We start from the raw sequence: 144,179 nt of genomic DNA on the forward strand, positions 1-144,179 counted from the left end.
CCTAACTATGATAATTTGTGCGCAAAGGGCAGAAATCTATAACTCGCACATGCTATACCCCTGCCGAAACAAAAATAAGTTCCACAGACCTGTCCTGATTAAGGGAACATAAATATCTAGGTATTATCATGGTTATTTATAAATTGCTAATGTTTGCCACGTAGTGACCTTTTGAGTGCAAAACATGGCATGTAAAAAATATGTAAATGACAGTAGGTGTACCTTTTCACATCACTTCCATCATAGAACTCCAAGGGCCAATCGGCAGAGAGGATTTGGACCTTGGGGGGAGGAAATGGGGATAGACCTGCAATGAAATGTCAGAACCAATAAACTGGCACCTTCTAATTTTAATAGTTGGAGGTGTGGTTTATAGGGTAAAACATCCTTGCTCTATGGGGAAGGGAACAGACTACAACAATTCACTATGTGTCCTGGTAGGGATAACTTGAAATGCCTTCACCAGTATGCAACATTGGATACCTTCAGTCCTATCCCACCGCTGTACACTAATTTGTTAAGAAGGATTTCTGAACTCTGACCAGGAGGGGCAGAGGTTCAGAAGGCCAACCTGGTTTCTTGGAACAGGGTAACCTCTGGACAAGCCAGACCAATCAGGGTAGCTATGGCAGGCGGTCAAGACTAAGTCTCAGGAAGGGTGAGGGCGACTGAAGGACCTCAGTGAGTATACAGAGCAAGGACACTTACAAATTACTCCAGACAGGTGTTATATTAAAAATATAGACACATTTATTACAAGGCCTCTGTAACATAGACCGTAGCAAAGAATCACAGTAACACTTAGTAAACCAATACATCACACTCAATACAATATATACACAAGACCAGGGGGGTCTAAAGGGATGACTGCACGCAATATGTCGACAACCTAGAGGGGAAGGAAACAGGCAGTGCAGTTAATCTTTAGGCCCAGTTCAACATCAGTTATTCACCTAAGAGGCAGTCCAAGTCCTAAGAAGAGAGGGTCCTTGTGCTCAATAGTACATGTAATGCAAACGCATGCAATTGTTCCAATGGGAAAAACAGGGTCTCTTCAGGCGTCTCTAGCAGCTCGGGAAGGTGGATAAGGCAATGAAGAATAAATTCCCACTATTCAAGAAGGACCTCCATTTGAAGGCAGAGGCAGTTCGAGAGTTCGGGATGGAGACGCTATTTCGCAATAGCAGAAGACAGGAGAGGGGCCCCCAGGGGCCACTCATGCATAAAATTTGGCTCTTGCGCTAGGGCCACTGATTGGGGTATTGATTACTCACCGGTCCCTGATTCAAGGAGACCCAAACTTCAGCAGGTTAGTCCAATTCGGTTGCAGGTTCGAATGCGGCAAAACGGACGTCTCGGCACCTTTTAGTTCCTGAGTTCCAGTGAGGTTTCCCAAACGGGACATTGGCAATTTCTCCGCTCCGGGTGAATGAATCGCCCCAGTTTCACTGCAGCAGGCTTCAGGGGCAAGAGAGACACAAATGCAGCAGACTTGCAAAGGACGTTGCCGCAACAGGGCAACATGGTAACAGCATTTACTCCAGTCCGGGCACACTCGTCTCACTTCATACATGGGAATGCCAAGTGTACGAAATTCGGTGTGAGGGTGCCGTGGACACAGAGCTAGCAGTATACCAATTTTCGAGGGCCTCCTCAAAACGACAGAAGAGACAGAGCAAAGGTTCTGTGTAAGATGGTCAGCCCACTGGTTGGCCCAGGGACACTTCCGACAAAGCTTACTTGCAGAGTTTTGATGAAGGTGGCGAGAAGAGTTGGTCCCACTATTCCAATGGGTTGAAGCATCTTCGCAGATCTTCTAGGACGACCAGATGCAGAGGGGTTCCACGGAATGACAGATGGCGCATGGTGCCAAACCTTTTAGGGGGTCACCAGCGGTTCCTCGACTCAGCTACGTAGTTGCAGGAAACTTGGATCCAATCCTTTGTTCAGTGAGAACTCAGGAGATTGACCTGGTAGTGGTGCTTCCAGCCTCCTCTTATCCAAAGTTCCCTTTGCGCCAAAATGGAGAGGACCCAATGGGAGATCTGCTCACAAACACACACTCCACACGTGGACCAATCACAGACCACAGTGGTCTCAAGCATTCAGGACACTCCAGACTCTCTGGCACCCAGGATGTGTATTGGGACCAGGCATCCCAGCCCTCATCCTGGAAGCACACACACAAGGCATGCAGAAGCCCGCAAAAGCATTGGGATTAGCGGGAAAATGCATGACCAAATAAGGACTGACCTGGGTCAACTCGACCTGGGGAAGGTGAAGGGGCAGGATGGCCAAACGACAGGACAAAGAACCTCGTGCCATGGTCATTTTGGAGCCAGGCCATCTATTTGTGCCAAACGTGGTTAACGCGGTTAACATGGCAGGAAAGGGTTCAAAATAAGGCGAAACGATAGCTGCCACCAGTCCTGTCCATGACACATCTGCACATTTCATAAAAGGTCTAGCAAGGGTATCTAGGGCCTTTGGAAATGACTATCAACCCAAGTGTGCTGTATGGTCAGACACATTGCACACTTGTTACATGTTGCACAAAAGTTGCAACATGAGAAAAGGACTAAGGGAAACAAAGTCTCCCAGTACTGACTGTCTTAAGGGCATGTCAGTTTTCCCATAAAAAGTGAGTGAAAGCCCAGAGGAGTGCAGCTGAAGGCTGTGCTTCTCTGGCAAAGTCAGTCAAAGGTGTCTAAACAGCAGCAACATGTTTGGGGGTTGACACATGGAGGGAAAATTACATGCACATGTGAAATCTTTCCTAACACTCCTGACACAGCTGCCTGACATTACCTGGGTGGGGAGGGCTCAAAATTGATGGAGACTTTACCTTGCTTGGGAGACAGAAACTGGGAAAGCCTAAAAGCTGACTGGGCCCTAGGATTAAGATGAACCAAATGAGGGGTGGATGCGGGTGACTATCTTGGACTGTAGTGTTGGACCTGACCACTGTGCTGCCCAAAAGAGAAGCCTTTCTGACTTTACTGAGTTCAAAACAGAGGTTTCCAATGTGAGTAGATTGTCTGAATGAGAGTAAGCATTTGGGGGGTCTGCCTGCCTTAATATGTCCCCTTAATAGTTGGTGGGGACAGACCCATAGCATATTTGACTGAATATTAATGTAAGTAACTCCCAAATGTATTGATGCTGGATGAGCTCAGAGAAGTTTGAAACCTCCACCCTCCCTCCTAGTGGGAAGATATATTATAGTCATTTAAAGTAATTGGGCACATTTATTTTTTTTGTCAGCCTCAGACGTCTCTAAAGAAAAGAGGTGTTCTTGTCCCAAAACTAAAATCCTAACTATCCCCACCTTAGACCTGGTCTTTAAACCCATGTGTGCTGCATATAACTGATGCCTGGGTTTGGTGAATACATATATATTCTCTTTATACCCCGGCCAGGTTCTTGGCCCATTGTTCGAACAGGGGGAGACATCTATGTGGCTCGATATGAGTCATATACAGGGCTAGCTGAACCAAAAGAATGAGTGTCCTGTAGGTCCTCTTGAGTGAGGGTAAGGGTGCAGCGGAACTCCCCATGTTAAGTGTGGTCTCTCAATATATCATTACATTTCCTTTTACTTGGTATCTAATTTTATGTAAGTAACTGTGATTGAAGTAGAGACTTTTTGCCAAATCTTACTTAAAAAACAATAACTATTTTCATTAGATTTAGAGCAGCCACTAAAATATATGCATACAATAACTTAAACACATCATTTTGTTATAATGCAATGGGATTCTGACATTATACATACTTGTTACAGTCACTCAGGAAGCTAGCTCATGTTTAGTTTCCTGCTCATGCTATGTTTCTTGCTAATGCTTTGTTTCCTGCTCATGCTTCGTTTCCTGTTCATGTTTCATTTGTTTGTTCATGCTTAGTTTTTTGCACATGCTAAAGTTTCCTGCTCATGCTTAGTTTCCACTCATGCTTAGTTTCCTACTACATTTCCTTCCCATGCTTCATTTCATGCTCATGCTTTGTTTCATGCTCATGCTTAGTTTCCTGCTCATGCTTTGTTTAAGGTGCATGCTCCATTTGCTGCTCATGCTTAGTTTCCTGCACATGCTAACGTTTACTGCTCATGCTGAGTTTCCTGCTCATGCTTTGTTTATGGATAATGCTTAGTTTCCTGTGCATTCGTAGCTTCCCACTCATGCTTAGTTTCCTACATATGCTTTGTTTTCTGCTCTTGCTTTATTTCCTGCTCATGTTTGCTTTCATGCTCATGTTTAGTTTCCTGCTCATGCTATGTTGACTGCTCATGCTTCGTTTCCTGCTCATGCTGTGTTTCCTGTTCATGCTTCGTTTTTTTCTCATGCTTTGTTTCCTGCTCATGCTTCGTTTGCAGCTCATGCCTAGTTTCCTACTCATGCTTTGTTTCCTGCTCATGCCTCACTTACTGTGCATGCTTAGTTTCCTGCCCATGTTTTGTTTGCTGGTCATGCTTTGTTTCCTGGTCATGCTTAATTTCCCGCTCAGGCTTCGTTTCCTGCTCATACTTTGTTTGCTGACCAAGCTTCATTTGCTGCCAATGCTTTGTTTGCTCCCCATGCTTAGCTTGCTGTCCATGCTTAGATTCCTGCTCATTCCTGTTTGTTGCCTTTATTATTTATTTATTGTTATTTATCTGTTTCTCCTCTGCTTCGCACTTTCCACCTCTCCCCCCTTCCATGCACTTTCCCCTCCCCCTCTCCCATGCACTTGCGAGTTCTCAATGTCACTGGGCCTAGTAAGATCGCTGTTTTGTTCTCCCCTGTTCCCCTCCCTTGCCTTGTCGCACTCTGAAACACTTGTGTACGAGCGCGATAGAAATAAAATATCAATCAATCAATCAATGCTTAGTTTCCTGCTTGTGCTTAGTTTCATACTCTCAGATATTTAATGGCATTTGCAATTTCAAAAGAGGACATTAATTTCTGAAGTAGACGTATACTTGTCATCCTTGAATATCTTTGATTATTCTTTATTTGTTAGGGTGTTTCTGATGTGAAGTAAATAAGTTAACACATTCAGCCAGAGTGAGAAAGAGTTTAGTTATTTTAAGTGTGCTCCAAGCAAACGCAAGTTCACAAAACCCCCACATGTTTTGCATCTGCTAATACACAAGCGTGATTCTTCTTGCATAAAATGCTTGTGCACAGGGCAGATTCACGTTTCTCAATCTCCACAGGTGCTAATGCAAACAAGAGTGGTCTGAATAGATCAGAGAGCACCATAAATAGAGTTACATTAGTCAGCAGATGTGCAACTTTTTCCCTTTGCTTGGTCTAACCTCTACCCGGTCGCAAGCGTCTAAAAAGACCCCTAGCAGCACTGATCTTCCAAAAATAGAATGGCTCATGCTTTATATTATCGTTTGTATTGCTATTTATATGTACATGTCCAATTTATGAATATACTCAAAACTTGAATGAACATGAGTGGGCGGTCTAAAAATCCCGTGAGACCACACCCTGCTCCAATGTCTCCTCATAGGCAAGGCCCCCGGACTAATGGGTGCAAGGGCAAACTGCCCTTTTGTCTCTGCACCCACAGGTGCACAGGTCTGTTGAAATCAACCCTTTCGCGCTCTCAGGATCAAAGCACATTTCGTTGCCATTGCTGCTATTATGAATTATGTTGCTGTTTCAATTTACTTGATTTTATAAACTCTGGATTTGTGGTTCCTATCTCAGCCGTCCCAAAAAATATACGGAAACCTGCAAAGGTCATAGTCAGAGTTAGTTGTATAGATTTAGTTAATCTCAGAGTTTCTGAATGTATTTTCCTCTCTACGACAGATGTAGCGCAGGTGGGAGTTGGTTCTCTGGTTCGTTAGCTGTGCTATGGTAAATGTCTGACTGCTCAGGGCACCCCTCCAGACCATCGCTTTTCACCTGCTATACCATTACACAAGGGTACAGATAATTTGCAAATCGGTCTTGTTTCTGCATGACGACACAGGACTCTTCCGGCTGCAAGTGCAGCCATGAAAGCACCATGGATGTTTGTTTGTTGACAGCAACAGCAAGTGGAGGCAGACCAAATTCAGTCGAATTTGCTGAGGAGTAGGCTCTAATATTCACAATATCACCTGCCAACGATTATTTGCAATATGTCGCCCGATATGTGTTTTCACATACCAAGGTCTTCTTCAGGAAGAACTCAGCAGGTCGAAACATGTGCCGGCTGACACATTGCAAATGAACCTTGGCAAACCAAATCGATTTGTGTAGTGCTATTTTTGGATTACCTCGCTGGCGCAGGTTGAGAGTGGAAAATACACCTTGATTTTGTGAATGTTCTTTTGGAACATTGGCCTAAGTTACTGTATTGCACTCCCCCTGCAGCTCTGAAATACTACACGTAACAATTTAAATCAAGACAGAGAGCTCAGACCCAGGAAAGGCCCCTACCCTTTGCTATACTCGTTGATTAGGCTCTGTTATTGCTCAATTCGTCCCTAGACCTGCTCATAGCTCAAAACATATAACTACGACAATTTTCGACCACCTGAGGGACTAGGTCAATGAAGGTGGTTCGGGGGCTTGATCCTACATGACACGTTGGAAGCCTTCCGCATGGTCAGCCACTAAATCCTCTGCTCCAGATTAGAAAGTCCGGCTGTCATGGATCAGTTCTTGAGTGGCTCTTTTCCTTTCTTGCTCATAGTTCACAAGTTGGCCACCTGAGCTCCATTTCTTCAAAGGCAACACTCTTGAAGTGCTGAGTCCCTCGGGGCGGTTTACATCCCTGATCCTGGTTAAACCTTGAGTCCTTTGGTGGATATCTGTTGCCACAATCAGGACTTTCCTTTTGTAACTATGCTGCTGACTCTCAAACTCTGATGAATGTATCGATAGTAGGGAATATACATTGCCAAGGGTCAAAGGTGGTCTACTATCCATCAAGGAACGGATAGACAAAGATTATTACACATACCGACAAGCAGACGTCGACTCACTGGATTTGGCTATTGTTAAAAGATGCCAGCCCATACACTAGCTACCCACACTGCATAAAGCACTACACTGCTTCTCTCTAGGTCAGCGCATTAAACATAAAATAAAAATGAATTTAAAAATCAGAAAGAAATCCCATAAGACTAGAACCCCAGCAGTGAATGCCACACTTAATCCGTGGAAATCATCGGTCTGCCTAAATTATCTTTGGCTGATGTCCAAAGACTAAGGTGTTTTCTTGGATAATGACCGTGGGCCTCATTCCGAGATTGGAGGCAGCCATGGCGCTATTTGCGCCATGGCTGCCTCCAATACCATCTCCGGCACCAGATTTGTTCAATGGGATTTACCGGTGCATTCCGACCCTGGAGGGACTGGTAAGTCCCCATTGAACAAACCTTTCCCCATTCCCATTGAGCCCGCATAGGGCTCAATGGGAATGGGGAGGCCCTGGTCCCTTAGCGGGACCCATAAGGGACGTGTGGTCAGACCACACGTTCCTTACGGTTCCCGCTAAGGGATCTCGAAATTGGGCGGTAAGGGATTACCAGCACCGTTCTCCTTACCGGTGCCGGTAATCCCTTACTACCCACTCATAATGACCCCCCTTGTCTAAAAGAACCAGGTTCCCACATTATCAAAATCATGTCTCGTTCACCTTAAGAGATTTAAATTCCTGCTTCCTCTGCTATCCATCTCACTCAAGATCAATTTCCTGAATGCCTTTAATTCCTCTTACGGTTGTAGTGGAAATCAGGAGAAACCGGCCCTTCTTATTGAAATTCTAAGTAAACCACTTTGGTTCTTTGGGAGATCTCAATAAGGAAGTATCACTCATGTTTTTGGTTGGTTCCCATTGCTGTTTTTATTAGTGTTCAAGGTGCCAACACGTGTTTCGACCCCACAAGGGTCTATATCAAGACAATTTATATGGTCAAGTAGGCTTGGTAAGTGTGGTGGGTGTCCTGTGTAGGGCATCTAATAGTTGGTCTGCTGCATAGCATGCTAAAAGGCTGGTTGGGCTCTGCAGTCAGGGTGGCCACACTTACCTAGTCTACTTGACCATATACAAACAAATATTTCTTTGGTGAAATCCAGTGAAAGATCAGAAGAGGCTACAGTAAAGCTCCTGCCTTTAATACCCGCCCCCCCCCCACCACCATAGAACTAATGGTCCTTTTTCAGCTGGAGCAGGAAGCTGGCCCAGTTACCTTTGGCTTGCCAGAATTTAGCCATGTAGATGCAAACCTCACAACCCTTCTTCCATGAAGTGCTACAGGGAGTAAGTAAACAAAACAAAAAAATAACATGCTTTATCAACAGAACCCAAGGATTCGGGTGTCCTTCCTGAACTTTGAGGTTTGTCTTGGTCTTGGCCAGGTGGTCACATATAAGATTGTGCCTGTACTTTTGTTCAACCATTGCCATATACGTGCTCAGCATATCGTCCCTGTACGTCCACTATTGATAATTTGAAGGCTCGCTTCGCAGGGCGTAAGCTGCTGGCGCGAGGGATGAAGTGAAGGTTGCCCTTCGAGAAGAAGAGCTTTCATGCTGAGGGAAAAGTCTGCATTTGGAAATGCTGAAAGAAAAGTACAAGTTTACTTATAAAACTGAGAAAAAGTGTCGCAATTGATGCAGTCACACAAATGATCATGTACACTGTATAAAAATAATACAAAAAGACTATACACAATGGGCCCGATTCATGGAAAAGTGCACAGAGATCCTGCAAACCCTGCGTAACGAGAATGGCTCTGCGCAACGCTGCACACAGAAATTTCCCTGCGTGCTCAGCACATTTATGGAATTGTTCGCGCAAAGTAACTGTATACACAGGTCGCAGCCGCAACTTCCACGACACCCCCCCACACAAAGCAAAAACAACCAGCAACAGCTACCTTTGCGTGCTCCCCGGACACGGATACATGCATTCTTTAAACAGTGCATTGAGGACCCCACAAGCAGGCCTGCATGTCGGGGACCCTGCATGGGGTCCACCACATCTGTTTCCGGCACCCTGACAACATGCATACGATTTATTGTAATTCGGTTAATACTCAGAAAATCTGCTTGTGAACCCCTGTAAAGCCTTCATGCACCCCACTAAACTGTGTACGCACACCCCTAACTTAGTTTGGAACCCCAGCTGCATACACGCACCAATAAATTCGACACCCGATCTTACCTCTGCGCGGTGGTTCCAATGCGCATATGTCTGTACGCCGGCCTTCAGGTGGCGGATCGAATGAGGACTTTGCGTGGCTATTTCTCTGCCAATAGGTTGCATGGTTGGATTCATGAATGCGTATAACTTTGTGCAATAGTGGGCGTGCTATGGACTGCCGGCGGGCTGACCCTCGTTACGCCCACATTTTCCTTTGTTCTTCCACATTTTACAAGGTCAGCCACCTTCCCTGCCCTCTGCGCAAGCCACGCCCACGCTCTGCGTGGTGTCTCATGCATGGCACTCGGCTGCTCACAGAGACGTGCCGAGCCTGCACGAAGTCCCTGCAAGGTATGAAAAAGTGCTGTGCAGTCCATTCCATGAATCCATATACGGGATTTCACACACAGTTTGGCATGCAATTTCCCCATTTACCACGCAAATAATTCCATGAATCTGGCCCAGTATATGTAAAACATAATAACGCGTCTTTTCTTCACGATCAGAATTAGCCTCGATTGCAAGTGGCTGCAGGAAAGCTATACAAGTACACGCTCATGAAATACCACCATACTGCTTTACCGTTACCACCAGCTGGTATTGTGGTATATCTGCCAGATTATGAGTCAAGTAGTGCTAGTCATGAGCATTTGGAGGATTTACCGCAGGCACTAAATCCATACAGGGCAAAATCTTCTGTTTTTAGGGTAGTGTGGTTGAATACCTCCAGCATAGCGCTAGAGCCCCCCACCCTACATTACTTCCAAACTCGCAGCATTGTGGTGCGGTGAATGTGGTGGTAGTTTCTGCACCACCATTTACTAGAAACAATGCTCAAGCTCTTAGTACATTGGTTAGTATTTGCTCTAATTAAAGAAGGCAACTGTCCCCTTTAGCGAGAAATTGCCCAAAGGTCATTCTTTGAATTTAGCAGGCACTGCTGCCCTCTTGTGGCAATTTTACATATCCCCAGGATTTTCCTTTTAGACTAATACGAAACACGTTGTTTCAGATTTGTATCTATTTGTAAAATGTGCCCACATCATGGATTTCTACATCCTCCTTCTCTTATATGGAGAATAAGTTACAATTAATAAAATGCATGTATACTCCCAGATTAATTAAAGTTTATAAAGAGAACAACCAACCCTTGTTAGACTGGTGCAGTTAAACTATAAGCCAAAATTCTCCAGGAAAAATAAATCAGGAGTGTCCCCAGTGGCAACAGAAAACATGACACTTACAATGATATTAGCAACATTCTCAATGGATAAATCTATTTCCAGCACAGTCCAATCACATATGGCCCATAATTGGAGATCACTGTCTATTCATTGCAAATTAATGAAGATATGACACCTGTTGTACTCCCTACACATACACACAGACACAAGATGTCAAACATGGGCAAGTACAAAAAGATCATGCTGGCTCGTGGCCTTGGCATAAGGGATGGTATGTTTCTCTAATTGAAAGAAAAGAAATCTGTGGACCTCTCTCCCCCTACTGCCTGTTTGGCTCAGGTCATGATGACCTGTCAATTCCAAGGCTGGTTAGCTGAAAGTCCACCTATCAGTGTACCTGGTGTTATGCCGGCCCTTCAAGTTATATGCCAACCAACCACCCATCATAGAAAAGACATAGTTTATCCTTGATCAATATAGGGGTGATATCAGGAGGAGTCATCAGACAAGTACATCCAATGAGGTGTTTGAGCCCTACAGAGTGGACATGTAGCCACCCCTACTTCGTAAAATCATAGTGTTTGTTCTCTCCACTGTTCCCCTCCCTTTGCCTGGTCACGCTCTGAAACACCTGTGTATGAGCACGATATAAATAAAACATCATATCATATCATACTTACCAATCCCCATTTCAAGTAGGTTTTTACAAACTGATCAAATGTGATGACGTCATTTATGATGAAGTTGTACTACTTAAATTGTTGTTTGTAATGGAGGCAGCAAGAGTGGCGAGATTTTAATGCTTATATGATGCCCCTGCTTTATTTGATTGACTGATACTAACCCTGTATTTTTCCTCACACTTGGTCTACTTCGTCTTTGAGTCCAGTTTGGATTCACTCCAGGCCCTCTGACTTTTTTGGGCTGTCTTAACAGATGGTACAGCGGATGGTTGGCTAAGTATCATAGGATTGTCGAGGGATTCCTGCCATGGCCAGAAGACTACAGAGGCAAAACGTGGAGAGTAGGATTATGTGCAAAAGAGACAGGTCGACAGGAGCCCCTTTGGAGAGAAGGCTTGTCCTTTGCCCACAGGGTACCCCATAGGGCAGAGGGGAGCAGGCTGATAGGGGAAACTCGACACCAAAAACCTTCAACAGATCTGTAGATGTAAGTATGACATAGGCATGGCAAAATTAAGAAAGGCCTTTTTGTATATTTTGGGTTTGTGAAGAAGTAAAAGACTGAGAAACGTATCTTCCGACAAGGGTTGCAAAAGATCACGTGGTAAGCCTTGTTATAGAGCAGTAATAAAAAAGAGATGGTTACCTCACCAGGAGTTGGAAATAAACTTGTAATGTATTTATTTGTGTAGTAATTGTGGGTGCCAGCCTTGTGTTGTGAGATAGTTTAGGCTTATAGAAGTATTTTTGTATATTTTGTGAAGGACGTTAAGTGGTTGCGTGGATGGACTGATGCGAGTGGTCCGGTGTGGATGCAGTGAGGTGGGGCTCCTCAGAGTGAGTGGTGCTTGTGCGGCCACTCAGAAGGATTGAGAGGAACAGCAAGGTGGGGCTGTTCAGTGCATGAGTGGCGTTTGTGGTGCCACTCTAAGAGATTGAGTGATGCAGAAGTCGGGGTCTCGGAAAGAGATGCAAAGGTATTGAGTTGTGGGGAAATATTGTTGGGGAGGGGTGAGTGAAGAGGAAAAGGTGAGCCAGAATCACAATTGTGTTCATCAATTATTGGTAAATTACATTTTGTACTATTATTATAGGAGACACTCCGATAATTCACATGTGCAAATCATTGCCCTGAAATAAAGACACAATTACAAAGTATAATGCAGAGTGGCTGCAAGACACTGCAGTGAAAATGTTTATACCCCGGCTCCATGAGGGCACTCATTCGAGGACAGTATTGCAACACATGCGCACATATTTACATGCTGCATATAACGGAAAACAATTACAGAATAGACTGACACATTGGAACTATGAAAAATGTTTGAGGAACAGGAGGCAGAGCCAATTATGAAAGAATGGATGTTTAATCAGCATAATGAAGGGTATATGACACTGACAGCTCCTCCTCAGAGCACTGATCCGTTCTCATCCATACAAGGGTTATACCCATTAAAAGCATTAAAAGCAACAGCAGGGTATACTAATCCCACATGAACACCCTGCGCATATCCATGAAGACATTATAAATTGAGAGAAAACCACCAACCAACGTGTACACATAGACTATGATGAGCACCACAGCTTACAAGAGAAGCTCACAGAAGTGAGGAAGAGGTTCAGAGAGAGAGACAGACAGACAGGGCAACAGGAATGATACAGCAATTGTACTGAATGAATGGGTGGAAGGGCAGTTCGTGCTTAAATTGGATAAAAAGAGCATTGATGATTCTAAAAAAGGGGAAGGGATATTAGAGAAATATAGGAGAAAGGAGAAGAGTAAAAGAGCACAGGAGGAGAGAGAAAGAGAGCGAAAAAGAGAGAAGAGTGAGAAAGAAAGAAGCAATGAAGAAAAAAGGGAGAGTGAAAAGAAGCAAGAGGCAGAAAGAGAATGGGAGGAAATACAAAACGAAGAAAGGAGAAGGCAGAAACAAAAAGATGCAGAAAGGGAAATAGAAAGGAAAACAGAGGAAGAAAGGAAGCGAGAGAGACAACGAGATGCTGAAATAAGAAGGAGAGGCACCAAAAGGAAGTTGATGAGATTCTTAAAAAGCATACTCTTTCAGACAGGGAGGAGGAAGGAAGTAGAATTTCAGTATAGAGAGGACGAAGAAGACAAAGACAATGAAGATACAATGTTCGAGGATGAAGATGAAGAGGGCAGGGAAGAGGAAGCCGCAAGGGTGCCATCCACAATTATGGAAATAGGGAGAGAGATAGCGTAGATAGATGTAGAAGGACCGATGAGGAGGCAAGAACCCGTTGACTATCCCAAGCGCCTGAAAGCACTCACACAGTCTAGAAGAAAGAACACTGTATGTGAATAGACTAAGGAATAAACCTGGATAAAAGAAAGTTAGCATGACAGACACAGTGATGAAGAAAAAGAAAAGGTGTGGCCATGTTAGGACTGGGACCAGGGCTTACACAATTCCTGTTATTGAAGAAAGGGGGAGGACTACCACAATATATCCAGACAAAACCAATTTAATTCGTAAATTGCCATCACTCACTCAAATCAGGGGCAGGCAGATGGATTTATGAATTAGATATATTGACGGCTGGGATGACCTTAGCAGTAGGCAACATAACAAGCCTGCGTTCTGCTATATTAGGAGAGCAATCAGATGATATTTGGAAGCAAGAATGTTATCCTGGGATGACAGCACAGAACACTAACCATGTCCGGCACTTTTTAACAATTGTCGAGCTGACATATGGAGAGCACTGGGTACATTAGCAAGACAGATCAGATATGAATGAAATTACGGCTCACAACATTAGAGCAGCTGAAGATCTGACTGCTTATATGCAGGACAGTCAAGAAAAATGGTGGCAAGAGATTAGAGAATCATGGTACAAAAAAAAATATTTGAAATCATATTTGAGATCAGGGACTTCTGAAGAAGTGCAAAGACAGTTGAGAAAGATTGTGGAAATTGAAGGAAAGCCATGGGTGGAGATACAATTGACTATTGTTCACCATTGTCAGTTAAAACATGAGAAAGACAGAAAGAAAGTTAAGGATAGAAAGATTAAGAAAGCAAAATTGGTTCTGTTAGAAATATTTTTGGGCTATATTTAGTATCTCATGGTATTTTGGTATGGTGGTATTTATGTTAGCTCTCGGTAATATATTGTGGTAAACTTATTGGGGTCTCTTTTTAGTGGTGAAACTTACTTCACAATGCTGCCTAATCATTATTTTACCAGAGTCACTAGCAGTAAACAAGTACTGGACTTAGTACACTCTGAATAATTAATTCATTCCATTATGTGGTATCTTATCTACAATACCACACATTATGCCCTTGTGGCTTGCATCCCAGGATGCATTAACCATGCAAATGAAATACAAACATTCATTCAGCCTCTCAGAGTAAAACATTTTACTGTGACTAACTTTGTCTGATATTTTTTACTGCAATTTCTGCATCTCTATGCATGGCAACCCATTAAAACAGAGTGCAGAATAACTAAACTGAGACTAAATTACCTTTTTGAATTGTTATTCCTTCCAGAAACTAAGTTACACAAAGTGACATGCGCACCCACGTTGTAATTCAAACATAAGCAAAGTCTTTCCTGCAATGGCTTTCCACATTCTATTTGTGATAATGCCCAGAGTTCTGTTTGCCATTGCCTTGAGCTTCACAACAAAACTGGCAAATAACAGTTCTGACACTCTGGGCATTATCACAGCAAACTTGAAAGAAAAATAATACAGCTTTACATACACGTTTAAAATGTTATTATGCAGTGCCTAAAAATGAAATGACTTATTTAGCCCTATGCTACATAGTATAAAACATCCACTTTAACACACTCTTCAATTACAGCATAATTACCTAGATTCAGCTGGCGATATTCCCCTATTCAGCCCTTCTGCTTGCCGTGCTCAGGGTCAACCTCAGATAAGGGTGCTCGAGACTGCAGCTCTTCTGATGACTACCAACCCAGGAGAGAGTCAGACAGCCGTCAAGACAGTCAGCCTGCAGCATTGTCGGCAAACACAGGAGAGTCAGTCTGCACAGCAACTAACTCTCTCCCAGTCTTTCTGCTCCCTTTGCCAGTGAGTGAGTGAGATACCCAGCCCATTCTGCTTCAATCCTTTTTCTCAAAATCATGTTTTGTTCAAACCACGTATTCTGACCATATGCAGAGCACCTAGGAGCGGATGTAATAGCCTCATCTGAGTGCTGTTTTCCTGCTGTGAAATTTGTTTAAATGATGCAATGTCTTTAGCAGAACGGATCTCACATTCCACACTTCTGATTTGTCATGTTCCCATTCAAACATAGAACAGCTTTAAGCCTGCACATTTAGTTTATTTCATTTCCAAACCACCATGCATTTCCATCAAGCTGCACCAAGTTTATATCATGGACTGTTTTGCACTGAATGTTAGTATGAGAATCTGTTATATTTTAAATGGATAAGGTAAATTATTATGTTAGTTTCCTGTTAGTTTATTTAGTGCAACTCAGCCACACCTGTGGCATCATGGATCAAAATGATTATTTTCTAGAATGTGTTCTGTGCATTCAGCCTGAGTCTCATACCCTTGAGTCACACATATAAGTCTTACACCCTTGGCCCTAGTTAACATTCAGACCTTTGTTAAAATGTGGATGATAAAATGTGGAGCTACCTTGTTGAAATTCAGAATAGGGAAAAAGTATTATGTGGCACAGGTGTTATTGGCATGGCTTCCCAGAATATGAGACAAAATATTGAGGTTACCCGAAGAGTTTCTTTTTCAGATCAGAAGTACTGACAGACATGGAGGAGGGCCAGGTAATTACAGTTGAGCTATAAGCAGCAACAGTAAGGGAATGCAGAGTAAGTTTGCATGGAATAGACCAGGAAGGGATAAATTGGTGCACAGTAATAGTTCTTGAATGAGTACAAAAAGTGACTGACCTGATAGATGAGGAATTGTTTACAGATGAAGACTCACATGACCAAGTGAGGTCTAACACCAATCTTACATCACGGGTACAAATTGAGAACATAGAAATTCCCAGAGAATGTCATTAGCAAAGACAATATTGCCCTTCCTCCAAGAGGATTTGGCACACGTTCCTAGCACGCAGCGGATCAGCAGTCCATATGACATTGGTCTATTAAAAGGGGAGCGAGCAGTCAAGACTAAACTCGAGAAGGGAGCTATTTTGCCATGAGTATGACCGTATCCTATGTCAAAGTAACCTGACAAGCGTATTTATTAGAATATATATAACCTTTAGAAATATAGGGGTGGTCTCTGGAGCAGCCATCAGACAAGTAGAAACCAGTTTGATGTTTGATCCATAGAGTGTATATGTAGCCACCAGCACTAACCTATCTGATCAAATGTGATGATGTCATTTATGAAGAGGTTGTACGACTTGAATCATTGTTTGTAATAGATGCGCCAAGAGTGGCGAGATTTTAATGCTTGTCTGCTGTCCCTGCTTTATTTGACTGATAATTAAGCTGGATGTTGCCTCACACTTGGTCTACTTCATCTGAAGTCTGGGTTGGGTTATTAGGAACTTTTTGTGCGCCATTTTAAGGCCTACTTCCTGTCACAATAGTAGTACATGCTGGGATATGGTGCAATGCTTCCCCATGTCTCAATCAGCATTCCATGGCAGCAGCACTCCCGGTCTGTGGGCGCCACCATCTTGTCAAGATGGTGCGCACGGACAGGGCATGCACAGTATGAGGAATTCTAGCATTGCTAGGACAACACCCATTGGAGCCTTGTTCCTACGCCACATCCATAAGACACTAGCCAGTCTGACATTGGCACGTCTGAACGTCTCTTATTGTGTTCACACACTCTTTGCTTTGTTTGCTCTCTGTCTCCTGGTGGATTTCTGCTTTCTGCCCTGTTCCATCTTCTCCTTGTTCTTGCCTCTTTCCTCCCCTGTGATCTGATCTTCCCCCATGCCCACTCCCACACCTTCTTGGTAGCCATGTTTTCAGTCTTTCTCACATCTTCCTGGCTACTCCACCATAGCATTTCCTCTACTGCTTCTCTGCTTCAGCCTCTGTCTGCCAGCATTGCCTCTCACCAGCATTTGATCTGTGCCTACTCGACCTTTGGTTCCCCGGTCTAATGCCTGGCACTTTGCTTGCACCACATAAATCTCTGGTATCTACGAGTGGTGGAGGGAGATCGATTAAGCTCCCCTCTGTGTCTCCCAGTTCACAGTAAGAGTGGCGGACAGATTCCTGCATCACCTTAACCCCAGTTTGGCTTCTTCCTACTGCACCATGGCTTTGTCTCGCCCTTCTACACAAAGGATATGAGTTATGAGGCACCAGTATGTTAGGTTGCTTGGCACTATATCGCTGAAAAAGCCTGATTTTGAAACCTTGCGACTTGCGTATGGTTTTCCGTATTTCGTATTGAAAGTGGGAGGCTGTTCCGCAAGGTAGAGGACATGGCAGAGAGTGCCCAGCCACTTTGTCAACTCTTTCTGAAGCTTGGAGTGGTTATTTAGTAGGTATTAGCAAAATGGAGTCTTCTCAGTGGTGTGCATTTCGAGAGGCGGCCCAATGCGATAGATGGACCTACCTTATGGCAGTCGTGATGGACTATGCAAAGCGGTTTAAACTCAATGGGTCTGATTACAAAGCGTTTTCCAATGGGATTTCCTCATTAAAAAATGTGTTGCAGAACTGGCAGCCAATGCCAAAAGTTCAAGATGGGTGAAATATGTTTGCGTCTTGGGGTCCGTTAAATGAGCCGGGGTTCAGGATCCTGGAGCCCGTGTATTCTTCTAATGAGGTATTGGGCGTCTCGAGCTAGAACACCACCAACCAACCTAACCAGGACTGCTAGTGACAGGATGGCTTGGACTTGGTTGGATGTTCATACTTTTGCACCCGCAGGTATTAAAGTGCAAAGTTCAACATCACATGAACAAACGTAAGAGACATTCACAGAGAATGGTCGTAGTTCTCTTTCGGAACGCAGTCAGATCACCAATATGTCAGCGCGAGGATTGCTCCTTGATCCGCTATAACTCAAGGTGAGCGTCCAGGGTCCCAGGCCCTTTAAAGCGAGGGAAGGCTGTGAGCTTGGTTAAGCGCCTTGGGCCCTGAAGGCATACTGCCAGAGTGCGTGTGGAGGTGGCCTCTCAGACGTGTAGGGGCCTGGCCGGACAGGGCTTTGTGCATAGGAGTTAGACATGTAAATCATGTGTGTGCATGTATACATAAGAACGTGCACCTCTCTGTGGCCTGCCTGCTCTCTTGCCACGCTCTGTCGGATTATTTTTGGGAGAATTTAACAATATTTCAGAAGAAAACAGTCCTTTCTCCCATTTCTGTGATGGATAAACGGACTGTTTTTTATTGAAATACCTGTTGCGCCGGTTGGTTTTTGGGTCTGTATATACCCAGTTAGCGCTTTACCGAGCTTTTTGCTTAGCACAGGCGCTAAAGGTGATAGCTAATACATGACAGGGCAGTATGTGCCGATTCAGCCAGCAACAGTGACACAGCAACCTTGTCTAGGCCCCTAGTGTGCCTGGACCCTTGGCCCTGACTGAAGGGCCATTAAAGGGGTCAGTGGCCCTTTTTATTATCACTTCCGTTTTAATGAGGCACACCTCGGGACCTAGATACCAGGTCCTGGCCAGGTGACCTTGCACCCCTATGGGGCAATGCCCAAATGCCTCACAAGACTAGAAACGTTTCACCTGTTTACAAGACATTATGACAGTTGAAGCAGTAGAAGTTTATTATTTGTTATCTGGAAAGACAAGGTTACAACCTGAGTTACAAAAGCATGTTCTTTCAATCCACAAAAAAAACTACAAAATACACTGTCAATGAAGTGTATGTCTTGCGTAAGGGTACATATATGTGTGACTCTGCAGTCAGTCCCAGAATAGCAGCAGTAGCAGACATGCAGAAGTGTCCGTTCCCTCGGGGGTGCAGGTAAAGATGGGCTTTGAATAGCAAGAACATGTACGCCCTCAAAAAATAAATAACTTAACAGGCATTCACCAACGTTAAAAGCTGTCTTTGCCTGTGAGGTGTGATGGAAGTGATTGACAATTTGTGCAAAGGTAAAGCGATGTGTGGGCTAGGGAGGGAAGAAGACGAAAACATCTTTGAGAGCCAAACTGTTGGTCAATTAAACGTATACAAAGTTCATATGAGATAGAGTGATAAAGACTCTAGAGGCCAAGAGGAGCAACAGCACCATGTATAATTAAATCAAATAGCAGTAAATGGATGGCTGAAATGGACAAATTTGTGGTCTCTTCACATGTGACTCAGAAGTTGAAAACATCCAGCTGGCATCAAGCTATGCAGATTGTTTTTTGTGAAATCTTCTGTATGAGGTAAGTGCACTCTGATAGGCCATGCCAGATGGGCATTACTGGGCACAGCCACCACATGTTTGTGAATCAGGGGTAATAGCCCTTTTTCCCATCAGTAGTTCACTAGTAAACCTGGATCAAATTTGTCATTGGAATTTAGTCACTGATCTAAGTCATTGCAGGTATAACTAACACACAAATATCACAATGAGATTTTTTTTAATTTTTTTTTTATTTTGCAATATGCACCTGCTGTTAAATAGAAAACATGTTATCTGGGCCAATGGAATGCAAACGGTAATATTTAATAATGGGCATGTGATAGCCATTTGCTACGCTTAGGTTGTGTCTTCATCAGTGGCGCTCAGATGTGGCAGCTTGCTCGGGCTGTGGACGCTGTTTCCTGGTCCTCTGAGATCTGTCTAAACCTTCGATAGGGTGGACCTCATTAAACTCCGGGATCAGCTACCAGCACAGTTTTTTTTTCTTTCTGGTATGGTATTGAAACGGCTAAGCTCATATCCTATTGGTCAAACTCATACTATTTCTCTGGGACCACATGAATCCACAGGCACACTTCCTCACTGTGGTGTCCCCCGGGGCTCAGCATTGTCACCACTGCAGTTTAACCTATCAGTGTGAAAATGTGCACTCCTGATGCAGCCATGTGGATTTTAATTTTTCAACCATGCAAATGACATTCAGGTCATTCTTAACTTGGACGACAGCAGTTCCCACAGCAAAACATTGCAAATCCTGCTTAGTAACGGTGAACATTGGATGTATCTCAAACACTGGGAAATGAATGGCAGTACAACCAATATCCAGTGAGTTAACCATTGCTTCTCAAAAGCAATATTCCACAGTTTTTTGGCCACCTTGCATGTGTCCTCATTCTGATTGAGTGGAAATTGTGAAGCCCCTTGGTTGAAAAGTGGAGTATTGTCTATATCGTCATACATTTCATGTTTTGCACAAGACAAGTTTGTTAAACTTAAATGTTCAAGGGCGGTCTTGAAATATTTCTCCAGTAACTCTTGCTTGATTATGACAAATTCCCTACTTTCTTCAAGGAGTGTAGAATTTTCCCAAGTAACACAATCTATCTAGGACTCCCTGATAACACACGCTGTAATCTCCAAGTGGTCCAGAACCTGGAGCAAGCCAGGTCCTTGGGATCATTAAAAAAACACCTCTATGCCAGTTGCACTGGGTTCTGTGAAATTGAGTGTACAGTTGAAATCACTCTGCTTGCAGTATAAGGCTATGTATGCACATACAACTATCTTTCCATTGGCCAGCAAGTTACTACAGAGCATTTTTTCTCATGGGATATGCTCTTCCAGGGAAACATTACTAAAACCTCCATGTTTCGTATTGGTGGATGGAGACTCTCGTACCAAGTGCTTACACTTTGGAATTCTCGAACCCTTAATGTAAGATCAGCCTGAGCGTGTTATCTTCTGAAAGTTTTAAAAATCAGGCTTTACCTTGCCTGGGATGCAACTGCCTGCCCCAGTCTTTGTTGAGAGACAGACGAATACTTCATCCATAACTATGGCCCCTCCCCGGCTCGATATCGCAACAATGAGAAACGTTATTCTTTAAGGCAACCATACCGCCCTTATCCCAGGCAGGTACAGCAAGGGATGCATATGATGTAAGCTGGAGATGGCGAGAATAACTAAAAACTGATTGTAGAATCATGCATATGCTTCCATTAGAAATGAAGCACATGTTCCCTCACCATGAAGAAAACACACCAGGTCAAATATGCATTTATTCATGAAGCATATTCACATTGCCAACATAAAGACATGAAGAATACTAATGCAGAGGACCACATAGACACTATCCTTACAGTTCCCGCCCCCTCGCCACTGTCATATTGAAACAGTCGGAGAAAAGCCATACATGGGACCCCCTACATCGGTCCTATACCACATCGAGTGTATGATAGACGTTATACACTCAGACAGCCATACAGAATGAACCCTTGCACTGTAAGTGTGTAAAGATATTGCATGGAGGAATACTACATGGAAGAATTTCATCTGCCAAGATGTCAGAACTCACCTGTGGACATCACGGACCTACGTTACGGTGAAATCTGATGAAGACAAAGGGATGTTATGAAAAAGATATACAAACTTGTGTTAAAACGATATGGAAACTATTAAGTAACGATGTAACTGAAGCATTAAGAGTAACATGTACCTAAAGCTAAAGTAATCATGGATCTAAAGAAGATGAAGTAACTAACTGACCAATAACTGTAAATACGCATTAACACAAGGTAAAAAGACAACGTATAGAAGCTTGCTATAGAGGAATATATAACGTGGCAAGGATGGCCGTATTAGGAAAATGGATTCTGGCTCAAATTGTACTTAACCAAGCTACCTTAGAGATTGGCCGAGGCTGAAGGTTCAGGAGACGCAGGAAAACATTTTCATGTGCAGAGCCGAAGATCAGTCAAGTTTAGCCTCAAGTTAACGATGCTATTTTCAAAGGATAAGCACAGAGCATAAAGGAAGTACATGGATATGCTCTGAATGTGGGACATTCTTCATAGATGGAAGAAGACGAAAACATCTGTGAGAGCCAAACTGCTGGTCAATTAAAAGGTATCAGGTAATATTATCCCCATATATATGGTCGCCGTAAATAATATCGCCGGGAAAAGGTTGCGGCGATATTATATGGGTGACCATATATATGGGGACAGGGGCAAAAAAAAAAAATGTAAACAAAATAAAAAAAGAAAAAAAATAGTTTGGGGGTTGCGGGGGTGTCCCCCGCATGTTCCATGCAATAATGTCGCCACAAAAAATGGCCATTTTTCAGCGATATTTTTGCATGGCGAGATTTTTGTGGCGACATTATTACATGGAACCAATTAAAAGTGTAAAAAGTTCACATGAGATAGAGTGAGCAAGTCTCTAGAGGCCAAGAGGAGCAACAGCACCCTGCACAATTAAATCAAATAGCACTAAATGGAAGGCTGAAATTGACACATTTGTGGTCTCTCTGCATGTGACTCAGCAGTTGAAAACAAAGGTTATTCATTAGAGCCCTAAACTAACATAGTGGTGTGCTACATTCCCTTCAATGTTCCAGGACAGTGAGCTGGCATAAGGTCAACTACAAATGGAAGACTTTAGCTTATGGCCTACCGATGATAGATGATGTAGATGGACTCATTCGGAAAATGGGGAGTAGTCTGATGGGATTGAAACACCTAGGTTTTGTTTCAGATACGAGCTGCTAAGTAGCCAAAAGTCCAAGGTTGGGATAGTATGCCAACCAGTCAGTGGGGTTTGGGGACAACCTAATATACAATCAAGCCAATCCACTGTTGTTATGTCCACTATAATCATTACTATACATATTTAGAGGTAGTTCAAGGCATGTCCTACAGATAAGGGGCAGCCAATGATGCATTAATCCTTATATATTCTATGAGTAAAAATGCTAATACTTTGTAGTTATGGCTCCTATCTAACAATTATGTCACTACTAATTCCAGTTGCAAAATTTGCTTTTGAATGATTTCTTAATGGCCAGGTTTTCCTGATGCATTACATAGTTAATCATGTTTGCCGACACGTGTTTCAACCTTGGGTCTTTTTCAAGGCATTACATTAAATTAACTCCTCTACATATCATTAATGGATGATTGATCATGTCACAATTGATTCATAACATTGTAAAGATAATTTTCAAAATATTACCATTGAGGGTGTTGAAGAGAACGAAGGGTATAGAAAATGAAAATGAAAGAGAAAAGAAATAGCAAATGTTGTAATATATTCAAGAGTTATAAACACATCTGCTAATGTCAGTATTCAGATATCATAAGTTAACTATTAGTGGCCAAAGCTCTGTTAGTGCCCTTATTGGATTGATAAACAGTACAACATTTGTATCTTGATGAAAGTATCTTATGAGATAAAGTAACTGACCCTTACCCATGCCTATTCACATGTGTCAATTGCACCAGTATGTTATACCGTTGTCATTGGCCAATGGTAACTATTCCCATGCATTGTGAATCTCAGTGCATATGTAATAGTAATATGTCCCTTTAAATAGGTCTCAACGTTAGGTCTCTCCCTCATGGATATCTCTGTTAGATATCAATTGCCTGAAAATAATGAATACATTCATCTATGATTGGCTAAATTTGCTGTTAATTCCATTAGTCCTTGGATACATTAAGTATATAAAATTAATGAAATTGTGCTCACCTTACAGCTTGTAAGCATGCATTCAACGTTAGTTCGACTAATAAGTGTTCTCAATCTCTGTTATACTTAATGTATGACAGTTATCAGCATCTGGAAACATAAAATAAAATGAAGTAAAATACTAATTATTAGTCCAAAGTTTATTGATAATAGTGGTTGGTTTATATATGTGGTATCTTGTAAACCATTGAGTTATGTATGTCATTGGTTATTGTTAGATAAGCGCAATAGGAGCAAAGTATTTACATTTTTACCTATTCAGGGATCTAGAGGCTGGATCCCAACTTTGCATGTGTATGCAGCTATCACGATACATCAATACCTACATCAACTAATCTTTACCTAAGTTCATTCACTGTCCAAATAGCCTCGAAATCAGTTCATGTTCTATGAGTAGATAAGTTCCCTTCACTAATCCCTTCCCTTGATAGCTTTTGTATTTTACCACATAAAATGATATCATATATGATGCATATTGGGGTATAAGACCTCCATGCAATTCATTTTTTGTGTGAGTGTGCAAGCATCAGTCCAATGTGTGCCAGTTTACTGTGCTTTATTCAATTCATAATAAAGCAGTACTTTTCCATATTCTTTGGGTCTGTCCGATTATTTGGTCTAAGTTCCATTATTGTAATTCCGTCTAGCACAAAAGATGCTCCAAGGTGCTAGAGCACACTAACATAAGCAACATAAGCAATATATAAGCTGAATGCAACACAAACGACACGTGAGTATAGCTCACTAACATAGAAATGCAAAACTAATGGACAGTCATCTTTTCTAAAATGGAAGATGCATCATGCTTCTAAGTAAATGAAAGGCCTCAAGGCTTCATGAGAATAGAAAATGCTGAAATAACATAATGAAGAGAGAATAGCTTGTAGCCTGAGCCAAGGTTACTAAGAAATTATGGCGGGCCCGAGCGCCACAGAGAAGGCACGAGATAAGTGTTCCCAGGACACAAATGGAACACACCCACATAAATAAAAGTCTGGAAAAGTACAACCGACCATTGTGATCAAGGTACAGGGTAATCATAAGTCAGAAGACCCTATGAAAAATAAGCTCAAGAAAGTCACCAGTGGTAGAATAGACCATAACACTTGTATCAATATTAGCTACATACTCATACATGTTGGGTGAATTACTTCTAAAGGCATGGTATATATGCTAGCATGGGGGAAAGACTAGATCCTCGGGGTACACCACAGGTAGACAGATTTGGGGTGCCCTGGAAATCTCCCACTGCCTCCCTGGCATTTTCGAAGACCCAAAAAAGATGTTATTCAGTTTGTAGTGTTCACCAAACAACTACTGACATCAGACAATCCCTTGATGAGCAGAGCATGGTCATCAAGGTCAAATGCAGCTGATTGGTCGATAAGCATCAGCAAAACAAGATGGCCTTGATCAATGATGTCGACGATGTTCAATTTAAGGTCCAGGTGGGTTGTTTCGGTGCCATATCTAAGCTGAAAGCCTGATTGGTGAGTCCGTAGCAGCTCATGGGTTTATCTTGTATTTGGGAGTACAGCACTTCATCCAGGATCTTTAACTGGAAGGGTAAATTAGTGGTAGGGTGGTAGTTCCCAGGGATAGCAGGGTTAAGAGAGTCCTTTTTTAAAAGAGGCGTTATCCAAGCCTCTTTTAGTACAACAGGGACTGAGGCTTCAGCAAAGGAAGCATTGATGATTCTTGTAATCCATAGAAAGAGGGCCTCAGAAACCTTTATAATGCATTTAGGGCATACATCCAATAGGAAGGAGGTGGCTTTCATACACTTTAAGATAGGGAAAGTTTCATTTTAGTCACTTGAAGAAAAGTGAAGAGAGGAGATTCCTCCAAACGACGGGCATCTGTGGATATTAAAATATCTGCAGTTGCTTGGCGGACAGGTGATTCTAGGCTGGAGCAGTTTGCATTTTTTAAACACAATTTAATGTTGAGGTGCAAAGAGTTTCCTTGAAAATTCCTCCTGTATATCTTGACACCAGGAGTTACTTTTTTCAGTTACCAGGCTTGAGTTCTTCCCATTCGAATTCAGGAAGAATGTTGAAAATCTCGCATGAACTTGACTCTGCCTCAATGATTCTGGATCAGTGCTGGATGAGACCCTGTGGAGGCCCCTAGACAGTTGAAATGTTGGGCCCGCTCGCAAATGATCTACTAATACGTTTTAATTGTCTGCACTGCTTAATTTTGATCCTTTGTCACAGGGTCCCTAACAGGAGAGGGGCCCGAAGGCTGGTGCCTACTTGGCCTAATGGGTAATCCGCCCCTGTTCTGGATTCATAGTTGAGGTGCTTGGCACTATGAATGGCTCACCTTTTTTTATAATCAAGCATGGTGTTCTGGCATGGATTTGCTCTCCATGCATGCTCTTTAGCCATTTTTGTACCTTCCTAAAAGAATTCAAGTCTCTTTTGAACCAAGTGTATGTATTGTTGTCTCTTTTCATTATTTTTCTCCCCAGGGGAGCAAGAGAGTTACCTGTCATTTGGATGATTCACTGGTATCGGTCAACTAAATTATCAACCAAAGCTGATGACGAGAGAATTCTATAGGCAGGGAGGACAAATGTTTCTAGTGATTTGGGAGTCATATTTCTTATATTTATGGCCTTTTTTGTTCTTTTGGATGGGAGAGACACAGTGGAGTTATTAGATGGCAGAATGAGCTCAAACAGGATCATGTGATTATCTGACCATGGCCATGGTGTAACTTCTCTGGGTGAAGTGCTTACATGGTGGACCAGTACCTTATCCAGGATGTTACCATCTTGGTGGGAAGGACAGTGTACTTGGTGATTAATTCCCATGGCCTAAAGGGCACTAACAAGAGAGATGACTTCCACATCAATATCACTCCCAGGCCAGTAGTAGAGATCTCCCAACACCAGCAGATGTGTTGATGGATTCATTATCTCGTTACAAAGGGCGTGTGTGTGTGTGCGTGCGTGCGTGCATGCGTGCGTGTGTGCATGCGTGCGTGCGTGCATGTGTGCGTGTCTCTCTCTCGCTGGTTATAGTATATCATTGGAATGGATTATGAGGATTGGATCCCATGTGAGTGGGCTGTAAAGGGTGTTAATCATTCTGCCTCCTTCATCAGGGCTTGAGGCAATGCTCAGGGCACTAAACAAGGTTAAGGGACTGGTAACATCTGTCATATTCGGCTGTCATGGACTCTAACTACATTATGAGAAACAGTAGCGCACTATGGACCCTTACTCATCTGTACAGGAGATGACCCACACATGATGCTGGAAGCCTCCAAGACAATCTTCAAACACCTGGTACCTTACAAATCCCGTCTAAACAACTCGACCTCGAGCTCATGTGTGTAAAACAGTGTTCATGATACAAGACAGTGACACTGTTCCAATTAAGAAGGCAACATCGATTTCTTATTTCAGTTATAATAAAAATAAATATGAATTGTATTCACTGCATCAGTGCAGTACACATACAAACCGATCAATACAATACATATGAACTCTTATTCAAGGCAACCAAAAAATAACCCTTCAAGTAGATGAAGTGACTTGTGCATCACAGTGCTGATTTTGATCCCTCAGAAAGAAGATTGATAATTGATTAGACAACAAAGGAAGAAAAATAACAAACACACACACACAACAATGTAAACATTTTCAACACGAAGTAGTGCTCAACAGTAGAAATTGATTGTACACAATCTCTTACATACACAAAAACCCTATTATTATATTCAATTGTTAAAAAAACAAATCTAGGGACAACCCAACATGTGTCTTTCCTTTCAAATAGTATAGAAAGTCTCTGGAAGTTCTTCATGGGTTAACAACGTCCTCTGTTGTCTGTAGCAAAACCCATCCCAACAGCCACAGATATGTTGATCTGCGTTACCGGGGTCACCAGTCCTGTATCATTAAAACACACAACAAAACAGCTTTTGATCACGCTCCAGGACACAACACATGCGAAAGGGGAAAGGTGGATGTGTTCATGCAGCCTTCTGCACCAGCATGCAACACCCCATACATGTGAGCCCCTGAGAACTGGGGACATGAGTGGAAGTGACGCCATTCCCCTCGCACTCCTCAGTTATCTAGGTTTCTTTAGACTGAAGGGCATTTACATTCATTTCAGGCAGGTTTTACGTCACAAATGAGGATGGAGTCAGTCATGATTTTTATCTTTGACAAGCTGGCCCTATTCAGGAACGCAGAGATCTCAGAGTTTTGAGTCTCTTGACCTCTTTGTGGCATTTGACACCATCGATCACACAATTCTTCTCCAACCTTAAGAGGACCAGGATGTCTGGTGCCCTGTTAGCCTGGTTCTCCTCTTTCTTGTCAGATCCAAACAGGCTGTCTCTCTAATTCCTTTCTGTTATGCATCATCCCCTATCGTTTGCTGGGTGCCCCAGGTGTTGTCTTCATCACCTCCTCTTTTTCATCTTTATTTATGGGAACCCGCTGACCTTAACCCCTCCCATGGCGTTAATTTCTATATGCATGCCGATGATACTCAGCTGGTTTTTCACCTTGGCGCCCTGGTCTCGGATCCTCTGTCTAAACTTAAGCAGTATTGAACTGAGATTGGGTGATGGATGTCGAGAGACTGGCTGAAGCTAAACGGGGAGAAAGCTGAGATTCTGGTGGTTGGCTCTGCAAATCCCTGTTCTCTTTGGAACTCAGATTACTTGACAGATTCTTTGGCCCCTTGTCTGACTCCTAGTGCTTGTGTGAAGAGCCAAGGGATAAAGCTCCACCCGACAGGTTCACGTGAAGCTCAGATTGCTTCCGTTAGTAGAACCAATTTCTTCAGGCAGAAACCTTTGAGGAAATCCTTCCATTTCTGCCATTCCAGTGTTGTTCCTCACCAGATACCACCTCTATCATGGGCTCTCTGGAATATTGTAATGGGATTTACCTTGGGCAGCCAGAATTTCTAGTCCAGAGGCTCCAGACTCTCCAAAACTCTTCAGCATGTCTTTTCCTGTGTGACAAATCAACTTCTAGGGCACCAGTGGTTCAAGGGTGAATATTGGTTTCTAAATCAGCTATCAGCCCCACACCTCTAGTACACCAGAAGGGATCTGACCAGATTGGAATAACAAGCAAATTAAAAACTTCCTTGTCCAATTTTGGTAATGTGGATGGAACAACGGGCTTATCTCTGAAAGGTCTTGGATCGTTGGTTAGTTGCAACACAGAGAAACAACAATTATTACCCAATGATAAAGGGGACTATCCAGTCAAGGTTGTATCAAAAATATCTACTTTATTTATATCACAACAGACGGCCCTAACAACACTATGAAATAGAACCCACACTGTAAAGGAAAGAATTGGATGAAATTTCCGAATGTAAAAGTCCAACCTATCAAAATGTCTGAAAGTGCATACCCCCAAAGGTTCGAACACTAAAGGTTCGAACCTTTGGTGGTATGCATTTAAGGTAGATAAAACATAAATAAAAAGACTGCGGGGGCTGTGGGGGTGTGCCCCGCAACAACCAGCTCACCATACTATACAGTATAGTGAGCAGGGTCGCGGGGGACACCCACGCAGCACACCTGATTAAAAAATTATAATAATAAATAAAGAAATAAAGAAATAAACAGGGGCTTCTGGGGGGGTGTCCTGCAACATCCTGCTCAATAGGGATTGTGGGGGAAACCCCTGCAACTGCCTGAAAAAAAAAAAAAGAAGGGGACCCAGTGGCACTGGTTCCCAATCATAGAAGTGAAAGGGAACTGGCGCCACGTGGACATCAGGTGTCTTAGAAGGTAAGTAGGGTTTGGTTATGTTGGGAGTGTGGGTGGGGGTGTGTTGAGTGTTTGGGTGGGAGTGTGTTGTGGGTGTGGGTGGTGGTGTAGGTATGTTGGGTTTTGAAATGTATGTTCGCATGGGAAATGTACAAACCTTTTGTGGTGCATAGATTTCCCATGCAAACTTTTCCGTCACAGACTTTTCCGTGATGGAAAAATCACTTAGATCCTAAAGGAATGCAGAGGACAGATAGTTTCAAAGAAGTAAACGTGATGCACTCTGAGTACTGACAAGAGGGTAGTTGGTATAGTAATTAATCAAAATAGTTCAAGGATACTTGGTTTCAACACAAAGAGAGCAATGGGTCATTAAATGTTAATAGGGGCCTTTGGGGAAGGACTAGGGGGACTGAACCACATGGTACGTTTGCTGCAGGTGTTTTTGGTGCTTGACAGGGTCGAAATGGCTTCAGGGCACTTTGCAGTCTGCTGTCACAGAGTTTGAGATGATTGTCAGCTGCGGGTATCATGCAGCAAGACGGTTCAGCGGGTGAAGCTAGACGAAAGGCTGCAGGCTGGTCTACACAGTGGCATGGGGTCGGAAATCATTGTCTCCCTACTGATCGTTGTTTCTGAGCACTGGTCGAGATATCTCAGATGTCTTTAAGTGACCACGGCATGACAACGTTCAGCATTGCTGTCGGTTGCAGCTCGAGGCACTCGACTGGCTCGAAAAATGTCCTTTAAGGTGGACGTTGGTAGATGATTCTTGAGGCACTTCTCCCAGCTTCTTTAATGAGCTGGTGTTGAACTTTAAGGCGATGGCCCACAGCTGAAGAGTGTGGTGCCTTGTCCTTGGTTGTAGTTTCAGAGACCTTCTGGCCTTTCCTATCCAGGAAGCTTGCTGCAGAGCCTAGCAGGGCATGCTGTGGGATGGCTGGGTACCAGTTCTGGAGCAGATGGAGGTCCCTCTGAGTACTGTATCTCCCTCTGTTCTGTGGGAGATGTTTTTTGGAGGGATTGTGCCTCCCTCTTTGGTTATCCTGGCCTTCCTTCACTGGCGGAAGATGTCAGGCAGACTGTACCTTCAGCCAGGGTCCAATGTTGAGTTCTTCTTTGTTACATTTGGCAAAGTCGACAGATGATCTGGCAAAAAATGTGCTTAGCCCCCTTTTGAAGCCAAATGGACAACAGTGATTGGTGTAGGCTAAGCCTACCGTAATGAGCCAATCCTGGGGTCCCTACCAACAATTTCCTGTATGCGTGCAGGCATAAGCAGATTGCTTTGCTACAGGAAAGGTAAAGGGGGTAAAACAGGAACAAGGTGTGCCATAGAACTAAAATTGTGGAACCCTTCTCTCAACAGAAAGAACTCTGGGCACCTGGGCATCCCCTGTGATACTAAAGTCCCACCCATCTTCCTGTCTGTTGTGATCAAAGAGTGCCTCTGGTTAATTTAGCTGTCTGTGGTTCCTGATTAAAGCAGCAGGTCTCCCTTGACGCTGCTGAGGGACCAGGCTCTCTGGCGACTGCAAACCACATTCGTGCACCTTAAGAAAGGGGTCCCACTAGCGGGGTGCTCCCCTATAAACACAAACCCAGACATGACAGTTCAGTGCCATTGATACTGAGAGGAAGGATCTGGTTTCAGGTTGACACAGTTACATATGAAAGATTGTTGGGTTTGTGGTATCCATTGTTAACCTCTGCAGCCAGGCCCCATGTAGGCCTGTTAGAAATACCCACTGTTGGTATGATAATCACTGCCACCAACTGCAAGGCCTAACAAAAGAGAATGGCAGATCCATGGAGCCTTTGCCATTTAGTCAGGCTTACCATGGCAGTGGCAACATTGGTCCTCCCACTTTCTGGAGATGACAGTGTGAACCCCTTGGCTGTCAACGTACATCAAAATATGGCAGGGGCGGACAAGGCCTGTAGGCATTGTCCAGCCCAGAGCACACATCTCTATGCTTTGTCGTGGTGTGAGCACAGGAAAATGTGTGTGGATTAGCCCCACACATTTTCCTGAGGTTGGTCTACCATCGTTCCATTTAATTTAAAAAAAAAAAAACTGGAACAGCCCTGGCGCGTGCTCTCCCACCGTGCGGATGGTCGAATTCCTTACACCCTGAATCTTCAAAGGCTTTCCCGTTGAACTACGCTGCTGACTGATCTCCACTGACTCCCAGTGATCAGCTGTATCATGTTCACGGTTCTGTGTTTAGTCCACCAAGCTGTGCACTCCGTAGGCCCGGCTTTTCTTCGAGCAAAGCTAATTTGCTATATCCCCTAGCAGCAACTGTGGTCAGCTTCCCAAACTGTATTGGCAGTTACGTGTTTTCGTAAATCAAGGTCCTGAGGACGTGCCTTTTCTGTACTAGTCCCGGTACTGTGGGATTCTCTTCCTCACCATTTGCGAGGGATCCCTTATCATCTGCTCTACCGAAAAGCTCTTTAAAAATTCTTGTTTTAGTGTATGATATTTAAGTGCTTCACCGGTTTGCTGTTAGCGCCCAGATGCCTTCGGGCCTTGGTTTGGCGCTTAATAAATACAGTTACGTTACATTACAATCGCCAGGTTTCTCGTTTGGTTCCCTTCGCATTCACTGCCCGACTGCTTCTCTCACACAGGTAAAGCAGGGGCTGAGGCATAGATGCGCAGTGAGCCCAAAGCGGCAGACATATTGTAAGGATGAGTGAAAGCTCAGAAAGGGCAATGTGACAGAGGCTTCCGGCCACTCGGAGTCCCTTGACATCAATGATACAATGGACGTCATCATTTCCTAACTCTGGAAATAATTACTGTATTTTTCCAACTGTCCTTGGTACCCAGGCGCTCGCTCTCTCTCTCTCTCTCTCTCTCTCTCTCTCTCTCTCTCTCTCTCTCTCTCTCTCTCTCTCTCTCTTTCTTCCTCTCTCTCTCTCTCTCTCTCTCTTCCTCTCTCTCTCCTTTTCTCTCCCTCTATCTCCATCTCTCTCTCTGTCTGTCTGTCTGTCTGTCTCTCTCTCTCTCTCTCTCTCTCTCTGTCACTCTCCCTCTCTATCCCTTTCCGTCTCCATCTGGCTGATTTTGGTGTCCACACATCGAAACAGCAGCACTGGAAGTTGCTACCAAATGAAACATTTTCAGAGGGTGTGGGACGTGGTAAGTAAATGCACATTCGGGCTCGTGTCTGGCAAGTATTTGAAGCTCTATGCCACCATAACTCCCTCTGCGCCGCATGTCTTTAGGTCCTATTGGATGTATGGTGGTAGGTCATTCTACAATGTTTTCATGGAGTTATTGCCAAACTCATTTATTGTTGCCGCAGCTCAGCCTGGCGGAATTACCACCAGATTATGAGTGGTAGTAAAGTGGTGTTAACCCCCATTTTTGGAGCCAATAGAACTCCATGTAGATGTTTGCAGATTGAGCATGGGCGGTAATTCCATCGTGGTAAATCCACCAATTTTGGGTGATAAAGTGGAAGTAATGGAATTAACACCAAACTTGTAAAGTACTGCCAAACTCCTAATGAGGCCCACTGAGTTAAATCAGCCTCTTCTCTGATCACATTCGCCCAACAATAGGTTAATGAGCATTGCTGGAGCGAGAAACATATTTAAAGTCAACCTCCGTTTGCACTTCTTCAGAGACAATAGCCACTCTAGCTCATCTATTGGCTGTTATAACTGCCGGCATGTACGGTTAATTCACTTTAATCGTCTTAAAATCAAAGCAAAATTTAAAAAGTGAACCCAGAGAAGAACGTTTTTGAGCTCTGAATATCTCCAGAGCAGGGAACAGCTGATCACTGTGGGCACAGTATGTTATGCTGGCTTAGGCATGTACAACATGGGTTTGGTTTTCATAGATTCAGAATCCATGGAAACAATCTCTACCAGATGCTGCACCCAGGGAATATGGCCCATTTCCAGCACTGCAATAAAACAACCATGTGACAGCTAAGAAAAGGAACCTTTTTTTCAGCCAAGAACGGTCGATCCAACTGCAAAGGAAAATGTGAGGCTTTTAAGACTGCTAAGAAAAAGTGCTTAGGTAAGCAGTTCAAGATATTTTTTATAACACAAAATACTTCATGCCACAATATCCTGGAGGGTCTGTATGGTGGGGAACACAGAATAGGCAAAGAAAACGCGTTTTCACCAATTCCGATTTAAATACTTCTTTGCGCGCAACGAAGATGGCGGGTGGGGGTTTGACAGGCTCATACTAACAGGCTTCAAAACTTGAATTTCTAAAATTGCGAAACTTTCTTGCCCTGCGCATGCGCTGCGCGGGCCCACGGCGCGCTCCCACAGTTTTCCCAACAGGGTGATTGATGAGGGCTGACAGCCCCACTTCCTGCAGCGTGTCCTCCTCACAGCTGTTTCCTACACAACAGTTAGGTTGGGTCTGAGTGGTCGCGTCTGTCGGTTGGGAAAGAGCCCACGTCCACCGCCCCCTCCCAGCTGCTTGTAACGGTAACAGAGTCCCCACCTGAAAGTCACGTGAGCAGAGGACCTAACCAAAAATCCGTCTTCCCCAGAACGTACAACTTAGTCAAGAAAGAAAATGCAGGGGGAAAGATAGTGTAAAAAAGACAGAAGGAAATGACCAGAAAGAAGTTATTTACAGCCTATATTGACTGGAAACGATTGAAAAGAATGAGTCTACTCTATACACAATGAGTGCATCTAGAAACTGGTTGCTGATCATAACCTAGAACGTACTTTAGAATTAGCGAGTTAACAAAATGGCTGAAACAGGAACGCGCTGGGAGGACAGCGCAGGTGCTGCCTGCTGGTCGTGGAAGCAAGGCAGTGCTCAGACAGCAGAGGCTGGACTCCCACATAAAGCGTGATATTAATGCCCCATTTTCTTCTTTATATATATATATATATATATATATACACTTTGCAGGCTCGGCGATAGCAATCTTGTATTTGTGATTGCATTTCTCTCCCCAACGCTTTAAGAAACTTATCAAGTCTTGGCTCTCCAATAAGTTCTAACCCTCAGCCACACCCAGGGCCGGCCTTAAGGGCAGCAGCGCCCTGGGCAATCTGGCGCCCACCGCGCCCCCCTGGTTAACAGGGGGCGGGGCGGAAGGGGGCGGAGCCCGGATGGGAAAGGTTTTTTTTTTAACCTCCTTGCTCCAGCGAGGAGGTTAAATAGGTGCCGTTAGCACCCCATTGTCATTGAATGAGCCCGCCATCGCAGGTTCATTCAATGACAATGAGGCGCCTGACACACCTTCTGCCACCAAGCCAGCTCGGGGGAGCGCTTGAAAGGCTCCCCCGGAGCTGGCGTGGTGGGGGGCTAATGGCGCCTTTTCTTGTGAAAAGTGTCCACAGCGGAGGGGTGCATTTAAATGCACCCACCGCCGCGGGCACCTTTTACAGTAAAAGGCCGCCTGCTGCGCCGTGTCCCACAACGCCAGCTCGGGGGAGCCCTTGAAAGACTCCCCCGAGCTGGCGTGATAGGGGCAAAAGGCGCCCTGGGGGGCGTGGCGCCCCAGGCGGTCGCCCGGCTCGCCCCCCCCTAAGGCCGGCCCTGGCCACACCATCCGCCATGATGATCTCTAAGCCTCCCAAGGCTTCTGTACTCTGTTGTAAATAACTGGCTGATAAGAATTTACCAGTACCCGGACAAATAATGCTTTTGTTGTAAATGAACTACTGTACCAATTTCTGCTGTTTGGTTTTGAACTTTGTAACAAGATAAACATTCCTTGTAACTGACGCCGTGATACCTGCGGGTTTGGGCGTGTAACAAATACCATAAATAAATAAAAAAATAAAGAAAGTGTAATAAAACCTTTCGTACGGCTTATAACGCTGGCACCATTTTACAAATCTGCACAAAAACTTCGAAGAAACAATGCAGACCCAATCGTTTTTTGTTTTTTAGTTTTTTGGCATGAGCTTAGACATTGTCTGGTCCTGATTTCCTAAAATAAATTTTGAAACCCGAGCTGGCCAAATTTGAGATATTTAAGGTAGACATCAACACACCCATTTCTCGATTGGGGATTAATGCAAATGCTGCATGGCAAAGAGTGTGTAAACAATAAAACAGCTTTTCTAGTGTTAACAAAGAAAGAGCACGTTAATATTGTGTGAACACTATAGACAAGGCTTGTGCGTGGCCCTGGTGGCAATAGAGGAGCCAGAGATCTGAGCACCATCAGTGGGGCGAGGGTCTCCCCAGATTAGTGTTGGCATATTCTGTCTGCAAAATGTAACATTTACGTTCAGTTACAGCAATAGAAGGCGGACATGTTTGTATTTTGTGCAATGATTGTATGTTCTGTATGTTTGCTCTATGCAAAAGAAGCTTGTGCTGCTGCTGCTATCTAAGTATAATAAGTGGTCAAAGTGGGCGGGAGCGGTTGGGAGCGGTGCTCCTCTACTTTTTTAAATCAAGTTTTACTGTTCCTATACTTTTATTTTAAAAAGAAACCGTTCCGGAATGGTTTTGTTTTTTAAAAAAAGTTTAGGAAGAAGTTGAAACTTGCACTTTGTAAGTGATTTCAATCTGGCACTTCACCTAAGTCAATGCTTAGCGTGTAATGCACTACTAAAATCCTTATTTATTTATTTGTGTCTAAAAGTTATTTTATTCTGAACGATGCAACACTTATATCACAGGCCTCTCTTGGAACCCCCCACGGTCACAATGAACCAGGAATCAGGCTGGTTTGCAAAGTTAAAATATTTATTTATATATTCACAATATAATGGCACTATTTTTAATGGAGTTCAATAATCACCAGTGGGGTGATGTCACACTAAGCAATCTCTTTAATCACAAGGAGTAATAACGATCAAAATCAATGCAGCTCATCAATAATACTTTTGTGGGTGTGGGTTCAAATCAAATATCAATGTGGTTACTCTTTCCCCTTGCACGCCCCTCAACCCCCCAATATGCAATGTAGAGAGATAGGAGGAGAGAAAAGAGGTTTCAGGAATGCAGAATTAAAAAACAAGGTCAATCCCAATTTCCCCCCAGCAAACACAAGAGAGAAACAGAGTTGATTGGCAAACTGTCAAACTGGTTTTTAAAGTTGTCTGAGAATGGATTGGGTAAAACCCTAAACATGGCTTAAATCACTGAAATTGTTTAAATTCTAATGGGAGCCGCTTTATATGGTTGAAGACAAACATTAGCAATGATTTGACACCAATACGCAATGGGCAAACTGAAATTTGAGGTCAGGTTCAATGAAAAGCTGTTTTACACGTTATAGAAATTCCCTAAAACAAAATTCGCGGCAAACTGTTCCGCGCGCGGTAATCACGATTGCGGGAGAACTATAAGGAATTGAGATGTGGTTTTTGGTTCTATGGAAAGCTTAAGATATTAGCATAACATTTGAAGAAGTTATGGACGTTTTCGTGGAGGCTGTTTTTTTAAAATATGCACCAAAATCGGAAAACAGGGATGCACTTTCAAAAGACAAACAGGATTTCTTTACACTAAGGTCAGACTATGAAGAAGCAAATACTACACGGAAGCACAGCACTTGACCAGGACGCCCCTGTATCAAGTTTTTGCCTGCCGAGGAGCTTGCCTTCTTCAGATGAAATATATCAGCGCAAAGTTATGTTTAACAATACTATTACAGAAGGAAGATAGTAGGGATGAGATAGAGAGTTCAGGCAATTCAAAATAATTCTAGCAATGCAGTTATGGATATAAGAGAGAATGGATTTGAGATAGGGATTGACTATGGATAGTACATAGGCTAGTGACAGTCCTATACTATGGATACTCACTAGATAGGTTTGAATGGAACCGTCAGGGATTCTGGTCAGGGATCAGACTGCTGGGCACACGGGACTGGACGAGGTCTGCAATCAGCAAGGCGCTCTGGTCACCACACAACAGGACTGGACAGGATTGGCACAGCACGGCACAGCACGACACAGGATAGGGTTTAATCTGCCCTGGTTCTGCAGATAATTATATGGGAGGAAAGCAGTTACAGCACAGCCCAGCTGTTTTTTATTGATGTTCCCCTTTGGTGGTGGGATTCTAGTTCTGGAAATTCAAGGCCTAGTTGAAAATGGCTCAACTAATGGAATGGGCCTTTCTGCTTGCAAAGTTTCTGTAGTCTGGAGCCAGGAATATGGATGGATCTCCTTCAGGATGCTTCGTCAGGACTCGGTTGGTGGATGAATCTGTATGAGTTTCTAAGTCCTCAGCTTTCTCTATTTATGCATTTGGTAAAGGGGTGTGTATGCTGGATTATCCTAAGTGCGCCCCCTAGGCTGGCTATAGGCTCGAGTCTCCCCTCTCCCTTGATTGGAGGAGAAAACAGGGTTTCACCATGATGATGTGGTTTTATGAGTCAGAGAATCCTCCCCTTGGCTTTTGAACATGAAATCTACTTTTAGTATAATACATATTTACAATTTTGCAAACGTTATAACAATAACATATCTAGATCACATATTTTGTGGAGCAAATGCTCTTCCAATCCCCGTTGTTATAGGATCTTCTGTTGGCTTTTGACAGAATTCTGCCTTTTTGTGCCGGAACACGATATCTAGTTTGTCAAAAAATGTGTACAACTGTGCGTATTGCATCTGGGCATAAGCGTGTGAAGTTTCATGCTTTTAACATAATTCCATTTGGTATAAAACCACAATTTCTACAGTTACTTCCCAGAACATAGCACAGACTTCTGGCTCCTCTTAAAATGTGCAGCCACAAATTAGGTTCAGAAGTCCGGGCTTTCCATATTTTTTTACAATTGTACACAGTAAACTATCAGTCTTTTTAGCTATATGCTTTTCGTCCATTGTGAATCAACAAAAGGCTGTCTTGCCCCGCCTCCTCCTCCTTCTTGCAGCTCAGAAGCAATCTCCACCCCCTTACTTCTGGCAGAGGCCATTTACGATGCTTCATGATTAGCATCTCCTTGCCTTGGGGGAAGTCCATTGTGCTCTTCCCCAAAGCAGCCCAAGATCTCCTCCCCTCTTAATCAACACAAGGGTGTGAGTTCCTGGTCTAGAGAGCAGAAGGAAGGTGCCTGGCCCTGTGGGGTAAGTGGTTCTACTGGTTTTGGCTTGGATTCAGGCTTAATTTAAATGTCATTTTGTTACATTTTTCTTTGATTGAAATAAACTTGCACTTTTCAAACAAGTAGCTAGAACACTGATTCCAGACTCTAAACCTTGAAGTTTAAATAGCTACAACCTATGTTACTCTTGATAACAGGTTACTTAGATTTCAGACATTAGATCTTAATGGTACAAGTTTACAGTTTTAATGCAGGCTTTTGAAACAGTCATTCAGGCGGCCGCTGGTACTGCACCCAGATTTTGACAGATCCCACAGGCAGGCAAACTTGTGCTGCGGGTGTTTTGATGACCAATTCAGCTTTCCAGGATATTGCAATTTCACAATGATTTCTTGAATTCAGTATAATGTGACACTCAGCAAGAAGATTGGATGTTTGTGGGTGTTTTGGACCAGCATTCTGCATTTTCAGGAACCAAGAAAAGATTTAAAAACAAGATTCCGGATTTTTTCATCCAGCGCTGCTTTTCATGCAGTCTCCATTTTTACTTGTTGTTAAACCCAGTGACATGTTTCAGGAGTGAGGTCTCTGTTCCACCACTGACAACATGCATTGTGGATTTGGCAGCCATCTTTTTGTGCTTTGTAGAGTGCAATTTTCATAGGTTTTACGCGCATAGGTGTTTTGCGGCCATTTTGATGATGCCGCAGGGCACAGCATAAGTGGGTTAATACATCCCACAACTTTCAGTGCACTGCACTGAACGTTCCCTTAGACTGCAGACTCATGTGTTTGGGGGTTTGTATTTTGCATGGGAGGGGGCGTGGTGATGGGTTTGGAGGAGAGCGGTGGCAGGCAGCAGGGAACATAATTCCACTACTTCTTTTCGTACCCTTAGACCACTGCTTAGGCTCAGTACACGAAAAGGCATAGTACATGAAAGGCGCTTGCGCTGCTGCTGCCTAAGCCTTGTAGGATCAGTACATGAAAGACGCTTGCACTGCTGCTGCCTAAGCCGTATAGGCTGAGTACATGAAAGAAGCTTATTCTGCTGCTGCCTAAGTCTTAAAGACCCAGTATACGAAATAAGCTTGCGCTGCTGCTGCCTAAGTCTTGTAGGCCCAGTACATGAAGGAAGCTCTTGTTGCTGCTGTCTAAGGGCCCGATTCATGGAATACTGTGCAGAGATACCGCAAAGCCAGCGCGCCGAGAAGTACATTGCGCAAGCCTGCGCACAGATGTTTTTCAGCGTGCTCCACGTATTCATGGAATTGTTTGCGCAAAGTAACCATATATGCAATTTGCGGATGGAAAGCCCCTGACACACCCCCATTCAAAGCAAAACAGACAGAAACAGCTACCATTGCATGCTCCCTGGGTGCGGATACGTGCAACCTTAAAACAGTGCGCGGGTTCCCCCACAAGCAGGCCTGCATCTCAGGGTCCCTGCGCGGGGTCCCCCGTAACTGTTACTGGCACCCCGACAACATGCGTATGATTTATCAGGTAAAACTCAGAAAATCTGCGTACTAACACCCGTAAACCGCTCCTGAACCCCACTACACTGTGTACGTGCACCCCTAAGTTACATCTAAACCCCAGCAGCGTACAGGCACACCTAAAACTGACACCAGATCTTAACCTCTGCATGGTTAATCCTATTTGCAAGTGTTTGTACGCCTGCCTTTGGGTGGCGGATAGAGTGAGGGCTTTGCCTGCCGAGAGGTTGTGTGGTCGGATCCATGAATACGTATCATTCCACGCAGCAATGGGCGTGCGATGGACTGCCTACGGACCGTCCCTCGTAACGCCCACATTTTCCCTTGTTCTTCCTCATTTTACGAGTTCCGCCCCCTTGCCTTCGCTATGCGCAAGCCATGCCCACTCTCTGCATGGTGTTTCATGCAAGGCACTCGGCTGCTCGCAGAGACATGCCGAGCCTGTTCAAAGTCCCCTCAAAGTACAAAAAAGAGGTGCACAGTCGATTCCATGAATCGACAAATGGTATCGTGCATGCATTTTTGCATGCAAATTCCCTATTTAAAGCACAAATAACTCCATGAATCGGGCCTAAGACTTTTACGCTCAATACATGGCAGAAGCTTGTGCTGTTGCTGCCTGGGGAGTGAGGGTAGCTCAGGGGCAACACGTTTGTCGTTGAAGCTAGACAACATGTCGCAACATAGGTTTGAATCCTGATCCTGCGCTTAGAAACCACTCACTGGTATTAAGCACGTTATAAGTGAACAATAAAATGAATGAAATAAGTTGTATGGGCTGAGTACATGAAAGAAGCTTGTGCTGCTGCTCCCTTTGTTGAGTTGAAAGAAACTGCCACTGCTAGCACCTGTCTCATAGTGGTTCGTTCTGTGCAACAGAAGCAACAGAAGAATGTCCTTTCAGTCTCTGCAACCTAAGGTTGCACAGCTGCTAGATATGCCATATAGTTTCAGACTGTGAAAGAAGCTTGCACAGCTGGTGACTTTTCTGCGTGCCCTCAGTCTATGCACTAGAAGCTTGCACGACTGCTAGATATCCCATATAGTTTCAGGCTATGGAAGAAGCTTGCACAACCGGTGTCTTTGCTGTGTGCCCTCATTCTATTCACTTGAAGCTTGCACCACTGCTAGATATGCCATATCGATTCAGACTATGGGCCTCACTACGAGTATGGAGACGGCCATGCCCTTAATAAGGGCATGGCTGCCTCCATACTGGGTTCCAGCTCCGGGTTCCTTCAATGGGGAATTACCGGGCCATTCCAACATTGGAGGACCCGGTAATTCCTCATTGAAAAAACCTTTCCCCATTCCCATTTGAGTCCCCATAGGGCTCAATGGGAATGCAGAGGGAACTAATAACGGGCCTGTTATTAGCTCCCTGGTCACCTTGCGGGGCCCGCTAAGGATGTCTGGTCTGACCAGACGTCCAGAGCTGGTCCTGCAAGGGAACCTTGTAATAGGGCATCCCGTAATGAAGGGTGCCGGTCCCATACCGGCACCCTTCATCACGGGAGCGCCAGGGTCGTAAGGAGGCCCTGTGAAAGAAGCTTGCACAGCTGGTGTCTTTGCCAAATACCCTACGTCTATGCACTAGAAGCTTGCACCACTGCCATCTATGCCATATAGATTCAGATTATGACAGAAGCTTGCACAGCTGGTGTCTTTGCCATATACCTTAAGTCTATGCACTAGAAGCTTGCGCCACTGATAGATATGCCATACAGTTTCAGACTATGACAGAAGCTTCCGCAGCTGGTGTATTTGACATCTACCTTAAGTCTATGCACTAGAAGCTTGCACCATTGCTAGATAGGACATATAGTTTCAGACTACGAAAGAAGCTTGCACAGTTGGTGTCTTTGCTGTATGCCCGTGGTCTATGCACTAGAAGCTTGCACCACTGCTATCTATGCCATATAGTTTCAGACTAAGAAAGAAGCTTGCACAGCTGTGTCTTTGCTGCGTGCCCTCAGTCTATGCACTAGAAGCTTGCACCACTGCTCTCTATGCCATTAAGGTTCAGACTATGAAAGAAGCTTGCACAGCTGGTGTCTTTGCTGTGGGTCCTCAGTCTATGCACTAGATGCTTGCACCACTGATGTATGCCTTATAGATTCAGATTATGAAAGAAGCTTGCACAGCTGGTGTCTTTGCTGTGTGCCCGTGGTCTACACTAGAAGCTTGCACCACTGCTATCTATGCCATACAGTTTCAGACTAAGAAAGAAGCTTGCACAGCTGTGTCTTTGCTGCGTGCCCTCAGTCTATGCACTAGAAGCTTGCACCACTGCTCTCTATGCCATTACGGTTCAGACTATGAAAGAAGCTTGCACAGCTGGTGTCTTTGCTGTGGGTCCTCAGTCTATGCACTAGAAGCTTGCACCACTGCTGTATGCCATATAGATTCAGATTATGAAAGAAGCTTGCACATATCGTGTCTTTGCTGCGTGCCCTCAGTCTATGCACTAGAAGCTTGCGCCACTGCTAGATATGCCATATAGTTTCAGATTATGAAAGAAGCTTGCACAGCTGGTGTCTTTGCCATATACATTAAGTCTATGCACTAGAAGCTTGCACCACTGCTAGATATGCCATATAGTTTCAGACTATGAAAGAAGCTTGCACAGCTGGTGTCTTTGCTGTGTGCCCGTGGCCTATGCACTAGAAGCTTGCACCACTGCTATCTATGCCATATAATTTCAGACTATGAAAGAAGCTTGCACAGCTGTGTCTTTGCCGTGTGCTCTCAGTCTATGCACTAGAAGCTTGCACCACTGCTATCTATGCCATATAGTTTCAGACTATGAAAGAAGCTTGAACAGCTGGTGTCATTGCTGCGTGCCCTCAGTCTATGCACTAGAAGTTTGCACCACTGCTTGATAGGACATATAGTTTCAGACCGTGAAAGAAGCTTGCACAGCTGGTGTCTTTGCCATATACACTGCGTCTATGCACTAGAAGCGTCGTAGGTCAGCGGCACCGGGTCTGCGCTTGGAAACCTCTGGGAGTTAAGTGCGTTATAAATAACCTATCACGTCATATCACTGCTGTATGAAACATGTTTTCAGTCTACGAAAGACCTTTGCACTGCTGGTGCATCAAGGTCATGGCAGCAAAGCATGCGCTGCTGATGGGTACACAACACAGAATCTGTGCACCAATAGAACGCGTGGACGGTTGTGGACCAGGGGCGCCCATGTCAGGATTCAAGGTGAGCACTTGAGCTGTGGCCATGGTCAAGCTCAACAGGACGCAATGTTGCAGAGCCAGGAATGCAGCGACTGCTTCTAGCAGCGCCGCTTAGACTGCACATGCGCACATCCTATAGTCTCTAAGGCAGTGGTATTCAAACTGTGGGGCACAACCCCCTGGTGGGCCGCAGCCTTATGTTAAAGGGGGTCGCACACCCACATTCGGAAGGAAAAAAAGTATTATTTTTTTTGTCTAGATTCTAGACTCAAAAATCAGATCTGCTCTTCAGCTTGCAATGAATATCGTGTGTAATGGTACCGTTTACCTGCAGGTGGGGGAGTCCAGGGACTATACAGGGAGCAGTGCATGGCGACGGCACATGACAGTTCATAGCCCTTTGGACTTGCTGTCCATTTGGCATTTTGGGGGGCCTGGCCAAAAAGGGGGAGTCGTGGGGCTCAGGCCAAAAAGGTTTGAAGACCACTGCTCTAAGGTGTGGTGGCGTGAGACTGTGCTGCTTCAGACCCAGAACCCCCTCACTCCAAGATGGAGGCCCACTGCGCCACGGCCTCCCACGGGCTCCGGGGAGAGGAGGAAATCAGGGGATTATGGGATGTGAGCCCTGCGGTGGGATTGACAGAAGACCACACAGCATACATGAATGCATCGCTTTGATGAGGAGTCACGAGGGGCCGGGAAGCCGCAGAAATGCTGGTTTTATAGTTCCGGGTGTAAAGGATATTTCTGGTGAAGAGGCATCATTCATGGATCCAAATATGGAATTATGCAGATTGTACAATCTAATCATGGCAGAGCTAAATCAGCCGGAACTATAGAAATATGTATGGTGATGGGGTGGGGGCATACCGGCTGCAAGGGGCCAAGGGGCGGGGGATCTCAGTCCTGCTGATAAACATGCCTTTATACTGCAGCAGGTCACCCCGGAAGTCGTTTCAGAGCACCTAGACGTGTCCATGGAGTGGCCCACTGAGCCCCCACAGGGGCATCCAGACCCTAAACTGCTGGAGGGAAGAGAATGAGCGCGTGGAAGATAAGGGGGTGGGGGCTGCTGGAGAAATAAAGTTAATTAATCTCACACTGTAAGCCGCAGAGCTCTGAGGAGCACATAACGTGCTCTGCCAGTTAGGGGTCTGCAGGTTCACCCCGAAAAGTTGCTGGGTTCAGTCCCAATATTTGGTTACAAACTACATTTTTGGGAGAAAATCACACCACCCGGTACTGTTCCTCACTCTCCCTCTCTCCCTCCCCAGCTCCAAAAGGAGGCTAGGCACCTTACTACAACTTTAATCTATTTCCAGCCGAAATCTGCTGCGAATACGATAAAAAGTTTAATACACCCCAATACCACGTGACTGCCTGGCTAGGGGGCAGTAAGGCAGCTGCGCCTGTTAAAGGGCTCTGTGGGAGATGGTAGTAACCTGCCCACCGTCTCAGGGCCCTCATTTCTTGAACGCACACCTTCCCAAACACATCTCTGGAACGTTCCTAAAGGTTCTTGGGACCCCAATAGCCCACAGTTATGCCTAAGCTAGCTCTCAACCCTCCCCCTCCCCCCTACTGGCAACCCGGGATCCCAAAGGCGTAGAGAGCTTAAGCCAAACCAGCAAAACACAGAACAGGGCCCCTGGGGACACACAAAGCGGCGCCTGGAAGTCACCTTTTGTCTCTATATTACGATATGTCACACTTCAACTGACTTTTGTTAAGCTATTTCTATGTGTGATGATCCAGACTTGCCTACTCGCGCCATCGCCATTGGATGCAGAGGGTGTAACCATATACCCTTCTTGAAAAGGTGTTTCTGCACTTACTGTGAACTACTTTCGGTGAAGAAGTTTTACGTGTGAGGTTGTAGGGAACAATTGTATCTTTCTGAGTGTGCGAGTTCACGTGAGTGTACCCTGCACGTACAGTGTTATGAGTGCACTCACTGCATGTCCACCGGTTCACTCCAGATGATGTTACAGTGTCATTGGGCGCAACCTTAGCACCCGTGGAAGTGCACTGTGCAGCGATAATATTCATGCATTTGTACATATAGGGTAGGTCTTACTTTGACATTATTTATTTATTTTGCCATTTATATAGCACAGCAAACCCAGGGGCATCTGGTCGCTTAAACTTAAGAAGCTGGTTACTGTAAATTACAAAGAACAACAATGTCCAGGTACACAGATTGGCAGGCCACGCCCCATGTTGCAAGGCGGCTAGATCAGAGCATGCAGTTACTACAATGCACAGCAGAACTCCACATCATGGTGTAGGCGTACTACACTAAAACATGCAGTTACAGGTGGGTAAGAAGTGACAAAAGTTTGGGAGCATACTTTGGAAAGACGCGCCTCATGGCAAGGGGTGCTAGATCCAAACTTGCAGTTACAGGAAGGTAAAAAGTGACATACGTTTGGGAGCAGACTTTGGAAAGCCTCACCTCGTGGGTGGTACAGGGTGCTCCATCGGGTATGCAGTTGGTAAGAAGCATGCCCAGGGCAAGCTAGAAATAAGGAGTATCTCATTAAAACGACCCACACAGTCAGGCTATGGCATGCAGAGATGGCAGGTGTGTATGGGAGGAGTCGGGGAACGCTGATGGGCTGACGTGAGAGGCATCTTGGGATAGCACGGGGGTGGGGGTCCGTAGATTTGGCAGACGGGCATTATCACAGCAGCGTAGGACAGGGCGGTATCAGACCCAGACAATTTGCAGGAAAATACAAACTTTCCGGCTTGCAGATGGGCACAGGAAAAACTAAATTATCTGGATGCCTTAGGGCAGATGGGCCGGCTCCCACCTCCCAGTTGATCCGATTGGCTAAAGGAAACAAGGCTAGCCAATGGGAGCGGGAGCAGGCTGTTCACAGCAACAAGGGGGCCTATGGCCCTACGAGGGCGGCCATGTTAGCAGGCCACAGCTAACATCCAGGCAGACATCTTCGCACTGAAAGCACGTGGGTACAACACGTGTAAAAATTGAAATCGCTTTTCTTTTTTGCAGACGATGGAAGCAATTACCTCTGTAATTATAATGGCAGTAAACGAAGGTGGAGCACAATGCTGCATTCAAAGGAGGGACCTCACCAGCATCAGGGCCATTGGTCTTTGCTTAGGCCGAAAAGTGCTCATAGTTCATTCCAGAGCATCGATCAGTTGGGTTATGCTCTATGTGACAGGTTAATGGTATTCAAAGCATTCGCCTTTGCCAGTGGTGGACTGGCCTATAAGGAACTCTGGAGATGTCCTGCTAGACCTCTGCACCATGGGCAGAGCTAGACTGACCTCTAGGAGACTCTGGAGATTTCTCATTAGACCTCTGCACCCTGGGCAGGGCTGGACTGGCCTCTAGGAGACTCTGGAGATTTCTCATTAGACCTCTGCACCCTGGGCAGGGCTGAACTGGCCTCTAGGAGACTCTGGAGATTTCCCATTAGACCTCTGCACCCTGGGCAGGGCTGGACTGGCCTATAAGGAACTCTGGAGATTTCTCATTAGACCTCTGCACCCTGGGCAGGGCTGGACTGGCCTCTAGGAGACTCTGGAGATTTCTCATTAGACCTCTGCACCCTGGGCAGGGCTGGACTGGCCTCTAGGAGACTCTGGAGATTTCTCATTAGACCTCTGCACCCTGGGCAGGGCTGGACTGGCCTCTAGGAGACTCTGGAGATTTCTCATTAGACCTCTGCACCCTGGGCAGGGCTGAACTGGCCTCTAGGAGACTCTGGAGATTTCTCATTAGACCTCTGCACCCTGGGCAGGGCTGGACTGGCCTCTAGGAGACTCTGGAGATTTCTCATTAGACCTCTGCACCCTGGGCAGGGCTGGACTGGCCTCTAGGAGACTCTGGAGATTTCTCATTAGACCTCTGCACCCTGGGCAGGGCTGGACTGGCCTCTAGGAGACTCTGGAGATTTCTCATTAGACCTCTGCACCCTGGGCAGGGCTGGACTGGCCTCTAGGAGACTCTGGAGATTTCTCATTAGACCTCTGCACCCTGGGCAGGGCTGAACTGGCCTCTAGGAGACTCTGGAGATTTCCCATTAGACCTCTGCACCCTGGGCAGGGCTGGACTGGCCTATAAGGAACTCTGGAGATTTCTCATTAGACCTCTGCACCCTGGGCAGGGCTGGACTGGCCTCTAGGAGACTCTGGAGATTTCTCATTAGACCTCTGCACCCTGGGCAGGGCTGGACTGGCCTCTAGGAGACTCTGGAGATTTCTCATTAGACCTCTGCACCCTGGGCAGGGCTGGACTGGCCTCTAGGAGACTCTGGAGATTTCTCATTAGACCTCTGCACCCTGGGCAGGGCTGGACTGGCCTCTAGGAGACTCTGGAGATTTCTCATTAGACCTCTGCACCCTGGGCAGGGCTGGACTGGCCTCTAGGAGACTCTGGAGATTTCTCATTAGACCTCTGCACCCTGGGCAGGGCTGGACTGGCCTCTAGGAGACTCTGGAGATTTCTCATTAGACCTCTGCACCCTGGGCAGGGCTGGACTGGCCTCTAGGAGACTCTGGAGATTTCTCATTAGACCTCTGCACCCTGGGCAGGGCTGGACTGGCCTCTAGGAGACTCTGGAGATTTCTCATTAGACCTCTGCACCCTGGGCAGGGCTGGACTGGCCTCTAGGAGACTCTGGAGATTTCTCATTAGACCTCTGCACCCTGGGCAGGGCTGGACTGGCCTCTAGGAGACTCTGGAGATTTCTCATTAGACCTCTGCACCCTGGGCAGGGCTGGACTGGCCTCTAGGAGACTCTGGAGATTTCTCATTAGACCTCTGCACCCTGGGCAGGGCTGGACTGGCCTCTAGGAGACTCTGGAGATTTCCCATCAGACCTCTGCACCCTGGGCAGGGCTGGACTGACCTATAGGAGACTCTGGAGATTTCCCATTAGACCTCTGCATCCTGTGCAGGGCTGGACTGGCCCATAGGAGACTCTGGAGATGTCCCGCTAGACCTCTGCACCCTGGGCCTCTTTTGTGGGGTAACCTCTTTTATTTTCACATGTTTTCAAATGTTCTCATAGGAAGAGTGTTGGGTTTGCTGAAAATATGTAATACGGGGCAACAAACCCTAGCCAATAGGAGGAGGCTTTGGAGAACTGAGGACCATGTTTTTTTTATGAGATGTTGATCATATTTATTTATTGTTACTCTTTTTTTAAATACATCACTTGTAACATGCATCTTGCCCTACGGCCTCAGTGCACACAAAAAAACAAAAACAGACACACAAAGGGGAGATCCAGAAGAGAAAAGGAAGGAGGGAACCCGGTGCAGGTCTATGAGAATATCACAAAATAACTCAATCATTTCAATTAAAGAAATTCGTTTTTGTAGCTTTCATAATGATGGGAAAATTCATGGCATTGCAGAAGGCATGTGGAAGATTGACCCAAAGCTCCAGGGCACAATGGTTAAAATTCGTACCACAAAAATCCTTGAGTTTGACATGTGCCTGCTTCAGCTTCATCTGAGCACCGCGTGTACCGGTGCCTCCTGCAACCAATCTACAAGATTCCTGGAGGCATTGCATGTATGGCATGTGCGTGTTAGAGTCTGAAGATTTCCTGCGAATCTGTGACACAGCGAGCCAACGAAGTGCTCTTCTGGCATCTGTGACATGCACCATCTTCTTAAGGCCTTTCACAGCTCTCATGGTACCATTCTGAATGATCGGTAGAGACCATAAATTAGTTCTGGAAGTACCGGCCAAGAAGCAATGACAAAAATCAATGTTGGTGTTAATCAACACTCGAGCAAGATAGGCCAGGTTGCCGGTGAGAGATATGGTCTAATCTGCTTGATTAGATTTGTAGTATGTGAGCAGGTGGATCTGTGGTTTGAGATATGTCTTTTCGTATTGAGATAAGAATCGAGACAACTCTTAGCTTCTTAACAGATGAGACCATCAGGATCTTGCAACCTGCAATACCAAATTGATCATTCCTTTCATCTAGCTTCCTGAAGAGTTGAGCTGACCCAATTATTAACAGGTCTGTCTTGCTGTCATTTAAAGCCAAAGTGTTAAAGGCCATCCAGTTCTGCAGCAACAAGTTCATGGAATTAATAGCCAAGGAGTCAGTATCGTAATTCCCAGGTAACTCAAAAAAACAACTGGATATCATCTGCATAATTAGTGTATTCCACGCCTGCCTCATCCAAAAGATGAAATAATGGGCGAGTGTATAGATTGAACAGGATGGGGGATAAACAAGACCCCTACGGAACGCCTCGTGTCACCGGGACAGGTGAGGCTTGAAATTCTGCAGTCCATGCCCTAGAGGGTCTTGGACGCAGAAAAGACCTGCATGGAACAGGACGGGTCTAGTGTTGAGTAAGGCACATTTCAAAAGAGGAGGAACAGCATCCAATATCACCGATGTCTGCAAGCAAAATTCCTGTAGACTGTCTGATGAGGAAGCTGGCGAAACAGCATCTGTGCCAACACTCTCCACATCCAGTGTCTGTTCTACATGTGCACCCATCCGGGAAAGGCTAGATATGCCAGGAGATGAACACATAAATGAGCCAGATCCCATGGACCTGTCACTCCCTGACACAATAGTTCTTATCTCTCTAGTGTGTCCACATGGTAGTGTTTTGAGGGAGGCATGCATTTCCAGATAATGAGGCTTCCTCTAGGTCCATGTATTTTGCTAATATACGGATGATGCTTTAGGGGGGCTGGAAACATGGTTTTGAGGAGTAACTGCGATCTCGGACATAGCATGTCTTGGCAATTTTCCTAGTTTCAATGGAAGCCTGATAAACGCTCTAAAAACCAAACACTCAGTGCAGTTTTAGAAGATATATTATAACATTACAGTACAAATGCCTTCTAAATAGAGTAGCAAGCAAGCAATACAACAAGAGGAAATTGGCTACGCTCCAACGTGTCTGGTGCAGACCGACGAAGACCGGCTTGACATGACGCGTTAGCGCTGACGCGCCTGTCAGAATTATTAGATACACCCAGTTAGACTACCTGGATCTGTAGTTGGAGTCTCTGTAGCGCAGCGTTCACTGCATACAATCGGAGATTCCCCGAGTTCAATTCCATTTTAAATTCAATTTCTATACAGGCACAATAAAAACGAATTAAAGACAGTCTATCAACATTTGATCTTAATGAGCAGTTGGTAAGCTCAGGCAGCCTCTTAAGCAGTAATGAGTGATTCACGAGGTCAAAAGCTTCCGAGAGACCGAGCAACATCAGCAGAGCAGCTCAACCTTTGTCTATGATCTTAGTAAGAATGACTCTGAGGCCAGTCAGTGCAGTCTCAGTTCGATGAAATGCCATGAATCCCGGCTGAGGATGTCCCAGCAAACCATTGCTTTCAGTATGTTCCTGAAGTTGCTGGAACGCCGTCCTGTCCCAGACTTTGAAAAGAAATGGTACGTTGGTTATTGGACGGTAGTTACCCGCATCTCCAGTGATGCAGAGCGCGGTGTTCCAGGGTGACGCAGGCGTGGAATATGCATGTTTCTTCTTAATTACTTTATTTAATATAATCATACAGCCGAAATGACATCTTGAACGAGGCGCTGTGCAGGGCTTCTGGAAGCTACAGAGTTGAAAGCAAGGGATTTGGGGGTGGGCGTAAGCAGGTGCAACCCAATCTCTTACCTTTATTGGTGCCAACACACTTTCGGTGTCCTTCTTAGCTTTGAAAATCCGCAGCGACCAACTCTTTTATCAAAACAACACAGTTCCAAAAGCACCGTCTGCTCTAATCTTTCTTCTCTCTCGATTTCCTGGCACGGTTCACTGACACATGTGAGCAGGGTGCCAGCATCCATGGATGTGAGTAGAGGGGGGCTCACCAATGGGAAGTTGGGAGCGGGTATTGATAGGTGGGGTAATTTAGCAGGTGCACACTAAATGCATTGTCGATTTCATAATGCACTGGCCTCAGCTACTGAAAGACCTACAACTGGGGTTTCCAGTTCTCATCTTTCAAATACTTCAAATCTGCACTCTTTGCAGCTTGAAACTACAGCTCCCAGGATGCATGTCTCCTCCAATTGTCGGCCTTTTTGAAACCACTGATGACACAGCTCTTCAAAGTAAGACCATTGCTGACCGGTGATTACTTTCACCGTCTTGTGCTGGACCTCGGTCTGATTTGCCAATCAAAGTCTGATGGATGCCTGCAAAGCTTCTCTGTGGGAAGTCTAGCTTTGCCACTGTGCCACTGAGCTGGCCACTGTGCCACCGGGCTGGCCACTGTGCGACTGAGCTGGCCACTGTGCCACCCTGCTGGCCACTGTGCCACATGGCCGGCCACTGTGTCACTGGGCCAGCCACTGTGCTACCAGGCCGGCCCCTGTGCTAGTTTGGAAAATCATAGTTTATAATATAGACACAGGCAATGGACATAGTGCTTTAAATGGGCAATTACTTGCAGGTCCTGAGTACCGGTACTTCTTTTAATTAAAAGGCATAGTACCGCCACCTGTCAGCAGGAAATAGGTACTCTGGGATCGTGAGTACCTGTCATTTCTCTGCTTCCATTTCAAGCCCTGGACTCATTGAACGTGTTGGTTGAGCCTAATGCATGCTCTTTTATTTCTATAATATGTGAATAGCCGACTCTTCGTCTCCATGCCCCCACTCTCACGACTCCCCCCCACCCCCCCGTGCCACACACTCCATACGGAAATGACTTGATATGCATTTTGTTGTGGCATGACACATGCTCATATCTCCAGCTCACATCTTCCAAAGTCTGTAGCAAAATGCCCCCGTCCAGGTACATCGTGATGGGCAGGCAAAAAGGGCATATGCCCCTGGCCGCCATCCCTGAGAGACTGCCACCTGGCTGACTGGTGCAAAGAAGTCAGTGTGCGTTTTAAAAAACATAAGCCACGCATATCGAGCTTTTGCTGCACAATGCTCTGCCGAGGTTCTGAGCTTGCAGCCTGGCCGGTATTGGCCACTGACTTGTGATATGAAGCACCACACATCCAACGAGTCCTTTATTCACGGCAGCACAGGCAGTTTGTGTGCTCACCAGAGCACAACTTGAAACATGTGCTCATCTTTGTTTGGCAATAGATTGATCACACGCAATAACCAAAGTCAAAACGCATGTTGATAGGTTTGCGTGCCAAGATGCTTTTAGATGATAGCCCAGCCGGTCTCTTTCTGAGATTGGCACTTTTATGGTGACAACGCCTGCTCTGCTTCAAACAAGACACCTTCAAATGACAGCACTCCTAATACACTTCTACATAAATCGGTATGGGCCAGCCCCCAAGCTTGTAAATAATGGACAGCTAAGTCCAGCATGGCAAAGTATTTTACAACACCTGTCAAGTGCCTATTGTATTAGTCGAGGAAGTGGTGGTTGGGTCGCTGAAGGCAAAACAGTGAAACCAAAGCGCCAAGGCTCACACTCCGCTTTTCCACTGGGCAACCGTGTGATCCTGGACGTATCACCCTCTTTGACGGTATGGCACTGCGATGTCTTCGATAAAAAAAGATTTGCCTCCTCAAATTCTAGTGAAATTCTCTAGCCAATCGCCTGCTTTTCTACATGTAAGCCCGTTGGCTGGAAGGGGCCCTGGACAGGAGAGTGACCGCCAAATATCTCTTGCAAGCATATTTTCAGGTCTGCTTATTATTTTACAGATTCTTAATCATTGTATAAAGAAGACAGTTTGAAATTCTATAAAAAATGTTTTCTATTATTAGAAACCAAGGGAGAGAGAGAATTAAAAGCCAAGGGTAAGAAAGAGAGAGAGAGAGAGAGAGAGAGAGAGAATTTGAAAGCAATGGAAAGATAGTGAGATAGAGGGAGAAACAAAGAGAGAGAGGAGAGAGAAAGAGGGAGACAAGCTCTCTATGTATGGGCTGATGGGGCAATAAAGTGAGAGGGGCACAAATAGAGACAAATAAATACAGAGAGAGAGGGGGACAGGGAGGCAACGAGAGAGAAATGCAATAGGAAGAGATAAAAGCCCAAGACTGTGCGTACACCAATGACACAGAGAAGACAGGAGAACACAGTTTGCAAGACGAGCGAGAGAGCGAGAGAGCGAGAGAGCGAGAGAGCGAGAGAGCGAGAGAGCGAGAGAGAGAGAGAGAGAGAGAGAGAGACCAAACAATCCTAACTATGAGGCACTCCAATGTAATATATATAGCTCATGGTTCCAAATACTTTAATGTTAGGGTGAATGTTGTGAGCAATGACATAAGTACTATGGTCAGTGTATATTATGTGTTTAGTGATTCCTGCACTCACACCTTTGTAAGAGACATATTTATCAAATATAAAGGTCTGCCGTTTGTCTTCTAATCCTGAAATGGTCTTTGATTTTATGCAAAGCAGCCATGAACCACCATTCATACTATTTGTTTCTTTCCCCTTTCTTACATCAATATTTCAAAAGAGTGCAATACAAGTGAATATGGTTATTCTAGGTTTTGCTGATATGCTTTTCTGGGTAAGACAACTGTAACCTTTCTATTATACTACAATATGTTCTAGAAGTGATCTTCCGGAAGGAACCATGTAAAATGTTACAAATAACCAGTTCACAATGATATTACACATACAAAATAACTTCATTGTTTGACTGTTTCCTTTGCCAAGAATTGACACAATGTTCTCTCTCACCTTATCCTCTCTCACCTTATCCTTATCCTGAAACAATTGTGTATAGGCACGTTATAAATGCTACATCATATCATATCATATCCATCCTTCTTGGAAAGGTTGACACTCAGATTGCAACCAATAATCTGCTTTTTTTCAGTTAGCTCTGCAAGGCAATTTATGATTTGCATGTTGGTCAGTGACGGGCTGATGCTGCTGCTCCAACAAATCTGATACATTATTCACAAACATTATTAACGGATAAGAAATCAGTAATAACACAACTAATTGTAGACCCTGCATCGTGGTCCCTTAAAAGGCTTGTTAGAATCCCAACAGCCCCACAGAGGCTAATCAAATCCCTCACACCAACCCCTTTGCGGACAGTGAGCCATTGCTGTGATGGTGATATTTCTGGAGGACACACAGAATGACACTGTATGTCTCAAAATCAAACCATAAAAAATATAAATACCTGCAATATTTTGAGGAATTTGACCATTCGCACGGTGGGTTGCGCTCGCCTGGGCTTTTTTGAAATTTGAAATGAAATTGAATGATGGTAGATCAACCTCCCGAAAATGTGTGGGGCTAATCCGCACTCATTTTCCTATGCTCACTGCATGACATACGTATAGAAGAGTGTACTCTGGGTGGACACAGTTTACAGGGGCAGTCCCCCCTGTCATATTTAGTTGGGATATGACAGGTGGTGTTCACAATGCATCTCCAGAAGAGCGAGGGCTAAACCTTCCCCCTGCCACGGCCAGCCCAATTAACCAACAAAGGCTCCATGGATCCACCCTGTCGTTTTGATGAGCGCTGAAACTGGTGACAGCATTCACATACAGTTTAATTCAAACAGACCCACATGAGACATGGCTACAGACGCTAACAAAGGAGACAGGAACACCCTTTCATATGCAACTGTGTCAGCCTGATGCCAGCTCCCACTCTCAGTATTGATTGACAGTGGGCCTCATTACGACCCAGGCGGTAAGTTACCGCCTGGGCCGTCACTTTACCACCATGGCGTAAACTACGTTTACGCCATGGTGGTTGGCGGACTTACCGCCCCATTCCGACCTTGGCGGGGCGGTAAGTCCCCAATCCCCATTTACCCTTCCCCATTCCCATTTTTGCCCCATAGGGCATAATGGGAGTGGGGAAGGCGTTAATTACGCCACCGTAAATTACGGTGGCGTAATTAACTCCATGGTCCCTTAGCGCCATGGATTTTAACACCCGCTAAAAGCGGGTGTTAAAAGCTCCATGGCGCTAAGGGACCTCGTAATTGGCGGTAAGGGGTCGGCGCAGCTAACGCTGGCGTAAACCCCTTACCGCCAGGGTCGTAATGAGGCCCAGTGAAATGTCATGTCTGGGACTGTGTGATTACAGTAGTCATCCCCGAAGGAGGACCCCATTCAGAAGGTAGGAGTATGTGGCTTGACAGAGACAGAAAGTATGGTCTTGCCGTAGCTTCAAGGGAGGCCTACCGCTTTAATCAGGAACCACAGAGAGCTCTATTAATCTGAAGGACCCTTTCATCCACAACAGAAAGGAAGATGGGTGGGAAGTAGTATTACATGTTTCCAGCCCTTTAACTTTCCTGTTGTAGAGCACTCTGGCTGTGACCTCATGCATTCAGTTGATGGTTGTGGGAACCCAGGATTGTTTCATTAAAGTAGGCTTAGCCTATAACAATCCCTGTGATGCATTTGGCTTTAAAAGGGGGCAATCACCTCTTTTAACAGATAATCTGAAGGCTTTACCAGAAGCAGAAGGAAGAACTCATCTGTATACCCTTGCTGGAGGTACAGTCTGCTTTACATCTTTTGCCAGTGAAGGAAAGCCAGAACCTCCAAGAGGGAAGCAAGGTCCCACCCGTAAACATCTCCCAGGGAACAGATAGAGATATTGAATCCAGAGAACCCGCCGGCAATTCCGGAACCAGTACCCAGCCAGCAAACAGCGTGCCCTGCTAGGCTCTGCAGCAAGCTTTCTTTTCAGGTGGGAAGTGCCAGAGGGTCTCTGCACCAAACCATGGACACCGCAGCTGCCTGTAATTCTCCTCTAAGCTTCGGGCCGTCTGACACAATCCCAGTGAATAAGATAGGAGGAATGCATCAACTTTCATCTACCAATGCACTCCTTGAGGACATTTTCCAGCAAGTCGAGCCCTCAAGCTGCAAACAACTGCACCGCTTACTGTTGTCATGTTGCAGTCACTAACATCGTCCGAGATGCCTGGTCAGTGCTTCTGACCAGCCAAAAACAAATGAGAAAATGATTCTTGACCCAAAGCCACTGCATAGGCCAACCTGTAGCTGTCCGTCCAGCCTCACTTGCCGAGTTGCCTGCTGCCTGATACCTGCAGCTGTCTCCCTACTTGAGCTCTGTCACAGGAGCTGCAAAGCGCTGTGAAATCAACTTGACCCTGTCAAGCACCAAGAACATCTACAACCACAAGGTACATTGTGGTTCTGTCCCCCTGGTCCTTCTCCGAAGGTCCGTAATGACATTGTATGACCCATTGCTCCCTTAGTGCTGAAACCAAGTGTCCTTGAACTATTGCGATTAATTTACCATATACTCTCCTGTCAGTATCCAGAGTGCATCCCTTTACCTTCTTGAAACTGTCTGTCCTCTGCATTCCTTTACAGGGTGGGTTGCATTTTGTAGTGTGCTAGAACTGTCTGTAGAATAATAATAAAATAGATATTTTTTTACAACCTGGACTGGACAGTCTCTTTTATCAATGGGTAGTAATTGTATTTTCGCTGTGTTGCAACTAACCAACGATGGACGACCTGGCAGAGATAAGCCTACCGTCCTGCCCATGTTAAACACATTGAACAAGGAGGTTTATAATTTGCTTGTTTTTCCTATCTGTTTGAATGCCTTCTGGTGTACAAGAGGGTTGGGGCTGATTCATTTTTAAAATATTCGACAGAGAACGGCACCTTAAAACCTTAACATCGGTCTTGGCGCTTTGCAGCAAAGAGGCTGAAAGAGGCTAACAACTTTGACGTGCTGTATATATCTGGAGGACATTTCCTAAACCAAGGTTTTTTCAAGGCTTGCCCAAGCTCCCAAACTGGATATTTTTGGGAACAATTTCAGAATTTTTTTTCCGTAAAAGTTAAAAACACAGTTTTCAGCTTAAGCCCATTCGTTTTCAAATAGAGAGAAAGTAAAAATTTGGAACAGCTGAAACATGAACAACGTAGGATTTGGACCAAATGAGAAGCAATTTGGTCACAAAGTGTTGACTTCATTTCCTTGACTAGTTTGGGGTAAATCCATCCAGTAGTTTTAAAAATATTTGTCTGAGAATGGAGTGCCCCTTGCAGCTTTTAACCTTTACATCTGTCGTCATGCTTTGCAGCAGAGAGGCTGAGAGAGGCTAATAACATTTCTATGAGGGTTCTGGTATTTTTTCATCCAGTAGTTGTCAAACTATTTGAAGGGGAAAGCAGTGCCCCCGTCTCCCAAAATGATACCTCTTGATGTGTCCCACAATGCATCAGATGACTTTCCAGAAATGAAAAAGCTGCCATTTGTTTTGTTTTTTCTGGTCATTGTAAGAGATAACCACATTTATAACTGGTATAATCAGGGTTACCTGCAAATAAAAAGTGGAAAAAATGCCATTTGGAGGAGGAAAAAGGATGACATGGCATCAGGCTAGAGGTGGTGAGGGGGAAAGAGGACTCCATGCAAAATTGCAGAGATGGTAAGGAGGGCTGCGGACTAGGTTCAGAGCTCGAACGTTTTCACATAAAAGGGTTTATCCAGCGGGATAATTAAGGTTATGATAGAAAACTAAATCTGGAATGAAGTGTTGGGGGAATAAGAGAGGACTAGGGAGGCAAAAAGAACTTAGGGGGAACGGAGGAGCAGGTCATGAGGAGGGGGGCACGTGGTGAGTGCCTGGGAGGGCAGGGAAGAATTCGGGATTTTGGGTGCTTTTGAAGAATAAACATGGTTATTTGTGTACGTTTGTTTACAGATAACTGCATTTATCTGGAGTACATGGATAACTGTAGTTATGAGGAAACATTTTTTTTTTAAAAGAGAGAGTTACAAATATGAGATTAAGAAAAAAAGGAGAACTTTACTGCTACAGTTAGATGGGTGGTAATGTGTGTGACCGAAGGCTATGGCTACTGGGTTATTTTAAGGAACCAAATGGTTCAATATGGAAAATAGCCATGGCCGAAGGCCATGTTGATTAGGCCAGAACGAAACCTTGTTGGCAACATGTCAAGGGGCCAAAGTGAAAGGCCATGGCTAGTGTGCCCAAAATAAACCTTGTGGTGTGGCCACAGACAAAGGCCAGGCTCACTAGTCATTAGGACGAAAAATCCTTTTCCAAGACGGCCACCATTGAAAGGGAAGGCGGGGTTCCATACAGGGCCCCTCTTAGCTTTCCATGACAGCCTGCAAAAGGCAAAAAGAGAACCCTATGACCATATTACCACAAGCACATTTTTGTTCCCCAGTCTTAGCAGTGCACGGTGGTGGCGCGAGTTATGGTTGCTTAGCTTACCATAACTAGCAAATTTCAGGGGGTTTTCGGTTTTACTTGGAACCATAACATCCGTTTAACAAAGTTTTTTCTTTGAATTTCATAGGTTTTTTTTAGTCCAACTTAACCATAACGTCCCTTTAACAAAGTTTTTCAGTGAATTTCAAAGGTTTTTATTAGTGCAACTTAACCATAACGTCCCTTTAAGAAAGTTTTTTCATTGAATTTCATAGGTTTTTACCAGTGCATGCTATTTTACTGCAACTTACTAATATCATACTTACCCAATATAGCAATATTTGTGTCCAATTTCCAAAGTTTCACCTTAAAACTCTACCGTTTCCCACCATCTGGAATAATTTTTAACACTTCTATACACTTCTTGCAGCTATTTCAACTAGTTTTGCATCCATAGACGTCTAAGAACATCTGACTTCATAGCGAACGTTCCGGACAGTGCCACATGACCATAGGCTGGCGTGCGGCATGATGACGTGTCTGAGAACTGGTCTGCACTTCACGATAAGTTCTCTGCTTGGCGGACAGTTCAGAACTGCATTTTCTACTGATCTAGGAACTTCCAACTTAAAAAATTCCCCTTGCACAGCTCCAACACCTATTCCTACTCATTATCCATTAACAATCTAGTGCACAGTACATACTTTTAGCAAAACTGCTATTTATCTTAAAATGGCATCAGCTAATGCCATCCCTCCTCCCCAAGAACCACCACTACTGCTGTAATCAAGGAGGATGAGAAACAGTGCCCCCTAACTTAGAAATAACACACGCGCAACATTTTCCCTTGTCCACCTACTCCTTCCGTATTAGTGTTTGGTTGCTCTTCCCTCATGTAAGTCCCCAACTTTTGTTCTAAGCTCTCCTGCCAAAAAAATCCATCCAAAAACAAAATAAATGTTCCTTTAGGAACCACCTTTCACAGTTAAAAAATAGAACAAAAAACAGAATGCATAGACTCCATCTACTTTATATTTCTCAGTAAAGTACATAGACTCAATAAGATTTTCCAACATTTCCATTTGCATGTTGTGTTATACTAATGGGAATATTGGGGCGTTCATCCTCCGTTCCAGGGACTGGAAAGTTGGATACCGGTCCAGCAGCCCAAGTTATCAGCCCAAGCGAAGCAAGGGTGGATAACAAGGTCTCTGGACCATTATCCCCCCATTCCAGTCCCTGAAATGGGGGATGAAGGCCATTAGCAGTCTAGGTCCCAAAGCGGGAACCCGGGGTACTAAAAAAGAGGATTTTTTTGTCCTACACTGGGACGCCTGTGGCATCCCAGTTTAGGATGAAAAATCCTTTTCCAAGACGGCCACCATTGAAAGGGAAGGCGGGGTTCCATACAGGGACCCACTTCGCTTTCCATGGCAGCCTGCAGAAGGCAAAAAGAGAACCCTATGACCATATTACCACAAGCACATTTTTCTTCCCTTTCAAATCTATCCTAATTTCGAATAACTTTACCACAAAGACAGTCCCAGGTGGACATGACCACTGTAATCCTATGGCCCTCATTACGACCCTGGCGGAAATTGACTGACCGGACCGCAACAGCGTAAATAGCGTTTCCGCCATTGCACGAAGGAGCAAAGTGCGGCTAATTACGACCCATCGGGCACGAGCATTACGCCATGGCGGAATCCGAAAGGCTGCGATGGCGGAAATGACCCCAAAACGGCCCTTACCGCCGCCGTACGCTGCACCAGGTGCAATACCGCCACCCATCTTAGCGGTCACCGTAATGAGCGGGCACCGTAATGAGCGGGCACCGCAAATTACGGGCACCGTAAATATACGGAAACGGAAGTAAAAGCATGTGGCCGGAACGGGAAACAGCACGCCGCACAACTATAAAATCCGAATCCCAACACAACCATTAAAAATCCGACCCTGACACACATCCCAACCCGTTAGCAACCCCAGTTAAAAAAATAAATATGGGAAAGGTAGCCAAGAAAGCGTGTGATCGCAAGCGGCAGGTCCACTTCTCCCGAGAGGAACTGACCGTGCTGACCGAGACCCTGCAGGAAAATGCCGCCGTCGTCTTCTCCAGTCAAATGACCAGGACGGCCCTTGCCAACAAGAAGGCCATATGGGCCCTTGTGGCACAGCGCGTAAGTGCGGTGGGGACAACACCCCGCACGCCACAGCAATGTCGCAAGCGGTGGGACGACCTGCGGATCCGCGTACGCAGCATACTTTCTGCGAACAGGAACATCGCCACAGCTACCGGGGGGGGATCAGAGTCGCCCATCAAGTTGACCCCCTGGGAGGAGATCTGCGCCTCCACCATAGGAATGGAGAGCATAGAGGGAGTCGGAGGGATGGAGAAAGGAGTGCCGACATCCGGAGAATCAGGTAGGTTGGCCAAGAGAAACAATGCGAAATCCACAAACCACGAACATGTGCAGTACCATGTGACCCCATAGTGCAATACATACTTTGCCCTGACAGCGCCCTCTAAAAGTCAGAATGAATAAACAAACTAATCAAGATGCCATAAACAACCCCTACATGTGCAGCATGCACCCCCTAACTGCAGGCAGCCAAATGAATGCATCCTCAATCCACACGAAAATGAGACCACCTCCAAGGCCCAGTCCCATATCAGCCTCATGTACCACCCCAATGCATTTGATACGTTGCCATTCCAAATCCGACAGACCCATAACTAACGCTCGCCCCTCTTTACTCCACCACAGGGTCCGATACCAACGACGAGCTGCAGGACACCCCTACCAGCACGCCTGCAAAGAGGGCCAGGACCAACGTCCCAAGAGCCTCCACCTCAGGTGCAAGGATCAAGACACGGCAGCAGCAGGAATCAAGTGCCAGCACACTGGAGGGGACTGCAACAGGCACCCCAGCAGCCAGCAAGTCCACAACCCCAGCACCACAGGTCCCCCCAAAGAACGTATCTGATGGCACTGCCTCTGGTGCTAGCAGCACCATAGGTGACACAGCTGTCATGCCAGCATGCTCCGACACGGAAAACAGTGCTGGCGACGTAGGTACCATCCATGACCTTTCCCAATCCCCCTGCATGTCCCATCCCCTACACCATGACGAAACCACGCAGGGGCACCCTGAAGACGACGACTGGCCAACCCCCACAAGTCCTGTGCCAAGGCAACATGTGTTGAGCAGCCCCCCTGTCACACCACCGCAAATGTCCATGGCCCAGCAGAGGCAACAGTCCCTCGACCTGCTGATCGAGCAACAGCAGGAAGTGTCCACGCTACTCAAGGACCATGCGAATGAATGCGGGGGTTCCAGGGCAGCCATGGAAACATCCACCGAGACACTCAGGGCACAAATAGAGAAAAGTAGTGAGAGCCTCAGGGGAGAAATGGAGAGAAGCACCGAGAGCCTGAGAGCACAAATGGAGAAAAGCACCGAGAGCCTGAGGGGGGAACTGAATGCGACGTCCAAAGACGTTTGTGCTGAACTTGCTGCTGTGCGCCGTGTGCTCTCGGAGCTCTCACAAACCCTCAGAGACATGCATGGACGCGAGCAGGCAGAGACGTCATCCGTGGCAAGTTCCGTCCAGGGCAGCCCCCAACGCAGATCTGGCAGGAACCTGCGCTCCACGGGCAGGGGTGCCCCTGATACCCGTAGAGGGGGCTTGCAATAGCGTCTACCCACGGGCAGCATGCATATTTGGACACTGGTGTTGGGGGGGGAGGAAGTAGGGTGGAGGGGGTGTGTTGGGCTTCACTGGGTGGCGGGTCCATAGGGTGTATGAATCAAATCACATTAACAATACAGCACTTCATTATCATCCAATGACATGTGTGGACATTGATATTTGCGTACGAGGCCTTCATAGGCGTACAGTCCACTATGTGCCTGTACTACACACACACAGTGCCACAGGTCCCCTTTCCGTGTAATAGGCACCATGCGTGGTTGCTAGAAGCATGCATCTATGATGCTCTGTCGGATTGCACGTGCATCCTGTGCCTCATGGACTCCTTGGGGTGCCTCCACATCCCCACCCTCATCATCATCATCTTCAGGTGCATGCAGTACAGCGTCAGGGGGCATGGGCACATTCCTACGTATGCACATGTTGTGCAGCATGACACATGCCATGACCATCTTAGAAACCCTCTCATGGCTGTACATGAGTGCCCCGCCAGACCTGCTGAGGCTGCGGAAACGAGCCTTCAGTAGGCCGAATGCCTGTTCAATGACCACACGGCTACGTGAGTGGGCATGGTTGTAGTCCTCCTCATGCTGGTTCTGTGGGTTCCGGATTGGTGTAAGGAGCCATCTCTTCAGTGGATACCCGGCATCACCTGTATGGGACGAATAAAGGGTGTCAGTGGAATGATAGTGCTAAGTAGCCCCCCCCCCCCTCCTGCAAGGTCATTGACGCATCAAATGGGCCACGATGTCATGCATGGAATGAGACTCACCGAGTAGCCAGGATCTGTGCCCTGCGTGTCGCTCCATGTAGCGTGGTATTCTTGTGTTCCTCAGGACCATAGAATCATGGGTAGATCCTGGAAATCTGGCACAACAATGCGTAAAGATCTTGTTGGAGTCACACACCATTTGCACATTGATTGAATGAAATTGTTTCCGGTTGCGGTACTGGACCTCCATGGCATGTGGGACAACCAATTCAACATGGGTGCAGTCGATGGCACCAATGCAACCCGGGATGCCGCCAAGTGCATGGAATCCCACCTTTGCGTTGGTAATCTCCTGGTACGTGCGTGGTAGTGTGATGTGGTCGTCGGCGTGCTTCAGGAGGGCATCGTGCACTTGGGAGAGTGTCCGTGAGAACAGTGGCTGTGAAATGCCATGCAACTGTCCCACTGTGTGCTGGTAGGTGCCTGTGGCCAGGAAGTGGAGTACAGACACCACCTTCAGTAGGGGTGGGATGGCGGTTGGGCTATCTATCATGCTCACGAGGTCAGCATGTGTCATGTCCACAATGGCGATTATGGTGTCCCGGTCCAAACGGTAGAGGGTGTGGATCTGCTCAGCAGTGAGGTTGAACGGATCAGCTCGGAGGCGTGGGATTGCGGGCCGCCTGCGTGTTGGTAGTGGCAGTGCTTGTGGGCCTTGCTGACCCTGCCTTGCCCTCCTCCTCCTCCTTCTCCTCCGTCTCCCCTGTGCGCCCGGTTGTTGTACCTGTTGTTGTTCGTCGTCTTCTTGTAGTTGTAGCACTTGCAGTGCTATCTGGTGCCCCAGGCCCAACATCGCTAGTCCTGCCGGTAGCATTTTGGAGTGGGAGTGGTTGTGGGAGGGGTTTGGGTCTGCTATATATGTGCTGTCGGCCTGTATGGCCTCCACCTGTGCTGATTGAATGAATCTGTGGCAGATGCAATCCCTTCTGGCCGAGCACGTCCCGCACGTAAGGCTGCATTTGGCCGCATGGCATCTTGGGATTGGAATCATGTATCAAATCCCGATGGCAGTGTGATGTACTTTGACTGATTTTCATGCTATGCTCCCATTGTTACACATGCTATGATTGCAGCCGCTTACATACCTGTGAAGAGTCAGTGGTATGTAGGGCTCGATCGATGGCCGACCCTCATGCAGCACAGTATCGTACTTCACCGACGGGCGTGGCGTCCCATTTGTGATTGCAGCCAGTTAGCATTATGACACACAGCCGCACTACATTGATGTAATTGTGAATGCAAGCGTTCACAGAAGCCTTTTCGACGTAATGTTGCAAGTGAGGAATTCGAAGGCCAGGATTTTTGGTTGCGAAGTAGCGGTGAGGAGACGCCCACAGGTCTGCCTGGAAATGTAACGTTCTATTGTTGAATGTCCTTGGGACAGGGCCCATAACGAGCAAGCAATGAATGACATGAATTGAATGGGATGCGCAATAGCGTAGTGGACGATAAGGCAGGACGTTCCCAAGTCCATCTAGCTTCACGACACTACAGATCCGGCCAGGAGCACAGTGGTTTTTGCAGACTGCATTACGCACAGACGCGATGGAAGTTTCACATATTATGTGAGTGAATGTTCATGCGTTTTCATTGCGGGATGAGGGAATGATGAATGGATGCATGGACAGATGATTCCATTTAGGGTCTGCCATGTACATGTGTTTTTTGATTCAATCCCCTTCCCCTGCGCTATGTGATGCAAGGCTGCCATAGTGGGACTTACGTCTATCTGCCCTTGTCGGATCCTCCCTGTCTCGACGCGCCTTCATACACTTGTGTCTAGGCACGTTACTAATCCCATGTCATGGGTTCTATCTTGACGGACGCATGCACAGTAACCGACGTTGCCAATGGTGTATTAACCTCGATTGGTTTCGTTATGTATCGATACTGATTTAGGGGTGTGTATATTCCTTTGGAGTGGGCTAGCATGCATATGGGTGTGGATTTGGTGTGTTGAATGAAGATAGTGATGCATCATGTGTCCTGTAGTGCAATCGGTTAATTTGTGTTTCATTTTGGTGACAGGTATCTCCTGCCCTATTGCAGATGCCATCTGTACGCCACTCCTCCAGATGGATTTTACTCTCGACACCTGCAGCTTCGGGTGAATCAGTGGAGCACCATTACGATCTTATGGGACGATCGCCAATGGGCCACATGCCCTTACGCTGTTCTGGTGGCTAGGTGCAACATTTCGGCCTTTCAGCTGGACTAGTGCCTGCCTCATGGGACGGACCTGCGGTTCTTGCCGCTTCCATGTTGCCTTTTGGAACGTTGATGTTGGCCCTGTGTGCCATGATGGTACAGGGCGTCACACAAGTGGAAGCTGGTCAATTATTGCAGATGCAGCCCTCGGTGATGATGGATGTTTTGGTGTTATTTTACAAATTGCTGTGAGGCCTTTGTCATTTGGATGTGCATTTAAATTGTATTCCGATATTTGGCGTGTTGCGTTATTCTTTGCAGGTGATGTGACGATTTACGATTTGTGGCGGTATGTATTGCGAGATGATCTGCATTGTGTTCCGCCTTCTGAGTTGAGTTGTGTGGTACAGTACTGGCCGCTTTTGCCTACGTAGCACAGTGTGGTCACGGATAGGGGCTGCCATTGTGACTGTTTACATGATGTGCTGTTCAGGGGCGGGGGATTGGCTTTTGGCCGACTGGTGCCTGTCAGCCAGGTCGATTGATGGTATGATGGGATGTTCAGAATGTGGCTGGTCACAGGTGCCTGTGTTTGCGTGCGTTTGTTGGAGGGGGACTGGGGTCATGTCCATTGGAATAGCTTCTGTATTGATGCCATCTGTGCCCTGCAGCTCCCATCGGCCCCTCTTGGGATGTGCCTGGCTGCTCAGTCACTCTGCCAACTTGTGTGGTACATGCTTCTGCTGATGGTTGGTTTGTTTACTGGCAAGAGTACAGGGCTGGTGCAATCCCCCTCAGGATGCTGTTTTGGATGTTGCCTTGAGCTGGTGGCAAGCGATGGGGGACTACTGTTGTTTTGTGTCATGTGTTCTTGATTTCCATTTTGATGTCTTGTACCTTCACATGCCTGTGCTGCATCAGTACGGCTATGGTGACATGCCGTACATGGATGCCCACTCACGGGGCGCTTTGAACACCTGCATGCATTTCTACGTTGGCATGCATGGGTGAATTGTAGATTTCACTGGTTGCATGGTGTGAGTACATTGCGCCTGCCAGGAGTTGTGCAATGTGGCCAGGGAGTGGAGTACAGGCACTCAGTGGGCCATTTACGGTTGGTTCACGATGCCGTATTTCTCGCCATGGCGGGATGGTCCATTCCGCCATGCCTGATGGCGTTAGGTACATGTCCGCTAGGGTCGGAATTGGCGTACCGTTGCACCATGGTGGTGTTTGCGGTTTGGCATGGTGCGCGCGCGCGTGCTTAGTGCAGTTAGCGTTGGCGTTCACTACGGTGTCGCTAATGGCTTCGTACTTTGCGGTGACGGGTCATAGTCGCACCGAGCGCTTTGCGATGGCGGTATTGCTTTTCCGCCATCGTTTTCCCCTTTCCGCCAGGGTCGTAATGAGGGCCTATGTGTTGTCCCTTCTGGTCATGGCCAGTACCCAGATTGTCCGGATCATGACCTTATTTCATGACCCGGTCAATCTGGCCAATGCGCATGGCTACAGGCTACCCCTCAGTCCCTAAAGCTATAGCGCTATTTTTTTAACTACATTATGACACTTGTCAAATAAGAAAACACTGCCACATTTGCAAAACCATGCTTTTAGATCCTTGCCAATTCGCCTTATGCAATTTTGCTGGAAATCCACCCATGTTTTATTTTTTCAAAACTGTCAAATGAAAGCACATACAATCATCATTTAAGCTCTGCACAAAGTCCCACCAAACGTTGTAAACTCATTAGAAATCAGGTCAGAAATATCCCACCCATCATCATCACCCCTCACCTCCCCAGACATTATTTCATAAGTTTCACAAGTGCAATGCTCAGAAAATATTATTGTCCCGAGGGTTCGGCCATGTATTTTTATACATACGTTGATCTATCGCAAACATTTCCAATTCACCTTACCTCACTTTTCCTCTTTTAAAAACATACAAAATCTGGCAGCAGGGCATGTCCATCTTGTGCTATTCTTATCCATTGCTGCATCTGCCTAAAGTAAACTGCCCTGACGTCACTAAATCATATGCCCCGCCCCTGACCCTCACATCACCAACCCTAGTGATATTCTACACCTTTCTCGGAGACGTTCCTCTTCAGCGTAGCCAAGCGCGCCCATAATCACCTACGTCACGTGATGCAGAACCCAAAAATCAACACACATCCACTAACAACACAGCACGTCACGATTCAGAATATTCAACCGTACTTTAAAAGAAAACATTAACACTGTACAATTTGTAAAGTACTTTTATTTCACAGTAAACGCTCCGAGAACATACGACTATTGCCATATTCAATCAAATTGCAAATTTGTTTCTTCGCTCGTGATCCAAAATGTTTATTGTGAGGCACACGTTGTTCTTTTTGCGTACACAAAGTGTTAATTTTCGGTAAAAGAACCGCTTGGGTCGCACAGTGTATTCCAGGGCTTCTACATCAACATGGGCCTAGACCACCATAAAGGATGTTATGTTACTCCTAACCGTTAGTACAGCGTACAGGCACATGGGCCCTGGCCGATCATCCCAAACAACAGTCACTGTGATCCAGGCGTTAACAACTATGTGCAGCTGCCGATTGAAGAAGCCATCAGTTGACTTCTGGAATCTATGACAATCGCAGAAAGGCAGGATGTAGCTAGTTCAAAAACATAACAGAAAATGTGTCTCAATAGCCAAACTTTATTACAATGTATCGATTGACTTTTTAATTCGGTATAGAGTTTAAACTAATGATTAGCACACACATCAAACAATCTCAACAAACAGAAAACAACGTGGAAACTGATACACAATTCGATATGGTCATACATGACATTTTAATGAAATATTAGCATTGAACCTGGGTGAACCTAGTAATGGTCTACATGCACCTCGATGCTGCACTCCCCATAACCACGTAAAAAAGACATCTACACACAAAGATAGTACTTGCTTTACATTGCAATAAGCAACACAGAGCAAACAAATAGAATATAATCCAAAGTTAATCTTCAGATAATAATAAGTTAATGCTTGTTCCGGTATACAATCGTCAAAATCAAACTTACATTATATTCACCATTTCCATTCTCTTGGCGTAAGTCAGACCGTAACGCTCACTGCGTTCGCACCAAAGATTCTTCATGAACTAAATTTACATGTTCACTACACACTTTTGGAATGCATAACCTTATCAAATGTTCATTATTACAAACCTCCTCTCATTGCATTCCTTATGGAATGGTCCCTTTCTCTCAAGGTCAAAAAACATTTGAACCTTATACTGTGTGTCCCATGCGTGGGCTTCCTTAGCTCGCAACCAAAAATTCAAAGCTGGTGACCTTCACTCAGAATCTAAATACATTCTCACTTTGCAAAACTTTCCTCACCGACGCCATGAGTACTGTAATTCACATTATATTGTGGAACACCTCCAAATGTACTGTATGACTTTCGTGACAAAAAAACACCAGTTTTCTGCTTTTTGCTGCCATATCCCATTCCATCCTAATCAACCCTCACCTCCCCAGACAGTATTTGATAAATTTAAGAAGTGCAATGTTGTGTTTTTTAATATGTTTTTGCGGCGATGTCCGCAGACACCAAAACACGGATACATGATGGCGGGCGCATTGGAACAATCTGACGCGATTAATGCTCCTCACCATCCAATCAGTGATCAGTGAACGCGTCACATGTCTGCGGACATGACGTGACCAATTAGCCAATTGATATCTTGCCTGCGGAGCGAACAGGGAAGTGTGTCCGCAGAGCGGACACAGATATCACAAATTGTTTTAGGCCTACTTTTTGATCGTTTTAAAAAAAACTACTGGACAGATTTTCACCAAATGTACAAAAGCACGCTTTCGGGACCAAGCCGCTGCTCCTGCCACAAATTTGGTGAACAACATTTGGGCTGTAGGCATGCGCAAAGTATTTCCCCCATTCAGTCTATGGGAAAAAAAGACATTTTGGGACACCCCCTATAACTTTTCCCTGCCTGGACCAAACCTCACCAAACTTTGCGAGAAAATTCAGAGTGCACCATATACTTTCTTTTGCAAAGTTTGGTGTGCATTTGTCCAGTGGGAGCGAAGTTATAAGCCGCCCAAAAAGTGCTCTTCCTATGGGATGAGCAACTTAACCATAACTACACAGCCACTACCGTTGTTAAATGGGATATCATATTGTGCCTCCATTTAATATATATTGGCCTAAGCCTAGTCGCTCTGCGAAGGAAACCACGTTGCAAAGTTCTGATTTTAGATCGACTTCGCCGCCATTTTAGGATCATCTGCCATTTTGATTTCTGTTCATCTGTAATTATGTGTTCTAAAATGATGGACTATGTCTCCAACTTGTAACCGAGCCTTCCCGACCTTTGTCCCTAGTTAATGGTTAGACTGTCCGAGGGCCGAATGTTTAGACTGGGTAATGAGTACCTTGTCCCATACGTGACTTGTGGTTTTAGGATTGTCTGCACCAACAAGCCTCCTCCATGAATATACATAGAGGACAATGTAATGCAAATGTCGAGCGTGGACACTGGCTGAACTGCATTGTGAAGGGATATGTGCTAAAGCTTACTGCTAATTCCTGGAATACACTTTTGCCATTGTGACTTGTTTGCAATGTAAACCAAAGTAATCCATGTGCATATTGTTGTATGAGCCATAAGGGAACTTGGCACACCCTCTAGACCACAGATTATTACCCTGCAGAGGGGCTGGACATCATTACTAAAGTGTATAAAAATGTGAATGTTCAGATGTCCAGTACCTCTCACTCCTCACACTGAAGGGCTGGTACTCACTGTGATGTATTGAGAGCAAGATAGCTATCTGAATGTGTTTCTTTGTAACTGCGCAGTAGAATAAAGATCTGTGAATCTTTATAAGCCAGCGTTTGGTGTATTTCCTAGTGTGGTACTCAGCCTCGATATTTCCTTTTTCTTTTACAGATGGCGCCCAAATAGGGACCCTCAAGATTGATGCCATCTCGTTGAAGGTTGACGCGGCTATCGAACCGGGATCGGATGGTGAAAAAGGGGGCCCCTTTCTTGGATGAGAAGTGATAACTCAACAGTACTGCACAACCCAATCCCTGGACGGTGAGCCTGCGGTCCGAGATGGCATCTTGACGAGGGTCCATATATCGAGGCGGGCAGTTTTGCTAAAATCACCAACCATGTGGGTCCTTTGTAGTCCTTTGTAATCTGATCGGACCTCCTTTGTGCTTTGATCAGGTGAGTCGCGACCCGATTCTTAAGTATCCTGATCATTTGTTTTGGCACATTGTTTTTGGAAGTACAATTATTGACCAGGTCACACCAGGAATCTGATATGCCTGAGAAATTGTCTGCCTGCTTCAGGGCATTATTCCGCAAGGACAGACAATCTTTGGAATTTGGCCGTCCGGCGCCACAGGAGGGGTCTCCAGCGTGTACTATGTACTGTAAGCACGGCATTGGTAGTTTAGTGTTTAATGATATTTGGCACAGACAAACTAGACATGCTTCCGAACTACAGTGGCCAACCAATGGTAGTTTTGAAATTCCTCGTATAGAATAGAGTCTATATTGTTAAAGAAAAAGGCTAGACATGCAGCATTTGATGTATTATAAAATTGAAAGAAAGAAGCTATTCAGCAACTTAAAAGTAGAAAGAAACATGCGCGTTGTCACATGTCCAACGCCAAAAAAGCGTTTTTGTATGATCAAAATAAACAGTCTGAGTAGAAATATGGATAGGGCTTTTCAACTTGGTATTCAGAAAATGTATCTGTCTAAAGACTTTCATGTATCTGATGAGTTAATTGACAAACTTCTAAATTTACAAAGGCCTGGTGCCATTGCACCACCTCCGTATGTACCTATTCCTGCTGTTTTACCTCTTCCTGCTGTCATTCTTCCTCCCGCAGTAATTCCTGCTCCTCCTATCATTCCTCCTATTGTTCCTCTTCCTCTGGCTATTGTTCCTCCTCCTATCGTTGCTCCTCCACTTGCACCTCCGCCTTTGCCTACTGTCACGGGTTTGGCAGACTTGCTTTCTGCACTAGCGATAGCACTTTTGTTACTGAATGTACAAGATTTGTCTACTCTTCCTCTTCCGAGTGGTTCTGTTCCGCTTGAGTTGATAAGGGAGCAGAATCAAAGATTGTAACTCGTAATACTGTGGGCCTCATCATGACTTTGGCGGTAACCCTTAAATCCGGTGGTAGCGCTATTACTGCCGGATTTAAGGGTCCGCCAAAGCAGGACTTCGGCGGATTTGCCCCAGCTCTGAGCTGGGGGGAAATCCGCTGAAATTTCACGCTATTACCGCCGGTGGGAAATCCACCGGCGGTATTAGCGCAAAATTTCCCCATTGAGCCCAATGGGGAATGGGGCATTCCGAATGGGCTCAATGGGGAAAGGGGATTGACATTCCCGCAGAACTCGTGATCCGGCGCTATTAGCGCCGGGGAGTTCGGCGGTAGGGCTAATACTGCCCACGCTAATAGCGTTACCGTTACCGCCCAAGTCGTGATGAGGCCCTGTGTCTAAAGAGAGAAAGTGCGATTTGACTGCATGGGCCAAACAGTGCATGGAGAGGGGTGAACAAGCTGCTGTTTTTGCCACACTCTCTAATCTGGGAAGTTTTCCTGAGAAAAATGTTTTTATTGAAGAGTTGGGAATTCATTTATGTGTAATGTGGAACAGACTAGATGATATGGGTCTCCCACAAGGGTTGAGGTATCTGAATGTTTTAGCATATTCAAGAGATACTGTGGAGAAAGTATATGAGCACGTCGAGAGGGTTTTTGAGTATAGAAGGGAGTTAGAAAGGTTACCGAATGAAGAAATTGATGGTAATAGTTTGAATGCTATTTTTATACAGAAACAATTCCTTCCTTGTTGTAGGTCGATAAGTGAGGAAACACAAATTTGCACAAAGGATGCGATTAGATGGATTTCAGACATGTTGATATCTCCCGTAGAAGTATATGACACGTATAGTCAGTATACGCCAGAAATGCAGAGGAAAGTGATACAGGTAATGGTAGAATACCTGCAGGATGAATGTATAAAAAGAAAGATTTGTTGTCCCGCAGAATTATTGAATATCTATAAGAGAGCTTTTTCGTCCGACACGCCTTCAGCTGCTTTAGCGCTCGATTTAGCTCTGTTGCTCAGTAAGCGTTCGGAGTTTCCTATCTCTCAGTTGCCTCTGAGAGAAATTCCTCCGACGTTTGTCCCAAAAGTCGAAGTGCCAGCTGATGCTGGAACAGGTGCACTTGCCTATGACATTCCTGCACATTATGTGTCGCAGTTTGTTCATGTCCCGTTCTCAAGACAGGAAGTGAACACCATCAAACAATCCATTCTTGACATTAGAAAGAATCCGACAGGGTTCTATAAAGAGATAGAATATGTCTTGCAGTCATCAGTATGTACCTTGAGTGATATAGATTTGTTATTTCCCGTGCTCCTACCTATTGATTTGTGGAAACAGTTTAGGACTGTAGATGATGTACCAGTATTAGGGGACACATGGGATAATGTGGTTAGACAAGATAGAGAAAGACCAGCCGGCGAGAGAACACCATAGCTAATACTGACTCTGACTGATAGAATAGTCACAAAACTAAAAGCCATAATTCCTGAGAGAAGGATCATTTGCGACAAACTTACTGCTTGTGTCCAAGGGAAGTCTGATGGTGCTACCAAATTCTTTCATCGGTTTAAACAAGTGTTTTCAGATTTCAGTGGACAAGATTTGAGCACAGAGTCTGGAAAAAGACTATTTGTAGACAAATGTGTGCTTGGATTGTTGCCTGACATCCAGTCACAAATTATGTCTTCTGAGAGCGCTTGGCAAGCAAAGTCTCAGTCTGAAGTATTGCATATGGCTCAGTATTATGAAAACCGAGTCAATAATGAGAAAGAGAGAATTGAAAAGAGAAAGGGTGACCTGAAAACCAAAGTTCTATTGCAACAAATTGTTAGAGGCCCTAGGCGGGGTAATTCACAATTTAGGGGACAGTATGCTCCACAGGGTAATGTGCCGTTGGGTCCTATACATGCAAACCAATGTGCTTATTGCAGACAAGAGGGTCATTGGCAAGCACAATGCAAAATCCTTCAGCAGAGGTTGAATAACGCATTTGGTAACATGGGTAGACGATCCAGAGGCTGCCCTGGGGCAGGGGGTCCTGGTAGAAGTCAGTTTTCTCAAAATGTGCAACCTTTTTCGCAGAACAATCAGTCTCCGAGTGTGGATTACAGAAAAATTTTTGATCATCCTTCTGCTGCATATCTCTCTGAAGACCTTCCTTTTGATGACATTCTGTTACGCTAGGATTGCCCGAAGCAGGGTTTGGAACCGATGCCTATTCCCGTTAATCAGAAAGGTCCCTACGTTGAAATGATAGTGGGAAATAGGAAACATCTATTTTTGATAGATACAGGAGCACAGAAGAGTTCCATCGACCATTCACAGGTTCCAAACATTCCACTGTCAGGGCAAACCAATGTTTATGTAGGGTTTTCTGGTACACCAGTAGTTTGTCCGGTTTCTTCGCCGGTACTGATTACATTGGGTCCATTTACGGACCACTGTCCGTTTCTTTTGACTACGAACTGTGGAGAGAATTTGTTGGGGTTGAATTTGTTGAAGGAATTAAATGCAGTAATTCATTGTTCTTCGGATGGAGTGCGTTTGACGATTTCACCACAGCAACTTTCTGTCTCTCAGTTCTTGACTAGACCTTTGCTGACAGAATTTAGTGATGTTCCGAAGTGTTTATGGGCAATTGTTGACAATGATGTCGGTGTTTTACAAATTGAGCCTGTTAAGATCATTTTAAAACATGGAGTAAAATTGCCACGTATTCCTCAGTATAAGATTTTGGTTGATGGTGAGCAAGCTTTGAAATGCATTTTCTACATCGTGGGGTAATTGAGGAAATTGCAGGTAGTTTGTGCAATAGTCTGATCTTGCCTGTGTACAAGAAAGGCGATAATGCAATTCCTTTTCGTTTTGTCATTGACTTACATGCTATCAATAAGATTGTTGCTCCACAATTTCCTATTGTGCCTGATGTGACGACAATACTGACCATGATTTTGGCTTCTGCTACTCACTTTAGTGTTGTAGATCTTAGGAATGCTTTCTTTAGCATTCCTATACACAAGGATAGCAGATACCTGTTCACATTCACCTTAGGGGGACGCTCGTTTACATTCACCCATGCGCAGCAAGGTTACACGGAAAGTCCGAGCATTTATAGTAGGGCTTTGAAAGAGCAGCTTGATACACTCGAGTTGCCTACCACTTGTACATTGCTTCAATACGTAGATGATCTACTTTTAGCTGCTAATTCAGAAAGTGCCTGTAAGGAGGGCACCATGTTGTTGCTTATTCACCTAGCAAAACATGGACACAAAGCTTCACTCAAAAAGTTTCAAAATTGTCGATAGGAGGTTGCCTATTTAGGCTATCTCCTGTCAAAGGAGGGAAGAAGGTTGGCGCCTGAATGGATTAAAATCATTTCTAGCATGCCTGTCCTAAATACACAGAAGGAAGTCAGAGCCTTGATAGGCAGTGGATCCTGAACTTCTCGTTAACGATTAAACCAATGTTGGCTTTGACAAAGAAGGGCATTTCTTTGCCATTGCCGTGGAACTTGGAACACCAGAAAGCATTTGATGTGCTCAAGACTGCACTGTGTTCAGCACCAGTTTTGGGCACACCAAATTATGAAAAGGCCTTCGTGTTCTATGTGCATGAATGTGATGGATGTGCTTTGGCTGTATTAACGCAGGAACACAGAGGGAAGAATAGGCCATGCGGCTACTTTTCTTCCACCCTTGATCCTGTTGCATGTGCTTTGCCAAGAGAGCTGTCACTGCTGCTGCTGCATCTGTAAAACAGAACAAGGGTATGGTTCTAGGCCATGCTTTAACCCTGATGGTGCCTCACTCTGTAGATGTTCTATTAAACAGAACACAAATGCAACACCTCACCTCCGCATGATTAACGAGATACAAATTGATCTTGTTCGCACCGCATATCAAAATTCAGAGGTGTTGTGTATTGAATCCGGCTGAACTCTTACATTTCCCGCAAGATACTGCTTAGAGTGACGAAACGTCACATGATTGCCTCTACACCACAGAGCAAGAGACTAAAGACAGAATCAACCTGAAAGATACTCCTTTGAATAACCCACAAGGGGAGCTGTTTTGTGATGGCTCCTGTTTCAAACTTCCGGATGGTACATCCACGGCTGCTTATGCTATCACCACATTAAGCACGATTGTGGAAACCAAGAGAATCACACATAATTTCGTGCAGGCCGCAGAAATTATTGCATTGACTCGAGCTTGTGAACTTTCCGAAGGGCTTAGAGTAAATATATATACTGATAGTATGCTTTTGGGGTGGATCAAAACTTCGGTAGACTTTGGGCAGAACGAGGTTTCTTGACCTCACATGGATCAAAGATCCAACATGGCTATTGATAGTACTGTTATTCTCAGCGCTTGCACTCCACACTCAGTTAGCGATCATGAAATGCACAGCGCATCAGAAAATCATAAATGATGTAGGAAAAGGGAACGCTTTCGCTGACCAGATAGCCAAACAAACTGCCACTGATCTCTATTCAGAAATGTATACTGCAAGGGAAGCCACCAATGTTTGTACTATGGATGAGGGTATCGAATCTGTAAAGAATATTCAAGCCGATGCCACAATAGAAGAATCTAAAAATGGGCTGAGGGTTTGGCAAGGTTGGGTGATGACGGTTGTTGGGTGGACAAGTTAGAAGGAAAATGGTTACTGCCAGATGCGTACATTAAAATGATGGTCGCAATGGCTCATCGGCTCACCCACATATGTGCAGGGAAGGTTTCCAAAATGTTACATAATGTCTGGGTGAATGATAAAATCTCAAAAACTGCTGATCGTTTTGTTCAGAGTTGTATGATCTGTCTACAGCATAATATGGGAAAGGACACAATGACACATAGGGGTAGTTTTGGTCCACCTTCTGTCCCCTTCTAGGTCATACACTTTGATTTCATTGAAATGGAGCATTGCAATAACTTTAAATGTGTCCTAGTTGTTGTCTGCACCTTTAGTAAATGGGTTGAAGCCTTTCCTGTTAAAGATGCTACAGCAATGATAACGGCGAAAACCATGCTTAAGGAATATTTTCCTAGGTTTGGTTTGACAAGGGTCATCTGGTCGGACAATGGTCCACATTTTATCGCTGCTGTAATTCTGCAGATATGTGCGGGATTACAGATCGATAAACGGTTCCATTCGGCTAGACATGCTCAAAGTGCTGGATTGGTAGAGAGACACAATGGAATCTTGAAGAACAAGCTCGCTAAGACATGTGCTGGCACCAAATTGAAATGGCCGGACGCCTTACCGATCGTGTTATTATCAATGAGAACAACCCCACAGACTAGGACTGGGCTCTCCCCTTTTGAGGTCGCTCTAGGTAGGCCAGCTAACATTTGGAATTTACCTAAGCCAAAGGCCTTGCAAGACATTGAACATGTACTTCTTTCCGACTACTGTGACCGGTTAACTAAAAATCTGTATTTGATTTATCAACAGGTGTGAGAAGCCCTCCCAGTTAAATACGAGGGTCCAGGTCACAGCATTCGGCCTGGTAGCTGGGTGCTTGTAAAAGCATTCGAAAGAGCATCCTGTCTCGCACCGCGTTGGAGGGGCCCTCATCAGGTCCTACTGGCCACACAGACTGCCGTACGAGTGACCGGCTGAAAGCACTGGATCCACGTGTCACATGTCAAGAGGATTCCCTTCCCTTTGTCACACGATACAGAAGATACAGATAATCCTACCTGCTCTGCTACCAGCGATCATGCAGCATTGAGCAGAGTTGAGAGTGCTTTGGAGACTCTCCCTGAGCCCGTGGGGCCTGGGAAAACAGCCGCTTCATCTCCACACTCTCCTACAGATCCTTTTTCAGCACTGTTAGGTTCTATTGCAAATCCACCACTTCCATCAGGAAGCAACGACACGTTGTTCGCAGATCACGCAGTACCAGGAGTCACAGGGTACGATCTGCATCCACGGAGCTAGACTTACTGCACGGTTCAGCTGTGCCAAATTGGAATTTATCATAGGGCTTGTCTTTTGGCCTTGTCTTTTGCACATAAGGAGATCTGTTGGCTAGGGATAGGGAAGGACTAAGAAAACGCGTGACCAGGAGATCGCCAGCAAATAAACTCTGGAGAATTTTGTTTGAAGAAACAATGCCTGAAATCGCTCTCACTCGTACAGAACAGATAAGTGACTGTGTGCCCAATCGTAACAATGGACAATCGAATGCATGGTCTCTTAAAACGTATTACTTTTTTGTAATTATGTTGACCGGCTTCACAATAGTAATTGCCTTAGGATTTTGGTATTTGGAAGAAGTACATTCTCTTGAAACTCTTTTGCCCACTGAAAATGTACCTTCTGTTTCTACAGCTTTCGTGCATCTGCACACTCTATCTCCTAGAGACTCTCAACACAGACAGAGTTACCACAATAACACACTACTACTCATAATGAATGCCAAACATGCCATTTTTAATAGGTCTAATTGTTGGGTCTGCTCTCATTTACCGCAACATGGAGATAAGGGGTTGGGCTGGTATATTCATCCTTTACCTTTGACTACTGCATGTTATACTTCTTTAAGGGCACTATTCTTTGGCCGATGGAACTATAGCATCTCGGGGAACTTTGATGGAACGAATTTGAATGATTTTGAGAAATGAGTTCTAACGCCCCTGGGATGCTCACTTTTTGCGAATAGGAGCAAACTTAATGTTGCTTCTATTAGGCCTTCTGATAGACTGTCTCATCCTTTTCAATCTTCAATCTCTTTCAAGATGGCTCCTATAGGCAATAGGGATGCCATGCCACCTTCCTACACTGTTAACCACAGCCCTGATTCAGTTTCTTTCTGCATACAGAGGAATGGTACTCAGTCAATGGGTGATTTCAAGGACTGCACCAATGTTGCAAACTTGACCAGTGAGGACAGACCTTTGTATGTAGGCGAACCTGTCTATTTCGTTTGCGGTAATGAAGCTTTACCATGGCTACCTAGGGATTGGCAGGGAACCTGTTATTTAGGAATTCTGTTACCCAGGGTATTCATAGCAAGCACCATAGAAATCTCTAAAGCTCGTCCAAGGCGGGATGAGAATGGCGATACTTCATCACAAGTTCTGGGCGACGTAGCAAAATCCTTTGTACCTTTTTGGGGGCAAATATTAAACTCTGAGGATATCAGAAGACTAGCAAGAGTACTGGAGAGGACCATCATCCGGACCACTGACATACTCTATAACATGACTTTAGAACAGAAAGCGATAAGGTTAGTGGCACTTCAGAACCGGATGGCATTAGACAACATCCTGGCTGAGCGTGGTGGAGTATGTAAATTAGTGGGGTCCGCTTGTTGTGTTTTCGTGCCAGATTCCTCCCCAACCATCTTTAAGGCAATACAAAATCTGCACGTCCTTAGTTCAGAAGCGCACGTTCCCAAGGGAAACTGGGATTTCAGCACTTGGTTCTGGGACTTCTTACTATCTTGGGGATGGAAGCTACTTTCAGTTTTATTGATTATTCTGGGTATTCTGTTGTTTTTTTGTTGCTGTATACAATGTCTTCCTGTTATATGTTCAGTGTTAGGAAGATGTTGTGCACAGGCAATGGGAACATTAGGACAAAAGGTACGCGCCCCGGTAGGAATGACAAACAAATTTGTGTCGAAAGAAATTTCTGTTACTGACCTTATGGCGATCAATATCTCTGATTATTGTGATTGAGGGTGAATGGACATTGAGACGTGGAGTTACTCGTAAAGTGACTAGAAGTAGTTAAGCGCTTGGCTTAGGCCAAGAGGAGGGTTTGTTAAACGGGATATCATATTTTGCCTCCTTTTAATATATATTGGCCTAAGCCTAGTCGCTCCGCGAAGAAAAACGCGTTGCAAAGTTCCGATTTTAGATCGACTTCGATGCCATTTTAGGATCATCCGCCAATTTGATTTCTGTTCCTCTGTAATTATGTGTTCTAAAATGGTGGACTGTGTCTCCAACTTGTAACCGAGCCTTCCCGACCTTTGTCCATAGTTAATGGTTAGACTGTCCGAGGGGCGAATGTTTAGACTGGGTAATGAGACCTTGTCCCATACATGACTTGTGGTTTTAGGATTGTCTGCACCAACAAGCCTCATCCACGAATATACATAGAGGACAATGTAATGCAAATGTGGAGCGTGGACACTGGCTGAACTGCATTGTGAAGGGATATGTGCTAAGGTTTACTGCTAATTCCTGGAATACACTTTTGCCACCGTGACTTGTTTGAAATGTAAACCGAAGTAATCTGTGTGCATATTGTTGAATGAGCCATAAGTGAACTTGGCACAAACTCTAGACCACATATTATTAACCTGCAGAGGGGCTGGACGTTATTACTGAAGTGTATAAAAATGTCAATGTCCAGATGTCCAGTACCTCTCACTTCAGACACTGAAGGGCTGGTACTCACTGTGATGTATTGAGGACCAGATAGCTATATGAATGTGTTTCTTTGGAACTGCGCAGTAGAATAAAGATCTGTGAATCTTTATAAGCCCGTGTTTGGTGTATTTTCTTTTGTGGTACTCAGCCTCGATATTTCCTTTTGCTTTTACACCGTGGCCGTGTTTATATAAATATGTATAAATATATTTGCTGGACTGATTCTTAGACAGTCAATGAGGAGCACTCCCCCACATGGAAACAAATCCTCTGGAGACCGTTAGTGCAGCATTCTCTTTAATTAAATAATAATGTGCAGCACCACAGCAGACAGTAGCAACCAAACAAAATGTGGCTCTCCCATAGTGTATGCCCCAAACTCAGCAGCGTTTACACGTTTCGCGGTGTTCTTCCTGCTTCATCACAATATATGTGTACAGTGGGGTAGGGGGAAAACCAACAATTTGGCTCTCCTGAATAGGGGCTGCAGAGGTGGCAGCACCGGGGTGACACATGCCCCTACTCAGGAGCACCAAATTGTTGGTTTTCCCCCCTCTCCCCACTGTGGGATTTACACTATGTAATTGGAGGTTGAGTTGGTTCCTGGCTACCCGCATTGACTACAGAAACCAGAATTCCCTGAGGCCACTATTGCTACTAACCAGCAACACCTGAACAGACTGCCTACCTGAAGATTGCAAGAGGCATGAAAGCGCTTGGAGGAGAAGATCAACTGTACTGTGGAAGGTACACCAAGCTTGGAACCAGAGTGCTCCCCTCACCCCTTTTCTTTCTCTCTCTCTTTCTCTCTCTCTCTCTCTCTCTCTCTCTCTCTCTCTCTCTCTCTCTCTCTCTCTATATATATATATATATATATATATATATATATATATATATATATATATATATATATATATATATATATTACAGGGCCTGCGGCAGCGGCCCTCTAGTTATGTTTAAGTTTCTCAACTCATAGAAAGAGATCTTCTGGGCAGCTTACAACGTTGCTCTCCCTGGACAAATCCTCACCAAACATTGCAAAACAAGTAAATGGTCCCCTCACAATGATTTTGTGAAGTTTGGTGTGGTTTCGCCTAGGGTTGGGGGGCAAAGTTATAGGTGGGTCCCAAATTGTATGAAAATCCTCATAGGTGCATTGGAAAACATGTTTTGCTCGCGCCTACAGCCCAAACCGCTGGACAGAGTTTCCCCAAATTTGCGCTAGGAGTTGGACTTTTGTCCCAAAAGCATGCTTTTGTAAATTTGGTGTAATTCCGTCCAGAAGTTTTCTTAAAAATGGCTAAAAAGTAGGTAAAAAAAAGTGTGGTATCCTGGTAGGGTCTGTGGACTTACTTCCTGATTCGGGGTCCATGAATGCCTCTGGATCATTCAGAGAGCAGCGTGACGTTCGCAGACATCGTTCGCACCCACTGATTGGTTGGTTAAAAATATAAGGTTCGTCAAAACTTTTGAAACAGATGCCATGTTGGATTTGCGAACAGTGCCTGTAGTCTGTGGACATCGCATTAAAAACAGATTAAAAACACAACATTGCACTTGTCAAACAAATGAAACTATCTCTGGGGAGGTGAGGGGTGATGAGGATGGGATGGGATATGGCCATAAAAAGCCAAAAATCAGGTGTTTTTCTTCTGCGATTTCCAGGGACATCCATGCATTTTTTTGCATTACAGGGTCCATTACAGGGTCAGTGAAAAGCAGTTTTTGGATGGCTTATAACTTTGTCGCCACTAAATGAAATGCCATTAAATTTTGAATCTCATTTTAGAAAGGACCCTGAATGGTTATGCAAAGTTTGGTGCTGTTTCGACAAGAGGGAGAAAAATTCGAGAGGGTCCCAAAATATTTGAAAGGGTTATACATTTGGTGGCGTTTGACGAATCTGCACAAAAGTTTACAAAAAGATTTAAAGCCCAAATCTGAATGTTTGAACAAAGTCCAAATAGATTGGTGGGATTTTGTCAAGATGGGGCAAAATTAGCGGTGGTCTCATCATTTTTAGATGGCTTATAACTTTGTTGCCGTTTGACAAATCTGCACACATGTTTTCAGAAAGATTATAGACCCAACTTTGAATGTTTGTACAAAGTCCGAATGGATTTTGTCAAGTGGGGGCTAAGTTATATGACTATTTTTTGTACATGCATTTGGACACCTTCTAAAAAATAAAACTTGAATAGACTTGCAGCAAACTCGTGCAAGGAGCATTGGCAAGGACCTGAAAGCATGGTTTTGCAAATGTGTCCATGTTTTATTTTTTGAAAAGTGTCATAATGTAGATACAAAAACATTATGATATACCTTTGGTGACTGAGGTATATATAGCCTTTTGCCATGGATAGTGGCAAGATTGGCTGGATCAAGACGCTTGTAGGAAGAGAGAGAGAGAGAGAGAGAGAGAGAGGGACTCCCCAAAAGACAGACCAGCAGATAGATGGATGGACGGGCAGACAGATAGACAGACAGTTAGACAGATAGACAGACAGACCGGCAGATAGATAGATAGACAGACAGACAGACAGATAGATATATAGAGTGATAGATAGAGTGATAGATAGAGTGATAGACAGACAGATAGATATATAGATGGATAGATAGATAGATAGATAGATAGATAGATAGATAGATAGATAGATAGATAGATAGATAGATAGAGTGATAGAGTGATTGAGTGATAGACAGATAGATATATAGATGGATAGAGTGATAGATAGAGTGATAGATAGATAGATATATAGATGGATAGAGTGATAGATAGAGTGATAGATAGATAGACAGACAGATAGATAGATATATAGAGTGATAGATAGAGTGATAGATAGATAGATCTATAGATGGATAGAGTGATAGATAGAGTGATAGATAGAGTGATAGATAGAGTGATAGACAGATAGATATATAGATGGATAGATAGATAGATAGATAGATAGATAGATAGATAGATAGATAGATAGATAGATAGATAGATAGATAGATTGATAGATAGATAGATCTATAGATGGATAGAGTGATAGATAGAGTGATAGATAGAGTGATAGATTGAGTGATAGATAGATAGATAGATATATAGATAGATAGAGTGATAGATAGAGTGATAGATAGAGTGATAGATAGAGTGATAGACAGATAGATATATAGATGGATAGAGTGATAGATAGAGTGATAGATAGATAGATATATAGATGGATAGAGTGATAGATAGAGTGATAGATAGATAGACAGACAGATAGATAGATATATAGAGTGATAGATAGAGTGATAGATAGATAGATATATAGATAGATAGAGTGATAGATAGAGTGATAGATAGAGTGATAGATAGAGTGATAGACAGATAGATAGATAGATAGATAGATAGATAGATAGATAGATAGATAGATAGATAGATAGAGTGATAGATAGAGTGATAGATAGAGTGATAGACAGATAGATATATAGATGGATAGATAGATAGATAGATAGATAGATAGATAGAGTGATAGAGTGATAGATAGATAGATAGATAGATAGATAGATAGATAGATAGATAGATAGATAGATAGATAGATAGATAGATAGAGTGATAGATAGAGTGATAGATAGAGTGATAGACAGATAGATATATAGATGGATAGAGTGGTAGATAGAGTGATAGATAGATATATAGATGGATAGAGTGATAGATAGAGTGATAGATAGACAGACAGACAGATAGATAGATATATAGAGTGATAGATAGAGTGATAGATAGATAGATATATAGATAGATAGAGTGATAGATAGAGTGATAGATAGAGTGATAGATAGAGTGATAGACAGATAGATAGATGGATAGATAGATAGATAGATAGATAGATAGATAGAGTGATAGATAGAGTGATAGACAGATAGATACATCATCTATCATTGCAACCTGTTTTTATTTTTTTTTTGTACTATTGTCTCTATTCGAAAGTGTTTGTCTGAGAAGGAACAGTAATGAACACATATCAGCTGTCCTTTCACCTGACCCCCCCACCCACTTCTCGCTTTCCCTTTTCCCTTGTTTTTGCTTTTGGAGCTTTAAAGCAGCATTCCAACACTGTAGCACATTATAGAACCCCACTGCACGTGCTCGCTTTCCAGGCACTGCACAGCTGCACTGGGCGCTTTCTTGGGATTGGGGGTGCCCTAGGCCCACCCCCAGTGTGTGGCTCACCTCCATTTATTGAAAGACATAATTCTCCTAAATTCCTTTTATTTCCGTAAATGTCTGTACCACACGCCCTTTCAGCCCCCCCCCCCCCATCCGCAACCTTGGTCTGTGCTGTGCCGCGTGGGCGATGGCAGCGTGGGGAGGCGATTAAGGAAAGAAGAGGGGGGGAGTAATACGTCTTTTATGGCCCAATCTGCAGTATTTCACCTGAAGCTTTGGACATAAAACAGTCTACAGGAAATTGGGTAATCATAATGCGATCAGTATAAACGAGGAGCACATTTGCCCAGACTGCTGGGGAGCAGATTCTGTGGGCCTCGCCCCTCCCCCACCCCCTGCCGCCGAGGACGGGATAAGCTCTGTCTGCGAAGAGGGCCCAGGCACTTGGAAATAATTAGGGATGCGATGGAGTGGCCAGGCTTTCAGGCTTTCAAGGACGAAATTGACGGAATAAAAAATATTAATGATGGGCGGGCGGGGGGGGGACTGGGGGGACTGGGGGGACTTCCTTCCAGGGTCTATTTTGGGTTGTGGCATCTGAAGGTCTTTGACTTGCAAGAAGTTGCAGCCAAGCACAGGTCTCCTTACAGCATGCCAAGGTTGTGCTCTGGGTTCTATTTTGGTGTTTATGGAAGCAGGGACGTTAACACTCTTCTTTGTAGTAACGGGGCATCCGTCTTATTCGTGTCTCACAGAAACACTTTGCAGCTCTAAACACGAGCGTGTGTTTCACAGATAATAGTATCAGTCATGAAATTGTAAACGAAAGAGCTTCGGACTAAGCTGTCTTTTCTACTACAGCAGACCGTGAAAGTGATGTCACATCTCATAGCTGTGAAATGTTTTCCCATAATTCGCGATAGCAACCTCACGCGTTTTAAACACACATTGGCAATGCCAACAGTTTGGGCATTTGTGTAGGCATGGGAAAGGCACTGCCGTTGGAATTAACTGTCCATTGATATCTCTCTCTCTCGGCTTTGCCAATGCTTGTTTCAAACAGGACTTCTGTGAAGGACACACAGTGCTTTTGAAGCAAGTAGCTGAAGGCAGACCTGCTTAAAATATGTTTATTACATGAGTCATACGTTTACAACTCCAATTAAGTCATTAACTATCAAAAGACTGCTTTGAGAAAACACTGGCTGGCAGTTAACGTGCAAAGTGTGATTATAGAGCTTGATTAAAACGAGGTCAAAGATTTCCCATGAAGTGGTGCTGTGGGAGGGGAGAAGCAGCAACTGTGTGCAATGTCTATAGGGTTTAGCACGGCCACGGACAGTCAATGGGTGGGCAACACCTACAAGTCTTGTTGTGTCCTTCCTCATATGCCATTCCTTTCTATCTGTTCTCTAATGCAGTAGTTTTGGCCTATAGGTGGTGGTAAAGCGCCACATAATAGCCCAAACTAAAAATAATTTCAACCAATGTCGAATTTAAAAATAATTTATTTTTAATTAGCTCGTGATGTTATTCTCTAAACACGGCAGAAGTATTGCATATTCACACTAAATAATCTGCTTTTCTCAGCCCTCATTGTTAAATCGGCGCTCTGCTCAAGGAAAACACACAGCTCCTGTACATTGGCTGCAACACATGCACAGAAGATTGCATGAGTTCGATCTGCACTCAGCTGGTAAGGAATCCCAGGCACTACTCTCTCCTCTGCTGTTTTTTTAATTTTGTTTCTCTTATTCCTTGTTTCCCACGTGCGCTTTCCTCCATTACTGTTTTCTCCCTTCCTTCCCTATCCCGCTCCCTCCCGCGCCTCAGCCTCCCCAGAGCCTTGCACATTTGCCCCACGATCACCACGTGGCCAGAATCAGTCACACTTCAGGCACCTCCATAGGGCAGCCATGGAGCTAAGGGTCAGAAGGCAAAGGGCGCCTCTCTAAGGTTGCTCCCATCCCTGTTCACCCCTGTGCGCCAATGGATGCCAGAGAGATCATTCTGCAGCTACAACTCAGGTAAGGTGGTACAGGCGGTGAGCCAGTAAAACCCTAATACATTTACATTACTACTGTTTGCTCCTAGCACCATGTTGGCCTACGCTGTACACTCACCTGTTAGCCTATGTGTTGAACTCGAAAGGATCCACAGGGTAGGCAGAGCATGACACTTGGAAGTATACTGAAGGTGGGCAATGTATTGCACTTAGATGGATTTTGGAGATGGGCAATGTATTGGATTTAGGTGTATTTTGGGGGTGGGAAATGTATCACACTTAGCTGGATTTTGGGGGTGGGCAATGTATTGCAATTAGATGGATTTTGGGGTGGGTAATGTATTGCACTTACATGGATTTTGGGAGTGGGCAATGTATTGTACTCAGGTGGATTTTGGGGATGGGCAATGTATTGCATTTAGGTGGATTTTGCGGGTGGGCAATGTATCACACTTAGTTGGATTTTGGGAGCGGGCAATGTATCACACTTAGTTGGATTTTGGGGGTGGTCAATGTATTGCACTTAGATGGATTTTGGTGGTGGGCAATGTATTGCACTCAGGTGGATTTTGGGGATGGGCAATGTATTGCATTTTGGTTGATTTTGGGGGCGGGCAATGTATCACACTTAGTTGGATTTTGGGGGCGGGCAATGTATCACACTTAGTTGGATTTTGGGGGTGGACAATGTATTGCACTTAGATGGATTTTGGTGGTGGGCAATGTATTGCACTTGGATTTTGGTGGTGGGCAATGTATTGCACTTAGATTGATTTTGGGGTGGGCAATGTATTGCACTTAGATGGATTTGGAGGGTCGGCAGTGCATCACACGGGAGGGATTTGTGGGTGTGGCCAACATGTTGAACCACATCATTTTAAAGGTTGCCATTGCCTCTGCTCTTAGATGAGGTACACGTGTACCCAAGGTGTTTGCTCTGTGAATATCCACTCGGGTAGCCATCATGTAACACTTAGAAAACCTGTGCGGTTGGCCTATGTGCTGCTCTTGGAATAATATAGCAGGTGGACCTGGGTGCTGCTCTTGGAGTATTTTGTGGTGTGGCCATTGTATTTCACAGATTGTAGCTGTGATAGCCTTTGTATAGCACTTGGAAGGGTTGTGCTGTTGATCATGATGCTCCATGTAGTTGAGTCCATGAGGGCGACCAGGTTATTGATTATGGATTCTAGGCAATTGTAGAAAGTGCTCCACCACATGGAATGTAGGTGTCGTCAGAATGCTGCATTTACGGTTAAGTGGAGGCATGAATATAGTCAATTGATGATAATAGGGTGCATGCAGAATGCACCCACCATCATTTATCAACCCAGATGTTTCAGAATTGGCCGTATGTACCATCTATAGGCTTTCATCTGACCGTAAACAATGCATTTTGTCCTGTGACGCACTCCACGCTTTTGGAATTAGCCAAAGGCGCGCCCACACTCCTACACGCATCTGCTTTCACATACAACTCGATTTACACTTTGCACAGCACCTCTGCCATAAGAATGTAGTTGTTTCACAACATAAATTCAGACTGTAGCTACACACATAATTGGCAATCCTCTTACACACACCCGCCAGTTTACTTCACTAGGGGACCTCTCTCCACCCATACCGATGCCAATTTAGACATGAGTGGCGAGCATGGGCTCCAACCACGTTCTCATGACCTTTCATGGCCATTATTCACACACGTATATTAGCACCTCCTTTGTTTCCCATACTTCGGTCCATCTGAGAGCTTTCCACCAATAGCGCGTTGGGACCATACCCATGGTGAAAGGCTCTTTACAAATGATGAAATTAAATTAAAAATTAAATGAAAGCTGTATATATAAAGGAATATAAATAGCTACACACATTGCATGCAAATAAATCTGCATTGTTTGTGGTGTTGATACGAGCCATACTTTTAACTCACAAACTCAAACATCAACTGCATATTAAATAACTATTATTTTTTAACTATGTGCAAATAGTTTAATACCGTATTGAATGTATTGATTTCCTTATTCATATCAAAGTATTAAAAATGCAACCTTCAGTATTAAACACGTGTAGTTTTGTTTTCTCTTCCCACTGCGCTCCATTCTGATCTCTCCTCCATTGCCATTGTTCTAGGAATTTGAGCAGCCTTTTGGCACAAAGTATCTTCCCTCACGCCTCCAGATGTTTCCCTGATGTGCTTCAAGCAGACATTACTTAACTGGGTGCACTCCCATCTCTCTGACTCGTTCTCCATCTTATTGGACTCCGCCCCCTTTTCCCCGAACCCCCATGCCGTGGGTGTTCCTCAAACCTCTGCCACAGTCTCACTTCTCTTTACCACATGCACAACATCCATCGCATAGAAAACGAATATCCTCCTTCGACTTTAACTATGACCCCTTTGTTTACGATAATCAGATGCTCTTCCCCTTTCCCGCCCACCCCCGCAATCTCCAAATGCATAAACAGCACCCTAATCCCCATCCAGCAGTTGAAGGCTCTACGCTGCTCCATGCTAAACTCTTCAAAGATGATAGTCGTCTTTCTCCCTGCCTCTAATGCCGACCCCACGCTCCCCCCTCCCATCCTTCTCCCCCTCACTTCCTCATCCCCTTACCCATGCCTGACAACCGCAGGATTTTCTTTGAGAGTGCCCTGAATCTCTGGCAGTTTAGCACAGCCACTGTCACTGCAGCTTAGCTCACCCCGAAACATTAGAAAAACTACACCCTCACCTCACGCGCCACTGAATTAAAACCCTTATCTCTACTCTTGGGTTCGGCAAGATTGTCTTCTGTATGGACCTACATCTCGATGGACACCTCTGCTCTTTTTCTCCAGTCAATAACCTCCTCGTCTTTGTGCATTGAAACCTTTTAAGTTAACCCACATCCAACTCCACCTCAGAATTACATCCCTGATGGCTCTCCTTAGTAAACTGATTTCTCTTTAAATTCCTGCCACTTGTCTATAAATCCAAGCGTGGTCTTGCACCCCAGTACTTGACTGAATGCACCTGACGGTAGTCTCTCTCTTGAGCTCTCTCCTATTGATTTCACACAGTCCACCAGTCCCCACACTCTTCCTTTCTCTACTTTCCCCAGAGCACTCGAATGCTCTGACCCTACCCATCAAAGCTATATCTTCAGTGAAATTCTTGAAAACAAGGGTCAATCTCGAACTGCTGGCAATGGAAGTGGTCCCCCAAAACCACCCACTCTCCTGACTAATCTAGCAATCTATCCGCCCTCTCCTACATTCTGCCCTCAAGACTACTCTGCGTAATTTGTATATTTAAATAATGGCTTCCAACGCTCAGTGCTAGAAACGTTATCATGGCCTCCATTCCCTGTCCCGGGTAATGCTCCGATTCTTACACCTTCACCACCCCGTGCACGTCATAATATACAGCAATGCTCACACGTAAAGGCACTTTACCTTAGGACAGCCTCTGCTCTCTGTTGCTAACTACTTTGTTAATGGTGACTGTTTGAAATGACACCCTGATGCTTTATAAATGGAAAGGACAAATACATATGTTTCCAACTGAAAAGATACACAGCTATCTTAAGCCTTGCTAAGTCACATTTAGAATCGATAATATGAAGACACATATAGCTGATCATTTGTATTTCACTCCCAGAATTCCATTTCGAAATTCAGCACATCCAAACCATTTTACCTTTGACCTCCTGGTTTCTTATCATGCCACTGAAACCCACGAATGCGAATATAGGAACATAATTCCCTTTTAACTTGTTTTGTATGCTTTTGTCATTCCTGTGTGCATTATTTTCCCCAGCCTGTATGTTAATACACCATTTTTAGGCCTAAGCAACCATCAAATAGCAAAGACTAGCAGCGAGATGGGCAGAACATTTTTAGCTAAAATGCAGTTGCACTGGTTAGGAGACTCTGTATAAACTCTGTATGTTAGTGCATGGAGAAAACTTCTGTGCATTGGAGAGGTGACCCATTTAGTGACAACATCCCATCAATGGTGGCACTGCCTTTTTGGAAGACCTTCTGGCAACTGCCCTGGATCCCCTGAGATGCGTCCTACTTGCTGCAGCATGACTCATCAAAGGACTCTGCAAACTTGACCACATCACCCCAACCCTCATCGGACTGCACTGGCTAAGGCTGCAAGCCTGTATCAACTTCCAGTCCTGTTGCATCACCCACAGGTATGTCACCCTGAATTCCCCAAGCTACCTCACTAAGAAACTCAGCATCTCCAGAGGCCTGCAACCCATGAGAAGTAAAGACATGTGCAGACTTGAACTCTGCTTGTGCAGGAAAGAAAGAAAAAAGAACACAACGGTTTCTATCAACTCCCCAAGACTCTGGATCTGCCTCGCCATCAACATCCGACTCGCCCCCTCGGTTCTCTAGTTCAGGAAGGAGCTTAAGACCCTCTTCTTCAAGGAATGGCTCCTCCCTAACACGTAGGTCCATACACCATCCACTCCCCACCTTTCCTGAGACTGGGTCATCTGATCCCCACTGTTTCCTCCCCTGGTCACTTGTAGATCCATTGCTGGCTATTGCCCTCCCTGGCCCCTTGTTAGATCCCCACTCCCTTGTTTCTCTGCTCCCTGACCTTGTTATTCCCACAAAGATTGTAAAGCTCTCCATTTCTTCTCAAAGCTGGCCCTGAGTTCAATAAATACCCTAATAATAATATTAATAATGATAATAATAATAATAACATCCAACACAACACAGTCGAGTATCAAAACAGATATGTAATGGGGTATTTTGAAGTGCAATGTTCACCATTTTCAAGGACTCTTGCCACCGACGGCTGGTTTGGTTGGGTTGGCTTGTGGTGGGTTGGGTTGGATTGTGGTGGGTTGGGTTGTGGTGGCGGGCAAGAATGTGTTAGTCCTTGAATTGTTAAAACTGATATAATATCGTTTCGTCCTCATTGTATATTTTGGCCTATGCCCAGTCGCTCTGCGAGGAAATCCGCATTGCAAGGTCGTAAGCTTAAGTTAATCGAGCTTCCATTTTAGGTTAAAGCCGCCATTTTAGTTAGTCGTGCAAAGTCAACCTGTGGCCTAGAATGGCCGACCTGTGTTCTCTTGTTCTTACTTAACCTCTTCAACCTCTGTAGGCGAGTTAATGTCCAACCTGCCTGCAGGCTACATGTTAGGGTCATGTAGACCTTGGGCCTCATTACACGGATGGCGGTGGACCAAGATGCTTTTAGCACCTTGGTCCATGCCGGTAAAATACCGGCACTGCCTTGGTGGAAATGGGAATTACCGCCCTATTCCAAGGTTAGTGGCGCGGTAATTCCCCCTTCCCCCATTGCCCTTCCCCATTCCCATTTTTGCCCCACAGGGCTCTATGGGAATGGGGAAGGCGCTAATTACGGTACTGCAAATTGCGGTACCGTAATTAGCTCCCTGGTACCTTTGCAGGTTGGTTTTTAACGCCTGCAAAAAACAGGCGTTAAATTCCCAAACCAGCAAAGGGACCTCGTAGTAAGGTGGTAAGGGTTTACCGGTACCGGTAAAATACCAGTACCGGTAAACCCTTACCGCCTACCGTGTAATGAGGCCCCTTGTCCTTTGTTGACCTCGGGAACAGGGGATTACTTGAATCAGTGATGTTAACCTACAATGTAAGAACAATAACGCTATTTAAACATGACATGCGAAACATCAGTTTGACCTGCATTGAAACAAATGTGTAAAGAGTGTAAAGTTAAACCCAGAGAATAATAGTGCTTGTTAGTAAATGTAGTAAGAAGTAAATCACATGCACAAGATATGTAAATTAGGAATGAACCTGGCGCGAACCCTAGCCCAGTACATGATTAACTTGTAGGAGGCTGGACATCGTTATGAAGAAACTGTATAAATATGCTGATGTCCAGCTAGCAATTCCTGTTCACTGCTCACATTGAACCTTCTGGTGGTCTCTGTGAAGTACTCATGGCCAAATAGCTATTTGTGTACTTTGTTTCGTAAACTGTTCAGTATTGCAATAAAGATTCTGGGAATCTTTACAAGCCCGTGTTGGTGTATTTCTCTTTGCATGGTGTAAAAGCCTTAATATTGTATTTTCTGATTCCACAGATGGCGCCCGAATAGGGACCCTCAAGATTGACTTCGTCTCGTTGAAGGTGGGCTCGGCTATCGGACCGGGATCGGACGGTGCCAGCAAAACAGCCCCTCTGGACGAGAAGCAAATTCCTCGACAGAACAGCACGATCCGATCCCTGAACGGTGAGCTGTAGCCCGAGACGACGTCTTGACGAGGGTCCATATACCGAGGTGGGTAAAATTTGCCGAAATCACCAGACACGTGGGTCCTTAGAATTGTTCTTAGTAATCCGATCGGGCCTCCCAGTCCTTTGGTCAGGTGAATCGTGACCCGATTCTTAATTTAACCCTGACAATTTGAATTTGGCGCATTGTACTCGCGAGCACAATTATTTGACCAAGTAACACCAGAATTCTGATATGCCTGGGAAATTGTCTGCCTGCTTCAGGGCATTATTCCACAGCGACAGACAATCTTTGGAACATAGCCATCCCGCACCACAGGAGGGGTCGCCGGCATGTACTAAGTACTGTAAGAAAGGCTTTGGTAGTATAGCATTTAATGATATTTGGCACAGACAGACCAGGCATAACTCTAATCTTCTGTGGCCAACCAACGGTAGCTTTGAAATCCCTTGTATAGAATATCTAGAGTCTGTATTGTAAAGAAAAAGGCTAGACCTGCAGCATTTGACGCATTGCACAGTTGGAAAACAGAAGCTTTGCAGCAACAAAAAAGTAGAGAGAAACATATGCGTCGACATATGACGAATGCCGAAAAGGCGCTGTTATATGATCAAAATAAACAATTGGAATCAGTTAGGAACACGGACAGAGCGTTTCAATTAGGCATTCAGAAAATGTACCCTTCAAAAGATTATCATACGTCCGATGAATTGATTAATAAACTTTTGCATGAACAAAGGCCCGATGCCTCTGCTCCACCAACGTACGTTCCTCCTCCTGGTGCTTTGCCCCTTCCTGTCGTTATTCCTACTCCTATAGTTCCGCCGGTCCTTCCTATTGTTCTTCCTGCTGTTCTTCCAGCCGTTGCTCCTTTGCCTGCCCCCTTGCGCCCACCTATTGACATTCAGAATGTGCCTACTCTTCCTCTTCCAAGTGATTCTGCATCGCTTGTAGTAGGCCAGGGAACGGGGTCAAGGGTTGTGACTCGTAATACTGTGTCCCCAGATAAAAAGAATGAATTAATTGCTTGGGCTAAACATTGTATGGAGAAGGGTGAACAAGCTGATGTTTTTTCCACACTCGAAAATCTGAAAAGTATTCCGGAAAATAATGTTTTTATTGAAGGGTTAGGAATTCAATTGAGCATAATGTGGAATAGATTAAACGATGTAGATCTCCTACAAGGGTTACGGGATTTGAACACCTTAGCGTTGTCTAGAGATACTGCGGAGAAAGTAGATGAGCATGTCAAGAGTATTTTTATGTATAAGAAGGAGTTGGAAGAGTTACAGAATGAAGAAGTAGATGGTGATAGTTTAGGTACTATGTTCTTACAGAAACGGTTTTCTCCTCGCTGTGAATTGATCGGTGAGGAAGCACGAATTTGTACAAAGGATGCGATAAGGTGGATTTCGGATATGTCGATAACTCCAGATGAAGTATATGACACGTATGGTCAGTATACGTTAGAAATGCAAAAGAAAGTGATTCAGGTTATGGTAGAATACCTGCAGAATGAGTGTGTAAAAAGAAAGATTTGTTGTCCCGCAGAATTGTTGAGTGTTTATAAGAGAGCCTTTTCGATTGATACTTCTTCGACTGCCTTAGCGCTTGATTTGGCTCCGTTGCTTAGTAAGCGTTCAGAGCTATCTACTTCTCAGTTGCCTATGAGAGAGGTGCCTCCGACATTTGTCCCAAAAGTTGAGATTGCGGCCGATGCTGCATGAGGTATAGTCGCTGTGGACATTCCTGCGCATTATGTATCGCAGTTTGTTCATGTCCCGTTCTCGAGACAGGAAGTGAACACCATAAAGCAATCTATTCCCGATGTAAGAAAGAATCTGACCGGGTTCTATAAAGAAATAGAGTCGGTCTTACAATCATCGGTATTCACCTTAAGTGATATTGATTTATTATTTCCCGTACTCCTGCCAGTTGATTTATGGAAACAGATTAGGACTGTAGATGATGTACCTGGGTTAGGAGATACATGGGATAACATGGTTAGGCTCGACAGAGAAAGACCAGCTGGCGAGCGACCGCCTCAAGTGATATTAACTTTGCCTGATAGGATTATTGTAAAATTAAAAACTATAGTTCCTGAAAAAAGAATCATTTGGGACAAGCTTACGGCCTGTGTCCAAGGAAAGTCTGAGGGTGCTACTGAGTTCTTCAATCGGTTCAAACAGGTATTTTCAGATTTCAGTGGACAAGACTTAGGCACAGAGTCAGGGAAAAGGCTGTTGACAAATTTGTACGTGGATTGCTGCCCGACATCCAGTTACAGATTATGTCCTCCGAAAGCGCTTGGCAGGCGAAGTCTCAATCAGAAGTACTGCACATGGCTCAGTACTATGAAAATTGTGTAAATAATGAAAAGGAAAAACTTGAGAATGAAAGGGTGACCTGATAACAAAAGTACTATTGCAGCAGATCGTTAGAAACCCTAGAGGGGGTAATCAATTTAGAGGTCAATACATTCCACAGGGAAGAACGCCCCTGGCGCCGGTAACCATTAACCAGTGTGCCTATTGTCGACAGGAAGGTCACTGGTGCGCACAATGTCCGACCTTGCAGAAAAGGTCATTTGGGAACATGGGTAGATGATCCAGAGGTCGCCCAGGTGCAGGGGGCCCTGGTAGAGGTCAGTTTGCACCAGAATCACAGCAACGTTCTTCACAGGATAAACAAGTTTCAAGTGTCGATAATAGAAACATTTTTGATCATCCTTCTGCCGCGTACCTCTCTGAAGAGCTTCCTTTTGATGACATTTTGTTTCGTTAGGATTGCCCGAAGCAGGATTTGGAACCAACGCCTATTCCCGTTCATCAGAAAGGTCCCTACGTTGAGATGGCGGTGGGAAATAGGAAGCATCTATTTTTAATAGATACGGGAGAACAAAAGTGTTCCATTGACCATTCATGTTCCAAACATTCCCCTGTCAGGGCAGTCCAATGTCTCTGTAGGGTTTTCAGGCACACCTGTAGTTTGTCCAGTCTCTTTTCCGGTACCGATAACACTGGGTCCCTTCACGGAGCAGTGTCCATTTCTACTTACTACAAACTGTGGGGAGAATTTGCTGGGGTTAAATTTGCTGAAATAATTGAATGCAGTAATATATTGCTCCCCGGACGGAGTTCGCTTAACAATTTACCTCAGCAATCACTCACCTCTCAGTTTTTGACTCTACCTTTACCGCCAGAATTCAGTAACATTCCGGAATGCTTATGGGCAATTGATGATAATGATGTGGGCATTCTTCAAATTGAACCTTTTAAAATTATTCTGAAACATGGAGTAAAATTGCCTCGCATCCCACAATATCAGATCTCAGTTGAAGGCGAACTGGCTTTGAAATGTATAGTTTCTGATGCTGTACATCGTGGAGTAATTGAGGAAATTACAGGTAGTTTGTGTAACAGCCCGATTTTGCGAGTATATAAAAAAGGTGATAATGCGATTCCTTTTCGGTTTATAATTGATTTGCGTGCTATTAACAAAATTGTGGCTCCTCAATTTCCGAGTGTACCTGATGTTACAACGATACTAACTATGATTCTGGCTTCTGCCACTCACTTTAGCGTTGTTGGCCTCAAAAATGCATTTTTCAGTATTCCTATACACAAGGATAGTAGGTATTTGTTTGCGTTTACCCTAGGTGGACGATCGTTCACATTCACTCGTGCACCACAAGGGTACACTGAGAGTCCAAGTATTTATAGTAGAGCATTGAAAGAGCAACTCGATACTCTCAAGTTGTCTACTACTTGCACGTTACTACAGTATGTAGATGATCTCCTCTTGGCTGCTGATTCAGAGAATGCCTGTAAAGATGGCACCATGTTGTTGCTTTGTCATTTGGCAAAACATAGCCACAAAGCTTCACTCAAAAAATTCCAATATTGTTGTCAGGAGGTCTCCTATTTAGGCTATCTCCTCTCAAAGGAGGGAAGAAGGTTGACACCTGAACAAATAAAAACTATTTCTGGCATGTCTGTCCCAAATACGCGGAAGGAAGTTAGAGCCCTGATAGGTATGGCTTCTTACTGTAGATTGTGGATCCCTAACTTTTCGTTAACGATTAAACCAATGCTGGCTTTGACCAAGAAGGGCATTTCTTTGCCATTGCCGGGGACTTTGGAACATGAGACAGCATTTGATTTGCTCAAAACCGCCCTGTGTTCGGCACTGGTTTTAGGAACCCCAAATTATGAAAAGGCCTTTGTGTTGTATGTGCATGAATGTGATGGATGTGCTTTGGCTGTGTTAACGCAGGAACATGGAGGGAAGAATAGGCTGTGCTGCTATTTCTCATCCGTCCTTGATCCTGTTGCATGCGCTTTGCCGAGATGTTTGAGAGCTGTCGCTGCTGCTGCATCTGTAAAACAGAGCAAGGGAATGGTCCTGGGTCATGCGTTAACCGTAATGGTACCTCACTCTGTAGATATTTCATTAAATAGAACTCAAACGCAACACCTTACTTCTGCACGATTGACAAGATACGAATTGATCTTGTTTGCTCCCCACATTCAAATTCATAGGTGTTGTGTATGAAATCCGGCTGAACTTTTACATGTCCCGCAAGATACTGTTGATGGTGACAAAACATCACACGATTGCCTTTACACTACAGAACAAGAGACTAAAGGTAGAATCGATTTGAAAGACACACCTTTGAATAGTCCACAAGGAGAGCTATTTTGTGATGGCTCCTGTTTCAAACTTCCGAATGGTACATCCACGGCTGCTTATGCCGTCACTACCTTAAGCACGATTGTGGAAAACAAAAGAATTATGCATAATTCCGCGCAGGCCGCAGAAATTATTGCATTAACTCGAGCTTGTGAACCTTCTGAAGGGCTTACAGTAAATATATATACTGACAGTCAGTATGCCTTTGGGGTAGTTCACAACTTCGGTAGGCTTTGGAAAGAACGAGGTTTCTTGACCTCACATGGCACAAAAATACAGCACGGCACTTTAATATGCGATTACTTTCAGCGCTCGAGCTCCCTGTTCAGTTAGCCATTGTAAAATGTACAGCACATCAAAAGGTTACCGATGATATAGGAAAAGCGAATGTTTTCGCTGATCAGATAGCTAAACAAACTGCTACTGATTTTAGTTCAGAAATGTATGCTTTAAGGGAAACTGTAAATGTTTGTACTTTTGGTGAAAGTATCGTTTCTGTAAAAGACATTCAAGCAGATGCTACTGCAGAGGAGACCAAGAAATGGGTCGAGGGTGCAGGGAGATTGGATGGTGATGGGTGTTGGGTGGACAATGTTGAAGGAAAATGGTTACTCCCTGACGCCTACATTACAATGATGGTCATTATGGCTCATGGTCCGACCCATGTCTGTGCGCGTAAATTGACTAAAATGTTACATAGTGTATAGGCCAATGATAAAATTTTCAAAATTGCGGAGCGCTTTGTCCAAGGATGTATGGTCTGCTTGCAGCACAATGTAGGAAAAGGAACCTCGACTCCTAGAGGAAGTTTTGCTCCACCTTCTGTTCCGTTTGAGGTCATCCACTTTGATTTTATTGAGATAGAACGTTGTAACAATCTTAAATATGTATTGGTTGTCATTTGTGCATTTAGCAAGTGGGTTGAGGCCTTCCCTGTTAGAGATGCAACGGCCATAACCACCGCAAAAACTCTGTTGAAAGAGTTATTTCCTAGGTTCGGGCTGAAGAGAGTCATCTTGTAGGATAATGGGCCACACTTTATTGCTGCCGTAATCCTACAAATATGCAAAGGATTTCAGATTGATAAACAGTTCCATTCGGCCAGACATGCCCAAAGTGCCGGATTAGTGGAAAGGCACAGCATTATAAAGAACAAGCTCGCTAAGACGTGTGCTGGCACCAAGTTAAAATGGCCGGACGCCTTACCGATCGTGTTGCTGTCGATGAGAACAACCCCTCAAACTAAGACTGGGCTCTCTCCCTTTGAGGTGGTAATGGGGAGGCCTGCTAATATTTGGGGTATTCCAAAGAGTCACTCATTGCGGGATATAGAGGATGTGCTTCTTTCAGATTACTGTAACCAGTTGACTAAAAATCTATTTTCAATTTATCACCAGGTGCGAGAGGCATTACCTGTACTGTAAGAGGGTCCCAGTCACAGTCTACGACCAGGAGACTGGATCCTCACGAAAGTTTTTGAAAGGTTGTCTTGCCTTGCACCTCGGTGGAGGGGTCCCTACCAGGCCCTGCTAGTCACCAAGACTGCTGTGCGGGTAGCAGGGCGAAAGAACTGGATACATGCAACACACACCAAATGGATCCCGCAGCCCGTGCCATACGATACAGAAGACACAGAATCCCTTTCGAATGCTGTAACCAGCGTGCCCGAAACAGCAACAACCGACAAGAGAGTATCGGAGACCGTTCCAGAGTTTGTAAGGCCAGACAAAACGGCCATCTTGTCTCCGCACTCTCCAACAGTGGTACTTCCGGATCATCCATTTTCTGATCCCATTTCTGATCACTCGCCACCTCCAGTGGGAAGTGACAACATACTTTTTTCTGACCCTTCTGCACCGGAAATTGTGAAATATAATTTACGTCCAAGAAGATAGACGTATGGCACGGTTTGACTGTGCGATTGAGGAAATATTTTGAGGGCTTGTCTTTTGGCCCGTCTGTACGAAAGGATTCTGTTGGCTAAGGGTTGTGGGAAAGACATTGAGAAGACATGCGACTGGAGTCGGCAGCAAACAAACAATTGGTGTTTTTCGATTGAAGACTATGATGTCTGCACCCGCTACCGCTCGCACTGAACCTTTAGATAAATATGTGACTAGCAGAGACAATGATCAAGCGTGTAAGGGGACCCTGAAAGTGTATTGTTGCCTTTTAGTAATAATAACTGGGTTTGTAGTAACTATTGGTTTTGGGTTATGGTACCTGGAGGAAGCATATCCGCTAGAGGACTTTTTACCTGTTGAAAATGTATCTGTTATACCTACTCCTTCCGTGCAATTGCATACCTTGTCGCCTAGAGATTCTTCGCATAGACGGAACTATCAAAATAATACTCTTTTGTTAACAATGAATGCCACTCATGCAATTTTTAATAGAACCAACTGCGGGATCTGCTCGCATTTACTGCAACATGGGGATAAGGGGCTAGGTTGGTACATTCATCCATTACCTTTGACAACTGCTTGTTATGCTTCTCTTAGAGCACTATTATTTGGCCGTTGGAATGAAAGCATCTCAGGGAACTTTGATGGTACAAATTTGAATAGTTTTGAAAAACGTGTTTTGATACCCCTGGGATGCTCACTGTTTGCAAATAGGAGTAAGCCAAACGTTGCTTCTGTTAGGCCCTCTGATAGATTGTCTCGTCCTTCCCAGTCTTTGATCTCTTTCAAAATGGCTCCTATAGGCAATAAGGATGCCACGCCTCCATCTTATTCTGTTAATCATAGCCCCGATTCAGTTTCCTTCTGCATACAGAGGAATGGAACACGGTCAATGGGTGATTTTAGGAAATGCGCCAACGTTGCAAATTTGACTAGTGAGAACAGACCTCTGTATGTAGGTGAACCTGTCTATTTCGTTTGCGGTAATGTGGCATTTCCATGGTAGCCCAGGGATTGGCAAGGAACCTGCTATTTAGGGATTCTATTACCTGGGGTATTTATTGCCAGTACTGCAGAAATTTTGAAGACTCGTCCACGACGAGATGTGAAGGGGGATACTCCAGCGCAAACTCTGGGAGACTTCATGAAATCCTTTGTGCCATTTTTTGGGCAAATTATGAATTCAGAAGATATCAGGGGACTAGCGAGAGTACTGGAGAAAACCATCAACTGGACCACTGACATACTCTATAATATGACGTTAGAACAGAAAGCGATAAGATTAGTAGCTCTTCAGAACTGGATGGCATTGGATGTCATTCTGGCAGAGTGTGGAGGAGTATGTAAATTAGTGCGGTCTGCTTGCTGCGTTTACGTACCAGACTGCTCTCCAACGATCTTTAGGGCGATCCAAAATCTACATGTTCTTAGTTCGGAAGTACATGTTCCTGAGGGAAACTGGGAACTTAGTACATGGTTTTTGGACCTCCTACGGTCGTGGGGATGGAAGTTGTTTTCGGCCCTGCTGATTATCTTGGGTAGTTTTCTATTCCTTTGTTGTTGTATACAGTGTCTCCCTGGTATATGTTCGGTATAAGGGGGGTGTTGCGCGCAAGCAACAATTGTATTAGGGCATAAAATATACGCCCCAGATAAGGTTTCCAAGGAGTATGTGTTGAAAGAAACTCTAGTGTCTGATCTGATGGCAATAGATATGTCTGATAATGATTCGGGGTGTATAGATGTTGAAATGTGGAGTTAGTCGTAAAGTGATTGGAAGTAATTTAGCGCTTGGCATAGGCCAAAAGGAGGGTTTGTTAAAACTGATATAATATTGTTTCGTCCTCATTGTATATGTTGGCCTATGCCCAGTCGCTCTGCGCATCACAAGGTTGTAACCTTAAGTTAATCGAGCCTCCATTTTAGGTTAAAGCCGCCATTTTAGTTAGTCGTGCAAAGTCACCCTGTGGCCTAAAATGGCCGACCTGTGTTCTCTTGTTCTTACTTAACCTCTTCAACCTCTGTAGGCGAGTTAATGTCCAACCTGCCTGCAGGCTACATGTTAGGGTCATGTAGACCTTGTCCTTTGTTGACCTTGGGATCAGGGAATTACTTGAATCAGCAATGTTAACCTACAAGTATATAAGAACAATAACGCTATTTAAACATGACATGCGAAACATTAGTTTGACCTGCATTGAAACAAATGTGTAAAGAGTGTAAAGTTAAACCCAGAGAATAATAGTCCTCGTTAGTAAATGTATTAAGAAGTAAACCGCATGCACAAGATATTTAAATTAGGAATGAACCTGGCGTGAACCCTAGCCCAGTACATGATTAACTTGTAGGAGGCTGGACATCGTTATGAAGAAACTGTATAAATATGCTGATGTCCAGCTAGCAATTCCTGTTCACTGCTCACATTGAACCTTCTGGTGGTCTCTGTGAAGTACTGATGGCCAAATAGCTATTTGTGTACTTTGTTTCGTAAACTGTTCAGTATTGCAATAAAGATTCTGGGAATCTTTACAAGCCCGTGTGCTGTGTTGGAATTGAAATAATATTATGCCTCCTATCACAGTAATTGAATGTGTATTGGCCTACGCCAAGTTGTCTAAAATATCATGTAAATAGACTCTGCGGCAAGGTCTTGACCTTAACGAAAAGTAATGTAAGTCGCCATCTTGGATTTAGACGGCATTTTAGGTTCTCTTGTAATGTGGAAGTCACCCTGAACATCAAACTGGAGGCTGAATAACATTCTGAGTGAGATTCTGGCCATTGTGACCTCCGCACACACAAATAATTAATATGCCTGCAGGCCACTTGTCGGGATCGCGAACTGAGACCTTGTCCTATCACTGACCTATGTGTGAATGAACAACTGTATCAGCGGAACTGGTCAAAGTGCATACATTATAGGATTGACCTGGCAAGGAACCCTAGGCCTGGTCCCAAGAATGGTTAACCCGCGAGGGGGTTGGTCAAGGGCTGGATAAAGGATATAAAAGCCCAAGTATTCCAATGTACGGTCTCTCTACTAATGCATCGAACCCTCGTTGAAGTTCGTTACGTTACTCTGAGAGCCGAATAGCTATCTGTTTGTCAATTGACTTTGGTAACTGTTGTAGCTTTTAAATAAAGTGCTTGTATGTCCTTTGTAACCTGTGTTGGTGTGTTTCTTTTGGGCTTCCCAGCCTCATATCAATTTTTATGTTTTCACAGTTGGCGCCCGAATAGGGACCCTCAAGATTGATGCCGGATCATTGAAGGTTGACGCAGACTATCGAACCGGGATCGGACGGTGTGATTCTGCGGGCCCGACCGAACGAGACGCGATACCTTGGCAGCGCTGCACGATCCGATCCTTGGACGATAGTCATGTGGTCTGACACGGCATCTTGACGAGGGTCCATTTTTGAGGCAGGTAGATTTGTCGAAACCACCAAACACAAGGTAAAATTTGTTAGGTAAGTTCTTTGATAAACCGTACGGTCCTCCTTAGGTTTGGTCAGGTGCAGTCGTGACCCGGCTCTTAATTTAACCCTGACAATTTGAATTTGGCGTATTGTATCTGCAGACACAATTATTGACCAGGTAACACCAATTTTTTGTGAAATGCCTGGGAAATTGTCTAGCTGCTTTAGGGCTCTGTTCCGCAGCGATCGACAATCTTTGGAATTTAGCCGCCCGGCACCACAGGAGGGGTCGCCGGCATGTACTATGTACTGTAAGTATGGCATTGGTAGTATAGTATTTAATGATATTTGGCACAGACAGACCAGACATGCCTCTGAATTTCAGTGGCCAATCAATGGCAGTTTTGAGATCTCCCGTATTGAATACCTAGAATCGGTCTTGCTAAAAAAGAAGGCTAGACCTGCAGCCTTTGATGTTTTACAGAATTGGAAAAAAGAAGCGTTACAGCAGCTTAAAAGTAGGGATAAACATGCACGCCGTCATAAAACAAATGCCGAAAAAGCGTTGTTATATGATAAAGAAAAACATTGAGAATCAGTTAAAAAATATGGATAGGGCTTTTTCACTTGGAATCCAGAAAATTTACCCCTCTAAAGATTTCCATGTTTCCGAAGAATTTATTGAAAAATTGTTAAACGAACGCAGGCCTGGTGCTTCTGCACCACCTCCGTATGATCCTTTCTTTGGCGCTCTGCCCATTCCTGCTGTTGTTCCTGCTGTTATTCCTGTTCCCCCTGTACAACCTATTGTTCCTATTCCTCTAGTTGTTGTTCCTCCACCTATCGCACCGCCCCTTCCTCCTGCGCCGATAGTTGCAACTTTATTAAATTTACCTACACCTCCGCTCCCGAGTGGTCCCGTATTGACTGGAGTTGATCAAGGTGCAGGATCAAAGATTGTCACTCGTAGTACTGTTTCTGCAGATAAGAAACAGGAATTTTTTGCATGGGCTAAGCACTGTATGGAGAAAGGTGATCAAGTTAATGTTTTTTCAACATTATCTAATTTGAACAGTTTTCCCGAGAAAAATATTTTTATCGAAGGTTTGGGGACTCATTTATGTGTGATGTGGGGTAGATTACAAAATTTGGATCTTCCACAAGGGGTGAGAGATCTAAATGCTTTGGCACTTTCGAGGGATACAGAGCATAAAGTATATGGTCATGTTGAAAAATTGTTTGAGTATAGGAAGGACTTTGAAAAGTCACGAGATGAGGATGACGAAGACGATAGTATGTATGTACAGAAACGGTTCCTTCCGTGTCATAGATCGGCACCTGAGGAAGTACGAATTTGTGCCAAAGATGCTGTTCAATGGATCTCGGATTCATCGATTCCGCCAGATGAAGTATATTACATGTATAGTCAGTATACAGTAGAAATGCAAAGAAAGGTAATTCAGGTAATGGTACAGTACCTGCAAGAAGAATGTGTAAGAAAGAAGGTTAGTTGCCCCATAGAATTGTTGGGGATTTGTAAAAGGGCTTTTTCGCCCGACACTTCTTCGGCTGCCTTAGCGCTCGACCTGGCTCTGTTGCTTAGTAAGCAGCCCGGAGGTACCTATATCTCAGTTGCCTATGAGAGAGGTTCCTCTGACCTTTGTCCCAAAGGTTGAGATTCCCGCCAACGCTGGGACTGGTGCCCCCGCTGTGGATATCCCTGCACATTATGTATCACAATTCGTTCATGTCCCGTTTTCACGACAGGAAGTGAACACTATTAGACAATCAGTTCCCGATATCAGGAAAAACCCGACAGGGTTTTACAAAGAGATAGAGTCCGTCTTGCAGTCCTCTGTGTTCACCTTAAGTGATATTGACTTGCTATTCCCTGTACTCCTACCCGTAGATGTATGGAAGCAGGTTCGGACAATAGATGATGTGCCAGGGTTGGGAGATACGTGGGCTAATATGATTAGGATTGATGGGGAAAGACCAGCAGGTGAGAAACCACCACAGGTAATACTTACTTTGCCTAATAGAATTGTTGCAAAATTAAAAACTATAATTCCAGAGAAAAGAATCACTTGGGACAAGCTTACGGCCTGTGTTGAAGGGAAAAATGGAGGCGCCACCGAATTCTTTAATAGATTCAAGCAGGTATTTTCTGACTTCAGTGGGCAGGATTTGGGTACAGAGTCTGGGAAAAGGTTATTTGTGGACAAATTTGTACGTGGATTGTTGCCCGACATCCAGTCACAAATTATGTCCTCTGAGAGCGCTTGGCAGGCAAAATCTCAATATGAGGTTTTGCACATGGCTCAGTATTATGAGAACCGTGTTAATAATGAGAAGGAGAAAATAGAAAAGAGGAAAGGAGATTTGAAAACCAAAGTATTATTACAACAAATTGTTAGAAACCCCAGAGGAGGCACGACACAGACCAGAGGTCAGTATGTCCCAAAAGGAAATGCTCCTTTGGGTCCTGTGAATATTAATCAATGTGCTTATTGCCGCCAGGAAGGTCATTGGCGAGCACAGTGCCCCGTCCTTCGACAAAGGTCAAATAGTGCGTTTGGGAGTATGGGTAGACGACCAAGGGGACGCCCTGGAGCAGGGGGCCCTGATAGAGGTCAGTTTTTGCAAGATCCTCAGCAACCTTTTTCACGGGAAAATCAGACCTCGAGTGTGGACTCGAGGAACATATTTGATCACCCTTCTGCTGCCTACCTTTCTGAAGAGCTTCCTTCTGACGATACTCTATTTCATTAGGACTGCCCGAAGCAGGGTTTGGAACCTTCACCTATTCCCGTTAATCAGAAAGGCCCCTACGTTGAATTATTAGTAGGGAATAGGAAACACCAGTTTTTGATAGATACTGGAGCACAGAAGTGCTCCATTGATCATTCTCGGGTTCCAAACAATCCACTGTCAGGGCAAACAAATGTTTCCGTAGGGTTTTCTGGTATACCAATTGTCTGTCCGGTTTCTTCACCGGTGTGTGTTTCTTTGGGTCCCTTCACTGACCATTGGCCTTTTCTTCTCACTTCGAACTGTGGAGAGAATTTGCTGGGGTTGAATTTGTTAAAGAAATTGAATGCAGTAATTCATTGTTCCTCTGATGGAGTACGGCTGACGGTTTCACCACAGCAACTTCCTAATTCTCAGTTTCTGATTCGACCTTTACCTCCTGAGTTTAGCATTGTTCCGGAATGTTTATGGGCGGTTGACGACAATGATGTCGGGGTACTGCAGATTGAGCCTGTTAAAATAGTTTTGAAACATGGAGTTAAACTACCACGCATTCCGCAGTATAAAATATCAGTTGAGGGCGAGCGTGCTTTGAAATGCATTGTCTCCGATTTTGTGCATCGTGGGGTGATCGAGGAGATTACAGGTAGTTTGTGTAACAGTCCGATCTTGCCTGTATATAAGAAAGGCGACAATGCAATCCCATACCGTTTCATAATTGATCTTCGTGCTATTAACAGAGTTGTCGCCCCACAATTTCCAATCATGCCTGATGTAACGATGATATTGACAATGATCCCTGCTACGGCTACGCACTTTAGCGTTGTGGATTTAAAAAATGATTTCTTTAGCATCCCTATACATAAGGAAAGTAGATATTTGTTTGCGTTCACCTTGGGGGGACGCTCATTTACATTTACTAGGGCACCTCAAGGGTATACTGAAAGTCCAAGCATTTATAGTAGAGCTTTGAAAGAGCAGCTCGACACCCTTGAATTGCCACCTACTTGCACGCTGCTTCAATATGTCGATGATTTGCTTTTGGCTGCAGACTCTGAAAGTGCTTGTAAAGAAGGCACTGTACTGTTGCTTGTTCATCTAGCCAAAAATGGTCATAAAGCTCTGCTCAAAAAATGTCAATATTGTTGTCAGGAGGTCGCCTATTTAGGCTACCTCCTGTCAAAGGAGGGGAGAAGATTGACACCTTAAAGAATAAAACACATTTCTGGCATGTCTGTTCCAAATACACAGAAGGAAGTCAGAGCCTTAATAGGTATGGCTTCTTACTGTAGGTTGTGGATCCCGAACGTTTCGCTAGTGATAGAACTGATGTTGGCTTTGACGAAGAAGGGCATTTCTCTGCCACTGCCATGGGAATCGGAACATCAACGATCATTTGAGCTTCTCAAAAACGCGTTATGCTCTGCACCGGTTCTGGGTACTCCAAATTATGACAAGGCCTTTGTGTTGTTTGTGCATGAATGTGATGGATGTGCTTTGGCTGTGTTAACACAGGAACACGGAGGGAAGAATAGGCCGTGCGGCTACTACTCCTCCACCCTTGATCCTGTCGCATGCGCTTTGCCAAGATGTTTGCGAGCTGTCGCTGCTGCTGCCGCGTCTGTAAAACAGAGTGAGGGAATGGTCCTAGGCCATGATTTGATTTTGATGATACCTCACTCTGCAGATATCCTATTGAACAAAACCCAATGCAACACCTCACCTCTGCACGGTTAACAAGGTCTGAATTAATTCTGTTTGCCCCGCACATTCAAATTAAGAGGTGTTGTGTTCTTAATTCGGCTGAACTCTTACCTTTCCCGCAAAACACTGTTTGCGGTGACGAAGAATTACATGACTGTCTGTATACCACTGAACAAGAAACAAAGGGAAGGATAGATCTTATAGATACTCCTTTGGACAATGCAGAAGGGGAGCTGTTTTGTGATGGCTCCTGCTTCAAACTTTCAGATGGTACATCTACAGCTGCTTACGCAGTTACTACATTGAGTAAAGTTGTTGAAACTAAGAGAATTTTGCATAACTCCGCGCAGGCCGCAGAGATTATAGCATTGAACCGAGCTTGTGAACTCTCCGAAGGGCGTATAGTAAATATATATACTGATAGCCAGTACGCCTTTGGGGTGGCTCACAACTTTGGGAGGCTCTGGTCGGAAAGAGGGTTCCTGACCTCACTTGGGGCCTAGATTCAGCATGGCCCCTTGATAGTGCAATTGCTCTCGGCACTCTCGCTCCCTAGGCAGTTAGCGATCATGAAATGTGCAGCACATCATAAGGTCATAGATGATGTGGGAAAAGGGAACGCCTTTGCGGACCTGATAGCCAGGCAAACGGCCACAGACCTTAGCACAGACATTTATGCGCTAAGGGAAACAAAAGATGCCTATGTAATGGCTGAAGGTATTGGGTCTGTGCGGGATATTCAAACTAATGCTACAGTAGAAGAATCTAAAAGGTGGGCCGAAGGAATGGGGAGACTAGATGATGATGGGTGTTGGGTGGATACATCTGAAGGAAAATGGTTGCTCCCTGATTCATATGTACTGGCAATGATTACGATGGCACACGGTCCTACACATGTGTGTGCTCAGCAGATCACGAAAATGTTAGAACAAGTTTGGGTGAATAACAAGATTCCGGAGACTGCAAAACATCATGTTCGAAATTGCATGATCTACTTACAGCACAATGTGGGTAAGGGGACAGTAAATCTAAGGGGAAGCTTTGGGCCCCCTTCTGTTCCCTTCGAGGTCATTCACTTTGATTTTATTGAGATGGAACGATGTAACAATCTGAAATATGTTCTTGTAATTATTTGTGCCTTCAGTAAATGGGTCGAGGCTTTCCCCGTTAAAGATGCTACCGCCATGACCACCGCAAAGATTATGGTAAAAGAATTCTTTCCTCGATTTGGGCTCCCAAAGGTAATTTGGTCGGACAATGGTCCTCATTTTGTTGCAGCAGTAATTTTGCAGATATGCACAGCCTTACATATTGAGAAACGATTTCACTCAGCTAGACATCCTCAAAGTGCTGGGTTGGTGGAAAGACATAATGGTATCTTAAAGAATAAGCTTGCAAAAACATGTGCCGATACCAAACTGAAATGGCCAGATGCCTTACCTATTGTATTATTGGCTATGCGTACCACACCTCAAACTAAGACTGGGCTTTCTCCATTTGAGGTAGTGATGGGGAGACCTGCTAATATTTGGGGTCTCCCAAAACCTAAAACCCTGAGAGAAGTGGAAAATGTATTGCTTGTAGACTACTGTAACCAGTTAACTAAAAACCTGTTTTTCATTTATCACCAGATGTTTTCAGCTTTACCTGTACGGTTCACGGGCCCAGGACACGATATACAGCCTGGAAGTTGGGTCCTAGTGAAGGCCTACGAAAGGTCTTCCTGTCTCGCTCCTCGTTGGAAGGGACCCTACCAGGTGCTGTTGGTCACCCGGACAGCAGTGCGGGTGGCTGGGAAGAAACACTGGATCCACGCGACGCATGTCAAGAAACTTCCTCACCCAAAGCCACACGTTACAGAAGAAGCAGATCCCCTCGCTGATGCTACAGTCCCTGATCTTGGAGTTGCAAACAGCGCTGTGAGTGCGTCGGAGAATTTCTCTGAGCCCGTGGAGCTTGGGGAACAGTCCATTTCGTCTCTGCACTCTTTTGAAAAATCACTTCCGGAAACCACTGTTTCATGTTCTGCGACTTCCGTCGCCTCCGATACGTCGCTTCCCTCAGGAAGTGACAACACCAATTGTTATTTTTGCAATTACTCCTGTAGGACTTTGGTATTTTGAAGAAATCTATCCTCTAACACCTCTACTGTCATGATGCCTACCTCCAAGGAGCCAGGTCCGACCCAGCAACCCCAGAGGCAGGCATAATTTCCCCCAGGGGAGTGCCAGCGGGCCCAAGCTGGGGCACTTTGGACGCAGTCATGGCGCCCTAGGCGCCAGGCTCAAGTTGGACCTCTGTCCTGGCGCCTTAGGCGCCAGGCTCATAACGCTAGACATGTGTTCAAGTGTTTTACTGTGCACTTACTTGATGCAGACCATGCTGCCACATCCAGGCCCTCTTGAGGCCTGAATGGAACTACTTTACCTGTGGGACTACTTTCCACCGGGGTGTGGTCGGGGAAGGATACATACCTGATCGGAGGAAGGATACACACTTGGAACTTCTTCCAAAGCTATTTAAACCACACCCGATCAGCAACTCACGCTTCGCGTTGTTCTGCTCCTCGCAGCTGGACGCTCACTGTCTCAGCTCCTGCATCTGGACTTCAGCCACGCCTATCAGCATCCTGGGTCACCTGCAAAGGGAGACAAGAGACCTTACCAGCTAAATCTGCACCACGGAGACATCACACCGACGATCCTGAAAAGGAAGACATCATGTTTAAAAGCATTTCGTTACGATCGCTGCAGCGCCGCATTTCACTCACCTTTCCTGGGTGCCTCCATCTTCAGCAGTGATCATCCGGATACACAGCCACTTCCCAGAGCCTAGAGAAAAAGACAAGAATAAGAGGTGAGAGAAGGAAGGGAATAAGATTTACCTGTTGGGTCATTCCCATTTCATTTCGGGTCTTGCCGCTTTTTCCGGACCCCAGCCCCTATGGGGAAAAAAGACAAAGACATTGAATGAGCGTATGCAAAGACAGTTCCCGAGCGCTCATCCAGAACTAACCTGCCATTTATTGGAACTGCACGTTTCACTTCGGGTCAGCGCCATATCTCCGGCATTCTGAACCCCGGCCCCTAAGGGGAAAAAAGACATAAGCATTAGCGCTTGCTGCAAAAAGACAATGAACATTATTATTAAGCTTGGACTTTTGAACTTGCAACAGAACTTTTACAGAGCCTTACCTGAATAGTCAAGCTTACCTGAACTCCCATCAATCCTCAATCCAGTGAAGTAACTGGGTTTCAACGCGCCCCTGCATCAGAAGCAGGATGGAGAGCTCATCCTTCCTGACCCTAAGGTGAGACTTCACGGGGAATCGTGGAAGGGTATCAAGGAGGGTTGGAAGAGAGTGGGAGGCTTAAGCATAACTCAGTCAGTAGGTAATACTCCCTTTTCACGCACAGGGGAATATTCCTGCAAGCCGGAGAAGCCAGAGTAGAGGGCCCTTCCTGTCCATCTTCAGAGTCCTGCGCTTCACCATTGAAGAAGCATCAGCACTCGAAGCCAGACCTGCGCCTCCGTGGGAATCAGGTGAGCGTTACATCTACTACCGACCGAGATTGTACCAACTGCTTTGACTCCCTCTGTACACCTTCTATGTTGGGAGTCCCCTAGAGACTCCCAACATAGACAAAAGTATCATAATAACACTCTAATGATAGTAATGAATGCAACGCATGCCATTTTTAATAAGAGTAATTGTTGGATTTGCACTCATTTACCGCAACATGGGAACAAGGGACTAGGATGGTATATTCACCCTTTACCTTTAACGACTGCTTGCTATGCCTCTCTTAGAGCACTATTCTTTGGCCGTTGGAATGATAGCATCTCAGGGAACTTTGATGGAACTAATTTGAATGATTTCGAGAAACGTGAATTAACTCCCCTGGGATGCTCGCTTTCTGCAAATATAAGTAAACCTAATGTCGCTTCAATTAGGCCATCTGATAAACTGTCTCTTCCTTTTCAAACTTTAATTTCCTTTAAAATGGCTCCGATAGGCAATAAGGACGCTGTGCCTCCTTCTTACTCTATATATCATAGCCCGGACTCGGTCCCCTTTTGTGTACAAAGAAATGGCACTCGGCCAATGGGAGATTTTGAAGGTTGTATGAACATTGTAAATTTGACTGGAGAAAACAGGCCTCTGTATGTAGGGGGGCCTGTTTATTTTGTTTGTGGTAGTTTAGCATTCCCCTGGTTGCCCAAGGATTGGCAGGGAACCTGTTATTTAGGAATCCTGTTACCCGGGGTATTCGTAGCTAGTACATTAGAGGTTTCTAAGGCTCGCCCACGGCGGGACAAGAACGGAGATACCCCTGGGCAAGTATTGGGAGATATAGCAAAGTCAGTTGTGCCCTTTTGGGGACAAATAACAAACTCTGAGAACATTAGGGGATTAGCAAGGGTACTGGAGAGAACGATCAACCGGACCACGGACATACTCTACAATATAACACTAGAACAAAAAGCAATAAGATTGGTAGCACTCCAAAATCGGATGGCATTAGATGTCATTTTGGCAGAACGAGGTGGAGTATGCAAATTGGTGGGGTCCGCTTGCTGTGTTTTTGTACCAGATTCCTCGCCAACAATTTTTAAAGCAATACAGAACTTGCATACTCTTAGTTCTGAAGTACATATCCCTGTAGGAGATTGGAATCTTAGCACCTGGTTCTGGGATTCTTTACGATCTTGGGGTTGGAAGGTGCTTTCTGTTATTCTGGTTATTTTGGGGATCCTGCTATTCCTTTGTTGCTGTTTTCAATGTCTTCCGGGTATATGTGGAATGCTATTGGGATGTTGTGCCCAAGCAGTGAGCACAATAGGGCATAGAATGTATGCCCCAGATACAGCATCCAAAGAGTTTGTGTTACAAGAGGTTCTGATGAACGACCTAATGGCTATAGATATTACAGACAATGATTTGGGATGTATGGATGACAATACATGGAGTTATTTGCAAAAGTATTAGAAATGATATTAGCACTTGGCATAGGCCAAAAGGAGGGTCTGTTGGAATTGAAATAATATTATGCCTCCTATCGCAGTAATTGAATGTGTATTGGCCTACGCCAAGTTGTCTAAAATATCATGTAAATAGACTCCGCGGCAAGGTCTTGACCTTAACGAAAAGTAATGTAAGTCGCCATCTTGGATTTAGCCGCCATTTTAGGTTCTCTTGTAATGTGGAAGTCACCCTGAACATCAAAATGGAGGCTGAATGATATTCTGAGCGAGATTCTGGGCGTTGTGACCTCCGCACACACGAATAATTAATATGCCTGCAGGCCACTTGTCGGGGTCGCGAACTGAGACCATGTCCTCTCACTGACCTATGTGTAAATGAACAACTGTATCAGCGGAACTGATCAAAGTGCATACATTATAGGATTGACCTGGCAAGGAACCCTAGGCCTGGTCCCAAGAATGGTTAACCCGCGAGGGGGTTGGTCAAGGGATGGATAAAGGATATAAAAGCCCAAGTATTCCAATGTACGGTCTCTCTACTAATGCATCGAACCCTCGTTGAAGTTCGTTACGTTACTCTGAGAGCCGAATAGCTATCCGTTTGTCAATGACGTTGGTAACTGTTGTAGCTTTTAAATAAAGCACTTATATGTCCTTTGTAACCTGTGTTGGTGTGTTTCTTTTGGGCTTCCCAGCCTCATATCAATTTTTATGTTTTCACAGGTGTATTTCTCTTTGCATGATGTAAAAGCCTTAATATTGTATTTTCTGATTCCACAGGATGTGTATTTTCCATGAATGGTTTATTTGTAGTGAATAGGTGCACGACCGGGTGGTCTGCTCGTCAATCCTTTCCCAACACAACGTCAGTAATTTGGCTGTGTGTAAGGTGTTGTGCTAGGCCCGTCTGGTTTGGGTGAGTGTGCACGTGGTCACGTGTTGGTAGAAGGAGCTTGTTTAGGATAGCTCTACGCTGAGAATGGGTTCACTGTGCAGTCAATCATCCATGCACTGGTAGATTTGGTGCATGCCACTTGCTTGTGGAAAAGTCAATATCCTGAGGTATCGTTGCCCTCTTGTTTCATCTGCAAATAACTTGTGCTTATCTTCCGTTAAGGGTCGAGACGCAAATATAAACAATTGCAACCAGCTAACAAATGCCATTTGTCCAATTGGGTCCATTATAAACACCCCCTGAAAGGGCCACCACATTATACTAACTCTACCATTTTGGGACAAACAATCAGAAGGGGATGATGTGCTTTAAAGCGTTCCTCTGGGCTTAAAATGAGCAAGATCCAGAATTTCAAGAACAACCCTAATATTAGGAGGATATTTGGCAGAGCTTGAACTTCTGGATTATGGCTGGAGGTGGCCATGGATCCTAGAGTTGAAGAGAAGGACTGCACAGAACACCAAATCAGAGAACCCCTGCCTCACCACGTGCCACATCATGGCATGTGGGATTACTAGAACAACAGTGTGTGTGCTGCTGATGACAGTCGCTCATCTCGGCCCGCTACCGGGGCAGATGAACGAAGGAACACGTCGTCGCATCTGCCTCATTAAGGTAGTGCCTATATGGTCCCAAGAGTCAAAGGAAACCTGGGCACTACTATGAATAAATAATACTGGAATACATCAAGCGTGTGATCCCTTGCCTGCTCCATGGCCTAAGCAGGGATTGTAAAGCACCACTTTGCATCCTCTGCTCACTATAGGGGTTTGGTTGGCGCTGAGGCGCTGCCTTTCTTGGCAGAAAAGGATCAGACATACATGGATTTCTATGGGGTCACACAAGCCAATCAAATGGGGAAACCATGATTAGAAGAGAAGTTGCCTTATTCTACGGTCACTAACATAGCCATCAGACGCAAGGTCCACCACGAAGGTGAATTAAAGTGCAGGGATCATGCGTTCAAGTGCCAGTATCATCAAACGCAAGTAGTGCCCGCTGTTATGTGCAAATGGTATCGTAAAACAAGCATTGACAAAGGCAATAGTCGTGTTTTGTGAATAGGCATTGTGGAGCCACGTGACAGGTATTTAAAATGTGAGACTTATTTCCACAATTTGCAATGTCAGCCAGGCCCCCAATCAGCCAAAACTAAACAGCGACCCCTGTTCTCTGCATTGCTCTAGGACTGCAGATCGGCTGCCCCTGCTCTCTTGTCCACAATCCTTCAGTGCCCTCACACAATCCAAGAATCCCCAAAAAGCCAAAGGGAGTCACCAGCCGGATGCCCACCACTTGTCCAATGCACTCAACTGCTGCGTTTGATTCAGGGACCTCATTTGGGGGTCGCCAGGAGTCACAAGTGCGACCCTGACGTCTCCGTTGCTGCCCCTAAAAAAGGTGCAAAAAGAAAAAAACATTTTGTACATTTTTTTTTTTTAAACTGAAGCTCCTGGGCTGTGGCCAGTGCCATGTGGCCCTTTGTTTCTGGAGTGGCTGGCTTTCTTGCTGCGGCCTCTTAAAAAAAAAAAATTACAAACAAAACAAAAAAGCAGGGGGTTCCACAAGTGTAACACTTCGAGCAGTGACCCGAAACAAGAAAGCATAGGAATAACAAATTGTCTTTCTGGAAGTCTATACAATAATTGCTAGACTCATTAAAGGTTTATTTCAGGCACACTTCAGGGACTGACTCACTGATATTGTCTGTTCTTAACACCTCAAATTCACAATGTAGACAAAAACTACATGTGTTTTGCTTTTCCCAAGTTGCAGTTATAGCATGTTTTTTCCTGCTGTTGTCTCTGTTACGATCGTCACAAGACATTCCATCTCGGTGTCCTCGGTCACTTGACAAAATCCTTTTGCCTGAAAGCTTGTTTACAGTGTAGAAATGTTTGACCATAGCACATCAAGAGGCCATTGACTTCACTGTGCCACAATGAATGCTTTGTTGTAAATTGTCTATCTTCCCCATCTCCCTGGCATGCTGTTCAGGGTGTTTGTTTGCATGTATGAGATAACGAGTGTCAGAGTACAGAATGTCGTATGAGTGTGCGTTTTTTCCTGCAGTACTCTAAATTCTTCAATACAGGATTATGAACCCTCCCAATTGTATGTATTTTGCCAACCTCTGAAGCCTGAAAAGTAGATCAACGCAGGCTTGTCAAATGGCCAACTATGCACAAGACCTGCAGATGAACAGGCCAGCTCTAAAAACTCAGTTACCAGTTTATTGGTATCCTATATAGAGTGTAATTTACTTTCTGACTTTGAGAACATTCAGACATGTAATTTCTCATGTTACTATAGCCAGTAAAATAGCTATAGCTGGTAAAATAGCACAGTGGGTTGAGCGCTCACTGCTGCAATGTATGTGTGATCTTCAGGTTTGAAGCACGGCAAAGGCCAACTCAGCGTTTCATCCTTCTCAGGTCTATACATGAGTACCAAAACAGGGTGGGTGATATTGTATGTATATTTGTTCTATATAAAGCGTGTAAGTGCTATATAATAACACATCATTATCATTTGGCCTTGGGCATCTGCTTGCACTCTAATTGGGTAATATGGGCCTATACACACTGTTATTAATGATACATATGGTCATTCATTCTTGTATGAAATGTACATCACATTGTAACCATATTTATAATAATGTGCTTAGGAACAATGCTATGTGATGCCACTTCCTGTTTTATTAAGGGGTGAAAGATTGTGTTACATCGCTTCACGTGATGTCACTTTAGGGTGGGGTCAAATTACATCATGTCCTGTGTTGTCATCAGAGGGTAAGGGTCATGTCATGTGATGTCACTTCCGCTACCCCTGGCATTTTGGTGAAATGTCATCCCTGCTTTGATTGTTTTATTTGTAAAGGTGATATCCTGCCACTTGGTACCTTGAATGAGCTCGGAGGTGCCTCGTGTTGGTTTTAATGGTTCAGCTGTTTTTAAATCCACACATATTAGCAATTTGTATTAAAACCCACCACCAGTGCTTTAAGTGTGATTGGAAATCATGGGGGGGGCCTAGTTAGGGGCTGTGGCCTAAGGACACACCCCCTAATGAGAGCCCCCCACTCGGTTAAGGGCGGGGGGCAGCTGGTAAAAGTTGGAGCTAAGGCACACTGGCATATTACCTTTAATGCGCCCACCTCCTCCTTTAAAACAGGCTGGGCGCAGCAAAAGGTGTGACACCAGTGTGCCCTGTCTCGCATGCAGCAGGCAGCCCTTTCATTCAAGGAGCCGCTTTAACCACGGGCTCCTTGAGTGAAAGGTGTGCACTTGAAACAGGAGGAGGGCTGGAGGGCCCAGTCTCTCCTTTTGTTTTCGAGTAACTGCCCATCACTAAGCATAATGCTGGGTGATGACTAGTTAGTTACTTAAAACAAAAGGAGAGCTTGGCAGTCCAGCCCCCCTCCTGTTTCGAGTACATAGACATCAGGCAGCCCACACTGCATGGTTACACCTTCTGCTTGTTGCAGCTGTTAGTACTTCGGTTTAGAAAAAAGAAAAGGCACCGCCTTTTCCATTTTCTAAATCAAAGTGCTGACACCTGCAGGCAGTTCGTGTAACCGTGCAACCTCTACACAGTCTGCCTGAGGTGTCGGCCGGCTGGGGCTAGTCGGGGGTGGGCCCCGGCAGGCCCCTGCCCACTTAAAGCCCTGAGGCAACCACTTAAAAAAAGAAACAGAATGTTTACAACAAATGCCTCCGAAGTTCCTCCTTCTTTGGGAAGAACCAAGAGCAGCATTCAAATGCACTCATCTGGTGGCTGGGCAAATCCCAGGACCACACAACCATTGTGTTGCATAGCACAGGCTGTCCACCTGCCAGTGGTGAACCTTTAATGATCTATTGACCTGTAGGCAGCGCTTTAAGCGAATAAGAAATAAATGGAGCCGTAACACATTGCAAAGCAAGATTTTGGACGGGGGCTTAGAGATATCTTGCCTGCTCTCAGAACCCTTGGAAGCACGTTGGTCTATGTAAATAAAGGGGTGCACTAACAGGTGGAGGTGAGTTTTTTATTTTATTTTTATTTTTAACACGGAATGCAAGAGAGCAAACAGTTTTTTTTTACAAAGGTGTGTTTAATGTAATCAATATGCATGCCACAACATTGACTAAAATGAAGATATTCAAATATAAAATTGAAATCATATACACTTAGGTTAATGCTTTTTTAAGTGCCTTAATTGTGTTAAATTGTTCCAAAACTTGTCCTCAATATAATATGTTGTAAAAACAAACATTGTATTATATACTTTCCTTTTATTTTAGAAAGCGCACGATCTTGTAATTATAAACCTTTGAAACTGATGATGTGAATCTAAACATGGAATATGCTGACACCTAGTGAGCGAGAGTAGTATTGTTACTCGTATCATTTAACTTAGGGTGGAAGGCACATTTTGGAGATTTCCGGGGCTGAGCTCTGCCTGCGGGACACTCAAGAACAGCTTAGTGGATAGATCCCTCTTAAACACCGAGCTCTAGGGGGGACTCCCCAGGTATATAATTCCACATTGCTGGAAATATTGTTTCCTCCCCCTTCCCAGCAGTTTCACGCGGGTTCTCGCTCTTGGGAAACTTGCCTTTGAATGTGTTATGGCACATCTATAAATCATATTAAATAATTAAGTGTACTTGCCTTTCATCTCTACACGTTGTTTCTAGGTCGGTTGGAACTGTGCTGCAAAGCGTGCAACTGGACATTGTCTGTGGTACTATATCTCCACCTGCTGGCTAGTGCCGACGTTGCAGCAGGCAATGTATCTTTATTTTAACAATTCCCTCTTCTGTTTGCTACCCCAGTGTTTTGCCATTTAATCGTGAGGTAAGTTACAAGTGTTACTATCTATTACCCAATTTGCCAACCACAGACGGATGAAAAGGTGACACAACCCAACTGGGCTGGGTATGTGTTACTTGTGCGTTCACTGCAGCGCTCAGCAGCAATTACTTCACTCACTGAGATAGGGTGTCTACATCAGATGGCCCTCCAGATGTTATAGACTACGACTCCCATGAGCCCTCTGCGTTGTCAATAGCTGCTAGGGTTACTGGGAGTTGTGAGTAGTCTAGAACAGCGAGAGGGCCAAAGGCTGTAGGCATGTTATGTATCGGGGCTTCCTGTTAGGTTCAGTTTCCCATGTTCTTGTGCTGCTATGTGCAATGTAGCGTTTATATAACGTTGAATGAGGTCCCAGTGAGCCAGAGTTACGCGCGCGCGACTGTCAGGGCATCTTTGAAGAAGAGAGTGTGAGAGAGAGAGAGACAGAGAGAGAGTTGCGAGAGCCAAGACTGGTATGGATATTGTGAGGATATGAACTTGGCATTGACTGGCAAGCAGGGGTGGGGGGGGGTGTTGAGAATGCCGCATGGGCTATGGGTGCAGCCGAATACTAGTTATTCTGTGGTAAGTAATGTGTCATGATACCAGGGCGTTTTTATCAGAGTTTGGAACTCTTGAATTTGCACGTTCCACACCCTCTGCGTTCCGATTACAGACCTTGCTCTCTACAAATAAGCGACAGGGTGGGCTCATAGCTCGTCACTGCAAACAGAACTGCCCCGAGACAACAGCGCCTAGAACTCAGGGGCCCAGTCCCTTTTCCATTTCTATCTGTACCACTTTTTTTTATTACAGTGGCGACTCTTTTATGCACTCCCTCTTTTGCCAGATAAATGGACCGCTGCATAGCGATATACGAGTATCGGCCCAGGATCACACACCTTTTCTTGATGTGGGGAAGCTGGGATTGACCCCAAAGTCTCCTGGTTCAAGTTAAACTCTTCCCTTACTACTTTTTGACACAAACAATCAATTGTCAGACTAAGCAACTTCAAAACCACTCCTCATGCCCAAATATATCATTGATATTGCTTGATATTAATTCCCTGTGTAGCTCGAGGACCAGAAACACCCCCTATTCCAGCTACATGCTGCAGAGAAACTCCCCAGCTGCCAAACACATTCTAGTATACTAATTTTGTGGGGTGGGGTTTCCCTGAGAAAAACCTGGCTCACAAATGGAATTGTCAAGAGTGCGCTAAAATGCAAACCAGCCTGACGTGTGAACGTTGCACAATATTATTATTTAAAATACTACTACTACTACTACTACTACTACTAATAATAATAACAACAACAGCAACATGGCAGTCTCTTAACCATTTCATTTATTTTATTTATTTGCATTTGTTAAGCGCACCTGCAGCCCATAAGGCATCGAGGCGCTGTTACAGAGGATACACAGATTCAAGATTACATACAGGTGCCAGATGGCTCTTAGTTACAGATTTAAGGTGGTCAGACATAGCTCCACGTCTGCACCCACACTTCTAGTGGGTGCCACAAGGATGTGGCTGTCCACGAGCAGTCTTACACAGCACGTGCCAGGCCACATCCTGTAATGTTGATGTGTTAGCATGACTGAGGGAGTCTCTTTGCTCTTTGTGCATACTTAAGGGAGGCGTTTCTAGCTGTCCCTTAATATGGAAGCCAGTGGGAGAAAAGGTATAGAGCCTCATCACTAGATCTGCTGGTTTACCGCCAAGACAAGTGTAAACCCCCCTTTTTGGAGTCCATTGGACTCCATGGGGATTTGTGTTGGATGTTCTTTAAGTGGTAATTCAGCGTGGTAAATCTGCATATTTTTGGCTTGAAAGTGGGAAATTTGCCTCCAGCATCGTGATGGAGGTATATCCTCCACTTAAAGGTCAAAACCACAACCAGGTCACTTGTTCACGGCACCGCCAAACTTTTAATGAGGCCCCCAGGGATTCATTGCAAAGGAATCGCCCAGGATCACACAGTTTGGTCAAGTGAGAAAAATAACACTCAATCCTGAGTTTTCTGGTGTTAAAGTTTGAAATGTAGGCTTTAGGATCGTTGTCCCCCTCCTACAAAAGTAGCTTGATAACAACATTCAATTATTTCTACATAGGCGTCCACGAAAATGTAATGGGGTTCTCCTTTTCAATACAGAGTTTGACAGATGTCAGATTCCAGCAATAGATGCACAAACCCGCATTGTTTGAGGGTTTTCTGTGTGGTCATGGGCTGTGTTGTTCATGTTTACATTGGAGGGCAATTCTTTTCATTGCTTTTGGGCTCCCAACTTGAGGAAGGCTCTTAGTAGAGATGGTACGCTCCGCCTGCAGGGGGAGCGGGCGTGTCTGTGAGGTGATTCCACCTCAGTGCAGAATGTAGTCCCCCTGCAGAGATATGCCGGTGGATGGTCCCCGTGGGGAATATAACCGGCAGGGGATCTATGTGAGGGAGAGCCAGGGAAGGAGCGATGGAACACGGAAGGCAGTCAAGCCGATGCTGTGAGGGATGTCCCATGAGGCCGTTCGTACTATGAGGCAGCATCTCGCTCTCCCCTACCCGGGGTTGAGAAGGTGAGCACCGTCGGGAGAAAGTGAGGAAGTGGGTTAGTGCCGGTTCCACGGGCCGCCGCAGCATTGTGAGGGACAGGGTCTTGCCGCTTTCTCCCCTTGTGATATAGCGTCAGCGAGGTAGGAGTGGGAAAGTGTGGGCATATGATATGATATGGCATTTATAGTGTTTCAAGGCGCGACGAGGCCAGGGAAGGGGAACAGAGGGAACAAAGACAACGATCTTACTAGGCCAGGTGACATTGAGATCGCGCAAGTGCAGGGGAAGTGGGAGGGGGAAAAGTGCAATGGAAAAGGGGAGGGGGCAGTGCAGTACATGGGATTGAGTGTAAAAATAAATAGAATTAATAAAAGCAATAAATACAAAGTGCGGCCAGCTAGTGGCAAGGGCAAGAGTAAGTGCAGACATCAGGTTTCAAGTGCTGGTAGAGGACTGTATGGATACAGAAAACAGTCCCCAGGTGCTGGGGTTGCCAGGGAGGCCGTGCAGGTGTGCAACTGGCGGGGGAGGGGACCTGGGCCTGAAATCATAGGGTAGCCAGGTGACCAGGGCAGTTTTGGTTTCAGCCAGGAGTTCAGCAGGGGAGAGGAGGAGAAAAAGCAGAAGCAAAGAGGAAGGCTTTGAGGTGCTTCTAGAACGGGAGATGGTTCTCCTCAAGTTTCAGGGAGGCAGGGAGGCTGTTCCAGAGGGAGGTCCCAGCCGAAGAAAGAGATCCACCACCGACTAATTGCTTGGCGAAGCGACTGACCCTGAGGGAGTTGGAGGCGGATGAGCAAAGAGCTCGAGAGGGAAGATATTTGGGAAGAGAGAGTTGAAGGTATTGAGGCCCCAGTCCCTAGAAGGCCTTGTGGACAATGCAGAGGGTTTTGAACTTAATCCTCACAGCCACTGGGAGCCAGTGCAGAGATTTCAGTCCTGGAAATATACGATCCCTGGGCTTGAGGCCAAGGACAAATCTTCAGTCCTGTTCTGGATGAGTTGCAGAGGGTGGAGAGTAGAAGCAGGCAGATTTAGAAAGAGGGTGTTTGTTGCAATAATCCAGCCTAGAGAGAACCAGAGCTCTGGAGACAGTGAGCTTCTGGGGGAAGGTGAAGAAAGGAAGAATACCTCTGAGGAGGTGCAGCTGGTAGTGTGACTTCATAGAGACGTCAGAGATGCGAGGAGAGAAGGAGAGTGTGGAGTCGAAGATGTTCCCGAGGTTTTTAGCCTCACAGGTGGTAGCATGAAGAGGGCCAAGAGAGGCCAGCCAGAGAGTGACAGGAAAGGAGGGAGCAGGGTGCCAATGAGGAGAAACTCGGTTATACTGGCATAAAGGCAGAGATCATTGACGGCACAACACTCCTAGATAGCAGACAGACAGTCAGAGATGAGAGAAAGAGAAGAAGTGGTGGAAGGGAGCCTTAAATGAGTTGAGTGTCATCCGCATAGCACTGAACAGTGGGGCAGAGAGCAGCAATGCAGTAGGCAAGAATTGCCAGGTATTGGTTCAACAGCCACAGAGAATTTAGCCCCCTGGGGAACACCACAGGTAAATATAGAGATAGAGGAGAGAAAGGACCCAAATTGGACCAGGGAGGGACGATCGGAGAGGAAAGAGGTCAGCCAAGCCAAGGCCTGATCGGAGATACCCAGGTTGTCACTCAGATGGTTGAGCAGGATGGCATGGTTGACCATGTCAAAGGCAAAAGAGAGATCAAGTAAGATGAGGACACAGGGGGTGTTGGAATCGAGGTTGGACAGCAAGTCTTTACGGATGTTGAGGAGCGCAGTTTCCGTGTTACTGGCTGCCCTGAAGCCAGACTGATGGTCATGAAGAAAACCGACAGATTCAGTGTGAAGATCAGGCTGGGAGATGGCCAGCTTTTCCAAGAGTTTGCCCAGGAAAGGAGTGATGGAGATTGGGCGATAGTTAGCGGGGCATGATGGGTCGGCAGAGGGCATCTTAAGGAGAGGGTGTACAAGGGAGGGCTTCAGGGGGGAAGGGAAGACTCCAGTGGCAAAGGAGTGGTTGCAGAAGTCAGCCAAGGCAGGGGCCAAGGTGTCAATGTGGTCCTTGATGGTTTTAGAGGAACAGGGGCGAACCTGTTTTGACGAGACTTTCATAGATTGAACTTGTCTAGAAACCTCATCTGGGGAGAACAGAGGTAAGGCAGAGAAGGAGGGAGGAGAGGTGGCTGAAGAAGGGCCAGAGGATGAGCAGGGAGTAGAGAGGGCAGGGGGAGAGAAAATGCAGAGCGCACAATTCCATATGGTATCATTCGTTCCCACAAACCGCCACCCCGTCCCAATCTACATTTTTGGTAACATTAGTGGCAGATGGCATTTTAACACATAACAAAAACAAAAAAAACAGCAGAATAATTACAGATGAAGGGAACTCATCTATTAGAGCTCTGCTCAGGCGCTCTGGGGCAAAATACACAGAAACCTCCTAATTTGCATATGGATTGCACCAACAGAAGTGACTTCACAGAAAAGGACATCGCAAGGAGCGTCATCAGTCTCTGATACTTGAAGGCACCGTGACAGTGATGTTAGAACAAGTTGCCATATGTAAGCCAAGTGGCAAATAACTTTGTGGTGCAAAATACCTAAATTGCACTACTGTTAAACATGGAGCAACTCTACAGTCAGGCTTTTTTTTAAATAACAGCATGATATACTAAAATACGCTCTGAAGTGAATCACTTACAGCGCTGCAGATAAGACAATGTGTAATTAAATGCTCTGCCCAGGTGTGACAAATCAACCTCCGGGGCACCAGTGGTCCAGGGATGAATATCGGTTTCTAAACTATCAACTAGCACCACACCTCTAGGACACCAGAAGGGATACAAACAGATTGGAATAAAAGTGATTTATAAGACCTCCTTGTCCAATTTTGGTAATGTGGACGGAACGGTAGACTTATGTCTACAAGGTCGTGGATCGTTGGCTAGTTGCCACACAGCGAAAATACAATTACCCAATGATAAAAGGGACTGTCCAGTCAAGGTTGCATAAACATATCTACTTTATTATTACTGCAACAAACAGTTCTAGCAACAGTACAATCACAACCCACCCTGTAAAGGAACACATAGGCTAGACAGAGTCACGAAGGGAAGGGATGCACTCTAGATACTGACAGGTAGTTGGTAAAGCAATCAGTCTTACTGTTCAAGGTTATCTGGTTTCAGCACCACACGGGCAAAGGGTCGCAACTGTCTCCAGGGGCTTTCGGAGAAGGACTAGGTGAACAGAACCACAATGTACCTGGTGCTGAAGACGTTCTTGGTGCTCGACAGCATTGAGGCAGTTCCAGGGCGCTTTGCAGCCCTTGAGACAGAGTTAGTGGCTGGAGACAGCTGTGGGTACCAGGCGGCAAGCAGTTCGCCAAAGCAAGGCTGGATGGACGTCTGCAGATGTGTGGCGTGGTGGCTCGGCCCAAGAATGGTTGTCTCTGTGCTGGTTCCCTATGCTGGTTCGCGTATCTGGAATGCTGGTCGAGGTGTCCCGGATTGTTCTGGCAACCCGGGCGTGACAACAGTCAGCGGTGTAGCTGGATGCAGTTCGAGCACTCGACTGTCTCGAAATTGTGCTTACAAAGATGGATGCTGGATGATTCTCGTGTTGCACTCCTCCTAGCTTCTTCGCAGGGCTTGTGTCCTTTCAAGGCGGACGGCCCAAAGCTCAAGAGGGTGTTAGCAGGCAAAAGCCTTGTCCATTGTCCAGAGGCTCTCTGGCAGTTCCCACCTAGGAAGCTTGCTGTCAGAACCTAGCAGGACACACTGTGTGCTGGCTGGGTACCGGTTCTAGAGCTGCTGGATGGGTCCTTTGAGTTTGGTATCTCCCTCTGTTCCCTGGGAGATGTTTAGGGGAGGGATCCTGCTTCCCTCTTGGAACTCCTGGCCTTCCTTAACTGGCAAAAGATGTAAGGTAGACTGTACCTTCAGCTCAGGTCAAAAGGAGGGCTTTTTCTTACTCCTTGCAAAGTCTTCAGATGATCTAAGTGAGGGGTTCAGCCATCTTTTAAAGCCAAATGGGCCCCAGTGATTGGTGTACGCTAGGCCTACCTTAATGAACCAATCGTGGCTCCCCACCAACAATCCTCTGTTATGCATGGGGTCAGGACCAGAGTGCTCTGCAACAGGACAAACAAGGGGGTGACAACATATACCAAAGTCCCACCCATCTTTCTGTCTGCTATAGATCCAAGTGTCTGGTTAACTGAGCCCTCTGTGACTCTTGATTAAAGCACAGGTTTTCCCATGAAGTGTGTTGTGAGAGCAGACTTCCTGTCACCCCCAAACCACATACTTCTCCCCTGTGAATGGGGTCAGCTGTGCAGGGGTTTGCCTACAGTAAATAGTGGACCCAGACATGCATTTCACTGCCTTTCATACAGACAGGTGGAAATAAGCTTCAAGTTGACACATTGCACACCAAAGGGGTGTTAGTCCTGCCTTCCTGTTGTCTCTCCGGCAACCAAGCCCACTTGGCAGGCTTGCCTCAATCATCTCTCATAAGTATGCACTGCCACTGGTCGGAGAACAAAGTAATGCAGATACATGGAGCCTTTGATATTTTTATTATGCTGCTCATGGCTGGAGGAAGGTGTGCATTCCCCCTTCCTGGAATGCTTTGATGTACCGAGGGCTGTCACATTCCATATGAATATGACAGGAGAAGACGGGGCCTATAGGCTGTGTCCTCCCAGAGTACAGGTGATTATGTGTTTGATGTGGGAAGCACTCATTTCTCAGAGGTTGGTCTCCCATTATTCATTTTCATTTATCAAAAAATCAAAAAAGCCCAGACGAGTGCACTCTCCCTGCGCGGATGGTCGAATTCCTCACAACAGGATCACACACTTTGTGGTTAAATGGTGAAACCGCGATATGGACAATTTAAGCAACTGAGCACATCTTCACAGGTTTAGTTTGATATAGATATTTATTAAGGTGCTTAAATAATACCTTATTTATAGCAATGCCCTGCAAGCAAAGCACATTACATAATAAAGTATCCTTTCATAATTAACTTTACACTACATACATCATCATAGACATATGCTGAGTAATAAGATAATGGCTTTAGTTTTATTCTCCCCATCCTGCATGCAAAGTCACAATAGCATCATGTAGGTTAATGTGAGCCTAACAAATTCCCCTTGGGTAAACCCATAGTCATTATTTCCTTAAGCCTGCAGCATTCTGCATTATGCACCCTTCTCACTGCTGAACACTCCCTTCCAGCACATTTCTAAAGGGACACAAGCCCCTGCTAATAGAACCCCTCCCTCCCATCAGTGCCTAATTAAGCAATAAGCCCCTCGCTGTGGGGGCATTACAGAGTCAGGTAATACCCAGGGGCCAATAGTTACTTAACGAAGGCCCCGGGCATTACTTGACTCGGTAATGTCCCCGTGGAGAGGGGCTTATTCATATTAGTACCCTGGGCCGCAAGACCGGGGTACTAATATCAATATCAGACAAGTTCTCTATACACCAATCTGCCCAATCCACCAGATCTTCCCAAACTCACCTCCTCTCAGCTCCCAAGTTCAACCTAAAAACCGCAGGTGGAGCCAGCTTACCTGTATAAGCCGCCAACCACTGAAACTCCCTACCTCCTACCATTAGAATGGAACCTTCCTTCAATGCCTTCAAATCCAGCGTTAAACTTTGGCTCGCTGATAAGTTTAACAACTGAAGCCCTGGCTCCCAGGGTATCTGCATCGTAACTTCATTGCTCTGATAGTGCTCTGATGTTCATTTCCTTAACTGTATTTACCTGAAGGCCAGACATCTCTGTAACCCCGGTCGACCTCTCTGCTGAGTTCCTATGTATTTTATTTGTACACAAAAAAAGAAGAGGTACACAACCTTTAGTTTGTTAAGTTGCTCATCTGTCTAAACGAAGATGTTTAGCAATGACCCATACCCATTAGTCCTGACAAAATGGACTTGGTGTGCAACACAATTTTATAGATTATATCATTTTAATTATCATATTCAAATTCAGTAAAACATTTTTAAAACAACTTGTTTTAAAACACACTATATAACCCAAAATTTTGACCCACATGGTAGGTATAACACCAATCTAATGGGATACATTATACCACAATTCAAAGACACATGGCAATTGCAATCCACTATGCATTTACACAAAGTGTCGATTAACAACAAACATATCCCGACATGTTTCAGTTCGTTGTTGCTTCTGAATGCTAGAACTTTCTTCAGGGGAGAGAAACTTTTTACATCAGTTTTCACCACCATGTAATCCTGAGTAGGGGGTAGGGCGATCCAAAATAGGGCCACCTGTAAAGGCTAACAACCAACATCGACATATAAGACAGTGAGCCACACGATCATAGTAACCCAAAACCTCCAGATAACACCATATTGATGTCCAGAGGACACAGGTACAGGTCTCAACGAGGCCTGCCCCGTAAGAACAAACACTAATATACCTCTACAAGTGATTGTAAGTAGCGCTATTGACACTGCCCAATCGAATAGCATCAAACTTCTCAAGTCAAGTTTATTTTAGTAGATGGGTTCTCCAAGTCACCCACCTACCCAAGATCAATACAACAAATAAAATAATAACAGGAAACACAAGTCCAACACATAATCACTAAAAAGCACCTCACATGCACAACCTTATATCCTGACAAAAATAATGAAATCCTTCACCTTGAATCACCAAGTGCCTGAACCAAATGACACCATTCAAACATAATAACGGCCTATTGTGTCTCCAAACTCCATCATCTTACATCCACCAGTGTCTACAAACAAGCTTCCACCAACGTGGTGTATCACAATGTGACTGCCATCACCTTCATGTAGATGAAAAAATATATAACCTCCACTTTGAGACTAACACCAGTCTTCACTTATGGGATCAACCTCAGCGCTTTACAAAGTAGCTTGTGTGCTAATAAGCATACTGACAACGCTACCTCGAATCTACAATGGTAAGTATGAACAGGACAAGTCAATAGACACAATGGCCATATAGTACCTCCCAAGCAGCTCTCAAAATGTGTCCCCTACGGCCTCTACCTTACCTTAAAATTGTACGGGACCTGACTCGTCTGTAGCCGATCACCGTGGCCCCGGATGAAAACAGCGCCGTATTTACATAAGTGCTACCGTCTAGTACAGACACAAAAGGCGGACTACCGCCATCTAGCACATATTCCGGGAGGCCGGCCCAAACACAGAAAAAGGACTCGAGACCCCTGTGCACTCCAAAAACTGACAGCCTTCACATCCATAAACGTGAACACACAACGGAGCTCCCACGTTACATAAACTTGCAGTAATTCGTAACTCAACTCGAACTGAGTCGACAGCACAACCCTATTCACAACAATGGGCGCCATGTATGCCTTGTTATGTAATTATGTCTTTGCAACATGTAACATTTTTCCAGCAAGCAGTTACCTCAGGGTTAGGTGTGCGATACAAATAATAAACAAATACAAATACAAAAATACTACTGGCATTCTTTTCTGTTTCGAAACACTGCAGTGTTTCGGAACAGAATAGAAAACAAAAAAATGGCCACCAGGAAAGGGAAAACAGAGTCCCTTTTCCCTTTCCATGGCAGCCTTCGGGAACGGGCGAGCTGTGGACAGAAGTATTCCCAGCGCGTTTGCTCCCAAAAAGAAAGGAGAAAAAAGAAGGTAAGTGGGGTTGGGAGGGCAGAGAGAGGATTATTTGCAGGGGAGGGGGGACGAAGAAAGACAACACTTACCTGAATCCCCAGGGCGGGGGCGGATGGCAGCCTCCAGACCTGTGAAGGCTTGCAGCAGGGCTGTCACTCCCCCACCCCCGCAGGGGATGAAGATTTGAGGGATTCTGCGTGGGGTATGGACTGGGCGTCTCTCGCTGCGTACCAATGGTTCACATTGAAATGCTCTGTTGACACAGGGCAACGTGAGAGCCCCTCTGCTGCCCGGAGCTCCTTGGGGCATTGTCTTGGCAGCAGGACACCTCTCTGTCTGGAAAGGGTAAGGTGCTGCCAGGACAATGACCGTGCAGAGCAGGAATTCCTCAGCACACATTGTCCTCCCAGCGGGACACCTTTCCCGTTGGGCACCCTCATTGAGGTGCCAAACGGGAGAGATGTCCCACTGACAAATGTCCCAGTGAGGCCCTTAAAGGAGCCTGTGTGGGTGCAGCTTGCCCTCCTTGCCCCCGGGTCGGTACACCACTGAATCCCTCCTCTCTTCAGCCATTGGCCACGAGAGCCATAGGCACCGTGCTCGTGAGCGAAGCCAAGAGCAGGCTATTTCTCTAGAGGTGTAAGGCGAAACCCCTAGTGCACAAAACCCACATCAGTAAGTAAATGGCACAACCTGCCGATGAATTACGGTCTCCAGATGCTGGCTGTGGGGGCTCGGCTGCTGGAAGCACCAGAACATTTCTGAATGAGGCCTTTGTTAATTGCTCACATATGTGACTTCGCTTTTCCCTATTCAGTATTCCAGCCCGTTTTACCTCCAGCCTCACAACCACAGTAACTGGATATTATTGGCTGGTTTCAAATAAAAGGCACAATAGCGTCATTATTCTCCAGCACTTTCCGTCAGCCTCCATTTTGGGAGCTCAGGTGGGTCTGATGGATTCTTGACTGGTTCGTCATAACTGCTGTGACACAGTGCCCCTCTGCACGAGCTCAGTCTCTGCATGCCTGCCAGTCGTAACACTTCCCCGCACAGGTTCCCGAAGAAGGCACTGTAAACTCGTGGGTTCTCAGATGGCACTGCCAATGGGAACGCTCACAGCTGCCTAGTGTCAACTAACTCGAAAAAAAACCTCACGCACTGCATTCTAACACTCATAATTGTTGCTATGCTGTGTCCTTTGTCCATCCCTAGGGCTCTCAGAAGTGCATTGTGTCACTGAGTGGCCCTCGTTTGCGCTTCTTCCAGCTGCAGTCAATGCCCTGCCATTTTGGAATAAGAGGCCCTGCACACAGTGAATCCCGCTGGATGCAGCCAGGGGCCTTCCTGTGTAGCCTCTACTTTAAACCCCTGTTATTTCATAGCAGCAACTGTGTACGGACCTGAGCATCGCGAGAGTCGAGAGCCGGACCCCTCGCGAGACTACGGGAGCACGAAGGACGTCAGCTGTAGAAGCCGGCATTCTGAGCAGGGGCTGAGCACAAGAGACACCGCTCCCCTAGCGCTCCTCTTAAGAGCCCACCTCCGGGCTCCTTAGCGTTTCCCGCCGTCCCAGCATTCTAGCCCTTACCATGCACATGCGTGTATATGTTTACCCCACAGTGCAGTAACTGTGTGGCTCAATAAAGCAGTAATAACACACCCCCTTGGCTCAGTGTGATTATTGGGGGGCCACAACAGACTGATATGACGAAACAGGGGGAAGAAGGCGTGTGGAGTAACAACTGCATTCATTCTGCAGAAATTTCCAATTTGGCACCACCAGCCCGGTACTGGCCCGGTACCTTCAGGTCTCTGTCCCCGTACTGCAATATCAGACAAACAGAATTAAGATACAGAGGCCCTCATGGATTTTGGGAAAACATTGTATTGAAGTATTGCCATTAACATGATCTTAATTAATCCATAGGAATCTTGCATTTCTTTCAAAAGAACTGTGGGGCTGTTTGCAATGCTGACCAATCTTGATTTCATGTGCTATTAAAAATGTGAGTATCTACATTTTTGGTCAATATATTTACTGCACATGAATGACATTTAATACATTCTTTTAAAGTAGAATGTATTTCCTTTCATTGCTCGCATGAAAGGGTCTGATAGGGAATTACTTTGATTAGATAGACCCCACCTCTTTTAAAGGTTAATTCGTTATGTCTGGTTTGAGGCTGAGCCGGCCCTGCAACCAAACATTATATTACAAGGTGTTATATCCCCCTGTGATTTCTAATCGTATTTAAAGCACTGCTTACACAGCAAATACTTGTATGCCTTTCACCACACAATCTTACAACACACGCTCTTATGACACAGATTCTTACAACGCACACATTCACGACACTCAGACTTATGACACAAATATATGCCATGCAGTATTGCAGCACCCACTTCTAGGACACATGCTCTTAAGACATACACACCACACACTATTTACACACATGCTCTTACCACACACACACACTTAAAACACATACAACAAATACAGTTACGTAGCGTGTTGTAACACAACATGCTCTTACGCCACACAAACTTACCCTGCATTCTCTTACATCACACACTGTCATGCCACATGCTGAGAATCAATGCACAGCTTCTATACAAAATGTATGGGTATGTGTACTAGATGTGCATTTTGTACATAAAGACAACTATAGATATGAAAACTATAGCGTACATGCACTATATGTAAAGTGTATGGCTCATGTGCCATACACGCATATGCTAATATACCCTTGCAGCAAACATTAAAACTATATTCACTTATAACACATACACTCATACACTATATATCATTCTCCCCACAAAAACACTACATTTATAGGGGGAACATTTTTTTTCAACAAATAGTTAAGATTAATCTAACAAAACGTAAAGTGTACAAAGAGTGGGAATAACAATGCTAAGGTACAAACACTCACTGTATGCCACTACAATTAAACCTTACAATCATTTCAACTAGGTAACTTGACACTTGAAGTGAGTGTTAAGGTTGGATTTGAAGTGGTATGGAGTGAGTGGTTATGCTTTGAATGTCATGCTTGTATTTGTGGTGGTGTGCAGTGAGAGTTTGTACCTTCATGTTTTTATTGCCACTCTGTGAACACTTTACTTTTTGTTGATTAGAAAAGTGTACTTCTATTATATATATATATATATATATATATATATATACATTTTTTTTTAAGGTCATCAAGTGCAGAAAAGCACCCCCAGACTGCACTCCGGAAACCACTGCTGCTAGATCCTCGGCTCTGCTGACAAATAATCAGATGCATGAAGAAATGGAAAATGAAAAACGTTTAATCCATTATTCAAGTAGAAAACAACCAAGTCACGGTACAACGCATTTCACAGCCCTTCGGCTGCTTGATCACGTACAGTGTTTCACTTGGAAGGCAACTCAATATAACAACACATATCTTTATGGTTGCTGTGTTTAGTTAGAGCCCTTTTCTGTTTTTACTGAATTCCGCCCGAAAGTTTTATTCAGACTGGTTTGGTTACCATGTCGGCCATCTTAGGTAAAGTGCTAACGCATCACAGCACTTTTAGCCAGCAATTAATTCACAAAACCATATTAATCCAGTGTTCCTGAATTTATCACAGCAGCATTACCATGATTGCAAGTTGATACAAGAATAAAATGCAAGAGCGCTAGTACTAGTGACCAACTGATAATGTCACAAACGCACGTGTATACAGAATTCCTGGATTCGTTATTGCAGCATTTCTGATGTTTACAAATTGATCACTAGGTAACGTGCAAGTGCATAACAGTACCTGTAGCCCCTCAAAAAAGTGATAGTGCATTAAAATGCCTAAATGAAATGTGATGGCAATTTCTCGTATGCAGGTGTTACATGCTAATGCTTCACAGTACTTTTAGCCAACAATTAATTCATAAAACATCCACATGCAGTGTTCCTGAGTTTTCTCATAGCAGCATTACCATGTTTGCAGATTAGTCCAGGAATAAAGTTCAAATGTGTGACAGTACTGGTCATCAACTGTTCATGTCACAAATACACGTGTATTATGTGCTCTAGCACCTTGAAGCGTGTCTTATGCCAGATGGGAATACCAATAAAGATCCCAGGCCAAATAACCAGACACACTCAAAGAATATGGCAAAGTACCACTTTATTCTCCATTTAATAAAGTGGGGTCAACTGGCAGACAACGGACTGATGCATACACACTCGCACACACACTTGATTACACAGATGTTTCATATGCCAATATGCATCATCTATGAAGTCCTCCTACGTGGCAAACTGTAAAACCAATCGACAGGAGGGATTGGTTAGGGGAACATATCTGCTTATACAATACGTATGGGTTAGTACTTCATTGGCTGTCTCTGTGAGACGCCACAAATTACCTCTAAATACGTATAATACTGATCATAGCGGACACAATGGCAGCAGATTGGTCTATGCAACATTTTATAGCAGGTTGCCCCATAGACCGACTGATTGCTTGGCATTCCCACCCAAACCTGGACTTTCGGCTCAACAAGCAGCACATAAGGAAACCGAAACCCAGATGCTTGAGTCACGTCAGATTGCTCCCCACTTTCCCAATTGGTCCATCATCTCTCATCAGTCCGGCCATGAGCCAGAGTTTCCTGTTTGTAGTTGAATTTGTAGCCTGTGCTCTGTTCGAGGACATTTAAGGGCGTGTAAGCACATCACTATATTCACCCGCAGCTTAATGGACAGCATTTGTTATCATCTTCTGGATCACGTGTGAAGAGACCACAAATATGTCAATTTCAACCTCCTATTTACTGCTATTAATTTTAATTATGCTGGCTGTCAATGCTCCTCTTGGCCTCTAGAGACGTGCTCACTCTATCTTGTAGGAGCATTATTCATTGTTAATTGTCCAATACTTGGCTCTTGCACATGTTATCTTCTACTTTAATCTAAGAGAAACATGTCTCATTTCCATGGCTTGTCCCTTTGCTTCCCTTTGTGCTTTGCAGTTATTCCTTGAAATAGAATTCTTGATCCCAGGCCAACATAGACTGCTCTTTATTTTGTACACTAAGCTAATTTTCCAACGTCTCCTAGCTCTGCAGCCCTGGTATGTTTCTGAAGTAGCAGAATTTAATCTTTGCATGAGCCGGCGTCCATTTTCCTATCATGGCCTTCCTTGACACATTATTATTTTAGCTTCTATGTGTCTTACCCACCTTGCATTGCTGCGTATTTACACTTATTGGTCAACAAGATACTTAATTCTTCTTTGTAAATATGATTACTTTATCGTTTCGTACATGCTTCTCTTATCACTTCAGTTACATCGTTGCTCTTCAGTATTTTCATATCGTTTCAGCATGTCTGTGGATAGCTTCTTTATGACATCACTCTGCCCATGCCAGATTTCACACAGCACTACATGATATCCAGTGGTCGGTGCTAGCATCCCTCCACACGAGATCCTTTTACTCCTTCAGTGCTAGGATTCATACAATATGGTTGTCTGAGTGCATATCGTCTCTCGTACACTCGATGTGGTATAGCATAACACTTGGGGTCTGATATAGGGCCCTTCTCCTGCTGTTCCAGTATGGCAGTGGTGAGGAGGCGAGAGTTAGGGATACTGGTGTTTGGCAATTTAAACACTAGGGGCCTCATTCGAAGTTGGGCGGTAAGGGATACCGAGAACCGGTAAGGAGACTGGTGCCGGTAATCCCTTACCGCCCTATTACAAGGTCCCTTAGCGGGTCCCTACTTTAACGCCTGGTCTGACGTGGTGTTATGGACGGGACCCGTTAAGGAACCAGGGTGCAAATAAGCCCTATGGGGGCTCAAATGGGATTGGGAAATGGTTTGGTGAATGGGGATTTACCGGTCCCGCCAAGGTCGGGCTAGACCGGTAAGTCCCCATTGCACCAATCCGGACACAGTAGCGTTATTGGTGGTAGTCATGGCGCAAATAGCGCCATGACTACCACCAAACCCGGAATGAGGGCCTAGGTAAACTGCAAGTGCATTACTGTAACCCATCAATTGTAGTGTGTATATATATATATATATATATATATATATATATATATATATATATATATATATATATATATATACGTATATATATATTCAGAGAAAAAAACATTGTTAAGGGGACGTTATGGTTAAGTTGTGCTACTAAAAATCTATCAAATTCATTGAAAAAATGTTGTTAAAGGGACGTAATGGTTACATGTAAAAACGAAAAACACCTGAAAATCGTGATGTCATCTTTGATGTCATGGGTATTAGTATTAGCAGTGCATGGTGGTGGCACGAATTATTGTTGCTTAGTTTACCATAACTGGCGAATTTCAGGGTTTTTTCGGTTTTACTTGTAACCATAACGTCCCTTTAACAACATTTTTTCACTGAATTTGATAGGTTTTTAGTAGCACAACTTAACCATAAAATCCCTTTAACAACGTTTTTTCACTGAATTTCATTGGTTTTTACCAGGATACCCTTACTTTATGCAGATATACCATACCACATACTGACCCCCCTAGCCCATGCTAATAGCCAGAGGGTCTGTGGACTATGCGACTGTCCGTGGACCTGGGTAACATCCAAACTGTCCAAAAGCTCAGGGGGTATCTTACATTCTTGTAGCATACAACAGAGATACTGAACATGTTCAAAGAGCAGCACATAAATGAATTACAAACACAAATAAACTAGAAGTATAAAGTGCATACTTAAGAAACCAACAATGCAGTTCTATAGGATGTACAACATAATGGATCATACCAAAAACAAAAATAACCATTGCCTCCAGCAGAATTACCTCACTTCTGCTTTATACGGAAACTACACAGCAAATATCAACAGCACACCTAAGAAGCAATAACAGCAAAACTGAAAAACAAACTGGTAAGTACACTACATTAATTCCTATAGCTATACACTTTCTTTAGCAGGGTACACTAAAAATAATGTATCTTTATTTACACAGAAATGACTAGAACCCTTGAGTGGCTTGAAGACAATTTTCCCTGGGATGAAATGAGTGAAGACAGTGATCCTAGTGGTACGCACTGCAGTTTCCAAAGTAAGCCAATTAATACATATTATTGCACATGCACCTAACACATTTTCATTTCTTTAACAGTACATAAAGAAAATAGCAACAATGCTACAGAAACAGTACATCATGTAGTACTCCAAAAACATATGGGACAACAAATTGACACTGTCGAAAATCATCTAGTGAAAAAATGGATAAATTATTAAACAATTTCCTTGATTTGAAAGACTTTGTACAAATATATATCATAGAGAAAATTAAATATCACTGCCCACGTGCACCTGTACCCTTTCTCCCTGTCCCAGTCAACCGTCCCCGAAAATTCCCCATCATCAACAACTTTACGATGAGACCTCAATCTCTTCCTCCCCTAACACCCTACCACTAGAAAATCCTAATTCCCCTGTATATGTCTCAATTTCTGCTTCCCCCTCTCTTTCATAATTTGTATATTTTTGGATATAAATAAAGTGATGTGTATACTGTTGCTGTATGTATCTGTGTTTTTCTTTTTAAAGCCAGTTTGTGAGTCTGTGGACAGCATGACTGTCTGGAATGTCTGCAATCAATATAGGTGTGTCCTACGAACACTTAACCTGTTCATACTGTTCGCAATCAAAATGGAGGTGTCTGTAGAACACATAACCTGTCCGCATGTCCGCAAAGTTGTGACACACCTTTAATTAGTTTGTGGAACCTAGCCCTGTCTGACAGACACCTGTCCGCATGCGCATTTCTCCTTTGGGGTCCTACGAACAAGGCGTCTGTCCGGAATGTCTGTCATTAATCAAAATGGGGGTGTCCTACAGACACTTAACCTGTCCGGTCTTTCCGCAATTAAAATGCAGGTGTCCATAGAACACCTGCCCTGCCCTGATGTCCGCAAAGTTGTGACGCACCTTTAATTAGTTTGGAGACCCTAGCCCTGTCTGCTGGGCACTTGTGCGCATGCGCATCTCACCCTCGAGGCCCTATGAACATCGCGTCTGTCCGGCACTGTCTGCTGCACGTGTGTCGCACTTTTAATTAGTCTGGGGACCCAAACCATGTCCATAGAACACCCATACGCATGCGTACAACTGATCCCGCACATTAGGTGTCCTATGGACAGCCGCCCCATTCGTGAACATGTCTGCGACGTCACCATGTGACCGCACCCACGCTGAGCGTAGGCCCTTGACCATGGACATTCTCCAGGCCCCCAGGCATCAAAAAAGCACTTTTTTCGAGCAATCGAAGATGTTTTTCTATGAAACATCACCCTTGTAGAGGTCAGAGACTATGCCCCTACTGATCTGGATACTTTCTGGAACTTTTTGAGCCCTTTTTGGTGTTTGAAGTGTCCCTGGGCAGCACGGCTGTCTGCAGAACGCACACTAGCACCGTTATGAAAGGCCATACCCCAGAGCTGCTCCTCATTCTGTCTTTGGATACCAAGACAAAGCATTGCTGCATATTGCTGTTGGCTTACATTGCTTTTCCTGCTGGACTGAAATACTTTCGGAAAACCTTCCAGATCAGATGACAACCATGGCTACTCCTGCTGCTACTGCTTCTGCTTAGGCACCACCCCCACTCCCTCCACCACCACCACCTTCCCAAGGGCCTGCAGAGGGGAACAGGTGTGGAGATGTAGAGAGGGATAAAGAGGAATACAAGGATGAGGTAGTGTAAGTCCTTATTACTGCCAGCAAGCGTGAGTCTTGGGTGTGGAGGCTCTTTACCACCGTTGGAGGGGTATCCAAGGCACGTACACACGAGGTGCGCTGCACTGAGTGCCATATGGAGCTCAGTCATGAAAAACTCGGATTGTACAGTTACGGGACCACTTCCATGCGGCGACACCTTAGGTCGTACCACAAGGTGGCAGTTCGGAGGGACATCCCATTTGAACGAAGTAGTAGGTTGAGTTCCTCTACAACATCCTTCAAATCTTCTTCTGCCACCACAAGAGAGACTCCTGTGGGACAGGGCATCCCTGAACCAGCCTCGCAGGCCTTACGCAATGCAGGAGACCCTTACCTTTCGAGGATCACTGTTTTGTTTATGTACTGTGATGCGGTAATCTGCAAGGGGCAACAATTTCGGAGTGCTTTCGAGGCTTCGGTCCGGGAGCATGAGAAAGAGTGCCACCTACCCAAATGAGGCCCGCCCAAAATCTTCCTCTCTCCACTTGCCCTTTCTTATCCCTGTGGTTGGTTCCCCTCCCTTACCCTCCCTTCCCTTCCTTATGTGTCATGTCTGAAAAACCAAAATAAATACAAAACAACAAAAACCACAATAAAAAGGCTCTTCTCAGAGCGACCTTTCACAGTTTAAAATAGAAGTGCCAATGAAATGGTGCAGGGCACTGGGTATTTTTAGAGGTTCATGGACATTTAAAATTCTTAGGGTGTTGCGCTATCAAAACCATTACACTCTTCTCTGGGAGGAAAGGGTGGCTCTGAAAAGAGCCTTTTGTAGTTTTTTTTGTGTTTCAAAAAGTTCAAGTGGTCAACAACTACTGGAAAAGGTATTGCTTTACTTCCACAAAGGGTTGCAATGCATTTTGTATATTTCACAGAAAAATGTGATTCCCAGCATCAGTAAAATGGACTCCATCTCTGCAAAAAATGTTTGTGCTACGAAACATAATATTTTCATTGTGAAAAGAGGACATGCCAACATTGCTCAAAAAAGTGCAAACAGCCTTGTTGACATTGCGCCACGCTTTCTCCATTTGCGGACCAAATAAAGAAGAATGCAGCCACATTTGTCTCTGTGTAATACGAGAAAGAATTACTCTGGAGTTTGGAAACATGACCATGACTTACCCAAGTCCTTCTTTCATTGCAAACTGTAAGGAGATTCCAGTACTATGTCCTAAACTGTTCCCTCCACAATTAATAATAATAATGTCTGGATGATAGTGTGTCAACAAAGTGGCACAAAGAGGAACCAAATCCAGCGACTTCATTCCACGCGCTCCATGCCAGTGCACATCCACACGAGGGAATCCAAGATGTACAGCCACTCCATAGCACTCTATGCACCTCAAACCAATGTATCCAAGAGTCGTCCAAACTCCATACACTCTGCCTCCTGAAAGACACAGCCATAGCCATCTGCTCTACTCTCAGCAAACAGACATTCTGCCAAAGTCTCTCCTTACACATCACACCCAGTAAAGCTTATTGACCAATCCCCTGGCCTGCACAGTCCCATTTCCATGCCTGGCAGCCTCAAAATCCCTGGATGTGACATGTGCGCTCCGCAGACTACTGCGGTGTCTGTGGACATATGGTGCAATCTGTGAGGGTGGGGAAAGAAATTGCAACCAGGGTACTCCATTTCCCCTTTGATGGTAGCTCTGAAAAGAGCCTTTTTTCTTTGTTTTCACTTATTCCTCCAGATTTCATTACATTATCCTCTGTAAAGCATTCTTTATAATTTGGAATAACTTGTCATTTGCCAGTATGGATAAAGAAATGCCATCTACTTTGAAATAATGTACATTAATAGAATCAATATTCTCATGATTACAGGACAACATCCCAGCTCTAAACAAGAAAACGGACATGTCTTTGTTAACCAAACACCTTGCACCATTTTGCTGGGGACAAAAACATTACAATTGTCCCATACTACCCTAGGTAGCATGTCAGAAAAAATAACCTTGGCACTTGGAAGAACCACCATCACTCCCTGAACCAATTTTTCAAGAGCACTCAAAAAAGTAGGAGCACTGATGTATCCCAAATGGACAGCACCCCAATGCAGTACCACTACATCTGACTGTTCCACATGGACACACTCTTACAAACTCCAACCACTGCCTGCATATTGGAGCCAGGCACAGTTGGCCACAAACCCTCCACTCCTTCAAAACCAAAATTGGCAGCCTTGTCTTTAGATTTAGCATACCTCTCTAAAACCTTTACAAATGGATCTCCAACAACCAACACCATCACTTTCATCACATCTGCCATCTTCACTACACACAGCCTCTCTTCCTACAAATAACAACTTCAACACCTGATTGGCTAATCCCCAGAGTCCCCTTTCCATGCCAGACATGCTGAGAAGCCCCGGATGTGGCACGCCCTGTCCGTGGACTACCACGGTGTCCGCAGACCCCGTAACACAGTGGCAGCCATTTTTCCCCTTCCACATCACTCTCTGCACTACTCCCCCAGTGGTTACACATGAGCAGTCACACACCCATGCACCAATCACATCCAAGAACTCTACATCTAACTCTGTCATCACAATTCAGCACTTTAGATGTACTGTTCATCAATCTGAGTACAAGTCTCCTGTGATTGCAATGTGCCTACAGCAAAAACTACTGTAAAACTCTCCAAGATTTCTCCTTCCAGATTCATCCACATCTGCATTCATCAAAACAAACTACGGTATGAATATTGTGTGTACAGTGCCTTTGCAATTATTTTATAAATGCATGTTAACAGGGTACCTGCTACTTACCCTGCATTATCTGCAATAAAAGGATACCGTAATTTCTCCCATCTCCTATAATCAAGTTCACTTGCAAATCTGTCTGCTTCCCAAGTTTTCATTTACCCATAGCACTCATTGTAATGTGCAAACTGTTATTCTCTTATGTCCTTCTTCATTTTCACAAGCACTTCCCCCTTACCACACTATTATGAAATTCCTAGAATGCACACAAAACAGGAAACCAGCTTGTATCTTACCAAAGCATTGCAAGCATATACATTGCATGAATTTCACCAGAGTGCCTGCCACTTGCCATTCTTGCACAACCAAACAAATACATGTGTACATTCAGAACAGTGCTAATAGAAATGCGAATAAACAAATCAAATAACTGAAATGTTTCCTCCATTCATGTAGCAAGCACCTATGCGCAGAAAAATTAATGGAATTCCACACACACACAGATTCTCCTTTTCAATCTGTACATCTTTCCAAGCTTTTATCTCGCCCTGCTACAACTTCCTACAATCATATTTCCTCACTAAATTGTGCAACAGCAACACATACACTTTCAAAAGTGCAACTCATAGGACACACTTATAAATACTCCACTAACCCAGTAGCAAAGATGTTGATGCTCCAAAATCCGCATTCATACACAACGCTGTGCAATTTAACACATACAATACCTCTTCCTAGAAAGAAAACCTTCTGTAAATGTAACTAATCTATTCTTCAAGTGAAATTACTGTGCCATTAACACACATATATACTAATGTCCTTCTTTTGCAATTGCAGTGAAGACCACACTCCTGAAGGCCAGTAGCATCTCAAGTACAAAACAGAACCCATAAGAAACCTATTCCTTGAATCCAACAAAGTAAGTGCAATACTGTTGTAGTGTTCTTACAAACCTCAAACAGTGTAGTGTTCTTGTATTGTAGGAAAATAATTGTATCAACCCCACAGCATTAGATTCAGTATTACTGATTGCACCTCGGCAGGTGCACACTTTGTATTGCCATCTGAACACCAGTAAAGTAAGACACAGATACGAGTACAGCCTTCCCAACTTGAAGTAACAGCCCATTCCACAATCACATGTATGCCTACCTGTTACGCTCACCTGGTCTCTGCAAAGGCGTTGGGGCACAGTTGCAGCCCTCCCTGAACTTGAATCACCCGCTCCAGGCCGCACCCTCAGTAGAAAAACTGTGAGCGGTGGTACGTGGTGATACTGTTCCTGCGTGGAGACAAGAGTGTGTGAGTGGGCCAATCTGTGATTTTTGTACCTCTTGAACCCTTCACCCCACAGTACAGTTTCTGTGAGCATACGCACGCCCATAAAGCTGACCTGTGAATTATAGAAGATAAGCTCTCCGCCCTGCTACTTTTAGCAGGGGCACGTTGAATGGGATCTAGTTCCTTCACTGATCCCTGATAAGGATTAGTCCAGTCCAGCTGCAACTATGCTTCTCCTTATGATTGGTAAGTCTTTATTGAGCTCTTGTGATGCTGTTTCTTCTGTTTAATGTCTTTATATGTTGCTCCTATTTATGCTCGCTTTAATGTCACTGTTCTGTTTTCTTCCCTTAGATGGGAATGCAGGCTCAATACAGCTGTGAGACGTGAGACGCGGCCGGATGGAAGATGGTCACTACTGCAATTTTCAACAGCAGGTAAGTGATGGTTTAAGGAAAAGCACGAAGTATGGCGAAGCGCAACCTTAAACTGACAGTTTTTTTGATGTCTAACCTTGTCTTCTGTTTTTCTTTGCAGGCGCTGCTGTCGACAAGGTAGCGTGTCGTGCTGCAGTGCCAAGATGAAGATTTCGGCATTCCAGAAAGTGTAAAGATGAATACTTGGTTCGCCAAAGAGATGTACAGGTAAGAACAGCTTCCCCTAGTTGGTAAGTATGATGGAAGGAAGCAGGATGTCCAGGAAGCAGGATCTTCAAAGGTAAGTCTGACCTTAGGCAATGGTGAGCGTTACGCTGCTTGCAAGTGCAGAATAACGTGAAGAGTCTGTCTTGAGGATCGGGCTAGCTTATATAGCTGAGATCGTGGGCACGCCCATTAGGGCCGGCTTACCAGCCACACCCTGCCACTCCTAGAGAGTGAGCACATGCCAAGGCAATCCATTAGCAGCCACACCCAAGAATACACTTGGGGCTGCTTAATGGATGGAATGTTCAAGGTTAATGCATCCTGCTTAATGTATGGAATGTTCAAGGTTAATGCATCTGAAATGCTATGTCCATGATAAAAGCTTTTGGTGTTAAATGGATGTTCTTTACTTTTGTTCATGAGCCTGGCGCCAAAGGCACCAGGGTAATGTCCACCCAGGTCTCCTGTGCCCCTGACTTCATGACCATGACACTACCCTCATGCTCAGACACTCATGAACATTGCACACATACATTGCATAACCTCCCAACCCACACTTTCTTTTTTTCTCCAACAGATACCAAAGAATGCCTACCAAAAAGCAACTCCGAAGAAAGCAACACGGACAGAAAGCAAATCAAACTAAAAGTGTACAAAATAGGCATACACCTCTAGCAGAATTTATAGAAAAAGGCCAAAGAAAACACTTAATACAGTCTCTAAGCCAAACTAACACAGCTTGCAGGAAAGAAACTTTGATTCATATTTCAAAATGTAAAACTAAACAGAAATGTGCTAAGAAGACTGCAACTACCTCTAGTGCTAACACTGCACCTATAGATCCTGATGTAGCCACAAGTAAGCATACCAAAAACAATTTTTTACAAAAATGTTTCAACCACACAGTCCTTCAGAGCCTTATAAAATAAGGGGACAAATCATGCTCAGCCCTTAAAATCTACCACAGAAAACGAATCCTGGAAGCTCTCATAGTGCAATTCTTCTCACAATGAAATTATATATATTAGTTGTAAACAGATTGAAACCACTAACAAAACTAACAAAACAAATTCCTAAAATACAACAAGGACTTCTCAACAAACAGAATATCAACAAAGATAGCTTTGCAAACATCTGTGCAGCTGAGTGGAGTCACACCACCAGCACAGAGCCATATTTCAATGATGAAGCATACAAACAAAAACAAACAAACCCAATTGCCATACAGAGCAGCGGATGAGGGTATGAAAAGGTTAACAATACCATCATGGAACAAGAAACACTGCTCACAAAAATATCCCCAGCAAACTTAGCATCAACTCTCAATTACACTGAACCAATACGTCCAGTCTACAAATGGCCGTGCACATCAATGTGTAATGTATGCAAAAAGTCTTTCACATCTTTATGCCAATTCCTCAATCAGTGTATGAAAGGCAAAGACAAATTAAAAATAAAACTATCGCAAACTATGGACTCCTATACAGTGCACAAATACAGAGGACTATAAGGACATTCATTAGCCTCAATTTCTGGACCTACTTGCAAAAGCACCTTCCACTGCATCAGAATGTTGGCAACACACCATTCAACTGTAAGAGATCTTGTTCATAAACTGTGCTATGCAAAAAGTCCTGCTTTAGCTGTGGTCCATTTAAATAACATTCTTCTACATAGTACAGCCAAAGAACTACTCGAAGAAATAGAGCACATCCAAAGCAAATATTTTGGAAGTGAAACCCACTTACAAAATTCAGTATCTTTAGAACAGAGTAGCAACAACCTTACAGATGTCAACCTTCTACTACACACATAAAAATAAAGAAATACTAAAGTTTAAAATCACATCTGGTGAAGTACCAAACCATGTGTATGTGTGTTGCCACAGAACTTTTTATAAAAAGAACACACAAACTGTAGACATAATATGCAAAATAGAAGACAATGGGGAATCCAAGTGGTTCCCATTAGCTATCTATCTTATAACATAAAACAAATCCAAAATTACTAACCCCTTAATACTTTGCAGATACTGCACTGCAAAACATGACAACAACCAAATAACTTTACGTGCTATAATGAATAACTTGGAAATATTCCCACTGCCAAAACCACTCCAACAACTTAACTTGTATGAGAGCATTATAATTCAAACAGTGCACCTCTTTCAAGCAATAATACACCTTCAACCAAAAACAGCAACACTACCTCCCTCTGAATCACTGAAAGGCATTTGTGGCAAAGTAGTTTTTTTGCCATTAGATCTCAAAGACAATGTAGACACTCTGGTAGTGCAACGGCCAATAGATCAATCTTTGATTATTCTAGTAAATGGTGTACCTACAAAAGGCAAACAAATTTGGCAGAAACTAGTGGACTTTCTGTATGATAAGAAACCTTGACCCACCCACATGAGTTGTGACATTAAGTTGTGCAGAGTATACATGGGAAGACCTGCACAATTTCTTACGCATAGCAAACAAACAAAAAAGAAATATAGATATAAAACACCAGGAGAACTCTGCTCTCCTGATCCTGTAAATGTATCAAGATACTTCCATCATCTCTTTATTGCCATGCTACACTTCATTTGTAATAAAACAGTTGCTCCCCTCGGAGAAGTACAACTCTTCTTTTGGAGAAGAAAACACCATGCCAGAGTAGTACCACACATCCAAATGCTTTTGTTGATTAAAAATGCTCCTATATTTGGTCAGGACAGTGATGCCACTGTTTTGCAGTTCATTCAGAAATATGTCATTTGTGAAATCCCTTCACACATAGCGACCTACATGCATACATTTTACAATTTCAAAGACACAAGTGTGGCAAGTATTGTCGGCACAAATATAAAAACAAAGGGACATACACCAAATGCTGCTTTGGTTTCCCTAGACCAGTTTCAGCAACAGGAGAAGTGAACAACTTCATGTCTTCAGTTAGACCTAGTGTCAAAGGCAAATCACCTAAGAACACATACTGCATAAAAAGAATAGAAGGATCAAAGTACATCAATGATTACAATACAATCATTACCCTTCTTTGGAATGCAAATACAGATGTGCAGTACATTGCAGACAATTCCACTGCGGTTGCACAATATGTCACAGCCTACTTAACCAAATCAGAGAAAACAGAGCTGAAAGACCTCTGTGATGACATATCATCTGACAAAACACTGTCTCAGAAATTGTACAGCTTTGCCATGAAAATGCGCTCTCATAGAGAATGTGGCTGCTACGAAGCCACAGACCGTTTAACCGGACCTGCCTTGTATGGGAAATCTGAAAACATAGTATGGCTAAGCCTTGGTCCTGCTAAATCCAAAAAAAAGAGTTCTCAAATCCTAAGAAGACATAGAAACAATAGTCAACAATTATCCAAACAGCCAAGACATTTTGAAAAACAACTTACTATACAGAACGTAGCATTTACCTAGAAGTAACTAAACAAAGTCAACATGGTATGCAGCACGAAACTAAAATTTGTACCTATCAAGACTACTAACCTATAAGGCTATATGTAAGTGGTCAGGCTGGTTAAGGGAACATATTATAATAAAAAATCATCAGCAAGTTCCTCCAACAATT

Source organism: Ambystoma mexicanum, chromosome 9 (assembly GCF_040938575.1).
Source record: "Ambystoma mexicanum isolate Mex_15411 chromosome 9, UKY_AmexF1_1, whole genome shotgun sequence".
Classification (NCBI taxonomy): Eukaryota; Metazoa; Chordata; class Amphibia; order Caudata; family Ambystomatidae; genus Ambystoma; species Ambystoma mexicanum.